At 52.6% G+C, this 120,703-nt stretch overlaps 5 protein-coding genes across 11 annotated transcripts; 1 reads left to right on the plus strand and 4 right to left on the minus strand.

Annotated features, from left to right (window-relative positions):
- Window positions 1-30,749: 30,749 nt before the first annotated feature.
- On the minus strand, window positions 30,750-60,056 carry AP1M1 (adaptor related protein complex 1 subunit mu 1). Of its 3 annotated transcripts, XM_044917574.1 has the most exons (13): window positions 59,891-60,056; window positions 54,318-54,474; window positions 52,236-52,303; window positions 50,460-50,590; window positions 49,540-49,687; window positions 48,117-48,152; window positions 40,259-40,385; window positions 39,028-39,170; window positions 38,492-38,563; window positions 37,917-38,075; window positions 32,533-32,658; window positions 31,857-31,932; window positions 30,750-31,731 (listed from the first exon to the last, which is right to left on the minus strand). In XM_044917574.1, the coding sequence occupies exons 1-13, from the start codon at window positions 59,930-59,932 to the stop codon at window positions 31,709-31,711; spliced, it is 1,308 nt and encodes a 435-aa protein (XP_044773509.1). In that variant the 5' UTR covers window positions 59,933-60,056; the 3' UTR covers window positions 30,750-31,708. The 3 variants fall into 3 exon arrangements, with proteins under 3 accessions (XP_044773509.1, XP_044773508.1, XP_021538834.1); XM_044917573.1 differs by lacking the exon at window positions 48,117-48,152 and having other exon boundaries at window positions 39,028-39,221; XM_021683159.2 differs by lacking the exon at window positions 48,117-48,152 and having other exon boundaries at window positions 59,891-60,033.
- A 3,051-nt stretch (window positions 60,057-63,107) lies between these two features.
- On the minus strand, window positions 63,108-67,552 carry FAM32A (family with sequence similarity 32 member A). Its single transcript, XM_021683160.2, has 4 exons — window positions 67,452-67,552; window positions 67,191-67,332; window positions 63,667-63,720; window positions 63,108-63,365 (listed from the first exon to the last, which is right to left on the minus strand). Exons 1-4 carry the CDS (start codon window positions 67,523-67,525, stop codon window positions 63,297-63,299), a joined length of 339 nt encoding a protein of 112 aa, XP_021538835.1. The 5' UTR covers window positions 67,526-67,552; the 3' UTR covers window positions 63,108-63,296.
- Window positions 67,553-79,476: 11,924 nt separating this feature from the next.
- CIB3 (calcium and integrin binding family member 3) lies at window positions 79,477-84,943 on the plus strand. 2 transcript variants are annotated; one of them, XM_021683161.1, is made up of 6 exons: window positions 79,477-79,527; window positions 79,731-79,765; window positions 81,432-81,543; window positions 82,502-82,649; window positions 83,516-83,711; window positions 84,922-84,943. In XM_021683161.1, the coding sequence occupies exons 1-6, from the start codon at window positions 79,477-79,479 to the stop codon at window positions 84,941-84,943; spliced, it is 564 nt and encodes a 187-aa protein (XP_021538836.1). The 2 variants fall into 2 exon arrangements, with proteins under 2 accessions (XP_021538836.1, XP_021538837.1); XM_021683162.1 differs by lacking the exons at window positions 79,731-79,765; window positions 81,432-81,543.
- A 1,664-nt stretch (window positions 84,944-86,607) lies between these two features.
- On the minus strand, window positions 86,608-92,731 carry HSH2D (hematopoietic SH2 domain containing). Of its 4 annotated transcripts, none has more exons than XM_044917600.1 (5): window positions 92,682-92,731; window positions 91,327-91,416; window positions 90,139-90,304; window positions 89,533-89,667; window positions 86,608-87,171 (listed from the first exon to the last, which is right to left on the minus strand). In XM_044917600.1, the coding sequence occupies exons 1-5, from the start codon at window positions 92,729-92,731 to the stop codon at window positions 86,608-86,610; spliced, it is 1,005 nt and encodes a 334-aa protein (XP_044773535.1). The 4 variants fall into 4 exon arrangements, 3 of the variants coding, with proteins under 3 accessions (XP_044773535.1, XP_021538838.1, XP_044773543.1); XM_021683163.1 differs by having other exon boundaries at window positions 92,607-92,731; XM_044917608.1 differs by lacking the exon at window positions 86,608-87,171 and having other exon boundaries at window positions 89,449-89,568; window positions 92,607-92,731.
- A 6,757-nt stretch (window positions 92,732-99,488) lies between these two features.
- Window positions 99,489-118,424, minus strand: RAB8A (RAB8A, member RAS oncogene family). The gene is made up of 8 exons (XM_021683164.2): window positions 118,241-118,424; window positions 113,682-113,742; window positions 111,750-111,810; window positions 108,186-108,263; window positions 106,581-106,670; window positions 105,896-105,961; window positions 104,564-104,614; window positions 99,489-100,933 (listed from the first exon to the last, which is right to left on the minus strand). The coding sequence occupies exons 1-8, from the start codon at window positions 118,362-118,364 to the stop codon at window positions 100,841-100,843; spliced, it is 624 nt and encodes a 207-aa protein (XP_021538839.1). The 5' UTR covers window positions 118,365-118,424; the 3' UTR covers window positions 99,489-100,840.
- Window positions 118,425-120,703: the final 2,279 nt, after the last annotated feature.

The following is a 120,703-nucleotide window of genomic DNA, read 5'->3' on the forward strand; positions in this document are numbered from 1 at the left end:
TCCAGAATAGGCAAATCCATAGAGACAGAAAGTAGACTAGCGGTTGCCAGGGGCTGGGGGAAGGGAAAAGGGGACAAGGTCAAGTCCAGAAAATGTTCTGGAATTAGAGATGGTGGTTGCATGACATCGTGACTAGACTAAGTGCCACTGAGTTGTTTACTTTGATATGGTAAATTTTATGTCATGCGAATTTCACCGAAATTAAAAAAAAAAAAAGAGCTCGGCCCCGCCCTTGGGTTCAAGGAAAGGAAGTGTCCAGGAGCAGGTGGAGGAGATAACGGCGTATCTATAGCACCTGTGAGAAAAACTTCAGGGTTCCGTTGGGTTGATATGACTCAGCAGGGGGCGGGGGGGAGGGCCCTGGGATGCGGTGAGGCCCTGCCACATCAACAGAGGTATATGGTCCAGATAGAGGGAGGTGGGCTCTCTGGCCAGGTCACAGCCAAGGAACCGGTCTCAAATCTGGGGAGGTGGGGCAAGGACAAAGTGGGGGTTTGGGGATGGGCTCAAGAAGGCTGACAAAAATTTGGAAGCCTATCCCTTCGAGGAGACACAGGGCCGTGTGAACTCTCAAGCTGGGCTGACTGCGTTCAAATCCCGGTTCGGCCACTTACCAGCTGTGTGATCTTGGGCAAGCCACTTAACCTCTCTGAGTCTCGGTTTCCTCATCTGTAAAATGGGGATAACAATAGTGCCTGTTTCATAGCTGTGAGAATTCAGTGCCTTGTAGAATCAGCTACATGGGTAAGAATCCTGTCTCAGGGAAGAGCAAGTTCTGAGGCACCCAGATAATAAATAGTGACTCAGGACAATTGGGTTGTGTCAGTGGGAGAGACGGATCACAGCAAGACTGTGGGCTGAATGGGGGCAGGGACTGTGTTTTCTTGGTTGAGGCTGTCTGCTCCATGCCCAGTATAAATGTGGGGTAGTTGAATGGATAAGTGAATGGGAATAAGCAGGAGCGATCTCACAGAGGAAGAGGTTTTGAACTGGGTTTTGACGGATGAGTAGGAGTTTTCTGTGTTGCCAGTGGAGCGGGCGAAAGGGCATTCCAGGCAGACGGAACTGCATACGGAAAGCCGTGGAGATGTCGAGCAGTGTGGCAGAGTCGTGAATAGTGAGCTGATCTCTAAAGAGCCTGGGTCTCCCCCTCGGAGACCCCCAGCACACGGTAGGTGATCAGGGGGCTCCTGAGGAAGCTGCTCCCCCCTTGCCAGAAGGAAGCTGGCCACTCCTCTTTGCTTCAGAGTGGCCCCCAGGAATTAAAAACATGTTCTCATCCAGAGAAGATATACAAAGAGCCAAAAAGCACATCAGGGAAATGCAAATCAAAACCACCATGAGATACCACTTCACACCCATTAGGATAGCTACTACCCAAAAATCAGGAAATAACAAGTGTTGGTGAGGATGTAGAGACGTTTGAACCCCTGTGCCCATTGGTGGGAGTGTAAAATGCTGCAGCCACTGTGGAAAACAGAATTGCTGTCCCCCCCCCAAAAAATATTAAACATAGAATTACCATATGACAATGGTCCCGCTTCTGGATATATCTCTAAAAGAATTGAAAGCAGGGTCTCCAAGAGATCCTTGTATGCCATGTTCACAGAAACATCATCCACAGTAGTCAAAGAAAAGATGGGAGCACCCCAGTTGTCCAGGGACAGATGAATGGATAAACAAAGCACACCATCCATACGATGGAGTAATATTCAGTCTTAAAAAGGAAGGACATTCTGACACCTACTACACCATGGATGGACCTTGAGGACATTCAGTCATAAAAGGACAGAGACTGTCTGACCCCACTTACATGAGGTCCCTGGAGTGATCAGCTTCATAGAGGCAGGAAGTAGGTGGTGGGCACCAGGGATTGGGGGAGGGGTGTGGGGAGTCGGTGTTTAGTGGGGACAGAGCTTCAGTTTTGCAAGATGCACAAGTTCTGGAGATGGATGGTGGGGACGGCTGCACACCTACGTGAATGCACTTGATGTCACTGAGCTGGACACTTAAACATGGTTCAGATGGTGAATGTTACGTGTGTCTTGTGAGTTAAAAACAAAACCCAGCACGTTCCGAGGTGTGCCTGTAAGAGAACAGATCGTTCATTTATGTATGGAGGGGGATCCCTCAGTGATGAAGGTGAACATCTCACGCTCTCCGTGACTCAGTTTCCTCCCGTGCAAGCTTGGGACGTGAGGCTGCCCTCTGGCATCATTGGGAAGGTCAAGATGCCATATGGGGAAGCCAGATGGGGATGGGAAGGGTTCCCGGCATGTCCACATGTCTCTCTTGGGAAATCGAAACCAGCATGTTCTGCTTTGGCTGAAGGAGCCCCACACCTGCCCCTTTATTCTGTGGGCAGATGCCGAGGCCTTTAGGCAACTACAAAACTAAAACTTGCCAATATTTGTCGAGTGCCTGCCAGTCCCCAGCCCATTCTCCCGCGAGGCCAGCACTGCTTCTACCCATTCTTTAGAAGAGCAAACAGGCTCAGAGAGGCGAAGTGACTCGCTCAACGTCACACAGCAGGGTATGGCCAAAGTAGGACTAGAAGCCCTAACCTGCCTGACCCCAAACTTTAAGTCATGTCAGTGTGAGGCTCATGCCACAGAGGTCCCCAAACATTCAAGATGTGTTTCAGGAGATGTGTCCCCATGATGGTTTAAGACCACGGAGGCTCCTATGTGGCTCAGGTGGGTAAGCATCTGACTCTTGATCTCAGCTCAGGTCTTGATCTCAGGGTCGAGAGTTCAAGCCCCATGTGGGCTCCACACTGGGCATAGAGCTTACTTAAAATTTAAAAATTAAATTAAAATAAAATCACGGGCAGCGTCAGCATCTTACTTCCGACAAAGCACCATGGTTGTGCAAGACGTCCACGTCGGGGGAAGCCGGGTGAAGGGAATTTGGAACTCTGTTCTAGCTCAGCAATTCTGTAAATGCAAAATGTAGTAACTTTCATGAACGTGGTGGGGAAGGGGCAGAAAGTGCTGTTTTGAAACTGATGCCTAGCTTGGGGTGTCCAGATGGGATCCTGGAACAGCAGAGAAATCCGAATAAGGTCTGGAGTTTGGTAAACAGCACTGTCCCAGCATTAGTTCCTCTGTTTCGACAAATGTCCCCTGGACCTGTAAGAAGTTGGTATCAGGGGAAGAGGGAAGGGGAGACCAGAACGCTCTGTACCAACACCGAGACTTTTCCAAAATCATTATCTGGATGATCTAAAAGTATTTTCTCTTAAAACTTCCTTTTTATAAAATCGTTGCAGTTTGGGCCCAGACAGGGTTGTGTCTGTTGGGGAGGCCTCGGCCTCTGGCCAGATAGGACATAGGGCCTTTTGTCAGCATTGGGGATCAGTGACACTGGTCAGACTGCCTTGGTTTGCCAGGACTTGGGCCTGGGGCCACCCCGGGGCCAAGTGGATGGGAGAGAGGAGCAGCCTCGTGGGAAGGGGTCCATCCCCCTCAGAGACATGAGGGACAGTCACCCAACCCCTTCCTCTCCCTTGTCCCTGCATTCAGGCTGTTGGAACCTCCTCGGCCTCCAAAATGTACCCTGATCCTGTTCTCCCCTCCATTGCCACCCTGCTCCGGCCTCCATCTCAGCTCCTAGACACCCCTCTGGCAGACCCACCCTCCCCTTGCCTCCCTCCATCACTCTGTTCCAGCCACCCAGGCCTGCCTGCCCAGGGTTTTCCTGCCTCAGGGCCTTTGTACTGGCTGCTCCCTCTGCCCAGAACACCCTTCCCCCAGGAAGCCACATGGCTCCTCCCCCCACCTCCTGGGGGCGGGGGTCTGTGCTCCCGTGGGCCCCCTACCCCCAGCAGCTGAATAAAACACCCCTTTCACCACTTCCTTCCTTGCTTACTGCCTGTCTCCCTGCTAGAACCTCAGCTCCAGGGGATGCAGGTTACAGCTTTATCGCGATACAATGCAGGGGCAAAAAGCTGCACTTATTTAGAGTGTGCAATGGATGCGTTTCGAGATAACTGGACACCTGCAATGGAATTAGTGAACAGGTCCACCCCGCATGTTTCCTGGGTCCCTCATAATCCTTCCCCTCCCTGTCCCCACTCCCACCCTCATCCCAGGCATCCACCATCTGCTTTCTGTCACCAGAGTGTATGCTTTCTAGAATTTTACATAAATGGGATCATCCAGGACGTGTTCGTCTGTCTCTTCTCTTATGGCATCATAATCCCGAGCTCCCTCCCTGCTGTTTCGTGGATCAGCACATTGTTCCCTCTCGTGGCCGATGAGTGCTCTGTGTGTGGGTGGACGCAGTTGACTTCTCCCTCCACCAGCTGATGGGCATCTGGATTCTCGCCAGTCTCCGAGATTACAAATAAAGCCACTGTGAACATTCCTGTGGACGTACGTTTTCATCCTGAGTAAATACCTAGGTGTGGAACAACTGGGTCAAATCATACGTGTGTTGTCTGATTTTTTTTTTTTTTAATGGAGGTGAAATTCAAGTGACATGAACTTAACCCTCTTCAAGTGAACAGTTCGGGGCACTGAGTACATCCACATTGCTGTGCAGCCATCTCGATCATCTAGTTCCAGAACTTTTCCATCACCCCAAGATGTTTAAGGGTTTAAAGCTTCCAGGCTGTTTTCCAAAGTGGTTGCACCCTTTTGCATTCCCTCGGCAACCTTGGAGGAGTTCTAGCTGATCCACACCCTCAAGAGCAGGCAGTTTGCCCTTAGAGCCAGCCCCGGCTCAACAGGTGCTCAAGAAATATTTGTTAAGTACGAGAGTGAATGAATGACCATGATCACTCTTGGGGCAAGCTCTGAAATATGTGACCAGGGCCTGGACTAAATCCGTAGAGTGGTGAAGGGGGAGACGCTCCCCTGAAGCATGGACATCCCGGCGCATCCAGGGCACAGTGGAGCTCCTCGTGCTGGTCACCAAAGAGTCCTCAGCTCATCGGCTACACGTGTCCCATTTATTCAGGGGGAAACTGAGGCTCAGAGAGCCCCTGGAGGATGTGGCACTAGCGAGGACCCTGCAAGGACCCCAGGGACAAGGCAGGAAGGCTCGGCCTGCAGAGAGGCCCGGTAAGAGCGGTTGGCTTGGTGACAGGGACTGGGTTCAGATCCCAGCTCTCCAGTTCTCACTGTGTGAGAGCCCAGGCCAGCCAGCTCCCTTTCCTCCTTCCTCAAAGGACTTATACTGAGGGTTCTCATGCGTGTGGAGGTCAGAGCTGTGGCCAGGACGCTTGGTCCCATGGAGTCAAATTCTAGGAAGAGAGACCAAGGGGACGGGACAATCTAGGGTACCAAGTGGGGCTCATTTGTGCCTTTCTGTTTTTTTAACCAGCAAATCTACACTGTCCCTGATTTTCCACATAAATAATATATACATATATATTTCATATTGACTTGGATAAATATGTCTAAGTAAATATGTGTTTATGATATTTCTATCCATCTTTGTAGCTAAATATAGATTTATATACTATGCATCAATATATCATATGTTTATATATTTTTTACACAGCTGCAGATACTGGATACAAATATATGCAGTCAATCCTCATAACTCGGAAGTTCTGTATTTGCAAATTCTCCCACTCACTAAAACTTATTTGTAACTCCCAAATCAATTCACGGACACACGCAGAAATCTGAGTTGCTGACGTTCCCGTTCCCAGCTGAGGTGGCCCAAGGCAAGGCTTGGCTCTCTTGCTCTATAGTTCTTCGGGCAGGCAGGAGTCATCACGCTGTTGGCCGTGAGCTCCGGTAAGAAATCAACAGAGGTATTAAACAAGGTGTCTTTAAACAGAAACACACATAAAACAAGGTTATGGATGGACCGGTCGATGAAAAAGTTGTGACGGAGGCTCGCAGGAACCAAACCCTGAATTCCCTCTAGGGTCGATGGTCCAGCATTCACTAATTCAGTGTTTTCGGTGAATAATGAGAATTGCGTGTATGTGTGCATGCATATATTATATACAAATATAAATGTTAGCATGTAAAGGCATGTGAACCTGCTATATGCAAATATAGTGACTATAGATGTGAATATATTATATACAAATGTATGCCAACATTTTATATTTACATTTGTAGATTAAAAAAATATGTATGTATAATATATACATTTGTTTTTGCAGGTGGTTTGCTTGAATCCTTTTCCAAGCCAGTGTGGCATTGGGTTGAAATATCTCTTATGTCTCTTTGACTTCTTAGCTTCTCCTCTCTCCTTCTTTATTTCTCCTTGCTCTTTATTTATTATAAGGAACTGGGGTCCCTTGTCCGGCAGCTTCCTACAGTCTGGATCCTGCCACTGGCATCCCCCGCCCCGTGTTGCCCGCTGCACTCCGACTCAGGGTTGATTTTCAGCATGCTGCCATGCTGACCACCTCCATGTGACACTCGGTGGGTCCCCGGGCTCTGAGCCGTGGGCCAGACCGCCCATCATCGCTCCTGTGGACACAGCCTCTAACGATCTCCGCCTGGAACCAGAGTGTCACTGGGGACCGTGTTTGGTGCTGGACAGCCATCTCTCTAAAGCCAACGTTCGCTCTGGGATTGGGGTGGGGACAGTGAGGCGGAAACCCGCCCGTGCTGGGTCGGACCTGTCTTTACTTAGAATGACCGTCCTTTGTTCGTGGTGGATGTTTTTGCATTCATTTTGATTTCCAAAAATATTGCATCACCTACTATTTATCTCGAAGGCGGGGTTTTTTGGAGCACGCTGAGCCCCGACTTCCCCTCTCTGGGCCGCTGACTTTGTTCCTCATCTGCACAGGAGAAGAGTGATGCCGTCTCCTTCTGCCTGCAGGGCTGGGGGAGGCTGAGAGGAACCCACAGGCAGGGGTGTTTCTGACCCCCTCCCCCCAGGATGAGGTGGCCCTGGAAGGGAAGTGGTTCATGGGAGGATATTGAGAAAGAAGATGGTCAGTGGGGTCACTGGGGCATTGGTTGGGGGGTAGGGACAGAGGGCCTGGGCACATCCCCGGCTCCGTTGCTGGGTCCGTAGCATGGAGTGGCAGCCCCAATCTTCTGCCTCCTTCTCTGCCTACAGACCTCAGGCTTCCCAAAACAGATGTCCTTGGTTCTCGGAGTTTACTGAGCACCTACGATGTGTCAGGCTCCCCACTCCCACCTGCACCACCGCCCCGGGGACGCAGCAGTGAACAGACAGACCCAGTCCTGCCTCGTGGAGCTGACATTCCAGGGGGAGGGAGTCCGATAATCTGATTACAACTCCCAGTATAGACGGGGAATTGGGTAAACAGGGCAGTGAGAGAGGGGGGATGAGGTGTCCACTTTAGTCACTGGGAGGACTTCCCAGGGGCCCTCTCTGAGGAGGTGGTATTTGAGCGGAGACTTGAACAAGGCGAGGATTGTACTATGTGACAACTTGGGAGATTGGCACTCTGGGGAGAGGGAACAGAATGTGCAAAGGCCCTGAGGTGGGAGAGACCTGGGCTTCCAAGGAGCCACGAGGCTGCAGATCGTGTGAGGTGGAGAGGGTGAGGCAGATGGAGGGAGGTGGTAGGGTGGAGAGGTGGGGTGGATGTTTGCCAGAAACTTCAGGGAACTGGGAGATCAGTTTGGAGGAAAACATGCTAAATGAGCTTCCAGATGTAATTTCTCAGTGTCTGCCTTTCTGGGGCCCGGTGGTCATGTGCCTCTGAAACACCTCCCCTGAAAAAAAGGGCCGCCTCCCTCTGAAGAGAGAACATCTAACTGATAATGATAACAGTCATGCTATCACAAATGCACAAGCTGGGAGCTGAGGCAGGATTCGAACCCAGGTTTGGTTTGTCAGCTCAGCCCTCACTCTTGACTATCCTCCAGAGCCCCCTCCCCAGCCCGGGCTCCCACGTTCTCTCAGCCTAGACACGGGGGATCATCCGTACACGTCCCCGTCTGGGAGCTGTGCACTGGGAAACAGATTTGTGCCCACTGGCCTTGGAACCAGCTATATATAAATGCTCGGGGATGGGGCAAGGAGACCCCCCCCAGGTTTCAGGTGGGGGGGTGTAGAAACTGTGGGAGAGCCCCAGGAACCCCCAACCAGGCTCAGGCTGGGCATGGATATCCTGGAGGCCTTCTTGGAGACAGGAGCCAAACAGAGGCCTGTTCCCAAGGGCATACGGGGAGAGACTTGCTAAACGCTGTACCCCAGGCTCCTGCCTGGGGCTGTGGTTGCCCTGAGACACCCAGTCTTCTCAGATCCCCTCCTCCTCCTCCTCCTTGCAGGTGATTTCTCTGATCAGGCCCTGGCTCTGGGGAATGGTCCCTGGACGGCCAGGAACGGGGCTCCCACCGATAATGTGCAGAGGCCTGGAGGGAGGGGTCCTTTTCCCCTTTTTTTCTTCTGGTTTTGGGACCACCCATAGGCAGGCAGGGGTGGGCACAGCAGCTAGGGGCCAAGGCAGGCCTCGGGAGGTCCCCAGGGTCCCGCTGCTCAAACTTTGCCTCTTGGAGGTGGGAGATGGGAGGTGGGGCTGGATCCAGCCTGACCCTTCCCCAAGCAGAGAATTTCTTAGAGGTTTCGGGGTTCATTCTGAAAACTTACCTGAATTTTGCTCTCAAACTGACATTTTCACGCTAACTTTGCTGTGAAATCACACGCAATTTTCCCCTTGATTTTGTGCACAAAGTTTCAGCAGATTGGCTTCCTTAATTACTTAAAGCCTAGACACAGAGCCCCAGCTGGGTGCCGGGGACTGTAGAAGTCCCTTTCTTCATGGGGTTCTCAGGCCACTGGGAGATAAGCGATATCTTAGTAGAGAGACACAAAATAGAATTTCAGGTACTGAGGTGCCCAGGAGAAGAATGAAATAAGGTGAGCGGGAGGGAGAGGGTGCATCTGTGCACGTGCATGAGGCGGCGAATCAGGGAGGACTAATCCCAGGAGGTGAGAGAGGTCAGGGAGAACTGCGCGCCCGGCAGAGGGAGCAGCCAGTGCAAAGGCCCTGTGCCTCCTAGTCATTCTGTGTGGTTGGCAATGTTAGCCCCGTTGCTTAGGTGTAGCAACTGAGCGGCTCGGCTATCCTGGAGGAGCCCCAGGGGGTCAGTGGCAATGCCGGCTCTGACTCCGGACCTCTCTTTCTAGGAGGAGGGTCTGAACTGGGCCTCCCTCCCGACATGGGAGGTCCTGCCTCCATAGACCGCTCGTAAGGAAGCTGGACAAGGGAATGCGGGAGGGTAAGGGAAGGCCAGGCCTTGCCAGGAGCCCGGGGAAGCCAGGTGCCCGGTGAGCAGACCGACAGGCAGACGGGCAGGCGGCAGCCTGGGGAGGAAGTGGCTTAGTAGGTAGACAGGTAGTGAATGTGCACGGAAACCCCAGGCTGGCCCGGTCTCGTGGGCGGGCGGGGGGCCCGGTGCCTGATGCCACATCTGAGGGGTGGCTCCTGGCACCTGTCCCGCCAGAGGAGGGGGAGGAACAGCTGGGTTGGTTGGAGTCCCTGGTGGAGGCTCACCTGGTTCTGACTTGGGTGACAGAGAGCTCATTACCTCCCTCCTTCAGCACCTCCCCCGCCCCAAACACCTCTCTGGGGGAAGGAGGTGGTTCAGAGTTCTGCCCAGAGGTGAGAGAGGCCTCCTGCACTTTCTAGCTCTAAAGAGGAAGGTCCTCCTTTGTTTTAAGTTTCACTGAGATATAAATGCACATGCCATATAATTCACCCATTTCAAGCATCAATTCAATGGTTTTTAGCATATTCACAGGGTTGTGCAAGCATTTCCACAGTCCACTTTAGCACATCTCTATCACCTCAGGAAGCAAGCGAACCTTTAGCTATCACCTCCCTAGTCCCCCGCCCCCAGCCCAAAGCACCCACTAATCTACTTTCTGACCCCATGGAGTTCCCGTTTCTCTCTTTTTTTTTTTTTTAAGATTTTATTTATTTATGAGAGAGAGAATGAGAGAGAGAGAGCATATGAGAGGGGGGAGGGTCAGAGGGAGAAGCAGACTCCCTGCCGAGCAGGGAGCCCGATGCGGGACTCCATCCGGGGACTCCAGGATCATGACCTGAGCCGAAGGCAGTGGCTTAACCAACTGAGCTACCCAGGTGCCCCCCGTTTCTCGATACTAGTGCCACGCCAGCCCCCTTCCACACGTCCCTGCTTGGGGCTTCTCCCTCATGCCCATCCCGAGAGGTCTCACTTTACTGGGTAGCACCCCCGCGGGGTCAGTGCTCCCACCATCCCCATTTCACAGATGGGAAACCTGAGGCTCAGGATGCAAGCTGATGTCCCTTCACAGGGCCAGGGGCAGGCCTGGGATCTGCATCTCCCCCTCGCTCTCAACCTCCCCCTCCCCAACTTAAACTGCAAAATCCCCACTGCCCCTGAGATGAGCTCCAGCTTATGAACCTGAACTTGCCAGATGGTCCCCCACTCCAAGCCTTTGACCATGTGGGTCCCTCCGCCCCGCTTTCTGTAATGAACCCTCACTCACTCCCCCAAACCCCTTCCAGTGTCCCTTCCTCCGGGAAGCCTTCCGGAAGCCCCCCAGCACAACCCTGCTTCTCCTCTCCTCAGCCCTGACCCCTTGGCTGTGAGACCAGGAGGCATCCGGCCGAAAATCTTAAAAATAAGTCCTGTAAACAAGTCATTGGGTGCGTTAAACGCTCTAATCGGCCAGGATCGCGATGACGAGGCCTGATAAGCCGGCTGTTTTGTGCCAGCTACCCTGTGATGACACGGGCCGGCTCTTCTGAGAAGCACACATACTGCGAGGCCCCAAAACCACCCTCACCCCGCCACTGATAGCAGATAACAGCCCCTGAACTGTGGTTTTCACAGAGATCAAACTTGTGGTGCCAGGTCGACCGAACAGAGTGAGATCAAAAACAGTATCTGGGCCCGGCCATGCCAGGAGTGGAGGGGGGAGCGCGTGGGGTGCTCGCGGACGCCAGGGTGAGGCAGGGGCCCCCAGTGCTCGACAGTAGTGTAGGTCGGTATCATGCACATAGGGGCTTTTTCCGTCCATTTCACAGATGGGGGAAACTGGCATCCTGTCGGTCCTCATGTCCCCTTTCCTGGGGCTGGCTTGGCCCGTTGGGTCTCAAATGCCCGTTGCTTCATAGATGGGGTTCAGGAGTGGTTTGATTGAGCCCCCGCCAGGCCTGGGGCTGTCCAGGGGAAATGTGAGAGGCTGGCAAGAAGTGCCAGCAGCTCGGTTTCCTTGGTCCAGCATGGTGCCAAAGTCAAAGACAAAGCCCAGTCTCTGTGAAGGAGGCAGTGAAGTCTTCCTGGGTTCAGGCTGAGGTTGGCAGTTGTTGGCTCAGGACTCGGGTCCTGGAGAGGCTGTCTCAGCTCGGCCCTGCCGGAGACAGCCTTGGTTCCCAAATGCATCCATGCTGTTCCATGCAGTTTCACACTGTTCCAGCTTCCTCAGGAAGGGCTGAATTCTCTGCACCCAGGGACCTCCAGGGGCAGTATAAAGGGTCTGAAGCTCCAAAGGTAGGGCTGGGTCAGCAGAGCAACTGTAGTGTGCTGGGGGCCCTGTCCTGAGTATGTCCACAGGCACGCTTGGAATAAGATCCAAACCCCTTGCTGAGGCCCACAAGGGGCTGTGGTCTGGGCCTGGCCACCCTCTGACTCCATCTTCTTCCATTCCCAACACACCAGCCTCCCTCCTGTTCCATGATCACACCAGGCAACAGTCCTGCCTCAGGGCCTTTGCATGGGCCGTTCCTTCTGCGGAGAATGCTATTCCATTGGCTCACTCCCTCACCTCCTGCAGGTCTGAGTTCAGATAAGGAGGCCTCTCTTGGACCTTCCTGGCTAAAATAACCCTCCTAGTCCCACCCACCTCCTTCTCCTGACTCATTTTTCTGTATCACGAAGGCTTTATCTGGTGTGATTTGCATGTTTGTACGTCTATTGTTTCTCTCCCCATTGGCAGGAATCTTGTCTGTCTTGCTCCCCTGCTGTACCCCTCCCACCCCCACAGCTGCGTAGTAAATAGTTGTGAACCGTTGTGAAAGAAAGTCCAGAGGAGATGTGGGGAGCGGAGGGGGCTGATTTGGGTTGGGGGAGGTCAGTGGGAGGCTTGAAGAGTTCGCTCCTGGGGAAGTCAGGGCAGGGGTGGTCCAGGCTGGAACAGGGCCTTTGGGAACAGCAAGGGGAGCAGGTCACCAGAATCCTGTATCCCGAGATTTTGGTTCTCTGCTCCCCCTACGGGATTCTGGGTGCTGCTGTGTGTTCATGCCCAGCGAACTCTTCAAGCTTTTTATTTTGGAATAACTTTAGGCTTCTAGACCGGTCGCGCAGGCAATCCAGGGAGCCCTGTACGTGTTCCTTTCAACTTTCCCCATCAACGTTTGACATTGTTAGGGTACCTTTGTCAAATCGGAGGAACCAACGCTGGTGCATTCACATTACTATTAGTGAAATGCCAGGCTTTATTTGAACGTCACCAGCTTTGCCGCTGGTGTTCTTTTTCTGTTCCAGGATCCCACAGTGCATTTCGTTGCTCAGCTGTTTTCTAAAAGATGGATTTTATGTATCGGAGACCCAGCTGTGATAGCTTGAGAGGGGGCTGGGTGGTGTCTGTGGACCTTGGTGAAGCTGCCCCTGAGCAGGAGGTCCCCAAGGTCAGGGGGCAGGCTGGTGGGGACCAGGGGAGAATTGAGACTCCATCTGAGGAAGAATCTCCTGATCCTGGGAGCTGTGTGGGGCGAAGGTCCCAGGATACAGCCCCTATAGATAGTGAGTACCCCATCACGGGGGCATGTAAGGAGGCTCTGTCTGGGTTCCTGGAGGAGGTTCCATTGGGCCTCTGGTCTGTTGGACGCGGGACAGCCTCCAGCCTGAAATGTCCCGTCCAGGGCTTGGATTCATTTCTCAGGGGATTTGTCCAAAGCACGTCTGCCCATTCTCCCGGGGAACCACCCACATCACTCTGTCTTCGTGTCTGGGGAGCTGAGTTTTCATGCTGGGCACATGGGTTGCCTCTCTGAGCCTCAGTTTCCCTGTCTGTAAGACAGGGGATTCCACCCCACACTCACTAGAATACTATCATAAAAAAGACAAACATGAGCAAATGTTGGCAAGGACGTGGAGAAACTGGAAGGCTCCCACATCGCAGGTGAGAATGTAGAATGATTCTACCTTGCGCAAAAGAATTTACCCATCCCTCAGAAGTTGGGTATAGAGTTAGCATCTGACCCAGAACTTCACGCCTCGGTGTAGACCCAAGAGGGGAAAACAGGCATCCACGTAAAAACGTGAACACACGTGTTCCTGGCAGCACTATTGACAGTCGCCAGAGAGTGGAAACAACCAAGGATGAAAGCAGAAACACAGTCCATCTGTGTTTGGTCCATCTGCCCAACGGAACAGTACTCAGCCATAAAAAGGAACAAAGCCCGGACACACGCTACAATGTGGATGAAACTTGTGAGCATCGTGCTGAGTGAAAGAAGCCAGACACAAGAGGCCACCTGTTGGAGGATCCCGTTTCTGTGATGTGCCCAGAACAGGCCAATCGTGGAGACACAAGGTGGCTGCCAGGGGCTGGGGGCGGTGGAGGGGGAGACGGTTCATGGGGATGGGGTCTCCTTTCAGGGACAGAAGGTGGCTGCCAGGGGCTGGGGGTGGCAGAGGGGGAGACTGTTGGTGGGGATGGGGTCTCCTTTCCGGGTGATGGAAATGTTCTGGAATTTGATAGAGGCAATGGTTGCACAACATAGTGAATGTGCTAAAAGCCACTGAATTGTGCACTTGGAAGTGGTTGAGATGATTAATTTCATGTTATATGAATTTTATCTCAACTTTAAAAAATCAAATGAAAATAAGAACTTAAATAAAAATAAAATAAAATAAAAATCAGAGTTAGCCTCTGTGCTCACCCCCAAATGGGGCGGCTGGGGGGCCCTCACATACTGTCCCCTCCCCCTCCCTCTGGCCCAGCCACCAGGGCAGATTTGGGGTCCTGGACCCTCGGGGCAGTTCGGAGCAGGGTGGGCACAGGCTGCTCTCCATCAGCCCTCCCACCACCACACGCAGGCGGCCGCCACCCAGGCTAAGGTGGTAAAGGGGGAAGTGGGGCCTTTCGAGGTCGTTGGGCCCCTGGATTTGCATTGGCCACTTTTACATAAAAATCTTTCCAAGCTGTGCCCAGTGGGCCCTGAAGCCGGCTTGTGGGGTCAGGCTGTGCGTGGAGGTCAGCCTCACTGGAGGTTTCTGCAACACCGGGCCCAGCACACTGGTTCCTGTTTTGGGGGAATGTTATCGCCACTGGCTTCTTAGAAAGAGCCTGAGGTGGGGGAGCCAGCCAGCCCCCAGCAAGTCCTTGTAGCTGCCTCTGCCCTCTTTTTCTCTGGGGCAGGAACTCTATCCCAAGGTCAGCAGGGATGCAAGATGGGTCTCGAGGGGGGATGACCGTGACCGTTTATGGAACCCCCATTAGACGCGTCACCCCAGACCCGGAGTTTAGCTGAGAACACTGGGACTCAGAAATCTGATGGCTGGAATTTTGAGGCCAGGCTGGGCTCTGGGCGGCTGCCGTGGTGCGAGCCCAGGCTGATAAAGCCCCCCTTGAGATAAGATGGGGAGCTGACCTGTCACCATTTATTCATTTATTAAATATTTACTGAGCACCTCCCGGTGCCAGGGTCCAGGCTGGGAGCCAGAAATCGGATGGGGAAGCAGCCAAGGAGGTCTTGCCCTCCCGACGACTGATGGCAGATGGCCAGTGGACAGAAGAAGCCAAATGAGTGAGGTGACCGTGGAGAGCACAGGGAGGGTGATGGGGTGGCGGCGGGGTCCCAGAGCCGCAGCGAGGAGCAGGCAAGGGAGGCAGGGTCACGGCCGCCTGGTGCTGGGCATCCCCTGACTCGCAGCTCCTCTGTCGGTCTCTCTTCTCTGCTTCGGTTTTGCTCCCATAGGCCTGAATTTGCATCACTGGGACACGTCTTCTTTTTAAAACTCCTACCTTGTCCCCGCTGTGCAGTATCTCTCTCGGGGCAGGTTGAGGGGTGCTACCACCGTCCCACCATTGCAGGCAAAGGGTTTCCTCCTCGGCTGCGGGCTTCTCGGAAAAGCCACCCCCAAGGTCCCGGGCTCTGAGATGCTCCCCTGAGCTGGCCGGGTGCCCTCGGGCCCGCTGGACTCACTGCCTACCAAGCGCCCCCTGCAGTGGATGACCTCCCTTCCCCCTCCCAGACCCCTAATTCCCAGAGGAGGACAAGGAGCCAGCGAACTCGGACTGGGACTCAAACCCAGGGGGGTTTCAGCGCATGGGGACGTTGGAGTCAGGCCAGGCTCCACCTGACATGGAGCCCAGCAGCCTGGCCTCACTGGGCCTCAGTTTCCCTCTATGGCAAATGGGCTGAGCACCTCTCACTTGCTCCTGTTTCCGACTTTGATGGTCTTTACACGTGTCCACGCCTCGTCGTCAGCCTCCACTTAAACGTCTTGGTGGGATCACATTGGTCTTGGAGCAGCGTCCCGGGCCGACCGTGGCTTCTGAGGCTCCACACGGCCAGTCCGTGCCCTCCACCTGAGCCACCCGGGCCTCTGCCAGATCCCTAAACACATCAGGCTCCCTCAGGACCCCAGGCCTTTGCACCTGCTGTGCCTGTCGCCTGGAATGCTCTTCCTGCGTCCATCCATGCCCCCAAACAATCTACTTATTGCCTGCTCGCATGCCGGTGTCGACCTGATGTCAGACTGCCTTCTTTCCTTCCCTTCTTCTTCAGCATTTTATTCAAGAATAACACAGACACATAAAAATGCCTAATCCCACATATACAGCTTAATAAATTTTCACAAAGTGAACACACCCATGTAACCAGCACCTAGATCAAGAAAGAGAACATTCCCAGCCTCACCCTTTCCTGATAAAGCTCCCTTTTGAATTGATGATTAATGATTACATGAGGGGCCCTCTGTTCGTGACATAGCTGCTCAATAAGCTGCTGGATTCGTGGGTTGCATTAATAGAGGATAGACTCTAGAATGAGGGAGGTGATTTCCTTCCTCATGCTGGGCTGGTCAGAGCAGGCAGGCAGCTGCCCCTGCCCGTTTGGAAGGGGGTAGACATATGGCAGAGGATTCAGGGAAGACCACCAACCACTGCGGTAGGTGTGTGTGTGTGTGTGTGTGTGTGTGTGTGTGTGTGTGTGTATGCTTCTGAGTGGTGCCCTGGGGGAGGGCACTGGAGGCTTCAAGGTGTTTAACTAGACAAGGACAGACCATGTCCTTGTCACCTGCTCCAGGTGGCTCAATGGCAGAGCAAGGTGGGGTGGGGGCCCACTCAGAGGGAGCTACCAACTCTCATCAGCCAGTTTCTAGGCCATAAAGCAGGCTGCTTCGAGTGGTAGTGAGCATCCTGTCAGGAGAGAGATGCCACCCAGTGCCCCCTTGGCAGCAAACCAAGCAGAAGCTCAGAACCCAGGCTGACCAAGACGGGGCAGCTGTGCCTTTTGCCCCCCACTAGGCCTTGCCGAGAGGTAGGCAGGGAGGACTTCGGGAACACATAGCCACACTGAGGCCTTTCTTGGGGGGAGATGAAGCCCCAAAATGGGATGACCTGCCCGGGTCATCTAGCCAAAACCAGCTCTCCAGGTACAGGCCTGGCTTGGAGCTCCGGCTTTGGGTGGAGTTCAGGTCGGGTTATATCTGGCACAGCCGTTCCCTCTCGCCGGCTGCAGCTGCCCGGGGTGGGGACGGCTGGGCATGCTCCGCCACTCGCCCGCAGGTGCTGGGCCGGCCATTTACATAACCACGCTTGGTCTCCCCCGCCTGGCTTGCCGTCCCACCCCCTCACCTCTCACCAGGAAAAGGCTGAGGGTCTGAGAGCAGGAGCCGACTCCAAGCCCCACTGAGCTCTTTGAGTATTCTATTTCACTTCTGCGTTTCACTTTTACTGTCCCGGGTGAAATGTGCATGTTTGTCATCCCCCTGAGCAGTAGCAACTGGGCCTGGGGTGGCTCTGTCCTGGGACGAGGGGTGGGGGTGGGCAGCCGGTGAACCTAAGCTTGAATCCCAGGCCTGCCCCTGGCTGGCCTGTGACCCCGGGAGCTGCCTTTGACCTCCCCCCCTGCCCGCCGAGCCTCCTGTGAGGGGGATGGGGTGCGGGGCCTGGGCCTGGGTTCTGATGCGCCCCTGCTTCCGCTCTGCTGTGTGGCCTCAGGCAAATGCCTTCCCCTCTCTGGGCCTCAATTTTCTCCTCTGCAAAACGAGGATGTCTACAGCCACATCCTCATAGTGTGGTCTCTCTGCTCCAGCCCTGTGCAGGGTCCAGCTGAGGGCTGGGCCGGGGAAGGTGAGGAGAAGCCTGGGAGAGCGGGGAGACTGGGCCAGTCATATGTCCTTGAATTTGAGCAGCTTGAGCTCGTATGGGGATCTCAGTCTGAGGCTAGTTTAAAATGCAGATTCTTGGGCCCTGCCAGGTAGGTGTGAGCAGGTGCCACGTCCCGCCCAGAAGCTTCAGGAGGCACATCCGTGTTTCCTGGGACAGGACCAAGGGAAGGCTGTGAAGACGGGAACCTGAGGCACAGGGAGGTGAAAACACTTGTCCAGGGTCACTCAGCAAGCAAGTGGCTGCCCCAGGACCCAACAGTGGTCTTCTGGATCCAGAGCTGGCGGGGAGGGGGGGAGCTCCAGGGGACAGCGGCACTCGGCCGGCACCTGCCCGTGTCTCTGCTGGGGTCGCAGGGGCTGCCGAGGAACGTGAAGGCTCAGGCTTCCCCCGGGAACAGCTCGGAGTTGAGTCGGGGTTTATATAGTGGCTCCCAAAATATCTGGCCGCGGATAGGCCGAGGCAGGCGAGGGTGCGGCTGGCCAATGCCGTGGCTTCCTGTCCTGCCAAGATGTTTCCTGCCGATAGCGGGGCCCAATGGCCTTATCTCTGACCCCGGGGCCACTGGGAGGACAGCCCCCCCACCACACACACAGAGGACAGGCTGTTCTGGCCCAAACAGGAGCTGCAGGGACCCCGGAGGGGGTCAGGGCAAGCAGCCCCTGGCAGGTGGTGGGTTGTTCAGCCAACACATGTTTTGGGAAAGAGCACTATACGCGGAGTCCAACTGCTCCAGAGCTGAGTTGTGAATCTGGGGTTAAATGGCTGTGTGACCCTGGGCATTTGGGCCCCTCTCAAAATTACTCTCACCCATTAAGTGGGGATGGTGGTGTCTCCAGTTTCCTGCAACCCTCCCCACCCCCCGCCCTCCAGCCTGGCCCCTCAAGGACCCCCATGTCTGGGGAAGACAGAGCTTGACACAGACACCCCCTAGCCTTGCAGCATCCAGGCTCAGCTGGAGGGACCCAGGGGTCCATCTGGGACGACTGCCTGGAGGAGGGGAGTCATAGCTGGGGTTTAACGGATGTGTAGGAGCTCCCCAGGCAGAACTCGTGGAAGGGACGGCCAGGCTGAGGGAACATTGTGAGCAAATGCTTGAAATCAAAGTGCCACGCTCCCCAGTTTGCAGAGAAGGAAACTCAGATTCCCAGAGGAAATTATGCTTCTGAAACCCGGCTCTTCGTCTCACACCCACTGCCCAAGACCTGAGCTCCTGGGGGTGGTGGGGGGAGAGACATGTCCCCTCTCAGGTGGGACCCCGGGTCCTTGGGGACTTTTTAGATTTCAAAATCGATTTTATTGTGGCTTCCAGTGGCCTACCTTAATAACTCCACATGCTTGACTTGGTGTAGGTGTGACACACTTTCTCGCCCTTCTGTGTCCTACGAATTCGCTGCACCTACACTGCTTTATGACCTGATTTGCCAAAATTAAATGTTATTCTTTTCATTCACACTCTGATTCACCTCTGTCACATCAGTTCTGCTGCGGTGGCTGGAGAGGGCCTCAAGGTCCTGGTGGCTGGGGCTCTGACCGGAGCCACCAGGAAAGAAGGGGCTGGGGTCAAAAGTGAGTCCCCAGGTGCCGGCCGGGGTCTGAGAAAGGGTCTCTGGCCCTGCCTCTGTCTTGTCCTGTGGCTTCAGGGAGCCTGTCCACACCCTCACTGCCTTCAGAGAGGCCAAGGCTCCCCCAAGGTGCCAGAGCCCAGGACTGTTAACCCAAGAGGCCCCAGCCCCCACTCGCTCACCCCGTCCTTCCCTCGCTGGCTCAGGTCTGGGGCTTTTGTGCACAACACAGGAAGGATCTGTGGGGAAGGAGGTGAGGGCACCTTTGGTTTGGGCGTCTTTAATGTTTTTCAAGAGATGTGAGCCAAAGGTGGAACTTTGTTCAATAAACCAGCACTGTCTCTGCGGGGCCTGAGCGACCGCCTGACGCAAAGCCGCGTGTCAGAGGGGCTTCTGTGAATACACGTACGTGAATATTCACAGCAGCACGACTCACAGCAGTCAAAAAGCGGAAATCGCCCAAGTGCCCATTGTCGGGGGAATGGATAAACAAAACACAGCCCATCCGTACAGTGGAATAGTACTCAGCCATAGAAAGGGACAGAGCCCTGACACAGGCTATGATGTGGGTGAACCTCGAAAACATCGTGCTGAGTGAGAGAAGCCAGACACAGAAGGCCACGTGGAGCAAGATCCCATGTATATGAAACGCCCAGAACAGGCAGATCCAAGCAGAAAGCAGACTGGGGGGCTGGGGGAGGGGGCTGGGGAGAGACTGCTAACGGGGACAGGGTCTCCTTTCAGGACGATGGACATGTTCTAGAATTAGATATCGGTGGTAGTTGCACAGCTTTGTGAACGCACAAAATACCACTGAATTGTCCACCTAATTTAAAATGGTTCATTTCATGCTGTGAATTTCACCTGAATTAAAAAAAAAAAGATTGAAAAAATGTGTGGCAATTTCTTAGGGATGGTTTCTGGGTGGTTTTAGAAATTTTAAGTGGTGAACCTTTGCACTCTCTGTCTTCTGATTTTTTTGGCTGCGGGTAGGACGGCCTCCCCCATTACACGCAATCAGCGCTTGATGGGAAGACCAGTTGCTGGAGCTGGGTGGGGTCCATGTCTACACCAGTGCCTCGGAGTGCGTCCGCGCTCCCAGCCTGCTGGGGCCTTCCGTGCAATGTCCTCAAGTCCCCTCGCAGACGCCTCCCTGAGAGGCAAGGGCCACCGTGAGCCCACTTCCCACATGATGGACTGAGGCCCGAAAGCCCAGGTCCCGCTCAGGTCCGGTGGCCTCCACGCCTCCCGGGTCCCCTCTGTTGCGTCTGGAACCCACAGCCCCTCCCTTCCCAAGCGGTGGTGTGGTGGGGGCCGCAACGTGATCCCATGTCTCCGCACGCACCCACTCACGTGGCCGGGCTCCTCCACCCGGGGCCTTCTGGGCCAGCGGCAACCTGTTTCTCTCGGAAGGGAGCAGAGCCAGGAGTGGGCTGGGAAATGCTCTCAGCGTCTGAGCCGGGGCGGCGGGGGGGGGGGGGGGGGTGCGCGGGGGTGCTGGACAGGAACCGCCAGGGGCCTGGGAGTGTTCTGGGCTTTGGCAGGGAGAGGGAGCTCCCAGACCGTGGGTCTCAGGAGCTGGGACCTGCTGAGTGATGCTGGGCATGTCCCTTTGGCTCTCTGATCTCAGATCTCTTCTGTGAAATGGGCTCAGTAGCAGTCAGTGCCTCTCAGAGGGGATCTGAGGGATGAGTGAAACAAGCGAGGGCCCAGTGGAGGAGAGCCCCCCCTTTTCCGACCGAGGTAGGGACAGAGAGGGCTGTGTGGGTCTTAGATGGGACGACCGAGGAACACCGGTTTTAAAGCGAACAGCCAATCCTACAGCAGTTCCTCAAAAATTAAAAATAGAATTGCAGCCGATGAATGGGTGAACAAAACGTGGTGCATACATGCAATGGGATGTTATGCAGCCTTAAAAAGGGCGGACATTCTAACACAGACTACAACGTGGATGAACCTGGAGGACCTGTGCTGCATGAAATCATGTCATGAATGGACAAATACCGTACGATCCCACTTCCTGGAGGTCCCTGGAGTCGTCAGAGTCAGAGACAGTTGATGGTGGGCACCAGGGGCTGGGGGAGGGGGTGGGGACTTAGTGTTTAATTAATGGGCACAAGTTTCAGTTCGGGAAGATGACCAAGTTCTAGAGATGGGTGGTGGTGATGGATGCACAACGATGTGCATGGTACTTCACGCCCCTGGAGTCTGCGCTTAAAGATGGTGACTCCTAGGTTGTATATTTTACCACAGTTGAAAAAAAAAAAAAAGAGGAACCAGACTGATGATCATTCCCGCTGGAGCTGCTGTGGGCTCAGACTGCACTAGAGGAAGTTGCTGGGGTGTACCTCTGACTAGAGGATTCCCCAGCCCCCTGGCAAGCTCCAGCTCAACCTGCAAAAACCCAGTACTAATGCCTCCTCCTCCAGGCAGCCCTCCCTGATCTCCTGGGTCGATTCTAGCTCTGCCACTGCATCCCGCAGCCCTTCCTCTGGCTCATCCTTGACCCCTTGGAGCTGGAGTGTCTGTCTATCTCTGTCAAGGAGTGAAGCTAGGCTGGGGTGAGGGGTTGGGGAGTGGGGAGCCCAGCTTTGAGGGTAGGAGAGTAGGGCAGCAGCAAGGGAAGGGACACTTAGGGGACCAAGACCCTTTTGCTCAATAAGCACTGTTGACTCCCCTGTGCCCACACCTGCCGTGTGGCCCGAGGAGACACCGGTGTGCCAGACAGAGCAGGATATGCGTCGTGTGGCCAGGACCGGGCCCGGGCCGAGGCGCAGAGAGGGATGTTAGACCGACTCAGTGACACTTGAACCCGGCCTGGCCCTGAGTGGGGAGTTGGGGGCCCTCCGGGGAGAAGCAGGAGGGGCAGAAAAGATTGTCCTTCTAAAGGCCAGCTTGGAAAACGAGTGTGTGTGTCTGTGTGTTGTATTCGTGTCTCTGTTACGTGATTCGTTGTGTGTTTATGTGTGCTAGGCCTGTCTATGTGTCTGTTGTGTAGCTGCGTTGGTGTGTGTGCTGAGTGCTATGTGTGTGTCCGTGTGTTGTGTGTGCATCTCTGCGTGCATGTTGCTCCCTTGTGTGCCCACGTGCCTATGTGGCAATTTTGAGGAACCGAATCCCCAGGTCGGATGTGTTTGCTGCCCAGAGGGTGTGGGAGGCTCCTCCACGCTGCCCGGCAGCCCCACTGTCTGCAAGCCTTCTCTGCGCTCTGACCACACCCCAGTTCTGACCTCTTCTCTCCATCGCCCTCCGCCCCTGGCCCCCAGCTTCCCTCCCGCCTGAGCTCTCCTCTCTCCCATCAGCTGCTAGGGGAAGCTGTGAAAACCTAAAACCCTCTGTGGCTCCAACCCTGGGCGCCAAGCCTCTGCCCCCTGTCCCAAGCCTCAGGCTCCACAGGGAGTTCGTGCCAGGGCCAGACCTTCCATGCTCCCATCGGCCCCCACATGCCACGAGCATGGAGATATCTGTCACCCCCACCCCACTGCCCCCCCCAGGGGAGGGGTTTTGTCCAGTCTAGTTGTCTCCCTGCATTGAGAACAAGACCCAGTACACAGCAGGTGCTCAATAAATACCTGAATGAGTGAGGGTGAAGGAGGGGCTGGAGAGGGCAGAGGAGCCAGGTGGGGTGAGGACTTGCCTGTGGGTTTGGGCCTGGTCAGGGGACAAAGGCTGGGGAGTTGGTGAAACGCCGTGAGCCGGCACCTCGTGGTTAAGGAGCATCCCTTTGGTGGGCTGGATGAAGGGGTATGTGCCAACTTGGGGGGTTGGGAGCTGTCAGAAGCTGGGCTCATCCAGTGCAGGGGTTCGGGCTAGGGGAGGTGGGAGGGGATGGGAGATTCAGGAGGTGCAAAGAACAGGAACATCGCTGATTGATATGGAGGAAGGTGAGCCTCGATTTCCCGTTTGTGCCATGGAATAGCCAGACCCACGCTCGCTGAAGCAGGAGAGGCCCCTCAGAGTGAGGATGAGGAGCAGGGTGTCAGGAAAGACACCAAGTTCTTCTGGGGACCCGTCTACCCTGTGGTTTCTCCTGGGAGGCCGGAGGACCTGAGGACATCTTTGTTTCAAGGTCAAGTGGAGAAAGGATCCATCTGAGGGGTGGAGATGGAGCGGTGGGAGAACACGGGAGGAGGTGGTGGCTCAGAAGCCAAGGGCAGAGGGGGCTGCTCAACAAGGGGGTGTGGTCGGCACCCCACTGGATTCACACCACTGGCGCCTGAATGATGGCCGGTGGTCCGGATTGCAGTGGGGTTGGAATGTGCAAGAACCCCAGCACCCCCAACAGGGCTGCAGTGAAAAAGTCTGCTAATACTAAGTGCCGGTGAGTCCCAGGCGCCCCAGGACGTGGACAAATCTTAAAAGGCACAGAGCCAAGCCAAAGCAGCCAGATCCGAAACAGGACACACTGTGGGATTGTGTTTGTCTAAATTCAAGAACAGGGGAGACGAAGCAGTGGGGTTTGCTGACGGCACCGTGGTTCCCTCTGGGAGGCCTCCAGAGGGAGCCTGTGGGGGTGGGGTGGATGGGGGTGGGTGTTCTGTGTTGATCTGAACACACGGAGGTAAACATGCATCAGTCTTCATACAAGATCTGAGTACTGGGCACATTTTGCTGCCTGTTATAATCTCGATCCAAAAGTGAATATACATAGTCACTTAAGCGAACAAAAAATTGGGTAGATTTTAAATACACGAACTATCAGTAGCATTAAAAGTGTGTGGGTCAGGGACACCTGGGGGGCTCAGTAAGTTGGGCGTTGGACTCCTGATTTCGGCTCAGGTCATGATCTCAGGGTCCTGGGATCGAGCCCCAGGTCGGGCTCTGCGCTCAGCACAGAGTCTGCTTCTCCCTCTCCCTCTGCTCCTCCCCTGCTTTCTCTCTCTCTCTCTCAAATAAATAAATAAAATCTTAAAAAGAAAGTATGCAGGTGTGTGGATGTGAAGCAGTGTATAGTCACTGCTCTGAGGTTTGGCGCGCAGGGGGTTGGTGGGCTGGGGTCCCTGGGAGGACTGTGGTCAGTCGGGGCAGAGCAGGGGCTGATGGGAGAGGCAGGTGGGTGCAGAGGAAAGAGCTCATCCAAAAGAACTTGCCAGAAATTTCCAGGCACAGTATTTCCAGGTGCCATGACCTTTTAACCTTATAAAAATCAGTGAAATCCCTCAAAAATTAAGCCCGAATTACCATATGATCCTCAATGTCACTCCCAAGTTTATACCCCAAAAAGCCAAAGGCGGGGACCCAAAGAGAGTTGTCACACCATGCTCGAGGCTGCCCTAGTCACCATGGCCAGAAGGTGGAAACAGCACGAGCGTCCCTCAGGGGACGAGCGGATGAACAAACGTGGCAGGTCCACACAGCGGCCTATCACTCAGCCACAGAAAGGAGTGAAGCACTGACACGCACTACAACGTGGATGAGCCTTGAGGATGTTTTGCTGAGGGGGAGAAGTGAGTCACAAAAGGACAATGATTCCCCTGTATAATTCCACTTACACGAAGTGTCCAGCGGAGGCAAAGGTGCAGGGGCAGAAAGCAGATGGGCGGTTGCCAGGGTGCTGGGGGCGGGGGGCAGGGAGTGACTGCTCGTGGGACCAGGTTTCCTCTTGGGGTGATAGAATGTTCTGGAATGAGATAGAGGTGGTGGTTGCATAATATTGTGAATGCCCTAAATGCCACAGAATTTCTCACTTTAAAATGGCGAACTATATGTCATGTGAACTTCGCCTCAATTGAAAAACAATGACAGATCGGCAGCACCGTGGTCTTTGCGCCTTCTGAAAGGATCGTGGCCCCTAAAGAGGGCGACCCAAGAGCTCCCACCTGGTTGACAATAACCTGGAACTTCCTTCTTCAAGAGACTCTTCTAACCAAGTGGACTGCAGAAGCCCCAACGTGGACACGGAAATAGTCCCAGAAAGGAAAAGGAGCCTGCTCAAGGTCACACAGCAAGGGGAGCTGGTCTATGGGGCTCAGTTTTGGACTGGGGACCCCGGGAAAGCCTGGGTGAGGGACAGACCCAGTTCCCTGTTTGTTGAATAAGGAGCTGGAAGGAAGTGGGTGAGGAGCACCCATCTGCTCTCCCCCCAGGCCCCCTTCCCCACCCCAGAGGGCAGCTGAAGCAGGTAGGGTGGGCAGCACTGGGCATAGGGGACTGCTCTGGCCTGTCTTTGGGCCTCGGTTCCCCCTGTGTACCGTGGGGGCTGCAAGGCTCAGGCAGGGACTGGGCAATCTCCCTGAGCGGAGGTTCCCTGAGTCTGGGAGGGCCAGCTGATCCCTGACTGGCCTTGACTTGGTCCTTCTAGCCCGGACAGAGTGGCCAGTGGGGATCACAGGCCCCATCCCGAGATCAGAGCTCCCAGTCCCCCCGACCCCCATCTTTAGCTTCCCTAGCTTCTTCCAGAGGGTCCTAGAAGATGCCCCTGGGCCATCGGGGCACATTCAGAACCTGTAACCTTTCTGTGACCTTTCCAAGCCTCCACTTGCGCATCTGTCACAGTCAGGCTGCAATGAGAACCCCCAGGAGAGCTAGCAGGGGTCTGGGGCACCCCGGTGTTCAGAGGGCCTGTCCCGCCCACCTCTCCCAGTGGCCTAGTCCTAGGTTTGATTTCTGACCTGTAGGCGCCCCCTTGTGGCAAGGACTGGCAGAACCTGTGGGCGTGTCCACAGATCCCTGTCCCAGCCCAGGACGGCCCTGGAGCCTGGGGACGCAGCAGTGACAAACCAGACAGGGGACCCTGCCCTTGGGGGCCTTCCAAGGCAGATGGGGAACAAAGAAAAATGTGGGACAAAGGACAATTGCATATAGGGACAAGCTGGAGTGGCAGGGGGAAGATGTCATTTGAGTTGAATTGTCAGTGTCGAGAAGGCAAGCAAGAGAAGGCTGCACCAGGACAGGGAACTGCGGGTACAGAGGCTCCGCGGGGGAGACAAGCTTGGGGCAAAGAGGCAGGGGTGGCAGGAGCAGAGGGAAGGAGGGTGTGAGTGGAAGCCAGAGTGGGGACTGGGCTGGACCTGCAGGACGAGGGGTTTTATTCTCGAGGACACTGGGGAGCCATGGTAGGGTTTTGAGCAGGGGAGAAACATGATCTGAACTGTGACCTTTATTTTTTTTTTATTTTTTATTTTTTAAAGATTTTTTTATTTATTTATTTGAGACAGAGAGAATGAGATACAGAGAGCATGAGAGGGAGGAGGGTCAGAGGGAGAAGCAGACTCCCTGCCGAGCAGGGAGCCAGATGCGGGACTCGATCCCGGGACTCCAGGATCATGACCTGAGCCAAAGGCAGTCGCCTAACCAACTGAGCCACCCAGGTGCCCTGAACTGTGACCTTTATTAAGAGCCATCATGGGCCATCACAAAAACACGGGTGATAATTTAACAAATACCTGTTTATGCACCACTGATCAGAAGGAATGAACTTGACAGATGCAGTGGAGGCACGTGGTCTCCAGCTGTCCCTCTCCCGCCTCGGAACGTACCGCTGTCTAGAATTGGGAGTCAGTCCTTCCTTCACATGCTTTATACTTTATTACGTACTGTTGGCCATAGGCAACATGATTTATGTGAGTTAAAACTTTATATAAATAACAGGACAACATCCTCCTGCAATTGGATGATTTCATTAATATTGTTTATATTTTTAACTATTAGTATTTTTATTTTTTAAGCTTTGAAGAACTGAGGTGTGACACACACACATGAACTGTGTAAAGTGCATGTGTGTTAGATGTCCATCTCTGCGTGTGTTACCTACTTGTACACGAGCGGGAGCAGCACCCAGATCAAAATGTAGGACCTTCCCATCATTCCAGAAGGTTCCCTCCAGTCCACAGCCTCCTGCCCCCAGGAGTAGACGCTTCCATGCTTGCCTGCGCTCTGTTCTGCGGTGGCGGGGAGCGGGCCTCTGTGCCTTTTCATCGCTGTGTCTATGGGGTTGAGTGGGGCCCCCACCGTTTGTTTCCAGTTTGGGGCTACTGTGAGTCCGGCTGCTGTGAGCATTTGCGTCCATGTCTTTTCGGGGACTCATGTGCTCACTTCTCTTGGGTAGATGCCCAGGGTGGAATTGTGGGGTCGCAGGCTGGGTGAATGTTCAGCTTTGGTGGGAACCACTGAGCATAGCTGTGGGGTGTGGCCGTGTCAGCACACCCAGCCCTGGCCGGTCACCGAGTGAGCAGAATATTCGCCTGGATGGACACACAGCTGCTCCTCCCTCCTCCCCCTGGTCCCATTGTTTGTTCTTACAGGGCTGCGGGGAGCCTTCTTGAACATTTGTGCCGGTACGAGGAGGGGTGCAGGGGCATGATGGAACTCGGGCCAGGGCAGCAGGACGGCAGTGACAGCGTCACTTTCACTAGTCCCTAAGTGAGATTCAGCACCTCCCAGCTGCACCTGTCACATCACGGGGGCTTCGGGGCCCCGGGTCCTGGCCCCTCCTGCCCGCTGTGCGCGTTGCTAGAGAAAAAGCCACCAGGCGAGCCCTCCTTCCCTGCTTGTCTGCCACGAGAGGGGCACTTTCTGATGCTCGGTGGGAAATGGGATCGTTTGTCGTAGGGAAGCTGCTCCCTCCTATTGCTGTCGGTTAGGGACGTCTGCTGTGGCAACATTTCTTTCTCAAACGTACGGATATGGTTTGGTTTGGTGGTGGGATGAGTTATAGGGATTGAGTGGCCTCTGAGGAGCCCATTCATGTTCCTGGTTCAACTCTGCTTAGTCTCAGCATATGATACTATTTACCCGCTGCTCCATCCCGGTTGCTAATATTTTGTCTAGGAGTTTTGTTATTCGTAAGTAAGTTTCGCCCACTGTTTCTTCTCTACAATCCTTAACTGGTTTTGGCATTCAAGTGCCGGCTGCTTAAAAGAATGAATTGGGGGTCTTCCATCTTTTTTTTTTGTCAGGAACTGTTAAGTGGCATTAAATTCATCTGATTTTTGATGCATTAAACATCGTTATAACATCATACTGTAAAATTCATAAAACATAAACATACAGCTCAACAGAATTATGAGGCAAACACCCATGTCACCACCAGCCACTCAAGAAAGACCGAGTGGCCAGCACCCCGGAGCCCCCTGTGCCTTCCCCTCTGCCGCCCAAGGTAGACCCATTCTGACTTCCTCTTCTTTACATTTGCCCCTTACGATGGAAGCATCCCTAAAGAACAGTTTCACTGAAGTCTGTTTCTGAACTTCCTTCTAAAGCGATCACACTGTATGTGTCTTAATTACTATTGATGAAGTAGGCCTTGATGCCCAATCAAATAGGTCATCCCTTTCTTTGAGAGAGAGAGAGAGAGAGCGCGCAAGCGGGGTAAAGGGCAGAGGGAGAGGGAGAGAGAATCTCGAGCAGACTCCCTGATGAATGCAGAGCCCGACACAGGACTCGATTTTACGACACTGAGATCATGACCTGAGCCGAAATCAAGAGTCCGACGCTTAACTGACTGAGCCACCCAGGTGCCCCATTTTATTCTTCAAGATTCTTATTCTTGGCTCTGACCTTCCACGTAAATTTTAGAATTTGCTTATCAAGTTCCACAAAAACCTGACTGGGATTTTGAAGGGGAATGCCTTCAACCTATACATAGTTTTGAAGTCTATTCGTTTCCTATTGCTGCTGTAACAGATTATCACAAACATAAAACGACACAGATTTATTAACTTAAATCCTGGGGGTCGGAGGTCTGAAAGGGTCTCACGGGGCTAAAGCCACGGTGTCAGCGGGGCTGTGTTCCTGCTGGAGACTCTGTTGAGAATTTGTCTCATCCTTTTCCAGCTTCTGGAGGCGGCCTGCATCCTTGGCCCATGCCTTCCTCCACCCTCACAGCCAACCACCACAGACCGGGTCCCTCCCACACCACCGCTTTCTGCTTCTCCCTCTTCTGTCCCCTTCTTCTGCTATTAAGGACCGTTGTGATTACACTGGACCCACCAGATGGTTCAGGGTAACCTCCCCAATATGGTCAGCGGATTAGCAATCCTAATTCCATCTGCAAATTTAATCCCCTTTGCCATGCAATTTAACATATTCACAGGTTCTGGGGACCGCAGACATCTTTGGGGGGGGGGAGCCTGTTACGCTGCCGACCACAGGGAATGTTGGCATCTTTGATACAGATGTCCATTCTATAACCAGGATGTGCCCCCCCTCTCCTTTAGGTCTTCCCTGAATGCCCTCCATAAAGTTCTAGAGCCTTGTGTATTTTTTTATTTAATCCCAGGTACTTCATTTTGGGGGGGTACCATTGTCAATAGTTTGGAGTTGGCATGTGTTATTCTTTTTGATCATGAATGTTTAATTTTATCAAACCCTTTACCTGCACCTATTGAACCGATCATAAATGTTTTCCTTCCTTATTCTTTTTAAGGCAGTGGATTCGATTAATGCATTTTCCAGCATTAAACCATTTTGCCTAAGATTTAACCTTAGACACAAGGTTATGTCCTTTGTATACATCGCCAATTCCCCTCCGATTTTATTTAGGATCTTCACATCTATGGCCATCAGTGAGATTAGTCTATAATTTTCCTGTTTCATATTGTTTCGAGGAAATGCTGGTCTCATAAAATGAGTGAGGAAATGTTTCCTATTTTTCTACTCTCCGGGAGTGTTTGTTCAATTCTCTTTTTTCCCCTTGAGTGCTGGGTAGAGCTCTCCTAATAAAGCCCTCTGGACCCGGGGCTCTGACCAGTTCTGGTTCTTTAGTAGCCATAGACTACTCAGGTTTTTTTTCTCTTTTTGAGTCAGGTTTTGTTCTCTAGGAATTTACCCATGATAGTTAACATTTTCAAGGATGCTGGCACAAAGTTGCTCCCAGCATCCCTCGCCCCCTTCGGGGTTTTTGGGTGGCTTAGACAAGGACAGCCCTCCCCCAGGTGGCTGGAGCTCCGGGGGCACAGGGTGGCCTGCATGCCCTGTGAGGTGGTGGCTGTCCTGCTGTAACCTCTTTCGTGTTCGAAAAGCTGTAGTAATCTTTCATTCCCGGTGACAGCGACCTGTGCCTTCTTTTCATCTTGATTCAACTTCCTAGCAGCTTTTGAATTCCATTCATCTTTTACAAGCACCAACTTGTGGTTCTGCTTTTCATTGAATGTGTTTTCTATTTCCTTCGTGTCTGCTGTTTTTTCCTTCTTTCTATGCTCTTAGGCTTCGTTTTTTTTTTTCTGACTTCTTGAGATGGATGCTTAGCCCCATTCTCAGTCTGTCTCTTACATATACTAAATTAAACATCACATACACATGCGCTAATAGCGGGAGGGCTTGCAGACAACTGTGTCCTAAGCGTTGCTGGGAACAGAGGCCCCCCCCTCTAGACTGCGGATGACCTGTCTGTCCCACAGGGGCTCTGGAGGCTGCAGCTTGGCCTCCAGGGGTGGCAGTGAGGATGGGAAATGCTATTGGACCCATGGTCTCTTCTGGAGGGAGGCCAGGCTGTGGATGTGGGTGTGGGCAGTGAGGGAGGGGGCATCAAGGGTACCTCCAGCAGCTCTGGCCTGCGCCCTGGGCCAGGGTGGTATCCTTAACTCAATGCAGCTGAAAGGCCAAGCTCCTACTTGGGTTGATGCCCACCGGTCCTCCAAGGGGGAGCTGGGTGATATGGGAGAGGGCCAGGGGAGCACAGCCCTTGAAGGAAGAGGGGGTGATCCAGGCAGGGCCAGCGGCACAGACGTTGGGGGGGGTGTGAGGCAGGTGCCCGCTGTGGGAAGACAGGGTGCTTCCTGCCTGTGCGCCCCCCATGGTCCCCTCTGTGGACCAGGCAGCGGTTCTCAAACTCCAGCGCACATGTGAATCCGTGGAACCTGTGAAGTCTGCCTCGGCAGGTCAGGGTGGATCTGTGAATGTGCGTTCCAAACGAGCTCAAAGGGGACACTGACGCCGCTGCTCTGAGGAGCACACTGAGGAAAACTGGCGGGGGGCGGGGGGTGATGGGAGCCCCGCACCCGCCCCTGCTCACCCAGGAGGAGTCGGCCACGTGCTGCGTCTGAGGGAAAGCAGGCAGCGTGTTTCCGTAATGGACTTTAATGTAATCGTGACACGAACACAGGCAGGGTGGTGGTGGGTGACCAAGCACAGATGTGGATGACCTGTGCCCCCAACCCTCCGAGGCCAGCAGTCCTCGCTGGACACCACTTCCCTGGGGGGACAAACACTGATGCGGCTGAGTGACGGCCTCACACGGCACGGTGGACCCTGGGAAGGCCCCTCCGCTGAAGCCTCGGGCAAGAGGCGATGAGCCTCCGCCGAGAGGCGCGGGCCAGGGTTGGGCCAGACGCAGGAGGGAACCCAGTGTCATGTGGGCCTTGCTGAGGAGGAGGGCACTCTGCCCTCACGAAGTGCTGCCCGAGGGCTTCAGGACAAGGGGTGGGAGGCGCGGACAGTGAGGTTCACGTGAACAACAAGGAACGAACGAGACAGAAATTAGGAACACTCATGAACCTACAACATTCAACAGAATGGCAACCAAACGGCGGCCCGGCCAGCCTGGCCAGAGGCCGTGTGTGGCCAGCGGCCGGGTGAGCACTTCCCCTCTTTGTGGTGCCTGGGAGCTCACCAGCACAGAAGGCTGTATTTGATCTCTAGAGGGAAAGATTTCGTTTCCTTCCCCTCAAACGGACTCAGGGGGCAGAGAGACAAGACTTCTCGAAGATGAGCTTCTTCCGGGAGAAGGGACCCAGAGACGAGAGTGGCAACGGCAGAGCAGGTGTGCCTGGAAAAGGAGGGGTCCCGGGAGGAGCCGGGAGGGTGGCCTGTGGCCAGGGGTGCCCCTCCTCCATCCAGCAGGCTTGGCAGGTGCTTCCTCCTGGTGCTTCCGCCAGGAGCCCCAGCGCCGGGGCCGGGGGCGCTGGCTGCATGGCCCCTCACTGGGTCCGGAGCTGGTAATCTAGAATCAGGAGGGAGGCCTTGGTTTTCTGCACTGTACCTGTGGGGGAGGGGCCGCCCCCCAGCCCCGGGGCTGCTCCACGCGCACCACCCTCTCAGTAGCGCGCAGGGGTGGGCTGCACGCACCTCCGTTCTGAGTGATGTAGCGGACCCACGGCAGAGCCTGGTAGCCGCTCTTCTCGATGATCTTCAGGTAGCGCACCTGCAGGCCACAGGCAGCAGGGCCCTGAGCATGGACACGCTGTCCCCTCCTGGTCCCCGCACCACTCCCCACAGAGGCCAGGGAGGGGGCTGTGATGAGGAGTGGCCCAGCATGGGCCCCCAGGGGGCAGTGGGAGGGGACGGGAGGGGCGGGTGCCTGTCCATAGCATGCGGACGCCGAGGGAGGGAGGAGTCACGCTGCAAGGGGTGGAAAAGAGCCAGGGTGTGTGTGCACTCCCAGGCACGGCCCCCCAGCAGATTCCTGGGGAGGGGGACCCAGAGTTCACTTCCCCTCACGCATCTGCCACGGAGCTGCCTAGGAAAACAGGCCCCATGGTGGCAAAGTGCGTGGACACTAGAGGCTCGGACTCTAGTTCTGGGGGTCAAACCAATCTCTGAGCTCGGAGCCGCAACACAGGGTCAGGTCTGAACTGACAGGTGTGGAGAGAGGCAGAAGCAGGGCAGCACCGCGGCGGCCCCGGGACAGACTGACCAGCACCCTCGCCTAAGCTGTCGTCTGCAGCTCTCTGAGCCGGAACGGACACCTGGGCCTGCCCATGTCTGCTCCGGGGCCCTGGAGAGCCCGGCCACCTGGATGTACCTGGATGCCAGAGGTAGTGAAGTAGGGGATCTCAAACTTGACGCTGATCGGGGGCTTGCCCTCCTTGTCCTCCGCTTCCACGCTGGGCAGGCCGAAGTGCGCCCGCATCAGGTACTCCTTGCCCCCCTGGAGGAGTACACGAGGTAGAGATGGTCAGGGCAACAGCGACCCCCAGAGAGTTCCAGGTTGCTGGCCTGGCCACTGAGCCCCTTCCTGCGTGGCTGTGGTCACCCAGAGTCTCAGCTCCTCCAACGCACTTTATTTACCCGAGGCCTCACGGACTGTCCTGCCGGCTGAGCCGGGCAGATCAGAGGCATGCTGGGGAAAACCAGTGAATTCCAAGGATCAAGAGTTTCACAAACTCTCAGGGAGGGAGGACGAGTTGCTTCAAGGAAGCCTAGCCTGACAGGACAGACCTCAGGAAGGAAGAGGGGGCACAGACATACAGACAGTGCAGATGCCACCATGGGACATGTGCCCCTGCCCAGGCCAGAGTCCGAGTGAACACCCCACATGCCCAACATCCAGCAGGCGGCGTGTGCAAGCACAGGGGGAAAGGTCAAAGTGAGGGATGGTGAACAGAGGGAGGTAACAAAAGTAAGAGACCGAGGTCGGGGGCTGACTGATGAGTTGGACTGGTGTCCTGTCCCAGAGGGTACGGAAGGGGGCAGCTCTGGCCCCAGAGGCTGAGCAGTGACTAGAGATGGGGCCTGAGGCAGGGCCAGGAAGGCCTGGGAACCCAGTCCGGCACAGGAGGAAGGCATCTCGGTCTGGTTGTCCAGGGGCCCGGTGTGTCTCACCTAGAGCAGTGGGGAGCAAAGAGAGCACAGCTCTGGCCACACCCAGGACCCTGTAGTTGTTGATCCCCAGGGCTGTGGCAGGAGTGGCTGCCGACCAGGGCCGGGGGCCGTCCTTGCGCGTCTCAGGTAGAGCAGAGCCGAGCCCCGGCTCCCCAGGGCCGCGCTCAGGCTCCTCGCCCTGGGATGGTGCCAGTCTGCTCACCAGTGCCAGGGCCAGCGTGAGAGCGGGGGCTCTGCCCGAGTCAGGGACATGTGCTGAGTAAAGACTCTGGCACAACGAGGGGAGAATAATGTGGTCCCAGCAGCAGACAAAGCAGGCGGCAAAGGAATAAAATCAGCTCCACCAGCCTGTGTATGAGACAATAACCAGACCCCAAATCTGAGCCTCATGAAGACAAAAGGGAAAATGAAAGCAAAAGCACATGCAGATGGGCGGGCCTTCCCAGCGGAGCGGTGGAAGTCTGCTCCCCTACCCTGGGTCCATTGTGTCGTTGTCAACGGGTTTAATGCTCGCACGGACCAGAAAGACCTACAGGCTGGCTCACAGACCAAAACACAGCTCTGTGCCGCGAAAGCGGACAAAAGCTACGCCAGCAGGAAGAGTGGGTGAAGGCGCGCCAGCGAGGGGCAGACTAAACACCGCAGGGGCTGCCGTCAGGGCAGGAAGGGAGGGCCACGGTCCTAGAGGCTGCAGTCCTACAATCCACAGGGAAGGTATCATAGTCACGAGTGTCTACGAGTGCCAACTAACAGGGCGGCAACCTCTGTTAGGCAGATGCTACACGACGTGCAAAGGGAACCAGAGGAAGGCAGCGCTGACCGGGCGGACGCCGCCACCGCGTCACGACAGACCTCGCGGGCTCCCTACCCTGGTCACAGAAGCCTTGTCTTCCTCCCCAGTGCACCTGCGGTATTTACAAACTCGACCTTCTGTTAGCACACAGCGGACACTTCGAGAAATCCCAGAAGTAGAAATAGTAAGAATAACACTCTCTGGCTTTAGTGCTCCAAATCAGTGGTGAGGAGAAATGAAAATCAGAAGGCCCACCCCCTAGGAAATTTAAAGGCCCACCCCCTAGGAAATTTAAAAAGAACCACCGGGGCGCGTGGGTGGCTCAGCTGGCTGAGCGTCTGACTCATGACCTCAGCTCAGGTCATGATCTCGGGGTCCTGCAATCGAGCCCCACACTGGGCTCCACACTCAGCAGGGAGTCTGCTTGAGATTCTCTTTCCCTCTGCCCCGCCCCCAGGCTCATGTTTGCTCTCTCTAAAATAAATAAGTAAATCTTTAAAAAAACAACAACAACCAACTCTCTATCCAGTTACAGAATTTCTAGATGAGCAAGTCAAATACTACATGTCAGAATCTATGGGTTGCACAGGTAAGGCAGGGCTTAGAAGAACATCTTGGATTAATACAAATTTTAAAGCAAAATCATCAAATGAAAATACCTAACTTGAGGGGCGCCTGGGTGGCTCAGTCGTTAAGCGTCTGCCTTCGGCTCAGGTCATGATCCCAGGGTCCTGGGATCGAGTCCCGCATCAGGCTCCCTGCTCTGCGGGGAGCCTGCTTCTCCCTCTCCCACTTCCCCTGCTTGTGTTCCCTCTCTCGCTGTGTTTCTCTGTCAAATAAATAAATAAAATCTTAAAAAAAAAAAAAAAGAAAATACCTAACTTGAAAAATTAGAACAAAGAAAGGATGAAGAAATGCAAATTAAAGACTTACAAAAGACAGAAAAATATCACAACAAAATTAAAATACAAACCTGGAGAGAAAAAACAAAAAGACAAGCTACTAGGCAGCCTTATCCAGGGAAACAGAAGACCCAAATACACACAAGAAGAAAGAATAAGGAAGAAGTAACCATCATAAGTGAATGAAAAGAAAAAAAAGACCACTTTCTCCAACTTGGCAAACCTGGTTAGGATGGATAATTTTGAAGGGAAATATAATTTACCCAAACAGTCTCCAACAGAAATGGAAACTCTGAAGGACCCGATTTCCAGAGAAGAGATGGAGAAAGTAGTCGAGATCCAGAAGGTCACACAGCCAAATTCTATCAACCTTCTCAAGACCAGACGATGTCCCGGCCACTTAAACGGTTCTGCAGCATGGAGACGGGACACAGAGTAATTATGAAGCAGGTATAACATGAATACCTGACAGAGAGTGCACCAAAAAAAAATCAACCTCCGTTATGATTATCAAAGTGAAAATGTTATGTACAATCTTATCGATAGAATCCAACGGCGCATTGAAAAGGAAAGATACCTCAATCGGGTGGAGCTTACCAGAATGCAGGGATGGTCCAGCTCCACCCATTGACAGACCTGAACTGACAGACACTGAAGGGGCACCTGGGTAAGTCTGTTACCCATTTGTGCCAAAACCGCAGTAAAGTAGGGCTGGATCGAGTCCATGGCCCAACGCGGCATCGCACTTGGAGGGGGCACCTGGCTGGTGTCTCCGGGTGGGGGCAAGACCAGAGGCCACTGTCCACCACCACTTACAGGCCCCGGAGAGAGCAGCCAAGGCAAGGAGGCACCAGAGCCATCAAATGCCCAAGAAGAGCAGAGGAGAAGGGAAAACTGCATCTGGCTGCAAAAGATACAAAAGAATATCTGAAAACCCATGGGAATTGAAAGAAAAACTACCCTAAAGCAGACACCCGGTAAGGAACCAGGGCGTGAAACTACTATGCAAACAGTGGCTACCTGCTGGAAGACACGGCGGAAGACAAGACTCCACTCACCAGAACACTGACTTAGGCTCATCTTAACAAGAAACGGACAAACTGGCAGGAACCTTGGGGGCTCCTGAGGATGGGGCGAGCAGTTCTGCGGCTTTCATCTGGTTCCAGGCACATGAATGTGTCCCCCCTGAGGAAATTCATCGAACTGTCCACATTTCATCTGTCTACTTTTCTGCATGTTGTACTTCAATGAAAGTACTTTTTAAACCAAGGGAGAGGCTATGTGAGGTGTATAAGGTAAACACGAAGACGGCCCCCAAAGCACTGAGGTGAGACAGGCACAAAGCCTCATAAGGAAGTTAGCTCTTCCTACTCGACTTATAAATTTAGTGCAAACAAACTGATTCTAAAATTCATAAGGAACACCAAACAAGTAAGCAAGGAAGAATCACCAGGAAACAAACAAGTGATGTGGGTGTGTGGGGGTGGGGTGGGGGGGGGGCTGCCTTTATCAGATGTTAAAACAGAGAATAAAGCTCTGAGTTAAAATATGGCCTTGCTGCGTGGACAGAGAGACAACAGGACATTCAGAAAGAGATCTAATGCCGCGTGAAAATCTGATATTTAATAAACATGGCATTTCAAACCACAGGGGAGAAGATGGACTTTTTAGTAAATGATGTTCAAAAACTGAATGGCCATTTGGAAAAAGATAAAACTGGACCCGTACCTCCCCCCATTTACCAGACCTAGTTCTTTTTTTTTTTTTTTTTTTAAAGATTTTATTTATTTATTTGAGAGAGAGAGAATGAGAGAGAGAGCACATGAGAGGGGGGAGGGTCAGAGGGAGAAGCAGACTCCCCGCCAAGCAGGGAGCCCGATGCGGGACTCGATCCAGGGACTCCAGGATCATGACCTGAGCTGAAGGCAGTCGCCCAACCAACTGAGCCACCCAGGCGCCCCTACCAGACCTAGTTCTGAAAGCACCTAAAACCTAAGGTGAAAAATGCCACTGTACAGGTTCTAGAAGCAAATATAGGTGAATTCCTTTATATCTGGGAATGGTGAAGCCTTTCAAAGCATGACTTACAATTCAGATGCAATAAAAAGACCAGGAAATCTGACTACATTAAATAATAATGAAACAAAGAAGCAATCAAAAAAGGTCACACAGCAAAAACTACCAGAAACAAAGCCAAAAGATAAACATTAAATTGGGGAAAACCATTTGCGACTTACATCAAAGAAAAAGTGCTCAACTTGCCCATATATAAAGAGCTCTCAGAAACAAAGAAAATGACCAAACCTGAAAGAAAAATGAGCAAGAGATGGCTGCTACGGTTTCCAGAGAAAGAAATGCAAATGGCCCTCAGACATAAAAAAAGGAGCTCCATCTTGTTTATAATGAGAAAAAAGCAATGGGCCATAATTGGCACGGGAACACACATCTACCTTCCAGGCTCTCTGGGCACTTCTGCTGCAAACCCAGACTCCAGTGCTGAAAATCCTGAACACAAGCCAGGCAGCTATGCCAGCATGAAGTGCTCGACATTCCTGGAGCTGGTGCTGGATTCCTGAAACCCACACTGCTCAGGCCTCGAGGCAGTCTGGTCCCCTCGAGGGAAGCTGAGTTCTGAACCAGTGTTGGAGAGAGGGCGGCGGGGGGGAGGATGCCCTGATCCTGGAGATAGGCTGGTCACACACAAGCTGCCTCTGCCAGCTCCAGCTTTCCATCCTTGCTCGGCCAGCCCTCGGCTCTCCTCTGCTGGCCTCCCAGAACCCCCAGGTGGGGATCGAGGCCCTTCGAGGCTGCTGTACTGTGATGGGCACAGGGAGCAGGTGGGGTGTGGGTGGAAGTTAAGAGAGGCATCCCACTGAAAAGGGCGCTCACCGGGAAGGACTTGATGGACCACACGATCTCACTGTTCTCGGGGACCCACTTGACACTCCCCACCGTCGTCTTGAACTTGGGGGAGTCGGCATCGTTGGGCACGGGGATGTGGATCTCTACGTTGTTGGCCGTTGACCGCCGCTTGAACTGGCTCTTGGCCTGGAGATGAGACCAGTGCAGCCAAGGTTGTGGAAGGCACAGGTCAGACAACCCAGCCCCCACCCCGCCTGCTCCCACCAGGGCCCTACACCCCTTGGCCTGGCCTGGGGGCCCCACCAAGCCGACCCCCAGTCCTCCAGGCACAGCTCACAGCCTCTCACCCACCTGAGATTCTCCCTATGCCCTCCAGTCCCCTTGACCGTCAGGGCTCCCCGTCCTTCCCTCTGGCTCACAGTGAGGCAGCACAAGAATCAGGCACAGGCCTTACCTCCCAGGATAGGGAGCACAGAGCCCCATGGGGCCCCTGCCCTGGTTAGGACCCTGTGCCAAAGGCCCTGAACAGGCAGGGCCATCCACCAGCCCCCCACTTACTGCCCGTGGCCCAGACTGACACTGTGTGTGGGACGGGCACGTACCTTGATCATGTACTCGATGCGGCTGTGGGAATGCTTTTCAATCACGGACTCGATCCATATCAAGGGCTTCACCTATTGGGGAGAGTGAAGGTGGCACTCACGCATGGTCATTTTACAGAGGCCCATCTCACAGAGGGGAAACTGAGGCCTGGGGAAAGGGACCATGTGCCCAGGTGTGAGCCCAGCATGCCAACGCCCTATGGAAGGAGTCCACAGCCAGACCGGGATGGACATAGAGACCGATGGGCATCTGTGAAAATGCAGAAAACATCACTGGGGCTGCCTAGAATGGGGTCTAGCCCCTCAGAAAGTTGAGAGCCCCAAGCTGTCGAACATGGGCTCTGTGGAGCCTGGGCAGCCCGTGGTAGCTGTTGCCTACCCTGGGTGTCACCTTGTGGATGTGAGACTCATCCTGGATGGGGACTATTCCCACCCACCGGGGAGGAGGTGGGAGCCTGTCTGGGGCCTCCACACACTGCCCACTGCTGTCTGGGTGGAAGCCTGCCCCGGGGGCAGGTGCCTGTGGGCACACTCACGTGGGTGTTGAGGCGGTAGGACATGAGCTCAAACTCGCCATCTGGAGGGATGAAGGAGATGGTGCGGTCGTTCTCGAAGCGCGAGAGTCGCACACACTGGTGGAACTTCACGTCCTCCAGCTCCACGGACTTGCTTTTGCCACCTGAGGAGAGGCAGGGGTAAGGGCAGGACAGACCCTGGGCCCTCTGGGTCACTCTGTCAGCAACGCTTCCACTGCCTGGGGCTCACCCCTGGCAGAGCAGAGCTGCCCCTCAAATCTGTGGGTCACAAAGGCCAAGGGGCCCAGGTTCCCAGACAATCTCCCCTGTCCCTCCTCAGCCCCTTGGAAGCCTCGTCACATCCTGACACTGGGCACATGCTGAGGGCAGGGCTGGGCGGCCTGGTTCACTCGGAGTCCGCAGCAGCTAGCTCAGGGTCTGGCCAGGGCTCCCGCTCAGGACATATTTGCCGAATGACTAATAGACTGGGCTGGGGATGCACGGCGACAGCTCAGGGCTCCCAGTGCGTCCTGGCTCCCATCATCCCATGGGTTCTCAGTTCCTGTCTTGGTTTTCCATCCCACAGAGGAGCTGTGCAGGCCGGGCCAGCCAGGGACAGGAGCCGCCCTGATGGGCCAACACCACAGAGGCCCTCAGTCCTGCTGCCGTGGAGGTTAGGTCCGATGGCACGGCCACTGCTCCCGCGGCTGGCGGTCCAGTTTGTAAACACAGAGCCTCAGTAAGCCGGGCCCTGCGGTCACTGTGGCCCCTGCCCCAGCACAGCGAGTGCCATGTCCAGGCCAGGTGGTGAGAGCTGGAACCACTGTGCACAGCCTTAGAGCAGCCCAGACCCCGCGCCCCACCCGGGGACAGGAGCTCTGCAGGGAGAGGAGAGAACAAGGCCTAACCTTGAGCCCGCAGCTCCCTCCAAGATGGTGTAGCACAGGGTCTCGGACCTGCTGCGTGACCCTCCCTGAACTTAACATCTAAGGCACTGGCCCGTGTCCTCTGGCCCGGGGGGCGGTAAGGGGACTTGACTTTGGGATCTTCACTCTTCTGTATTTTCTATGTCCAGGTATCGATGTATTAGTTTTCACAGTTATCTTGTCCACAACGTGAAAATGTGTCTGAAGCAAGTGCTTGAGATCCGCGTGTTCCCTCATGCAGCTCAATATCCCCTCAGTGCCGCTCTGAGCTCAGCGTGAGGCCCGCTCTGGCCACAGGGACGCCGTGGGGTTGGCGGGGTACTCACGGCCTGTGTTGTCGAAGAGGACCTTGTCATTGAGGCCCAGGCGCAGCTCGGGCATGCCTGACAGGAAGACCCGCATCTTGATGGAGCCCACGATCTCGCTGCGCAGCACATTGCCATTGGCACTGACCTGAGGGATGGCGAGGTGGGCATGAGGGGAGGTCCCTGCTCACCCAGCTGCCCCATTCTCAATGCCCTTCTCACCATCCCGAGCTGGGTGAGCCTCACCTTCCTCCCATCCAGCCTTTGTGCAGGGCCACAGGGGCCGACACATGGGCCCTGCCCTCTCGGTCTCAGGCCACACAGGCAGGCCTCTCTCGGAGCAGGCCACACTTGCTTTTCTTGAAATCTGTTTCTCCATATGGGGCCTGAGGCTACCCAGCCTATGTCCCCTACTTCCTAAAGATGGGGCTTCCAGGGCCCTGACCCCTCCGTGCTCCCCAGGGTGCCTGAAGTCTGATACCACTGATCCAAAGTAACCGTGTATTTAAACAGATATAGTCATGACAGTAAGTGACTGAGCCCTTCTTCTGCCCCAGGCGGGGCTCTGCGTGCCTCAACAGCCTGCAGGCCGGGGCGCTGACTCGGGTGACCCTCTACCTCACGTGCAGACCAGGAAGCATCTGAGTGCGATGAGAAGTCACGGCAGGCCACCAGGCAAGCCCTGAGACTGTCCTGAGGGAGCCAGGCTGCTGCAACACCTCTTCACACGCCCATTTTAGATACAAGGACACTGAGGCACAGGGCAGAGGCCACACGGTGGCTGGCAGAGGCGCTAGGGCCACAGCTGTGACCACCACCCCATATCAGCACGTCCACACCCACAGGCGAGGGCCAGGGCTACAAACGCAGGGGCCTCGGGGCCGCACAGGCCACTCCTCAGAGGGGCCAGCCACACTCACATGGTGCAGGGCCCGAGTTGCCTCTCTCTGCAGAGGAGGAGGAGAATCTGTCCAGCTTTTAACTCGAGTGTCTGGAAAGCACCACATGCACACATGCGAGCGCTCCGCCTCTGAGGGAGGCAGAGAACTAAGGCACCAAGTAGATCACAACCCCAGGAAAGGCACACAACAGGACAGCAGGCCCTGCACGGTCTGGCTCCATCACCCCCCCTTGCTCACTATACTCTGGCCACATGGCCTCTCACTGTCCCCACTTGGCAGGCAGCTCCCTGCCCCCACAGCACACAGCAGCCACCTCTTCCTCCCCTGCCTCTCGACAGCTCTGTCTGCCCACCCATCTCTGTCCCCCCTCTGGTGAGGGGCTGTGTCGGGCTCCTCCCTGCTGGGCCAGCACAAGGACAGCGCCTGGGGGCAGAAGGTCCTCAGAGAGCACGTGCCAACATGGGCCCTCCCTGGCTGGCCAGGCTCTGGCACTCTGACCGGCCTTACTCAGGGGGCCCTCCATGCTCCTAGCTGTGACTGCCCCTAGATTGGGAGGGCTGTCTTCCTCCTGGGGAGTAGGGACTGCACAGCCCTCTGTAACTGAACATGTGAGGTCATGAATGCTGGGAAGGCAGGCTCAGTAGTGGAGCAGAAAAGCCGTGCAGCCCACCAGGCTAATCTCAGCCCTGCAGGCAGCAACCAGGACGGGTGGGTGCAGAAGAGATGTCTGCTGAGCTGCTTTCAGTACATCACTATGTCCAGATGACCAGAATCTGGAGGCCCACGTTGACTCAGCTGCCAGCTCTGCAATCAGACTCAGGAAGATGGTGTTCCAACACGTCTCCAATATCCACACCCACCTCATGCTGCCCCGTGTATGGAAGATCAGGGGTCCTTCGGGCACAGACACATGCTGGGGTGCACTGGGGCTGGACATACCTTGAACTCCTAGTGCTTTCACATACAGCTATTTGGAAACTGCTCCTTGGGATTTGCTTTTCTACCCCAAGACACTCTAGAGTTAGAAGGACCATGTTCTTGGCTCAATGAACAATTCAGACAAAGGTCCCAAGACAGGAGGGGCATGTGGTTACTGAGGCCACTGTCTTGCTCCATGACTTAAACAGTAAGAAGGCAAATATGCTTACATTAAGTCCACTGGGAGAATCTGTTGGGGAAGCACTCTCGACAATTCCACAACCAGGAACTCACCCTTCCAGGAATCCCGCCCACGTACGGGACATATCCCAAACACAAGTCTGAGGATGAACAAGCTCACTCATTTCTGCACTGTCTGCAGCAGCTGGAAATGGGCACACCCGAGCGAGCCGCATGATGGGATTGGCCCAGTCATGGTAATCTCCAAAGTGAAGACGAAGCAGGCTGCAGGTGACACGGGGTCGGCTTGCATCGTCTTTCCCTGCCACTGACTACAACAACAAACCTGGGCAGGGTGCCTGGGCAACCATGGAAGACTGAAAGGGGCAGCAGGTGGATCGGGAAAGAACCACTGTAGGAGCAGCGCCCTCCCTGCCTCCCCTCCGTGGGAAAGTGCAGAGGAAACCTGGAAGTGGAAGCGAGCACTGGGGTGCAGACTGAGCTCGCGGAAGCCTCTAGCTCTGGCTTCAGGGCCAGAAGGGGAACTCCTGCCTCTTAGAGCAAGTACAGAAATCCCCTAATCCCCCCCTTTTGTCTGTTCTCTCACACCCAGGCCCCAGGCAACCCAGCTGCTGTTCCCAGAGGGTGGGGCAAACTCAGGACGGGGGCCCACTGCAGACAAGCATGACAGAATGGGGATCTAGAGCCCCCAACGAGGTGGTCACAGTACCAAAAACGGATGCCCCAAGCAGCTGGAAAGTACCAGAAAGACAGCTAAGAATGAGGCGTCCAGGGAAACAAACCATGCAGTTGTTTATGTCACCAGAGCTCTAGAACTGGGCATGAGTGGCTATGATCCTAATTAGTATGTCAAAGACTTTGAGAGACAAACTGCACAGTCCCAGACCGACCAGCAGGTGGAGCATACTCCGGATAAGCTCAAATAGCAAATGGCATGAAGGCTTTGAAAACTGAAAACTGAACTGATACTCATGGCCCACAGATTGGGGGTTACAACTTGTGGCCTGAACCTAACCAGGTCAACTGTCAGCTGAAACACAAATATTGACATTTCTGGTATAATCTAAACAATACCTAGACTATTATAATATTCAAAAAGTCCAGGATCGAATCTAAAACTACTTGGCATACAAAGAACCATGACAACTTTAGCTCACATGGAAAATACAGTTAACAGGTGCCAACACTGACGCAAATGCTGGGATTATCTGACAAAGACTTTAAATAGCTAGGTAAAAATCACAAACACCCTGGCAACAAATGTTAAAATAGAAAGTCTCAGCAGAGAAACAGACTACAGGAAAAAGGGTCAAATGGAAATTTTAGAACTAATAAATACAATGACTGAAATACAAAACTTGCTGGATGGGCTCAATAGCAGAATGGGGACAAAACAGGAAAGGGTCAGTGAACTTGAAGACAGAGCAAAAGGAATCATCCAATCTAAACAATAAAAAGAAAAAAAAAGGGTGGGATAAAATAAAAAGAGCCTCAGAAGCCCTTGGGTCACTGACAAAAGGTCTAACATTCATGTCCCTGGAGTCCAAAAAGAAAGGAGAAAGAGTGAAATGATGCAAACCTATTTGAGGAAACACTGGCTGAAAATGTCCCAATTCTGGTAGAAGACCATAAGCCTACAGATTTGAGAAGCCGAACAAATCCCAAACAGTAGAAATCCAAAGATAACCATACCCAGACACATCATAATCTATCTGCTAAAAATGAAAGACAAAGACAAAATCTGGAAGGCATCCTGAGAAACACAAGGCATTACCTACAGGGGATACGAGTTTGAGTGACTATGGATTTCTCATCATGAAGCATGGAGCCCCGAGGGATGGCAGGACATTTTCAAGGTGCCACAGGAGAACTGCCAACCCAGAATCTGTTACCCAGTCAAAATACCCTTCAGAATGAAGGTGAAATGAAGACATTCTCAGATGAGGGAAAACCAAGCTGATCTGTTCCAGAAGAATTGCTAAAAGCAGCTTTTTAGGTGGAAGGGACATGTTCCCAGAAGGAAACCTGGAAAGTCAGGAAATCAAGGGAAAGCAACTGAAGTGGCAAATGTCTCGGTTATGTGGAAGACTGTTATTCTTTCCCTCTTGATTGCTTTCAAGTACGTCTGAAAATTGAAAGCAAAAATCTTAACACTGTCTGGGGCACCTGGGTGGCTCAGTCGGTTAAGTGTCTTCCTTTGGCTCAAGTCATGATCCCAGGCTCCCTGCTCAGTGGGGAGTCTGCTTGTCCCTCTTCTTCTGTCCCTCCCCCCTGCTCATGCTCTCCCTCACTCTCTCACTCACCTTCTCTTGCTCTCTCAAATAAATAAAATCTTTTTTAAAAGTCTTAACACTGTCCGATGTGGTTTCCAATGTATCTAGATGAATATATGGAACAACTCTAGCATCAAGAGGTAGGAAAGTTTCTGGATCCCAACTGAAGTGATAAAATATTGATTCTAAGTAGATGATGAAAAGGTAAGTATGCATTTTATAGCAACAACTAGAAAAAACTATACAAAGAGATACAGTAATGACCACAATGAAGAAATGAAATGGAATGCTAAAAATATTCAAACAGACCACAGAAGGATAGGGAAAAAAAAAAACCCAAAGGAATGAAAAATAGAGGGAATAAAAAGAAAACAAATAATACAACAGTAGACTTTAATCTAACAAATTAATAGTTACTGTAAGTATAAATGCTCTAAACATATTAATTAAAAGACCGAGACTCCCAGAATAGATTTTTAAAAATGACCCAGTTTGAGCACCGGGTAACATATGGAAGTGTCGAATCACCATATTGTACACCTAAAACTAATATTACACTGTATGTTAACTTACTGGAGTTTAAATAAAACCCTTTTAAAAATGACCCAGTTATATGTTGTCTACAAGATATATGATATGGGTAAGTTAAAAATAAAAGGACAGGGTGCCTGGCTGGCTCAGTCAGTAGAATGTACTTTTGATCTCAGGGTTGTGAGTTTGAGCCCCCACATTGGAGATAGAGATTACTAAAAAACAAAATCTTTAAAAATAAAATAAAAGGATTAGAAAAAGAAGTAAAAGGATAGAAAGACATATAATGTGTACACACTGATCAAAAGAACTCTAGAGTGACAATATTAATAGCAAAAAAGACTTCAGAGCAAAAAAATTACCAGGGATAATTAGAGACATTATATAATGACAAAAGAAAGGGTCGGTTCACCAAGGAAACATAAGAATCCTAAATGTGCTTGCGCCTATCAGCACAATGTCAAAATTTGCTAAGCAAAGACATTAATTCACAATTAACAGCTGGAGGTTTTAATACTCCGTCAATAATAGGTAGAACTAGTAGCCAGAAAATTAGCAAAAAAAGCTAGAAGAATTGAACATCACCAACCAAGAGGATTTAATTGGCATTTACAGAACACTCAACACAACAATAGCAAAATATACATTTTTTTTCAAGTGCATATGGAAAATTCATCAAGACAGATCATATTCTGGGTCATTAAAATAAACTTTAACAAATTTAAAGAATTGACGTGTAAAAAGTATATTCTTAGATAATAATGCAATTAAATTAAAAATCAGTGACAGTAACAGAAATATCTGTGAACATTTAAAAATTAAACAACACATTTTGTTAAATAATCCATGGGTCAAAAAGGAAGTCTCAAGGGAAATTTGAACTTTTTCTGAACAAAAATGAAAATTCAACATACCAATTACGGGATGCAGCTAAAGCATTACTTAGACATTAAAAGCATTAGATATTTATATTAGAAAAGAGGTTCAAATCAGTATCTTCAGTTTCCAACTTAAGAAACTAGAAAAAGAAGAGCAAAATGAATCCAAATCACAGAGAAGAAAATACCAGTGCTAACAGCAGAAATCAATGAAATTGAAAACAGAAAAACAACAGAGAAAATCAATGAAAGCAAAAGCCAATTCTTGGTAAAGATCAATAAAATAGATGAAACTCTCACAAAACTGACAAAGAAAAAAGAAATATGACATAAATGGCCAATATCTGGAATGAAAGAGGGGACATCAGCATAGACCCCGCAGACATTAAAGAAACAATAAGGGAATACTATAAACAACACTATGCACATAAACTCAATGACTTCGATGAAATGGACCAGCTTCTTAAAAACAACACACTACCAAAACTCACCTAAGATGAAAGAGAAAATCTGAATAATCCTATAACAATTACAGGATTGAAATTTGTAGTTAAAAATATTCTGAAAAAGGGGTGCCTGGGTGGCTGGCTCAGTTGGTTAAGCATCCAATTCTTGATTTTGGCCCAGGTCATGATGTCAGGGTGGTGAGATCGAGCCCTGAGTCAGGCTCCACACCCAGTGTGGAGCCTGCTGAAGATTTTCTCTTTCCTTCTGCCCCTCCTCTCTCTTAAAAAAAAAATTCTGAAAAAGATATCTCTAGGCTCAGATAGTTTCACAGGTGAATTCTACCAAATAGAATAAAAAATATACAATTTACGACACCTTCAAAAAAATGAAATACTTAGTTATAACTCTAAAAAAAGTATACATGGTAAAAACTACCAATGTTGATGAAAGAAATCAAAGATGACCTAACTAATCCGTATTTGTGGATTCTGAGACTTAATATATGAAAGATATCAATTTTCTCCCACACTGATTAATAGAGTTATTTAATACAATACCAATCAAAATTCCAGCAGGATCTTTTTGTAGATATAGATAAGCTGATTCTAAAAATTTTTTACAAAGGAACTAAATAGCTAAAACAATTTTGAAAAAGGAAGAATGTTGGCAGGATCATATAATCTGATTTTCAGACTTAATAAAGTTACAGTTATCAAGACAGTGAGGTATGGGCTAATGAACAGATATACAGATCAATGGAACAGAAAAGAGTCCAGAAACAGACTCGCATGAATATGGCCAATTGCTTTTTGACAAAAATACAAAAGCAATTCAATGGAGAAAGGGATAGTTTTTTCAAAAAATGATATTGGAACACTGTTCTAGACGCAAAAAAACTGCATATAAACTTCCTACCTTATATAAAACTTAACTCAAAATTGATCATGGATCTAAATAAAATTATAAAACTTTTTGAAGAAATTTAGGAGGAAACCTATATGACCTTGGGTTTGGCAATGAGTTCTCAGACATGGCACCAAAAGCACACAGACGAAAAAATCGATAACTGGACTTCCTCAAAATTAAAAACTTTTGTCCTGGGCGCCTGGGTGGCTCAGTCATTAAGCGTCTGCCTTCGGCTCAGGTCATGATCCCAGGGTCCTGGGATCGAGCCCCGCATCGTGCTCCCTGCTCCGCGGGAAGCCTCTCCCACTCCCCCTCCTTGTGTTCCCTCTCTCGCTGTGTCTCTCTCTGTCAAATAAATAAATAAAATCTTTTTAAAAAACCCAAAAAACTTTTGTCCTGTGAAAGACACTGCACCAAAAGAATGAAAAGACAAGTGATGGACTGGGAGAAAACATTTGCAAATCACGTATCTGATGAGAGACTTGTATCCAGGATATATAAAGAACTTTCAAAATCCAAGAACCATAAAAAAAAACCCAGCTTAAAAACACTCAAAAGACACGAAAAGACACTTCTCCAAAGATGGTATATGGACAACAAAGAAGCACATGAAGAGGTGGTTATCATTAGTCATTAGGGAACTTACAAATTAAAGCCGTGATGAGCTAACACAACACACCGATTAGGATGGCGAAAATCAAAACACTGATCAAGGATGTGGAGCAACCAGAACTCTCATCCACCGCTGGTGAAAAGGAAAAGATGGTGCAGCCACTCTGGAAAATGGTTTGGCAGTTTCTTATAAAGTTAAACATACACTTACCATATGACCCAGCAATCCCACTCCTGGGTATTTGCCCTAGAGAAATGAAAACTTCTGTCTACACACAAACCTGTACGTGAAACGTTTACAGCAACTCTATTCACAACCGCCCAACATTAGAAACAACCCAACAGTCCTTCAATCAGTGAATGGATAAACAAGGTGTGGTTCAGGATATAAAATAAATGTAAGTAAATATAAGAAGAAATAAACTTTCGATAAACAACAGTAACTTGGATGAATCTCAAAGACATTATGCTAAGTAGAAAAAGCCAGACTCAAAAGGTCACATACTGTATGATTCCATTCATAGGACAATCTCAAAAAGACACTAGAGAAGTCCCCCCACACCGTCCCTTATCTGCAGGAGATACGTTCCAAGACCCCGTGGACGCCTGAAACCACAGACAGTACCGAATCTTCTATATATTATGTTTTTTTCCTATACACATATATTTCTAATAAAGTTTAATTTATAAATGAGGCACAGTGAGAGATGAACATGAACTAATAATAAAATGGGACAATAGAACAATATACTATAAGATATGTGAATGTGGTTTCTCTCTCTCTCAAAACATCTGATTGTACTAGACCCACCCTTCTTCTTGTAATGATGAGAGAGGACAAAATGCCCTCATGACGACACAAAGCAAAGTGAATGACATGGGCCTTGTGATGTAGCATGAGGCCGCGGCTGACCTGACAAGTCAGGAGGAGGACCATCTGATTCCGGACCACGGTTGACTGGGGAAGAGAAACCGTGGAGTGGGGGGGGCTACCGGATAGTGATGGGGACCTGAGCGGTGGCCGCTGGGCAGGAGAGAGGCGGAAGGGTGGGACTACCAAGGGGTGGGCAGGAGGGAGGTTTTAGAGGGGATGTGCATCCTGATTATATAGCAGTGAGCTACAAAAATCTGTACATGTGCTAAAATTAACGGAAAAGAAAGTCAATTTTATTTAGTGATAATTAAAAAAATTACATCAAAGGAAAAAACAAATGTGCACAAAACAGTCGAACAACAATAACGAAGTAAGTTGTGGGAGAACCACATCTTACGCTCTCAGCTTTACAGAAAGACAGCGCGTGTTTGTAAATGTACAGAATGGGACCCGAAAGGATGATAATGAATCTTAAGTGAGGTAGTCTCTCTGAATATAGAGGCCTTTGCTTTCTGACTTTCCACCCTGCTTTAAACAGCAACAACCGCAATGTGCCTGCATTGATTCTAAGTAGGAACAAAAGCTAGTGAAAACAGGCTCCCCAGCTGCAATGAGTGGCCTAAACCTGCTGATCAGCTGTCACACAGAAAGTAAACGTCTCTCAGGGCCTTGCTAGTTGTAAAAGTCCAGTTGCTTTTATTTCAATTATAGAGAAGACAAAATTTCTCTAAAAGAAGAAAAGAAATGAAAGGAAGCCTACCAAGAGGTTGACGGACTCGATGACGTCCAAGAACACCTCGTTCTTCCGGTACTTGATGCCCTCGGACCGCCAGGACACTGCATTGGTGACGGTGGCTGGAGGCCTTGGGGCCCCCGTTTCCAGCTTGTGGCCTTCCTGAGTGATGTACCTGTGGGACCACACCCAGAGTAAGGACTTGGGGCACCAACATTTTGGAAACAGCCCCTCCCTGTAGCAGGTTCTAGAAAAGGCAGGCTCTGGTTTCACCTGGGCTGTTTAACACAAGAATATCTTACGATATCCAAAAAGCCCCAACAAATTCAAGTTACAATGAGCGCACAGCGTTCATTTTGCGGGGGGCGGAGGGGGGGCAAGGAGACAGCACTGGCAAAGAAAACCGGAGTGGGCACGAACTGCTCTCCTGCTGGGCGGGCAGAGGACACTAACCCCGGGGAGGGGGGGGAAGCTGGTGACCCCAATCCCACCTGGGGAGCACCAGGCACGAGATGCGGGCCAGCGACGTGGCTTCTCCGAGTGCCCCTCTGTGCCATGCAAAATGGGGAGCCGCGCCCCTCACTCTGAAAGGAGTGAAGGTGAAGCACTCGCAACAGGGCCTGATGCACAGGAGGGACTTGATCCACCCGCCCCGGTGCGGAGGGCAGGGCAGGACTGCCGACAAGAATGCGTCTGTCATGTATGACAGTGAAAACAAAGGCAGGTGACTCCCTAACGACAAGGCACTTAGCGCACCACCTGGCACCAGGGACCTGCTCGTGCTCGTGGGGATGCTGAACGGCCAAGACTCTACAACCGCCCGGGGACAGCCGGAGACAGGGTGGTGGCCCCCAACGTGAAGGCACATTCGCTTCCTCCTGTCTCCACACCTGACCACATCAACGCTGCGATGTTGCCAGGCCTGGGTCCCCACCCTGCCCACTCACTCCTGCAGGATCTTGCTGTCGGTGGTCTGGGGGTAGCCGAAGTCCATGAGCTCGTCCAGCAGCTCGTAGATGATGACAAAGTTGTCGCGGATGCTCTCCTCCTCCAGCTCCTTGAAGTACTCTGAAAACACCTGTGGTGGGGGGTCATGGGGGCGGCAGAGGGGGGGAGATGGGGCCAAGGAAGGGGGGCGCCCGCACAAAGCCGTCTGCCCTTTATGACCACAAGCTGCAGCTGCCCATGTGCGAGCCGTGGCGACATGCCACATGCCAGGCCTCGGGCTGGGAGACCGTGGGCAGGAGAACAACCCTGGCTGCCTGAGCGGCAGGAAAGCAGGCTGCAGGTGGGGCAGGAGTCCTCGGGGGGTGGGGGGGTGGAGGGGGGCCTGGGCAGAAGCCCTGTATCTCCACCCCCGTGGGTTCTCTCTCCTCTCCTCCCTGACGGTTCCCCCCTCCACCCGCCCAGGTCTAGGGCCTCATTGGAGCTTCTCTTTAATCCCCACTGTTAACTGTCACCCTGTGCCTGAGTCACAAGTGACTCAGGTGAGGGGCAAGAGCCACTGGGGTCAGAACAAGCGGTTCTTCCGGACTCTTCCAACTCCCCTGAGCTGTGGACACCCCCCCCCAGTTCAATAGAAAATTAAGAGGATCAAAGAAGGGAGGGGAGAAAAGTTTCATTAGCACTAACCCTGAAGGAAAGCCACGGAGGCAAAAAGGAAATGCCAAACGCTGCAGGGAGGAGAACCTTCCTCCTACCCCCTTTCCCCATCTCTGGTCCGTGGATGTCCCTCTGCACTCTGGCACCAGCCACTGGGCCTCTATTCGGAAATCACTCCTGCGACGGCGCCACTGCTCTGGCACGAAGGCCTACTCCTCAGCCCAGACTCAGGCTCCCCAGGGGAACACATGCTCTCCTGCCCACTGCCCAGACCGACCTACTTCCCACTGTCCAGCACAGTGGCTCCTGAGCTAGCTGCAAGTGGCACCACCTGAGGATGACAGCTCTCCTGCGCCCACCCCAGGCCTCCTGGGTCCGATTCTCCACTTTCTTCAACCCCATGGCCCCTGCTCCAGCCAGGCCCCTCCATTTCTCCTCTGGAAGCCCACAACAACCTCCTCACTGGCCTCCCTGCCGCCTTCAAGTTCTTCCTCCACTTAGCAGCCAGCTCGACAATCTTAACTCCAATCGGGTCTCGTCAGTCTCCCGCTTAAAGTTCCCCACCATCTCTCATCAGGCTTGGAACGAAATCCGAATTCCTCACTAGGCCCTGTGCGTCCCTGACCCCACAGTCCAGCCTCGCCCACCTTGCTGACCTCAGCCCCACACCGTCCTGAGCACACTGGCCAGTCTGATGGTCCCTGACCGTACCATACCACACGCACTCCTGCCCCAGGGCCTTTGCATGTGCTGCTCTCACTGCCTCCCCATCTCTGAGCAGAATTTGGTTCTGCCCTCCTCCTGGCTAGCCTACCTCCCTAAGCTCTGACTCTCAGCTGGCCCCCGGCCACCCTTCTACAGCCAATTGTGGGGCACAGCTGTCCCTCCTGGAGTCAGGGCGCACTGACCCGCCCTGAGCTCCACCTCTTGTTCACTTTCCCTTCCTCACCATGTCAAAGGGACACCGTCAAAGGCCATAAAATCCCACAAACGGGGCAGCTGGAGCTCCCCTTCCCATTTCCTGGGGTTCTAGCCCCAGAACTCCCTGGGAGGCTGCAGCCCTCGGGTGGCTGGTGTGGGCGGAGGCACACAGCAGAGAAGGGGACTGTGACTCAACTCACCTGTACCACCTTATAAAGGAAGGAGAACACCAGCGACACACAGGCGTTCTTCTTGGACGTGGCAACCACTGCATGGTGGCCCCAGTTAAGGAGTGTTCAGAGGCCTGGGCTGCTGCCTCGCAGACCCCGATTCACTGCAGGTCTTGGGAGGACCCCCACGGCTACTCTGGGCTCAGAACCTCCCTCAACCCAACCCCCAGCCATTCACTTGGCCTTCAGGGGGTTACTGAGCTTATGGTCTGAGCCAGGCCTGAGACACTGCAGTCACCAGAAGCGGCCCCAGCCCCAAAGGAGTCCTCCATGACAGAGAGGCAGCAGGGGACACAGAGAACCCACCCCAGCCACTTGCCCTGAGGAGGTGATAATCTGAGCTGACAGCCAAAGCCCAGCGTGGTGGTAAGGGTACACCTTGGGTGGGGTGAACAACCCAGGGTGGGGAGGCAGCGCGGCTCTTTCCGGGAGCAGAAAGCAGGACCACGGTTGGTCCTTCCCCAAAAGCCAATGGCTTATGTGATCCCGCTGAGGTGCAGGGCTGCCCAGCCAGGCTCCAGCGGAAGCAGCCAGGGCCAATGCTGGCTCGAGCCCTTCCTGCAAGCCCTGGCTCCTAAAGCAAACCTTTTTAATAGAATCTCCATTTTCTTACTTGTTTGATGGGGGCATGACAGTGGATTCATCGAGGTGATGTGTGTACAGTGTGTGGTACAGACTCTCCCTCCCACATAGGGAAGTCAGCATGTGCTGAGCACTTCCTGTTCCTTTCCCTAAAGAGCCTCGAGCTACCTGGGGAGGCTGGGTCCTCCACTGCAGGTCCATGTGCTGTGCCCTGGACGTGCCCATTCATGACACGCCTGTGCCACCTGGCCCCTGGGGCTGAGCTGGGAGCTCCAGGGGAAAGGGACGGCAGGGCCCACGTCCACCTCATTTCCTGCCTAGAGCGGGGACCCAGGAAACGGATGCGGGGCCAGTCAAAGGAGTGCTGGCCTCCCTCCTCCAGCCTGGGACCACATGCCCTTTAGGTGCTTTCTAAGGAGGGACAGTAGGCCCTCAAGGCCGGGACCTGCTGGAAACTGTCACCCGACAGTGGAACTAGGGAGCAGGAAGGGGGTAATGGGCAGCAGAACCCAGAGAGGTAAGCCACTGCCGTGTCCTCCCTGGCTGCCCACGTGTGAGACCGGGGCCCGGCTGGAAACTGGTCAGACGGCTCCTGCTGAGCTCACACCACCGCCACCTCCACACCCGGGCAGCCACTGCCCAGACCCAGGGCGGCTTCACAGACGGCCAACTCCTGGCTTACAGGCCACCTGGGGGACTCTGTAGAGCTGCCCCCCGGGCCCTCCAGAGAGCAAGGGGAAGGAGAAACAGAGGCTGCAGGAGCTGGACCTCGGGGGGCCAGACGAGGGTCACAGGCCGGCACCCTCGCTGTAATGTGTGCACGAGGCACTAGCGATGGGCGCGTGAACATGCACACTCTGACCCCTGCCTTGTCGCCCCCTCTCCGTACCCACTCCTGTGCCCTGCAGTCTGGCCTCTGCGCTGCAGCCAGAAACCTTCCACAAATGCACATCTGGCTTTGTGTCACCCCTCTGCCTAAAACCCTCCAAGGGCTTCCCATCAAAGGTGATATCCTAGGAGACCCCTCAGTGCTGCTGACCACTTGGGCCTCACTCCCACCGCACGCCTCCTCTCTCATGCTCTAGCCACCCCCACTGCGGCTTCCAGAATGAGCCTCGCTTTCCCTTTGCAGAGCTCCTGTCCGGGCCTATCGTTCCTTGTGTCTGCCTACTGCTCTGGAGAGTGGACACCTGGTCTTCCTGAGGTCTCCTCCAGATGTCACCTCCTCAGGGAAGTCTTCCTGGGTCCCCAGACTAGATGAGGTCCCCTGCCGTACCCTCTCCTCCCCCAGCAGCCATCACATTTGCTCCCGTGTGTTCCCCGCTCATCCCCTCAGGCCGCAGGGAGCTCCGGGAGGGGGTGCCTGAGCCAGCCTGGAGCCAGGCGAGGCCGGGTACTGGAAGCTCTCGGTTGCCCATGTGTGTGCGCGCACACAAGGAGGCCCCTGGGAGCTCCCCCGCAAAGGGATACGATACAGATTGTTGTGCTTGATCCACATGAAGCGGACTCCCCCGTGGGCCAGGATGGGCGACAGCATCCCTTCCTCCTCCTTCTCCATCAGGATAGGCATGAAGTGCTCCACCTCTGACATGTCCACGTCGCCACGGTAATTCCGGCAGATGAGCACCTGGGCCGGGAGTTGGGGGGGGGGGGACACTGCTTTCACTGTGAGCCCCACAAGCCAGGTGCTGGGGTGGGGAGGTGAGAACGCCAACCTCCCTCACCACAGGGACCCTAGTCACACCCCTGTCCATCAGAGACTCCAGGCCATGCTGATCTCTGTCCCCCAGGGAATTCCTCAAGGAGAGCATTTCCCAAAGTGAACTCCACAGGGGCCAACCGGGTGCTCTGCAGGGGAGGGGAATATGGGGCAACGGTCCAGGACTGAGTCAACTGGGAGATGCCAGGTTAAAACAACTTCCTGTAGGCTCTCGCTGCAGACCTTCCCAGAGCCTTTCCTATGCTAACGTACCCCACTTTTCGCTGTGTCAGGGTACCCGTTCAGGGGACACTGGTACCCGGAGACTTAACACGGGACAAGCACTTTGGTAAATTCTGGCAGGCTCTCACACAGGTAAACCTAGCTTAAGACCCAGCCATTCCTCTCTTAGGTAAAGTATTTACCCAAGAGAAACGAAACCCTACATCCACGTGAAGACCCGTATCCATTGCAGCTTTATTGTACATAGATCAGGCTGGAGAGAGAGCCAATGTCCTCCAACAGGTGAACGGAAACAAGAACTGTGTCCATCCATAGCCCAGAAGGCTCCTCAGCCACAAGGAGTGACTACTGACTCGGGCGGCAGCACAGGGGCCTCCTAGGACCACCGGGCCAGGTGAGCAACCAGACAACGGACAGCATATCCCGTCCCATGGGATTCCACTTACACAAAGCCCTCGAAGTGGTGACAGAAAGCACGTCAGTGGCGGCCTGGGGACGGGCTGGACACAAGGGGTGTAAGGAAGCCTCAGAGGGTGATGGAGTGTATGCATACGGCTTCCTGGGTTTACACAGTGACTGAACTCATCAAAGAAATGCAGTTTGGTCCACGTAAGCGACCCCTCCCTGAAGGGACAAGGAGGCAGCCGAGGGTCTGCCAGGCTGCGAGAGGCTCTATCTGGAGACATGGCCTAGAGCTGCTCCCACGAGCCCGGGGGGACAGCTGCTGCAGGACTCAGCCCTGAGCTGAGCTGGGCCCTGCAGAACTGACCATGCAGCGCGGCGCCGGCCTCAGAACCTGCAGTCCCACAAAATACACTGTCTTTGTTGTTTCAAGCCAGGACAGAGAGAGAATCGGAAAGAAAGCGTCAAAACGAGAATCTCTTTCCTAGTTTCCCTTTCCTGGTCTATGCCCTCTTCCTGCTGAGGTCCAGAAGGCCTTAGGGACCCAGCACCCAGTGGGTGAGCTGACGGGCACATGGGCCAGGCCTGGGCTAAGGGACTCCCGTGGACCCCGACATATACTCCTTGCCGGGAATACACACCGGCCCTGCCACGAGGCGGGACTGTTAGTCTGAGAGAGATGCACAGTGATGTCCAGAAAGCTGGCACCACCGGCCCGAGGTCACACAGCCAGCAAAGGCGAGTCCAGATTCTAACCAGTTCTCACCCCCTGCACGGCCCCTTCTGCTCCCTAAACTGCTTTCCTGGGCTTCCCAAGGCCCATCTTCTTCCCCAGATATACAACTCTGGGGGCTGCAGCTGGCAGGGAGCCCCAAGCCCCCAGAATGCTCAAAGGAAAGAACAGAGAGCAACTTCCCTTGCTCACTTCCATTACCAGGGCTGCAAAGAGGTCAGCTCATCCAACAAGCAGGCACTGGGTGCCCTCTACCACACACCATGCTGGGCCTGGGGACACAGAGGTGACCAAAACAGAGTCCCTGAATTGGGACACTTGCTTAGAAGGAACTGAGAGCCTCCCGAGGGTGTGACCTTCAAACTGAGGCCCGAGGGGACAGCGGGGATAGAGGCAGAGGGACTAGGGTGGCTGGAGCCACAGGGTAGAGTCAGGGGTGCAGCCCACGGTGGGACCTGGGAGTGCTGGTTAGGTGGAGTGGGAACAACCTCAGAGCTTGGGCTGCAGGTCCCAGATGAGAGGACAAAGGCAGGAGACAGGACAGATTGAAGGGAGGCAGGCAATGTTGAGGTGACAAACCCCTACCCTTATGGCTGCTCTTGACCCCCACAATTCCTTCCCCACGAAAAAGGGAGAGGGGTCTTCTTAAGCAGAACTCAGACTGGGATTCTCCCTGCTGAAACTGCTGTCTACCCCAGTCTCCCCTCATGCTGAAAACAAACTGCAAGTTGAACCTCATGGCAAACTGATTCTTCATGGCCCCGCCAACACCTCTCTGTCCATCTGGCCCCCACCCTCACCCCCAGGTCACTCTATTCCAGCCTTCCTGGTCCCCTAGCTGCTCTCTGAACTATCCATATTCCTGCTTCCACTATTCCTGCTTCAAGGCCTTTGCACTTGCAGTTCCCTCTGCCCAGAATGCCCTGGCCTCTTCTAGTTTCTCAAGCCTCACCTCAGATGGCACCTCCTCTAAGTCTTCCTTGCTTGCCCTGCCAAAGAGATCATATTTTGTCCCTCTTTACCCCAACTCCACTTTTCCTTCACTGCCCACAACACTGCTGCACTGTAATTTCTATCCTCTTTTATGGTCTGTCCCTTTTGCCAGAGTCTAAGATTCCCTGAGAATGGTGACCACTTCCATCTTGTTCACGACTGTGTCCCAGCACCCACAACAGAGCCTGACGCCAGTGGGTGCTCAGTGAATGTCTGTGGAGTGAACATGGGCATGAGGAGAGAAAGGAGGCGGGGATAATGCCCAGGTCTCCAATGAGGGCAGTCCCATGGACGGTGGTGTCACTCACTGAGATGGGGAGAGAGCAGGTCTGGGGTGGCAGCAAGTTCCTTTTGGGAAATGCCAGGTTTGTGGTGGCTGTGGGACCTCTGAGGTATCCCAGAGAACAGTGGATCTCCAGATAAGTACTCCGGACTGCGGTACAAACTTGAGTCATTGGCACACAGACGTGAGTCAAAGGCTGCCCAAGGAGAGGGACAGTGAGGGTGGGACTCCTAGGCCTGAGCAGGAGGAGTCAACATCCAAGGGAAGTGGCCAGGAGACGGTGACAGAAATGGGCAAAACAAGAGGGAGTAGCAACTTGGAGGCCAATGGGAGCCCACTGAGGAGTATGGTAGTGGTGTTAGAAGCTGCAGAGAAACAAGAAAGATAAGGGCAAAGAAGTGTCCATGAGGGCTTTCTAGCAGCTAAATGTGGCTGGTTTCTTTGGTGATCAGAGGTTCTGGCTGGCAGACAGACGTGTGGTCATGAATTTCTTAATGTGCCATTACCTTACTTTTTATTAAATATAGTCTGCACAAAAGGTCTTTTAAAACCTGAGGTCCATGGGGAATGGAGTAATAAATAGCATGATCGTTGCTGAGGATGGGAGGCAAGTCCATGACTACCCTGGGAGCTTCCCGAAAGGCAGGTCTGGTCATGCTCTTCCCAGGCTACAATTTCCTCTGGTGGCTCCTCCTTCTCAGGATCAGACTGGTCCCCTCTGTTCCTCATTCCCATCTGGACATCCTCAACCATCCATGGCCCTGCTGGTGCCATCCTCCAGGCTCCAGTGTTACCCGGGTCTTCTGGCCCACCAGCCCCAGCAGGCTGCCCCTGACCCCTCAGGCCAACTGCGATGCCTCCTTGTCCACCTGACTGTCACCTGGTCCCAGCTCTGGCACCTCCCTCCTCCAGGAAGCCTTCTGTAACTACCTCTCCTTCTGCAACCAAAATTGAGTTGGCATTTATACTACCCGGGGCTGTGTCCATGCCCTTGCAAGCTACCTAGATCTGACCATTTGGATCCATCAGCTTCCGTGTGTCTCCCCTACTAGAGCCCAAGGCCCTAGACAGGATTAACAAGGACTGTGGGCCATAGGTGGTGCTAGCCTGTCTCAAACATCTGCTCAGAGAGTTTGCACAAAAACACCATAACCAGCTTGTGTGAGCAGTGAGGAACAAGGTTCAGAGAAGAGAAGGTACTTGCCTCAGGTCACACAGCTGAGCAGCAGAGATGGGTTTTGAACTCAGCCCTAACTGCGTAGTCACAATAAGAGTAGGCACTGGGCTTGGTGCATGCTAGGTGCTCATGAAATGTTTGCTGAAGGAATGAGAGATCTGAGATAAGGCAGCCTTTGGGAACTCGGGACACAGTGGCCAGCGTGGAAGGAAGAACACATGCTACAAGGACTCTGGGAACACTGCACCCACCTGGCCCCTGGTGTGCCCTGTGTCTTCCCTTGCCTGAGGGCTGGGGAAGGGAGTCCAGCACTGGGCCTCACAAGCTGTTGACTTTGGGTGGCATCCAGGGCAGGCGACCCACTCAAGGGACTCTCGGAAAGTGCTAGAGCGGGGTACTCTGGGAGGGGGGCAGGAAGGGATAGCCACTTCACCTCTTCACTCCCCACTGCTTCTGAGCTAACTCCTGCCTGCCCCCGCTGGGCCCGAGGCCCACCTCTCTTCCAGTGATCCATGCAGGACTTGTTTAGCATTGTTGGTACTGTTCCTGTTCTTCCAGATGCAAGAGGCCAATACTCACTTGCCTTCTAGCCAGGACAGACTTGGGGGAAGGCAGCAGCCCACCTGGAAAGGCTTTGAAATCCCTCCTTTAAGAAGTTTTCCCAAAGTCCCCTGGGAATGGCACCTGGGTCCTAGTCATGTGCAACTCTTCCTTCAGGTCTCAGCCAGATTTGTCACTCCCTCCCGGAAGCCCTCCCTGACCCCCAGCCCAGGCATAGTCTCCCATTACATTCTCACTGCTTCATCATGGCAACTGACATTGATGTGTGCTTTCTGAGATCAGTGCCCCTTTCTCCCACCAGACTGTGAGCTCCAGAAGGACTCCGATTTTGCTCACCAAAGGCAGCCCAAGCCTAAGCACCCCGTACAGGTGCTCCCCAAATATCAACTGACTCCTAGACCTGCCATTCTGTGGCTGGTGTGACCTTGGGCAGGTTGCGCGCCTCTCTGTGCCTCAGTTTCTCCCTCTGTAAAATGGCCCTCCCACCACCCGCTTCACTTAATCCTGGAATTCATGCGGGGACTGGCAAAGAGAAATCGCCGGATAAAGAGGGCGGGACTGGCCCGAGGGCACACTGTCCCCGACACGCCTCACCACCTCTGGCCAAGGGTCGCACAGCCCCTGAGCGCTAGTCCTGGCTTCGAAACCGGCTGCGGCCCGCGCTCCCCGCTGCCTCGGGTTCTCCGATGCCCCCACGGAGGCTTGAGCACCCGACCCACGGTGGGAGGGGAGCCGTGCAGCTGTGTTGCCTAGCAACAGGGCGGGGCTCCCGGATCGAAGCCCCCGCCAGGTTACCTAGCAACAGGGTGGGGCCCTCAGGTGAGGCCGACCAGCCTCCCTAAGACTAGGGTGGGTCCCATTGGCGGGTTACTTAGCAACAGGGTGGGTCCCCCCCAGGGGGCGAGGCCCCACCGGCTGCCTGGCAACGGGGAGGGTGGGGACCCATATGTACCTTGCCCTTTAGGTCCAGCACGTAGACGGCGCTGGCGGACATGACGGCTGCGGGAAGCCTCGGCACCTGCCGAGGGCGGCTGCGACGGCGGGGACTGCCGGGCGTTGAGCAAGGCCGGGCGCGTCCCGCGACAGTTCGCCTCCACTTCCGGTCCGGGGAGCCGCGCGCGACCGTTATGTCCGGTCGGGGAGGGGGGAGCTGCCAGAAAGGCGCAGGCGCGAGGCGGAGTGCGCGCAGGCGCAATACGCCCGATGTGACCTTATTTCCCGCTCCTGCCTCAAGCATCCGGAAGTAAGGCCCGGAGGGGCGGGGCCGACTGACGCCGGGCACTCTCCAGGTGCCCGGCCGGGCGAGGAGGCCAGGGCAGCTGGAAACCCCCGCCCGGCCTCCGTGGGCCAAGTGAGGTGACCTACCGGTGGTAGAACCCACCTTGGGCCCAGTCCCAGGAAACTCATAGTCTGGTGGGGGTTCCAGGAACAAATATAGTCACTAATTATTACACGCTTTATAGGGGAAGGGAAGGTGGTGGTTACTTGGAAGGAGGCCAAACTCTCGGAATGGCACTCAAGCCTTACCAACAAGTCACTACTTGTTACCTGTCAGTGTCAGTGTCAACATTCGTGAATGCCTATTTATCATCTGAAAACCACGCCCCACCGAACCTCTGTGAAAACACTTCTCTCATTTCTGTAGGTAGTGACCCCAGTGGGTGATACACATTGTGACCCCTGACCAATCGAGTATCTCACTGCTTTTATGAACACTCAGGCTGTGGAGATATGCCTGCATTTTGTCCTCGTGAACCATCATAGTGCTCTGAGGACCCCAACCCTGCAGCATCAAGGCCATTTTACTCAGGCTGCCTGCCTCTGACTTTTGATCTTTCCTTCTATCTCCTTTGGGGTTTTGAAAGATGGCTTTTGCAATATATCCTCGGCTTAGGATAGAGATGAAGTGCAAGAAAATCTGGAGGAGAAAACTGGAGTATTTAAAGACAAGTAAATCCTGGGCTGGAAGCATTCTTTCACAAAACGTCTGGGAGAGTTTTTGACAATTGTCTTGTACAATACCCTATTATACCTAGCCTCATAGTTTGCCCAAAATATCTCAATGTTTTAGGAAAACATGTCTTTTGAAAATTACAAAATTACACACTTCACAGGAAAAAAAAAAAAACCCCACGGAAATGCCAAAAAGTGTAAGAGAAAAAGAAAAACCACCCAGAAGAGGTGACCCCTCTCATTATGGAGCATTTCCTTTCAGGCTTGCTCTAGGCAATGTTTAGATGTTTAAAATCAGTATGGGGGGGGGGCAGGGCTAGGAGGAACAGATTGGACAAAAGTCTTTTGAAGAAACAAGACACCCAAGTGCCAAGAGCACCATCACAGTAAATATTGTTTACATAAATTACTCCATTCTCCATTTGTTGAGGTGGGGGGGGGGGATTCAAGTCACCGTCCTTGGCATTTACACTTAATGTAGAAGCCAGATTTGACCTCTGCATCATCTCAGAAAAGACCAGACCCATTGCAGTAGACCAGGGTTTCTCAAACTTTGCTGCCTGTTAGGGTCATCTGAGGAATTCTGGAAAATCTCAGGGACTGAACCCCACCCCAGGCAGCATCGGTGGTTCTTAATGCTCCCAGAAGAGTCTAACATCCACGAGAGTTCGAGAAACGTTGTGGTAGACTAACAGCGATGGCCTGAATCAACCATGTCTCCTGGTGTCCGCGCCCGTGGAGTTCTCTCCCTGACTGGGTTTGGCAACGTGACTTGTGGTGGCCAATGGAATAGACTACACAGAGATTCTGAAGAAGGAGTAACTGCCACCTTAGCCATTCTGGCCCCAGGCAAGTTAAGAGAGCCACACAGGTGAACTACACCACATGGCATAGAGCCATCCAGCCCAGCAGTGGACCCACCGAAGAGAAACCCTGCTGTTTTAAGTCATCCGGCTTTAGACTGGGCAGGCAGGGAGATGGAGTATCTATCTTCCAGGATCCCGACAATGGCTTCTCACAGCACCCCGCCATGCTCACAAACCCCAGCGGCTGACTCATGGATGGAAAAGGCCTCCACGTGCCTTTTGGCTAGGCTGTGGAGAATTCTAGGGACTCTGGCCCAAGGAGCGACTACTACTGACAGTATATTACCTCACAGGTGGGCTGCAAGCCACAGGTGGAAAAACGTCACCTCATTTCTTCCAGGTTGAGGGTAAATGGTCACTTTGCAGTATGGGCATCCTACATGTGCAATAAATCCAAAAAGCAGTGTTTCTTGTGATAATCAAACCGCTTATAATTAATTAAGACACTCAGACTTCTGTCTCATAACCATTTTTTGCTTTATTCTGTTCACAGGTGACAGCCCCAAACCCAACACTTGGTTTTTCTCTTTTGACTTTGCTATTCTGTCACTACCTAGGGTCAACAGAGTCTTCCTCCCAATAGTATATGCAGTTTGATCCTCAGCAAGTAGGTACACGTAGGTCCTCAGAGATTATGGCTCTCCAGCACCAGGACCTGGGTCCTCCCCTTTGACTGCACTGTCTGTGCTGGGGCTCTGCCCAGGTCTTGTCACCCCTGAGGTGTCCTTAGGCCAGAAAGGCCAAGCAGGCTACATGTTATGTGCCAACTCTGAATAAACCCAGGAGGTGCTCAGAGCCTAGGGTTGAGGGTAGTGAGGCAGGCTGTGTCAGGGTTCCATTACAAAGGGATGCCCTGCTTGAGTAACGACGTCTGCCATGGCAACACCCTCTAGACATGTCTGGAATAGGGACACTAGGGGAAGAGGCTGCATGCCGACCGCAGGCTCAGGCAGGGACAAGGAGTGCATTCCATCCTTGCCTTAGGCGGTTGTCCCGCTTTCCAGGCTGCATTGTCTCAAACACCAGGGTGGCTGGGGAGGCATTCCGAAGGCCATGAAGGTTCAAGTGGCTTCCCTAGGCTCGGAAGGCACAGCCTAAGCCCCAAGCTAGAGGGAGCCTGGGAGGACAGCTCACGCAGGGCCCCGTGGGGGCATTAACTCCTTATCTTCTGGAGTCTGTTTCACCCGGGGAAAGAGAGCTGGCTGACTATCAGAGTTAGATGCAACTTGGGGGGTAAAGACACTTTTCTGTGACACACAGAAATAACTTAATCTCTGGATAAACTTGCAAAAATTTCCAGTCCAGCCTAAAAAGGTTTATCTTCTATGCTATCGACAAACCAAAATAGAGTAAAAGGACAGTCTTACTTTAATCAAGTTCCAGAAAGCGGGCACACTGCTTTGGAAAGCACTCGTCTCAGCAGAAGACGCAAGGGTGTGTGTAAAAGAATGTTTCTAGAAAATACCAAAGGCACGAAACATAACCCCAACTTTGCCTTCCACTTCCCCTTGATGCCACTCCATACCCTGGGTGGGGAGGCTACTTTGTCCAGCTGACTTTGGGAATGTCATAGTGCTCCGTGAGGGTGTCCAGGTGTCTGTTGAAGTCCTGGGAAAGCCGAGAAGAAAACCCACATCAGCACAGCCTCAGACAGGGCACTGGGGTTGTGTGGCACTGCCCACTCCCACTTCTCCACATTCTGCCTCTCCTCAGTAAGCCCCCTCCTCTCAAAGCCACCCAGCCTTGAACCCTGGGTTCATCCTTAAATGACCCTGGGGAGGTGTCGCTTCTGTTGGGTATCCCACCCCCCACCCCAACACTCCAAGGGCTCCCTCTGCCAGGCTCCTAGCCTCTGGGCCCAGCTGGGGCCCTACATAGCCTGGTCTTCCCCACTGGGCATGTGACTTACCTCCACTCTCTGCTTGTGGGTTTTGGATGCTTTCTTCAGGATCCTTTCCATTTGCTGGAGAAAGGATAGACATGGGAGGTGAGTTCACACCCTTGACACAGCCCAGGACAGCATGGGGTGGAAGACGGAAGTCCCCACCAGCTTGGCTCTCACACCTAGCACGGCTGGAGGTCTCAGGGTGTACATCCTGTCCCTCCCTTAACTCTACTCAGGCTGGTCCGACAGGGATGCCCGGCCCCAACATGTCCCACCAGGGACCCCGGTTGGCTGCCCTCTGGTCAGAGTGGCAAGGAATAACTAGCGCTGACATGAATAGACTCTGCTGGGAGCTGTATGTGTGCTTCCTGCATCCCTGGGCAACCGACCGCATTCCCATTTTGCAGAAAAAGAAAGTTTCAGATGCGGTTTGAAGAAGGACGAAAAATGAGGAAGGTGAAGGGCCCAACACATGGTAGGAGCTCACGGGAGTAGGTGCTGGTGACACGGTGCCATGAGGGCTCCAAGATCCAGATCACCCTGATGAGTATCCTGCACCACCGTGACCTGCCCCACTCCTCATTCCCAACACCGGATGGGACCTCGTAAGAGCAAAGAGCACGGGATGCAGAGCCAGACAAACCTGGGGCTACACTTGGCTCTACGTTTACTGACTGGGTGTCTACAGCCGACTGTGGCGGCCCCACCCCACCCCGTGACCCACGCTGCCTGGTACTGGTGCCCTAGTGCAGTTCTCTGCCACAATGACTCTGGGTTGGCCCCGTGACTCAGTTCACTTAACAGAATGCGGTGCCAGTGCTGGGCTGAAGCCGTCAGACCCGGCAGCCTTTGGCTTTGTGTTCGTGGAAGCCAGCCACCATGCAAGACGTCTGATGACCTTACTGGAAAGAAAGGACCTGGAGGATAAGATGACACATGGGGAGAGAGGCCATGGGAGGAGCAACAAGGCATCAGACATGTGACGGTGAAGCTATCTTGGATGTTCTAGCCCAGTTGGGCCTCCAACCCCAGCTGCCATCTGACTGCACAGATTCCAAGTGAGGCAAGCAGGAGAACTATCCAGGTGAGCCGAGCCAACCCTCAGGATAGGACCCTGTTGGCCCCCACCTGGCTGCTCCTCCCTGTCCCTCATCTCATTTGCTGCCCCGTCTTCCTCTGCATCCAGTTGCCCCCCGCCCCCGCCTCTCTTCCTAATGCTGTGAGCCCCCGTGAGGCCTGTGCCTCCTCACAAGAGGCCACACTGACCTGACCAGCTGCCACCAAAGCCAGGCACTCAGTAGGGCTCTGCCTTTCCTCACCCCACTTCATGTACCAAGTTCACAGGGTGTCTTGGGTGCTGTCGCCACCCCCACTTCACAGATAGAGAACATGAAGACCAGCCTGCACAGTGGGTGATGGGGCTGGAGATGCCAAGCCCTAACCCTTCAGGCTGGGGCCCTGCCCCATGGGCCCTTCTTCCAAGAACTGTCCACCCTTCGCGCTCACTGTGCTCAATCAAACACCCTTCCAGAAGGGAATCCGCATTTCCCAATTCTACCTACCTTTGCCCACGCTTTCTCCTGTCTCTCTCCTGGTTCAAAACAAAACCCACAGCAGTACTTCCAGTTTTCAATGCCAGCAACAAAAAATGCCCCTTGACCTTCCACCACCCTCCAGCTACAGGTTCATTTCTGTTCCTCTTGATAGATCTCCCAAGAGTTATTTCTGCATCTTGTCTCTGCCTTTCCCCGCCCTCCCTTGGATCCCCTCTAATCAGCCACTCTTCCTCCTCATTCCAAATGCCAACTAAGGGCTCTCAGTACTCACCCCACAAGACCCTTGGCAGCATGACACCATCAATCCCTTCCTCCTTCTTAAAACACTTTCTCCACTCAGCTCCTAAGGGCACACTCTCCTGGTTTTCCTCCTTCCCGTGATCCTTTGCAATTTCAGATCCTGGACCTCATCTCTGTCACTGTGCCTCCTCAGAGGATCTCATCCAGTCCCACAGCAACGCCAGAATGTTTGCAGGAGAGGCCCAGACCGCTCCTCCAAACTGCGGATTCAGATCTCAAACTGTTCACAAGAATTCTCCATTTGAATTTCTAACAGCTGTTCAAACATTCAAGTGTTCTCTAAAACCAAGGTCTTTTTTTTTTTTTTTAATGTTCAGTTAGCCAGCATATAGTATAAAGCCAAGGTCTTGATGCCTGCTTTAGAAGCCCGCTTTACCTGCTGTCCTACCTACTGCAGTAAATAGAACCTTCATTTTCCCAATATCTCCCATCAAAAATCTTGGTCATTCCTCATTTCCCAGTCCACACCCAATCCATCAACTAATCCTGCTGTTCTTGCTCCAAAATCAATCCCAAACCTGATACCTTCCACTGCTTCCACTATTACTGTCCTATTCTGAGCCACTGTTATTAGTCACCTGATGGGACTCTCCCCCACCCCACTTTCACTCCAGGAGTAACATCCCAGCCCAGCCTGGGACCATAACCTCAGGGAAGGAACTTAAGTGCATTCATTTGTTAAATTCTCACCACAAACCTGTTAGGTAAGGACTTCAGCCCCACTTTACAGTTGAAGAAAATGAGGTGTGGGAGGTTAACCAACCTGCCCAGAGTTACACCACCACCAAGAAGAGGTAGAGGCAGAATGGAACCCAGGTCGGTCTTGTCAAAGCCTCGGAGTCTCACCTTTTTTTTTTTTTTTTAATGACTCAATTAAGCCTGAGAATGATGAGTTAACTCTTCCTGATGTTACTGGACCAAATCACCCAGATCAGGGTTAGGGTTTCTCAGCCTGGACAACACCTGACATTTTGGGCCAGATCATTTTTGCTGTGGGGGGTGCTGTCTTGATGACTGTAGGATGTAGAGCAGCATCCCTGGCCTCATCCCACTACTCCCCACCCGCACCAGCACACCCTGAAGTTTTAACAAACAGAAATGTCCTCAACCACTGCCAAATGTCGTCGTGGGAGCGGACGTAGGATACAAACACAACCTATTTGAATCTGTCAAACAAAGTCATCATGGACACAGACTTTGTGGAAACTTATAGCCCGGAGCATCACCACTTAATATCAACAGCTAACATCAACTGAGCACTGATTTTTTGCCATACCGAGTGCCAAATGCTTTATCTGAATGACTTCATCTAAAGTTCCCATCCCTTTCAGGAGACAGCACTATCCTGATCCCTACAGATAAGTAAACTGAGGCAGAAAGATGAGTCATTAGTCCTCTCACTGGGCAAATGAGACACTGCGGTGGAATCCAAATCCGATCTCCAGTTCTGGCCTTTCAACGCCAGCTCTTTCTCTGCCATCCACTCTGACCAGAAGCGCTTCCCGTCCTGGGAGCTCCCCCAACCGTGGACTCTTCCTCACCCACGTAGCATCCTCCCGGAATCAAGGTCTCTCTGACCACTCACCACCCCTCCGAGAGGCCCGAGGCTGACCCCAATTTAGAGTCGTCCGGCCCTGCCTCTCCCTCCACCTCCGGAGACCCAGACCTGCTGCGCGGGGCATCCCGCCTTACCCGCTTCTCCTGCATCTTCTCGAAGGCCGCCTGGGCCGGGGTTCGCTTGTCCAGGCCGCGCCGCTTCTCCTCCTCGTTCTTTTTGCTCGTTCCCATCGCTTCCAGGAGTTTCGCCTTGTCTTTGTCCTTCTTTTTCTTCTTCCTGAGAGAGGAGAAACGGGGAGAGAAGATGAGAGCGGATCAGGGAGCAAGAGCTCGGGGACTCTAGAAGAGGCTTAAGGGGGCAGAAGACAAGCTTTTGCGGTGCTCTCGGGGACTCACCGCTTGGTGACGCCGAGCTCTGCAACGCCTTTTAGTTTCAGGGGCCCCTTTTGAACCTGCTCGTAGGCCGCCATGACGCCGCTTGCAGTTCTGTAGGTAAACTGCCACACTTCCTCTTTGAGTGCTCCATTTACATAGGAATGCCCGCCTCACTTCGTCTTGATTGGTTGAGTTAGGAGGTGCGCCTGCGCTCTTGGCATGTGGAGCTGGGCCACAAGTTCCGGTTGTAGGTGGGGCCTGGAGAGTCTGGACCTCATCTTTTGCATCCAGTCTCCTGCCACACTTCCGGTTTGACGCCCTCTTTCGGTTTCTAGGGCCTTGGGCCCCCTGAATCCAAGAAGCTCCTTTGAGAGATCTCCCATTTCCTTTCTTTTCTTTTTTCTTTTTTAAGATTTATTTTTTTATTTGAGAGAGCGACAGCACACGCTAATGGCTAGTGGGGGAAGGGGCAGAGGGAGAGAGAATCTCAAGCTGACTTCACACTTAGCCCGAAGCCCAAGGTGGAGCTCGATCTCAGGAACCCAAGATCATGACATGAGCTGAAATCGAAGAGTCGATGTGCGACCGACTGAGCCACCCGGGTGTCCCCAAATCCCGATTTCCTAAAACGCAGTGTTCTCTTGAGTGTTTTGTGTGCACTTGGATGTTCTGTTCTCTTTTATTGCTGTATTTTGAGAGTTTTTCTTTTTTAAGATTTTATTTTTAAGTAAGCTCTACACCCACCGTGGGGCTTGAACTCACAACCCCGAGATCAAGAGTCATATGTTCTTTTTTTTTTTTTTTTAAAGATTTTATTTATTTATTTGAGAGAGAGAGCACATGAGAGGGGGGAGGGTCAGAGGGAGAAGCAGACTCCCTGCCGAGCAGGGAGCCCGATGCAGGACTCGATCCAGGGACTCCAGGATCATGACCTGAGCTGAAGGCAGTCGCTTAACCAACTGAGCCACCCAGGCACCCAAGAGTCATATGTTCTACGGACTGAGCCAGCCAGGCACCCCTGAGAGTTTAATAGATAACCTACTTTTTTTTTTTTTTTTTTTTTTTTTTTTTTTTTAGATAACCTACTTTTATAAACCTAATCAGTACTTACTAGTTTTTTCAGGTTTTGCTGAATGATGGTATTATGTGAAATACATGTCAACTGCATTTGGAAAAAATTTTTTAAAATATATTCTACTGAGGTATAATTTATAAACAGTAAAATGCACTCATTTTAAATTGTACGTTTTGATGAATATTGTCATGTTTACACACCTATCTAATCACCTCCGCAATCAAGATCTAGAACATTCCATCACCACAATGTCCCTTGTTTCCCTTCCCAGTTAACCACCCCTCCTTACTGTTCACCCCAGGCAACTCCAAACCTGTTTTCTCTCACTATAGATTAGATTTGTCTTTTGTAGAAGCTTCATATACATGGAAATATACTATATGTTTGGGATTATACTATATATGTTCTTTTGAGCTAGAGTTCTTTCAATGAGCCTAATGTGTTTGAAATTCTTCTGCTTGTTTTTTTTTTTTTTTAAGATTTTATTTATTTGAGAGAGAGCATGCTAGAGAGAGTGAGCGAGAGATGTGGGGCCTGATGCAGGGTCTGATACGGAGCCTGATCCCAGGACCCTGAGATCATGACCTGAGCCAAAGGCAGCCCATTAACCAACAAAGCCACCCAGGTGCCCCCCTCTTGTTGGTTATAAAAGTACTACATTTGTATTGCTAAGTGTTATTCCATTGTATACATATATTCGATTTTTTTTTTTTTAATCCACTCACCTGTAGATGGACACCTGGGTTGTTTCCAGCTTGGAGCCCTAATGAATGGAGCTGCTGTGAACATCAGTATATAAGTCTTTGTATGGACATAAGTTTCATTTCTCTTGGGCTCACTCTTGATGCCTTCATTACCCGAAGCAGAACAGTAGCAAGGTTTGGTTTTTCTCATTATAAAATGTTGAGTCTCAGCCACTCTGTTTTGAGGGTTTGATAAGAGAAAATAGTTGCATAGGATGTACTGAAAAACCCTGATCTGCTAGTGCCATAACATTTGGGGCTCCAATGAGTTGGGTTTTTAAATTCCCTGATATCACAAGTAATTTGCTTAATGAACAAGCAGGGCTATTGTCGTAACCACAACATTCCTATTTTTCTTTCCTTCCATCCTTTTAAGCGTTATGTTTTTCAGTGTGGGTCATCTTCCTCTGGCCCTTGGATGAAAATGCTATCAGGCCTTATAGTTTTTCTCTCATTTTGTATGTGATATACAGTAGTATTGTACTTTAAGTAGTACATAGTTCTCAGTTCAATATGTGGAAGGTCTGGAACTTGATTTGGAAAGAGTGGTCTCTCCTTTTCCTTAGCTGGGACATTCACACATTAATAAGAAGAAGAAGAAGAAGAAGAAGAAGAAGAAGGCAACAAGCCCAAAATGCCTTATGCTAATCCCCACATCACCAAACAGAGACTTAACTTCATTACAGTTTTGGCTCTTCAGAAATGAAATCTTAAACCAGTCAATCAGGAATTCTCTGATCAGCACTAGGTAGGTAATCTGCCTGACAGGGTTGTGGGATAAAGCCCCAAGTCCGGCTGTGCACTGAGCATGGAGTCGGCTTGGGATTCTCTCTCTCCCTCTCCCTCTGCCCCTCCTCTCTCTCTAAAATAAATGAATGAATGAATAAATAAATAAATAAATAAATAAACAAAATGGGATTTTTATTCTATCCTTGCTTTTTTACTGACCTTCTCCCCATCAGAATGTTGTGACTGCTTTTGTATGTTGAGTTAATACTGAGGGAAACAGAGAAGAGACTCCAAATCTCCCATAATCCTCTGCTGACATTAAAAATATATATACACGTATGCTCCATGTGAGAAAACCACACGGTATGGAAAACGTTAAAAGAAAAAAGAAAACAAAAAAACTGGAAACTTCCCTTCCTATCTCTTTCCAAAATGATTAGCAATTTTGTTTTTATATTTTTCAACAAAAAGTGTGTATGCCAACTAAATTTATCTAAAATTTATTTTAGAGAGGGGCGCCTGGGTGGCTCAGTCGTTAAGCGTCTGCCTTCGGCTCAGGTCGTGATCCCGGAGTCCTGGATCGAGCCCCACATCGGGCTCCCTGCTCCACGGGGAAGCCCGCTTCTCCCCTCCTTCTCCCCCTGCTTGTGTTCCCTCTCTCGCTATGTCTCTCTCTGTCAAATAAATAAATAAAATCTTTAAAAAAAAAAAAATTTATTTTAGAGAGAGAGCACGCGCGCAAGGCTGCGTGCGAGTGGGGGGAGGGGCAGAGGGAGAGAGAGAACCCTCAAGAGGACTCCACGCCGATCCCGGAGCCTAGTGTAGGCTCCGACATTATCAAAAGATCTTGAAGCTCTTTACAAGGATGTCCTGAAGCTGAGTGAGGCCCTCCCTAACCAATGCCCATCTACATGCCCTCAAATCTCAGCTCACATTTGCAGTGGCCTGAATCCGTAGTAGTTTATACTACCATACTATTATGTATATTATATATTATATATACATAATCCAATGTTATGTACATTTGTGCATTTTAATTTAGACCGCTATTGCCCAAATTGTGCCAAAGACTTTGAGGGAGTGCAGAGGAGGGAGAAGCAAGCATCCGGGAATCAGGCCAAAGGAGGGCTCGGGGCCTGACATTTCCAGTTCTACCCGCAGGGGGCAGCAAGCGACTGCCCAATTCTCCAGCTATAACCTCAACCCTTTGTGCTCAGGAACTGCAAGAGAGCCTCCAGAAAGAATGGACTTCCTCGTGCAGCCAGACCGGTCCAGGCTTGCTGGTGGGGTGATCCTTGACAGAATCAGCTCCTCAGGGAGGAATGGGACAGACTCAGCTGGGGAAATCTGTTCTCCCCCAGCCAACCTAGCAGGTTTGAAGCTCCTCTCTGGCATTTCCGAGGCTGTGTGCCCTGCAGGAAGTGGCTTGACCTCTCTGACCTTCTCTTTCCTCTTTTATAAAATGGGGCTGCTGCTGATGCTAACAACAGCTAATACTTTATATGGATTTACATGGATCATCACATTCACTCCCACAGCCACCCTGTTGCACAAACCATCGTGATTTTACAGGTAGGGAAACTGAGTCACAAACTGTAATCCAACCTATGCTGAGTGTTCCAGCCTTGCTTTTGTCACCACATGAGGCCATCCATTGTAAAATGTGTCACTATTTTGTAAACCTCTATGACAGCATTTCTCAACATTTTTTTTCATTATCATCCCCTAAAGAGAATTTAATTCAATTTAATTTAATGAGAGAAGTTAAATACCAATAATGTAGTTTTTGTCAAGGATTGAGCATTGGAGGGCCACAAACCATTGAAATATCTAAGGTTTTTGCATCCCCTCCTCCCGGAACCAATTTTCACCACCTTAGGAGCAATATTGCCCCCATTGATAATTTATGTTCCAAGGGAGGATTTGTGCCAAATTCCTGTGCTTTTGCTCACTTAAAATTTTTTACTTTATATCCGCTTAAAGAGTCATGAGATTTAAATACACAGAGATTTTTATTATATATTATTCTTGCGTATACATACAAAGAAAATACAATAAATCAGCTAAGATTTTCTAAGTGTCTTCGTACACAGGTACAACTCATCGAAATCACTGTCCAACTGTAAGTGTCCACACTGGTGCTTTATCACACAACATCGCCCTCTGTGCCATCGAGGACCCTGATAAGGAGCATTTCTTTAACACAATCTGCATTGTTTCCAAAGAGTAGAGTATGGAAAGGGAAAGCAGTTACCCGAGGGTGGAAAAACATGGCAAACACCGCCTTACCCAAGAGATCAAGGTCAACATTGTCAGTGACGTCATGTAGCTATCAAGTAACCCCAGGTATGATGTGATGAGGAGGACACCTCACTTCTGAGGTCTTCCCCCCAAAACCCATAAATCCAGTCCAATCATGAGAAAATACCAAATAAAAATGAGGGATATTCTATAAAGTACCTGACTGGTACTTTTCAGGACTGTCAAGGTCATGAAAAAAAAAGAAGACTAAAAAATCAAAACCAAATAAAACAAAACAGACTGAAAATCAGGAGCCTAAGATCCTAAGTGCAGTGTGGGATCCTGACCCAGAAAAAAGGACATGACTGCATATATACATCCATGCTCATAGCAGTGTTGTTCACAATAACCAAAAGGTGGAAAGACACCAAGTGTCCATTGGTAGGGGAATGAATAAGGAAAATGTGATTTATCCATACAATGGAATATTAGTTAATCTTAAAAAGGAAAGAAATTCTGACACATGCTACAATGTGGATGAACCCGGAAGACATGCTGAGTGAACGAAGCCAGACACAAAAGGACAAATACCATGACTCCATTTACATGAGGTTTCCAGAATAGGCAAATTCACAGAAACAGAAAGTGGGATGGTGAGTTCCAGGAACTGGGGGAGGGGAGAATGGGGAGCTGTTTAACAGGGACAGAGTTTCAGTTCTACAAGATGAAAAGAGGTCTGGAAACAGATGGTGACAACTGCACAACAGTGTGAATGTATTTCATCCCGCTGAGCTGAGCCCTTAAAAATGGTCAAAATGGTAAATGTTATGTGTAACATTTACCATTTAAATAACATTTAAGTAATATTTACCATTGAAACCATTAAATAAAACATTTAAAAACAACAGGGAAATGATACGGAGAGATCCCGTGTACCCTTCTTCCAGTTTCCCTCAATGGTAACATCTTACCAAACTCTAGGGCAATATCACAGCCAAGATATTGGCATTGCTATAGACAAGATACAGAGCAGTCCATTATCACCCCAAGATCCTTCTTGATGCACTTGATCCACACCCATCTCCCCCCCACCCCACCCCATCCCTGCACACTGGCAGCCTTACCCAAGAGATCAAGGTCAACGTTGTCAGTGATGTCACGTAGCTATCAAGTAACCCCAGGTATGATGTGATGAGGAGGACCTGTCCTCATTCCTATAATTTTGTCATTTTAAGAACACTATGTAAATGGAATCATACAGTATATAACATTTTAGGATTGACATCCCCCCCCGCCCCCCACACACACACTCAGCATAATTCCCCAGAGATCCATCCAAGTTGTCAGGTGTATCCCTTTTATTGCTGAGTAGTGTTCCACAGTATGGATGGACCAGTTTGTTTAACCATTCATCTATTGAAAAATATATGGATCGTTTCCTGTTTGGGGTTATTTTGAATAAAACATCCATTACAGGTTTTTGTGTGAACGTAAGTTTTCATTTCTCTGGGATTGCCCGAGAGTGCAAGTGCTGGGTCATATGGTGGTTACATTTTGTTTTTATTGTATTTTATTGTAGTAAGAGCACTCAACATGAGATCTAACCCATTCACAAATTTTTAAGTGTACAATGCATTATCGCTCGCTCTGGGCATAATGTCCAGTAGACCTCTAGAGCTTATTCATCTTGCTTGATGAATCTTGCTTTGTGCGTGTTGGCTAGTAAGCCCCATTCCCTCTCCCCCAGCCCCTGTGAACCACCATTCTACTTTTTTCTCCTCATATAAGTGGAATCCCACAGTATTTGTCTTTCTGTGACTGGCTTATTTCACTGAACAAATGCACTCAAAGGTCATCCATGTTGTCACATATTGCACAATTTCCTTCTTTCTTCCATTGTGTGTATATGCCCTATTTTATCCTTTTATCCATCCATGGACATTTAGGTTGTAAATATCTTGGCTATTGTGAATAATGCTGTAATGAACATAGGTGTGTTAATATTTCTTTTGAGTGTTAATATTTCTTTTGAGAGCCTGATTTCAATTCTTCTGGATGTATACTGGATCCTATGGGAGATCTATTTAATTTTTTCGAGGCACCTCCCTACTGGTTTCTATAGTGGATGCACCATTTTGCATTTCCACCCACAGTGCACAGGGTTGCCATTTCTCTACGTCCTCATCAACACTTGTCAGCTTTTGCTTTTTTGATAATAGCCATCCTGACAGTGATATCTCATTGTTGTTTTGATTTGTTTTCCCCTGATAATATTGAAACGCCATACTGTCATTATGATTCTAAGTTCTCTATCCTGTATTACAAGGGGGATATTATTGCATATTATTTATCATAATAAAGCTGGAATTTATCCATACAAAGATAAAATTAATTTATTTGTACCATGAAAAATGATTTCTTGGCCATGCAAAAAAGAAAAAAATCCCATGATTGGAGTTGGGTGTCAGAGAGGCAGCCTCTGGTGGCTGACGGACATGAGCAGCAGCTTACTAATTGTAATTAGTGCTTGTTGAGCTCCAACACAGCACCACCACCCTGCCTTCCTCCAACGGTGTCAAACTTACTCCAGCCTCAGGGCCTTTGCACTTGCTCTTCCCACTGCCAAGAACTCCCTTCCCAATCACTATTCCCTCAATTCCCTCCAGTCACTACTCAAATATCATTTCATCGGGGGGCTTTCCCCTCCCAACCTATTTAGCCTAACCTCTTCTCTCTCTATCCCTGCCCTGTTTTATTTTTCTTCCTGGAACTTAGCACCCCTGCCTAATTATGTGTTTATTTGATTGCTTGCCCACAGGAACGTGAGCTCCACGAGAGCACAGCTTTTGTAGTATCAGGACCTAGGACAGCGCCCGGCACACATTAGGTGCCCAATAACTAATTGTTGATGGGTGGTGGGCGGGGAGGGGGGCACATAACCAAATCACAGAGTGCCTGATGGGGTCAGGCATAGGAATCTGGACTTCAACCATGAGGCACTGGGGAGTAAGGAGGTCTTTGCTAATTAGTTTTCTTATTGTTTTCATTTTTAAAAATGTATTTACATGCAAAAAACTCACCCTTTTGGTGTACAGGTCTATGAGTTTTGACGAATAGAATCATGTAACCAACACTACAATCAAAATATAGAACAGTTTCATCACCCCTAAGATTCCCTTGTTCCCCTATCTGCAGCCCCTGGCAACCATTTATCTGTTTTCTGTCCCTATAGTTTTGTCCTTTTGAGTATGTCATATAAATGGAATCATCCAATAGGTGGCCTTTTGAGTCTGGCTTCTTTCAGTTGGCATAACACATTTGAAGTTCATTCATTTTGTGTATATCAGTAGTTAATTCTGTTTTATAGCTGAGTAGTAGTCTATTGTATGGACAGACCCCAGTTTGTTTAACCGTTTCCCGGGTGAAGAACATTTGTGTTGTCTCCAGTTTTTAGTAATTATGCATAAAGTCGCTATCACTCTTCATGTACAGATATTTTTAAAAACGAAGATATAATTCACATACCATAGAAGTCACCCTTTAGAGTGCACAGTTCAGTGAGATTTATCACCTTCACAGAGTTGTGCAACCATCACCGCTATCTAGTTCCAGAACGTTTTCATCACTCCAGAAGGAAACCCACCCCCCTTGAGCGGTCATTCCCCATCCCCCTGCCCCAGCCCCTTAGCAATGACTAAATCTGCTTTCTGCCTCTATGGATTTGCCTATTCTGAATGTTTCATATACATGGAATCACACACTATGTGGACTCTTGTGTCTGACCGCTTTCACTCAGCATGGTGTTTTCAAGACTCATCCACGTTGTGGTGTGCGTCAGTGCTTCATTCCTTTTATATGACTGAATAATATTATGTTGTATGAATGGACCACAATTTCTTTATCCATTCATCCATTGATGAACATTTGAGTTGTTTCTACTTTGGGGCTATTGTGAATAATGCTTCTATGAACATTCACATACAAGTCTTTATGTGGACATATATTTTCAATTCTCTCCACCTTGGAGTGAAAATTGCTGGGTCATATGATAACTATGTTTAACTTTTTTTTCTAAGATTTTATTTATTTGACACAGGGAGAAACACAGCAAGAGAGGGAACACAAGTAGGGGGAGTGGGAGACGGAGAAGCAGGCTTCCCGCGGAGCAGGGAGCCCGATGCAGGGCTCAATCCCAGGACCCTGGGATCATGACCTGGGCCGAAGGCAGCCGCTTAACTGACTGAGCCACCCAGGCGCTCTATGTTTGACTTTTTTTTTTTTTTAAAGATTTTATTTATTTATTTGAGAGAGAGAGAATGAGAGACAGAGAGCACGAGAGGGAAGAGGGCAGAGGGAGAAGCAGACCCCCCGCCGAGCAGGGAGCCCGATGCGGGACTCGATCCCGGGACTCCAGGATCATGACCTGAGCCGAAGGCAGTCGCCTAACCAACTGAGCCACCCAGGCGCCCCTATGTTTGACTTTTTAAAGACCTGCCAAACTGTTTTCCAAAGCAGTTGCCCCATTTTACATTCCCACCAGCAGTGTATGAGGGTTCCAGTATCTCCACATCCTGGCCAACAACTTGCTATTGTCCGTCTTTTTTGTTATAGGCATCCTGGTGGGTGTGAATTGGTATCTCATGGTGGTTTTAGTTTGCATTTCCTTAATGATTAATGATGTTACACATCTTCTCATATGCTTATTTGCCATTTGTATATCTTCTTTGGAGAGATGACTCCTCAAATCCTTTACCTGTTCTGTTTTGTTTTAATAGACTTTATTTTTAGAGCAGTTTTGGGTTCACAACAAAATGGAGCAGAAGGTATAGAGATTTCCCATGTGCTCCCTGCCCACACGCACCCACAGCTTCCCCCACTATTAACATCCCCCACTAGATTGGTGCCTTTGTTACAAGTGTTGAACTTACTACATTGACACATCATATTATCCAAAGTTGACATTAGAGTTCACTCTTGGTGTTGTACCTTCTATGGTTTTGGACAAATATATAATGACATGTACCCACCATTACAGTATCATACAGAATAGATTCACTGCCATAGGAGTGCCTGGATGGCCCAGTTGGCTAAGCATCTGACTCTTGATCTCACTTCAGGCATTGATCTCAGGGTTGTGAGTTCAAGCCTTGCATTGGGCTCCATGCTGGGTGTGGAGCCTACTTAAAAAAAAAAAATCACTATCATAAAAATCCTCTGTGTTCCATCTATTCATCCCCTCCCCAAATCTTTGCCCATTTTTTTTATTTGGGCGATTTGTCTTTTTATTGTAGTCTCGTGGGAGTTCTAGATATATCCTGGAGATTAGTACATTATCAGATATATGATTTGCAAGTGTTTTCTCCATGCTGTGGGCATGTACAGGTTTTCATGTGCCCATACATCTTTTCATCTCCCTTGGATAACTACTCATAGTGGGATAGCTGAGTCACATGGTAAGTGTATGTTTAACTATAGGAAAGTTCTTTTTTTTTTTTTTTTTCAGATTTATTTGAGAGAGGGGTGCCTGGGTGGCTCAGGCGGTTAAGCATCTGCCTTTGGCTCAGGTCATGATCCCAGGGTACTGGGATCAAGCCCTGCATCAGGCTCCCTGGTCAGTGGGGAGTCTGCTTCTCCCTCTCTCTGCCCCCCACTCGTGCTCTCTCTCTCTCTCAAATAAATAAATAAGATCTTTTTTAAAAATTTTTATTTATTTGACAGAGAGAGAGACAGCGAGAGAGGGAACACAAGCAGGGGGAGAGGGAGAGGGAGAAACAGGCTTCCCGCGGAGCAGGGAACCCGATGAGGGGCTCGATCCCAGGACCCTGGGATCATGACCTGAGCCGAAGGCAGATGCTTAACAACTGAGCCACCCAGGCACCCTAATAAATAAGATCTTTTTTAAAAAAGATTTGTTTGAGAAAGAGAGAGAACAAGAGCAGGAAGGGCAGAGGGAGAGAGAATCTCAAGCGGACTCTGCACTGAGCATGGAGCTGGACAATCTCACAACCCTGAGATCACGACCCGAGCTGAAACCAAGAGTCAGAGGCTTAACCAACTGTGCTACCCAGGCGCCCTTATGGGAAAGTTCCGATCCATTTTCCAGAGTGGCTGAACTATTTTGTATCACCATCAGCAATTAATAAGAGTTCCAGTTGCCTCACATTTTCTCCAACACTTGATATTGTCTTTTTTTTTTTTCTTTTAAATCATCCAAAGGGGGTCTTTAAAGCCTGATCATAGTCACATTCTACAAGGTGGCTTCACACACTGGGGCAGAAGAGAGTTGATGAGACTGGGAGGAACTGTGATCGTCCAGGCCAGAGAGAGTGGGGAAGAGGGAAGAGGAAGATCCAAGAGCAGTTCAGGGGGGTTGGGGTGTGGCACTGGAAAAGGCTTAGCAGGAGAAGAAAGTGGAGAGACAGGATAGACCCAGAGGAAGAAGAGCATGGAGCACCAGGTTAAGAACTTTTGACTCCCACGTGTTCTGCCCAAAAGAATTCTGGGTCTTAATAAGGTTGGCAGCTGCTACATTGAGGATGCATGGTGAACATCAGCATGCTAAAGGCTCTGACAAGTCCTGGGATAAAGATTTCTGTTTGGTATTATTTAACTGACTGTTTCTCTAACTTACACCTTGGATCACTTTTCTTAAGCTATAACATCATCATCATCTCCAATGCACATCTGGGGACCTCATTTAGCTTGTTCACCCAGTTATTATGCTCCCAGTGCCTAAAACTGGCTTAAACCCAATAGTTAAAATTTTTTTCTTTGGTTGCATTAATGATCTCGTTAGATCTTCAGGACGACTCAATGAGCTAGGTACTAATATAACTTCCATCTTACAAACAAGGCTTAGAGAGGGTCAGCTGACTTGTCTAAGGCACATAGCCACTGGGTGGAGAGCTAGTAATTGAGCTGGGATCTGCTTGCAGTCTCTCCATTACCCTGCCTGTCTCTGGAAGGGGCCCCATACCCCCCAGCCTCACCTAGTCGTGGCAGATGTGGTCTGCTGTTCTGTGACCTCCTACAGTCCTTCTTGTCCTGGTGGCCATGGACATACTTGGGCTGTTGCCCAGAGAGCTCAGCTGTAACTTGATCTCACCAGGCTGGGGGTGACAGGGCGGGTGGGCAGGTGACAGCCAGGGCAGGGACATTTGCCCAGACGCTGATGTGCTGCAGCCTGGCAACCTGTGTGGTCCTGAGGAGACTGGGGGCTTCAGGAGCTTGTCCCAGACTCCTGGCAGTGGTCTTCACCATGGGCAACAAGCAGACAGTCTTCGCTCATGAGCAGCTGGAAGCATATCAGGTAGGGGTGATGCGCAGGTTCGGCAGCCTTGGTTTCCCTGCCTGAGAAGTGGGGACAGCACCATTTGTCCAGGGTGTGCAATCGGCAAGGGTTCCTGGTGCAGCTCTGTGTGCAACATCAGGCGGGGATGGGCATGCAGTGGGAGGGAGAAGGAGGAGGCCCCTGAGGCAGGCTCTGGGCCAAGCCATCATCTCTCTCCACAGGACTGCACCTTCTTCACAAGAAAGGAAATCATGAGGTCAGTTGGGGCAGAAAGGGAGGAAGACCTGGTAATAACTTTCTCTCCATTGTCGGAGGATGTTTGCGATTGGACAGGACTGAGTGCCGCGTGGTGGTTAAAACACAAAGGGAGGATTGCGGGCACGGTCAGTGGATGGAGGCAGAGATGGGGAGGCTGAGAAGCCACATCTTGTCATATTGTCACGGTCTCTAAGTTGATTAGCTTGGCCTTTCTCCCAAGGGTTATGTGGAGCCATGGAGAGAATGTGAGCGGGGAGAGGTGTTGGGGGGAGACAGATCAGCATGTTAAAAAGATCCCCCTGAGGCCAGTGTGAAGAGGCTGGGACTGGAGGCTGGGCACCTGGGGGCAGAGGCTAGAGTCAGCTCTGGGTTGTGGGGGTAGCATCAAGGTAAGGGTGCAGGTAGGCAGGCTGTGGCCGTTGCAGGTCGCTGGCATGAGCAGAGAGGCATAGTTGGGTATCCCACGTTACTGCTCAGCCCATGGGGCCATTGTCCAGAGGCCCCGACCCATGAACTTGGAGCTGTGAAACCCAAGCTGGCCGGGGTTCAGATACAGAGTGATAGGGGCCAAGGCCCCAATTGTGTGGGCACAGGATATCCATTATTGATGGGCACACCTTTCACCAGTGAGCCCCATTGTCTGGGTGAGGACAGCTCGTAGGGTCACCCTGGCCATCACGATCAGATTACTGATGGGGAAACTGAGGCTTGGGCAGGGGAGGCTGACCTGAGCTCTGCAGATGGGCAGAGCTCCAAGGAGTTTGAGGGCTGACATTTCGTCGGTCCTCAGCTTCTTGTTTGTCAGCAGAATAACAAGCTCAGAGGGGAAGAGGGACATGCTCAAGGCCATACAGAAGCCCAAACCCAGGCTGTTCCCTGAGGGGGCCCAGACAGGGACCTGGGTGGTCAGGACTGAAATTCCGGATACCACTTCCTTGAGTTCCTCGCCATCATATGACCCAGGGGCTCCCATCTCCCTCAGAAACAGCCCCTAGCAGCTTGGGGACCTCTGACTCACCAAGGATGCCCTCTACAAGGCTGTGCTTCTCATGCCCCCAGTGAAGATAGGGTGTCAGCAGGTGAGGACATTGGAGTGGAGAGCTGGCCTCACCATCTAGGTAGTGTTGGTGGCATTTGGTGTTTTGCGAAATGCCCTGCATGCATTAAAAAACTCTGAATATTGGCCTTTTGTCTCTGCTCTGCCCCATTTAGGGAATGCTCGCCTTATGGGCTGAGAGAAGGAAAATGTGAGAATGGGGGGGTCTTTACAGTCAGAGGCCAACAATGTGATGATATCCAGAGATTCAGAGATTCACTCAGATTCTCTGAATGTTTGATGTAAAATGATCTCACCTTAAGCACACTCCCTTTTGCCATCCCCACTAGCCTGGTCAACTCCTACTCACTCTTCAAAGCCCAGTATCAATGTCCCCACTTGAGTCTCCCTTAGCTCTGGGGCCCTCTCTCCACTTTGGCCCTGCCCCCAGAGGGTAGACGTGCCCGTGTTTGGCTCTGTGTGCTTGAGGACTGGGCCCAGAGCTGATGACTCTTGAGGACCCACGATCCTTCCATGTGTAGTGAGCAGCTGCAAGAATGAGAGAAAAGGGACAAGTCCTCCCCATCCCATCTGCCAGCTCTTCCCGGTGTTTCCCTCCCCACCCCAGGCTCTTCTATCGCTACCAGGACCTGGCTCCCCAGCTTGTCCCCCTCGACTATACCAGCTGTCCTGATGTGAAGGTGCCCTACGAGCTCATCGGCAGCATGCCCGAGCTGAAGGTATGTGTGGGGCCTTGGGGCAGGCAGGGAAAAAAAATAGTAGGGATGTCCCCTGCTTCCTATGAAGTGAATGCATTTTACAGATGAAAGAAGTGAGGTTCAGAGAGGTTGACACTTGGTCATGGTCACACAGCTAGGCTGTGACCGAGACAGGAATGAAAGCCGGGGTTGTTGGAACGCAGGGATGAGATAATGCAGGTAAAGGGCTTGGCACAGGGTCTCCTGCATGGCAGGTACTCAGGGAATGTGAGTTCTGCTTTTCATAGCAGGAGCCGCTAAAAAGGCAGGTTCTTCTCAGTTGGATGTTCGTCACATAGTTTCTGTTGCCGAAGGGGACTTGTGGGGTGAGTGACTGAGCAGACATTATTTTATCACAAGGGACAGAAACCTCATTCGAGAGGGACAAAATGTATTGGAACATAGGAGGACAAACTCCAGGGGGCAGAGCAAGCGCCAGGTACGGCTGGAACCAGGGTTTCTGCGGATGAGCTCAGGAGTCTCCCCCCATCTCTCAGCTCCCCCTTGGCAGGAAGGGGCTTCGGGCTCCGGCAGCCTGTCCGACGGGGCTGCCCCAGCGGTGCCAGATTCCTGTCAGCTCTGCAACCAGGGTAAAGCAGGCCCCTCCGTTGCCATCTTTCAGGGCAGCCTCTGATTGGCCAGTTTGAGTCACCCTACCTACCCCAGAGCCAATCACGGTTGCCAATCGATAGCGATCTCTGATTGGCCTCAACCAGGTCACGTGGCTGCACCTGGAGCCAGAAGTGGGATGACGGCCACCCCAGACCACAGGGGCAGAGAGAGGAGTTGTCTGGAATCCTGTCCCAGGACGGTGGGCAGGAGGAAGTTTGAAGGTGGGGGGTGGGTACTTGAAGGTTTCAGGAAGGTGGGTGCGGAGAGCGATTCCATATGGAGCCCTGAGTCCCCGGTCAGGGATGGCCTCTCTGCTTCTTGTCCCCAGGACAACCCGTTCCGCCAGAGGATTGCCCAGGTGTTCTCTGAGGACGGGGACGGGCACATGACCTTGGACAACTTCCTGGACATGTTTTCCGTGATGAGCGAAATGGCTCCCCGCGACCTCAAAGCTTACTATGCTTTTAAAATTTATGGTGCGTGCAGGGCTCGGGGGTGGGCGAGCGTGGGGTGGGGTGGGGAGTGAGAACAAGACCAGGCCTGGGGCCAGGGGCTGCCCTGCCATCGCCGATGTCTCCCCGGGGGCTTTGCCCCACCTTGGTACTTGCTGACCTCATCCCCTTACTTACTTTCCAGCCACACGGGCCTCCCTCTAACTCCAGCACACCAAACTCTTCCTCCCTCCGGGCCTTCTCCTCTGCTGTGCCCTCTGCCTGGAATACCTTTCCCTTGACTCCTGCTCACCTTGAAGTCTAGGTCAAAAGCAGCTTCCACCCTCAAACACTCTCCACCCCACATCCTAGTTCTCTCCCAGCAGGGAGCAGTGCTGCTTAATTTCTGTTCATAATCCGTTCATTTCTTATTGATTTCTCTCTGATGAGACCCAAGGGCAGCAACAGTATCTGTTTTCTTCCCCATCTGTCTCTCATGCCTGGCAAAAAGGAGGTGCTCAATAAATACTTGTTGACTGACTGAATGAATGAAAATTTATCACAGCGCCTGGCACACAGTAGGTGCTCACTAAAAACCTGTCGAATGAACGAAACTTTATCACAGTGCCTGGAACACAGTAGGCACTCCCTAAATCCTTGTTGAGTGAGTAGATGAAAAACAGTCATGGATGCCTGGCACATAATAGGTGTTCAATAAATAGTTGTGGAGTGAATGAATGACCTCCCAGCAGGACTCTGCCCAATTCCAAAGCAAGACCCAGCCATTACCCCAGGGTCTTGGGATCTCTCCAGTGCCTCAGTTTCCTCCTCTGTAACATGGGGACAAGAGGCCCAGCCTGCCTGTCCCCTGCTGTGCCCCCACTCCACATCCCCTCCATCCCGCTGCACAGACTTTAACAATGACGGCTACATTTGTGCATGGGACCTGGAGCAGACAGTGACCAAGCTGACGCGGGGGGAGCTGAGCACTGAGGAGGTGAGCCTGGTGTGTGAGAAGGTGCTAGATGAGGCCGATGGCGACCATGATGGGCGGCTCTCCCTGGAAGACTTCCAGAACATGATCCTGCGGGCACCCGACTTCCTCAGGTGTGACACTCCTTGCCACTTTGCACAATCCATTTCCACGTCTGAGCGCAGCTCCTACAAAACTAGTTCTCAGGCTGCGTTTGTGAAAGTTCCCCTATTCATTCATTTGTGATCTTAGAGAACTTCCCCAACCTTCCTGGCCTCAGTCCCTGCATCTTTAAAATGGGGATAATTGGGGACCCCATGGGCACCCCCTGTGGGTGGACGCAGCTCTTTGGGTGAATGGAACATGGCTGGTCTTCAGTCCTCTCTTGCCTGAACATTTTGCAGTGAACAGGGTGTACAACTGTACTTGGCAGTCCTGGGGAGAATCAGAGCCCCCATAGTCGGGCTGATAGTTAATACAGGGGGTGGCCAGCCACCTGTTTTTGTACCTCCTGTGAGCTAAGAATGGTGTTTACATTTCTTAAATGGCGGGGAAAAGATGAAAGACCAATAATACTCCGTGACACATGAAATGGATGTGAAATTCAAATTTGTGTCCATCAGTGATTTTATTGGCACACAGCCATGCCTGCTTGTGTATGTATTAGCCACGGCTGCTTTCGAGCTATAAGGCCCAGCTGAGTCCTTGCACAAAGTTGGGTATATCAACCATTTGGCTCTTTACAGGAGAAGTTGGCTGACCCCTGAGTTAGTACATGGAAAGACTTTAGAGCAGCACCTGGCACACAGTAGGTGCTCAGTATCTGTGTGCTGGGGTGCTGTCGTGGCTGTTATTATGGGTGGCATCCTGACATGCACAGAGGGCCCCCCTCCTCTCCCTGGAGAAGCGTGGCTGGTCTCCTAGCAGACAGAGACATGAATAACGACAATTGAATGAACCCTACCGAGGACAGCATCTCTGGGCGACAGCACCCTGTGCATTAGCCCCCTTAGCCCTCACTACAGCCCCATGCAGGAAGGATGGCTATTATCCCCATTTTACAGAGGAGTAAACTGAAGCCCAGGAAGGGGTACCCACTCACTTAGAGTCCCACGGCAAGTCTGGGGTGGAGCCGGAGTGTCAACTCTGATCCAAAGAGGTGTGCTTTCCACCCCTGTGGGGACCGGGGGCGGGGCACAGCCTGGGGTTCTTGAGGGGATCCATCTCCCCCTGTGGTTCCTTGTCTGTCTCAGGGACTCCTTGCAGGAGAGTTCAGGGAGCGGGGGGGGGGATGAAGGAGGGCCACCCTCTCTGCCTGATGACTCCATTTCTTTTTGCACACAGCACTTTCCACATCCGCATCTGAGTGCACCACGGAGAAGAAGTCAGGTCAGAGGAGGACGGGGTGACCCCTCACTCCGCTGTGAAATCCGGTCTCCCTGGGTTCTGGGAATAAACACACGTCACTGAGTCACATCTGCTTGGAGGACATGTGTTTCACCTTAAACCTGCCGGATGGGAGAGAGGAAGCCTGGGATCTCACCTCTGCCCTCACTGTGTGACCCTGGGTGTGGCTGCACCCTCTGTGAGCCGTGATCTCCCCACTTATGCAAGGAAGTGGCTGACTTCTAGATCTCTGTCCACTGTGAGGGCTGGAAGTGCCTTGGTAGCTATGAGTTTTGGTGGACAGAGACCAGATGTGGAGATGAGGCCCATGTGATCTCACCCCCGGGCTTCCCAAGGCTGAACCCTACCCCCAACCTCTCAAGTCCCCTTTCCCCCCAATCCTTGAGCTGCTCAAAGGGACCAAGCTTGGACTCCGTGCTCATTCATTAGCACAGCCAGAGGAGGCCTCCGAGGGAGGGGGCAGCAATGTCATTCACTGAGGCTGGCACCATACTTTACAGTTTACAAAGCACCTCTCTGCCATTGCATTGGCTGCCTGTGGCATGCCAGCGGGGTGGGTGAGAAGCAATCACACTTCAGAGGGAACAGAGTGATTTGCCCAAGGCCACACCTCATGTCATCTGCAAAGGCAGCCTTGAACTCAGGCCCACCTCTTTCCAGATCCCAGACATCTACACACCTTGCAGATTTGAGAAGCCCCACACCCACTCCATCTGTGATCGGCCTGGGGCCCATCTATAGGCCCCGTCAGTCCAGGGAGTGGTCATTCCTGCAATCGAAACTAGCTGCCAGGGCACCTTCCCAGACACCTCCACTGTGCATCATTTCTAGAGCACCTACTCCCACACTAACCTCCACTTATTAAGCACCCACTGTGAGCCAAAGCCTCAGGTTTTATGTGCATCCAGTTGGTTCATCCTGAGAAAGATGAGCTGCTCTTCTTCCCACTTTCCAGGTGAGAAAACAAGCCCAGAGAGGTCTAGTGACTCGCTAGAGGTCACACGGCCATGTGATCTGGGATTTCCTCCAGAACCCACTGCTAACCATGACCCTGGGCTGCCTCTCTCCTTCTTTAAAGGGGCTCCCATGCTTCTGAAGTTGGTGTCGGGAGTGTGTACTATGTGCCAAGCCCTCTCCAAGTCTCATCTCCTTCATTTGTAGGAGAACCCCAGGAGGAAGGTGTGAACAGCTCTGTTTATAGGCAAGGATGTTACTTAGACTTGAGCCAGGTGCAGAGGATGTGGCCAAAGAGCTCCAACTGACCGGGTTTCAAATCCTGGCACTGACACCCTCTAGCTGGGTGAGCTTGGCCATGCCTCTCCTCCTCTCTGACCCTTAGTCTCTTCTTTAAAGTATGCAGTATGAGCCTATCTGCTGGGCCTGCTCAGAGGTGTAACAGAAATAGTGAACTTGGAGGCTTTGGCATGGGGCCTGGCACACAGTAGGTGCCCTAGACCCTTGCTGTAACTGATAATTATTATTCAAATAACCGGGTCACACGATCGGCAATTGCAGGACCAGACCCAAGCAATGTCTTTATTACATTTCTCAGGTTCCTGAGGACTGGTGGGTAGACAATAAGGGGTCCAGTGTGAGCAGCCCCCAGAGCCAGGGCAAAGCTCTTTAACAGTACCCAGGGGCAAAGGGTGGCGGTGGGCGGTACTCCTCTGGGAGCCAGTCCTTCTGGGGTTCTGCCAAGTCCTTTTTCTCTGGTTTAGACACTTTTGGGGACAGGGCCCTCACTACTGCTTGGTGCCAACCCTTGACCCTCGGGGTCGCCTCGCTCCAGCTGGCCAATCTTGAGACCTTCCTGGAGGGGTCAACTCTGTCTCTCAGATCCTGGGGCTGTGAGGGGCTTGCAAGGGACGTGGCCACAGAGCGGTCTGTGTCGACATTATCTTCCCAGTGGGCGTCACCTGGCCTGGCCCCCGAGCTGTGTGTCGCTGCTGGTGGCCCAGCACTCCAGAGCGATGACAAGTTAGTAGAAGACAAGTGGGATGTCAGCTGCTGCTGGACCCTCTTGCCCGTCTGGGGGAGCATCTTGAGGTTCCTCCAGAGTTTCCGGCAAGCCTTCTCAAGAGGAGCTTTTGGGGGGCAGGAGGAAGTGGCTTCCTCCGTGGAAGCTCTGTCCATCTCTGCTGATGGCTTCCTTCCCCTTGGGTGATCAAGTGTCGGCCTCGCTGAGGTCTGAAACTGAGAGCAGGTGAGACCTGGGGCCGTCCCACCCACCAAAGCTCTGAATCTGCCCTGGAGGTTGGGACATGGGTCCCACTCAGACATCTGGGGGGTGAGAAGGACCCCAGGTGAGCCCCCAAACCTGATCCCATGCCCCCTCCCCATCCCCATGAACAGCTTCACTATCTCCCCCAGGGATTGGTGAACTCTTTTCGTAAAGTGCCAGAGAGCAAATCTTTTCAGGTTTGTTGGTCATACAGTCTCTGCTGTAAAACAACAGAGATCATACATCAACGAGTGAGTGTGCCTGAGTTCCAATAAAACTTTATGGATGTGGAAATCCGACTTTCATGTGATTTTCACGGGTCATGAAATATTACTTTTTATTTTTTTCAACCACTCAAAAACATAAAAGCCATGCTTAGCTTGTGGGCCATACAGAAACAGGCCAGATGTGGTCCTCAGGCCCTGATTACTTGGTTGTTCAGGTGACACTTGGGGCAGATGCCGACAATGCCCCATCCATATCCCTTTGCCCTGAGCGCTCAGTACCCCCAGCTCTGCTCCCAAATGCCAGCAGTGGGGACTCTGCCCGGGGTCCTTCTCTGGCCCCACAGCAGGCCAGAAGTGCCAGAGATTTAAAATCTCCCAGAAACAGCACTTGACCAAGGCCTAATGGAAGATGGAGGATCAATACCCCAACTCCTCAACGCTGAGGTGGGATAACAGAAGTCCATGTCCCACGCAGAGCCCCAGCCTTCCTGAGGGATACCAAGCCCCGGATGCCCACAGGGGAACCTGCTCCCTAACACACCCTTCGTGGGCTGCCCTCTCCCATCCCACTTCCCCGCTCCCTTAGTGGCACATCCTGGGATCACCTCCCTCATAATGGAGGGCCCAGGGACTCAAACCGTGACGACACCTTGGTTCCCCTCACCCCCCCCCCCAAGCCATCAGCAGGCTCCCTTCTAAAATGTCTCAAATATCCTTTTCTTGCTCCACCCCCAGAGATCCTTTTCTGGTCCCTCCCACTTGGACTCCCTGCCTCTTTCCTGTCACCTCTACCACTGGTGCCAGGCAGCCCCTCCTGCAGCTGGCAACCATGGGCTCTCTCATGGTGACTCCCCCTGCACACCTGGAATAGAACGCCAGCTCCTCACCCTGCCCCAAGGCCCTGCATGATTGGCTCCTGCTGATCCTGGCCCCTCACCTCCCAATGACCTCCCTCTGACTCACCCCACTCCATCCACACACTGGCTTTTGTTGTTCTTTTGTTTTCCAAATACACTGAGCCTCAGGACCTTTGCATGTGCTCTTTTCTCTGCCTGAAACACCCTCCCTGCATCTCTGTGTGTGACTGACTCCACCTTATCCTATGTGTCCCAGGTCTATGCCACCTCCTCCAGGTCTTCCCTGTTCCCTTCACCGCTTAGCCCCACACCCACTGATGTTCATCCTACCAGCCTGTTTCATTTCCACTATTGTCAGAACTTCCCTGCCATGTGAGGGGCATGGAGGACACTGAGCCTAGGGATTCCTGAAGGTCCAATCAGCCCTGAGAAGGTGGGATTCATTAATTTATTCACTCATCTACTCCACAGATTCATTCGTTGAGCACTTTCTCTGTGCCAGGTCTTCTCTGAGGGGAGGAGAGGCAGACAGATGATCAAGATAGGGGGAACAAGCCAGACAGATTCCCAGGCCTCCCAGAGCTCACAGTCTGATAGGAGAGGCAGACAGGAAACATGAAAACCCACAAATAAACTTTTAACCCACAAAAAGACTATTTAAATTGTTAATGCCTCCCAGAGCTCACAGTCTGATAGGGGAGGCAGACAGGAAACGTGAAAACCCACAAATAAACTTTTAACCCACAAAAAGACTTTTTAAATTGTGAGGAGTGCTCTGCAGTGAATAAATAGGGTGAGATGATAGAGAATGCAGAGGGGACGACTTTCAGTCTGGAGTCTGGGGAGGGAGACACTTGAAGAATTGAAGAAAGAAGCCAGGCATAGGAAATCCGGGGGCAGAGCATACACAGCACGTGCAAAGGCCCTGAGGTGGGTGGCACCAACATGTGCAAAGGTCCTGAGGGAGGGACCAGCACATGCAAAGGTCCTGAGCCTAGCTTGATGTATCTGAACAACAGAAAGGATAGCAGAGGGGCTGGAGCTGGACTGGTGATGAGCATGAGGAGTAGCCGAGGTCACAGTTGGGATTTTAATTGCAGTGTCTTGAAAAAATCACTGGAAGGTTTTATACTTGGAGCTATAGGATCTAATTTTCACTCTAGAAAGTCTCCTCTGGCAGCTGCTGGCCACCTCCGCTCCTGCCTCTCCCCTGTGTTGGAGGTGCCAGCTTTCTGTCACATACCTCCTCAGGTGCAGCCCTGGGACAGGAGGAAGGATTCTGATGTTCCCTGGGGACATGGGCGGGGCTGGCAACTTCCTCCCTCAATGCATTGGAGTAAAGGAAGAGATCCTCATAATCCAAGTTCGCTGGATCCTTCTGTGGGGCAGAGGGAACCTGCAGCTCAACCCCAAGGAGGGAGATGGGGTGGTCCCAGGGTCCCAGACAAACCCTAGAAAGTGGGGCTCAGGAACTGCCTTGCCCACAAACCTTGTATGGAAGCATGCCCCTCCCACAGTAGCTTCTGAGGGCTAGGACCACCCCCCCACACCTCCTTCACCCGCTGCCCCCCCCCCCCCCGCCCCGCCATGAGCCTTATAAGGAGATACACTATTCTTATACATCAGCCAAGGTTGTACCCCCCCAAATGAACCCTTGTAACAAATTAGCCTGGGGGGCTGGGGTGAGGCAGGGAACCAAGACCAGGAGGGGTGGGGCAGTGGGAGGGAGGGCAGGGATCATGAGAGTGACAGAATCACAAGAGGTTGAATGGGGAGCGTGGGAACAAAATGAGTCAGGGGGCTTAGCCCCTGCGAGGGTGACTATGGCCCACCGGGGTCCCACCCTCACCTGCCCACAGGGCTGAGTCAGCAGGTCCCTGTGTGGCCGCATAGGCTGCTGCTGGTGGAAGGTGACCAGGGCGTCCAGTGAGGCGTGGGCCTTCTCCTCTCCAGGGATCACGAGGCTCCCGTCATCCAAGAGCTTCACCATGAAGTGGCGGCAGCAGCTTTGGGCTCTGTGGCAACACTGCTGGGGCTAGGAGGCTGCAGCCCTACTGTTCAGGTTCCCAGTAGCCTTCTGCATGTTTTTGCCATGTGACACTGGTAGGCCACTAACCACACAGTGCCTCAGTTTCCCTGTCTGTAACGTGGGGCGACTAAGGCTGGCCTCGGGATTTCTCATGAAAATGGAATAAGCTACTGCAGATAAAAGCTTAGTTCGGTGCCTGGCTAGGGTCAAATGATCAATAGAAGTGATGATAGTGAAAATGTGACTCAGGCCCCAGGCGAAGTCTGTGCCCCAGGCGAAGTCTGTGTGCCAGGCACACAGCAGGCCCTCAATAAATGCTCTGTTAATGAATGGATGCATTTATTAATGGCTCACCATGTGCTTACTATCTCTTATTTAATTTTCACAAGACTCTGAATTAATTTTAGCATTCCTATTATTAGAGATGAGGACTTGGGGGAGGCACAGAGAGGTTGAGTAACTTGTCCAAGGTCACACAGCATATAAATGGCAGCCCCAAGCCTTTTTGACTGTGTGACTCAGGGTTTAAGCTTTTCCCACGGTGGGAACTCTGCAGTGGAGTCATTGGACTTTTTTTATTCCTTTGGCCTGGAATGCTTTTGAAAAGTACTTTGTGTTGCTGAATCCTGTGAGATACCAGATCAGGTTTTGAGGCCTTAAGGACCTGGACTGCCCTGAGTTTCCCTAATATGTGCCTCCGGGTGGAGTCAGAGAGTTGCCAAGTAGATGGCTGAAGGGGATGGGGGCGGGGAGCGGGAGGAGGTTAGGGGAGGGAAGTAGCTACTCTTGGGCTCCCAGCAGCCCCTGTTCTCAGACACACAGGCTGTTACCACCAAGCCCCCATCTGCTGGTTACAGCCGGACCTGCAGCTGCTCACTGCAGCCAGCTTTGGCCAGAACTTTACACCAGTTGCTCTCTGAGCAGCTGTGGTATGAAGCATCCCTTGCCCCCTCCCAGGAAGCCCTGGAGCCCTGCTGCCCCTTCCCTGGCCCCTAGCCCGGGCCTTACTTGTAGGACAGTGTGTAGCCCACGTGGCTGTGACTCACTCTAATGAGAAAGGATCCCAGTGGCTGTAACTCCAGCAAATTCTCGGCATCCCTGGAAGGACACACACAGGAGGGAGATGGCTGCGATCCAGCTGCCCAGCATACTGGTCAGACTCCTGGTTCACCCGTCATCCCAGGACTGAACAAACCTAAAACCCTTTGTTGTTGTTGTTGTTTCAGACCTTGGGATGTTCAGGCACAGGGGTGTTCCCATCAGTGGCAGAAGGCCTCTGATGACCTTGACCCCAGGACAGACTTTCTCCTATCCCCCACAGCCCCTGCCTGGCTTCCCGATGCCTGAAATACCCATATACCTGGTAACTGCTTGCCAAATTATTACTAGTATTCACTATCATCATTACTATTGTTATCATGGGTTCACAGAGAGGAAGGTGTCCTTCTATAGGACAAGATGGGGAGACTTGAGACCCGAGCTGTCTACTCCAGAGGCCACTGACTACGTGTAGCTACTGAGCACTTAATATGACTGGTCCGAATTAAGATGTGCTTTTGGCGTAGGATACCAGATTTTCAAGACTTACTACAAAATAAAGGAACATATACTGTCTCATGGATGAGCTTTTAGTACTCACGTTGAAGTGATAATATCCTGGATATACTGGGTTGAAGAAAAGATAGGATTCAAATTAATTCCACCTGTTTCTTTTTACTTCTTTTAATATAGCTACTAAAAACTTTAAAATGGCAACATGTGGCTCACAGTATGTTCTTAGGGGCGCCCCCCACCCCAGAACTCAGAGAAAGTGGCCAATTAGCCCTCTCTGTGGCTTTCACAACGTTCTCTCCATGTCCCTACGTGCTAATGGTGGCCATAGACGTTCTTCTCTTCGTTCATTTAGGACAAAGAAGGTGACTAATGAGGTGAGTTTGTTCATGTAGAAAGTGCACGTAGGTCATGTCCCTGATGGAATGAGAGCAGCTGTTTGGGAAACTGTGTTAAGAAGGATTCAGAGGCTGCATCCTGCCGTCATTGATTATGGATACCTGGCCTTGGGGGATGGGTCCCTGGCAGTGCTGGTCTGGTGGTCACTAGTACAGAGAGAGCTGAGGTCCAGGGATGGGAAGTAACTGGCCCTGGTCACACACTGAGTCCCCTCCTGCCCGGGATTTCAGAGGTCTTTTAACGAAGCCGAGCCCAGAATTCTGCAGAAAATCTGCCCAAGGTGGGGGCAGACAAGGAAAGAGGGTGAAGGGCAGGGTGGAAGGTGTGTGTGTCCTTACTCTCTCGAGATGGCACCGTGGAACCATGCGGGGACCCCTTCTTGGGCCAGCTGAACCACCTGCGTCTGCACGAACCAGTCCAGTCGTGGGGGCAGTGGTGGGGGCAGCTTTCCCACTTCTGTCATGGCTTCCTGGGGAGCGGTTACCTGGCAGTAAGAGGGAGGAGAGAGAGGGTCAAGCCTGGTCCACCTCCTGTACTTTGTTTTGTTCTTAGAGCTCATGGTGCCTCCTCCTTGGTTAAGTCCTCCAAACTGGCCAGAGCAACGGGCTTGAACCTGGTTTGTGTTTCTTGAGAACCTCCTATGCATTCATTCATTGGCTCCTTCCAAAAATCCCCCAAGAATTTTTCCTTGTCCTTCTATTCTTATTATAGCATTACTACAAGTGTTAGAAAGCTCCCTTTAGGGGCGCCTGGGTGGCTCAGTCGTTAAGCGTCTGCCTTCGGCTCAGGTCATGATCCCAGGGTCCTGGGATCGAGCCCCGCATCAGGCTCCCTGCTCTGCCGGAAGCCTGCTTCTCCCTCTCCCACTCCCCCCTGCTTGTGTTTTCTCTCTCGCTGTGTCTCTCTTTGTCAAATAAATAAAATCTTAAAAAAAAAAAAAAAAAAGAAAGAAAGCTCCCTTTATAAATATATGCATTTAAGCTTAAAAACTGACTTTATTGAGGGGTGTCTGGGTGGTGCAGTCGATTAAGCGTCCGACTCTTGGTTTTGGCTCAGGGCGCGATTTCAGGGTCCTGAGATGGAGCTCTGCATTGGGCTCCGCACTCAGCGTGGAGTCTGCTAGGGAGTCTCTCTCCCTTTCCCTCTTCCCCTCCTGCTAGTTCTCTCTCCCAAATACTTTCTAAAAAAAAAAGAACTGACTTTATTTAAATAAATATCAATGTCCCCCAGGAGGGATGTGGACATGGCAAATGGTAAGTGAAGAAACCATAAAGAGATGTGGCCCCAAGTAATTCCCTTTGCTCCCAACATTGTCATGTCTGATGGCCCCCAGAGGCACACCTGTAATGTGTCAGGTGCAAAAACATTAATTCACATGAGTTTCGACAGTTTTAAGCTCAGGATAACACTGGACTTTATCAGCCAATGACAAGGAGCCGAAGAAAAATAATAGTTCTGATTTATAAAAGAGTATCAAATCAACACAAAACCAGCAACAGGGTCATGCCCTGCTGGGTGGTCTGCTCATGACCCTTCACGGTGACCCTTCATTCTGTCCCAAACCTGGCCCACCCCCAACACTGACCCTATCTAATGTTTCAATATTGCAGAAGGTCATTGTTACTGGGCTGTTTCCAGAGGGTGGGAACATATTGACTAACCCGGTCAATATTGACTTCCTTCTGCCAGAAGACAGATGTTGAGCACGCCCTCCGGGGAGAGGCCCAAAGGCATTCTAGGACGAGTAAAATTAAAGAGATCTATTAAGATCTCTTAAGATCTATTAAGAAATATTTAATAAAGCAGGGTGACAAAGCAATCAAGAGCCTGGAATCAGAGCCAGATAGCCTGGGGTCCAGCCCCAGCTCCCCCACTTAGCTGCTGTGTGACCTTGGGTGAGTCACTTAATATCTCTGTGCCTTCAGTTTCATCTTTAGTTTGGGGATATGACGATATTTACCTGGGAAAGTACAGTTGGTTCAGAACTATACAGTCTGGGTATATAATAAATATTCATGAACTCAGTAGTGTCCTAGCCTGGGGTAATAAATACAGGTTTGTTCTTTTTTCCACCTGGGAGAACTCCTATTTATCCTTCAAGACCCAGCAAAAATATACCCTCCTCCAGGCAGCTTTCCTTTCTCTTCACCTAGACAAAGCCTTGGCCCCCTTCTCTGTCTCCCATCTTCCCCTCTGTTCCTGCCTAAGTTTTGCCTAGCCTTGCCTCGTGGAGCTCAAGTGTCCGTGTGCAGTGTGAGTCCTGACAGTTGGCTTTTCTTTCTGTAATTCAAGTGCCTGACTTAAGCTTTCTTTGACTGCCAAGTCATCTGCTTTAACTCAATGAAGTCTATCGTGAATAAACACACTGCAAGCCACATAACAAGATAAAGAGCCAGGATGCTCCCGCCGTCCACCCCCCACCCCCACCCCACATCCCCGCCATGAGGCTCTTTTGTTTTAGACATCCTGGTTGATTTAGATAACTGGCCATTTGGATCACTTTTTCCCCCCTTCTTTCTTTTTCTCTCTTCCCATGCTTTAAATTCCTGCTCTTATAGTTTATATTCACCAATAAGGAGTGAGCCCCCAAAACCCTAGCCCCCCACCCTCAACCCCAATAAAAGCAGAACCCTGGGGCCATGTGCGCTGCCTGTGTCTCTCTCAGCAACCTGGCTGTGTGCCCCCTGGCTGTGTACATGTCAGGGCTGGTAAGTAACAGATTTTTTTTCTTCAAAGTTTCCCGATGGTTATGGCTGATGGGCAGCTTGCAACCCTAAGAACCGCAGGGATCGGTTCTGTTGTCACATTGGTTTGGCAAGGGGAGATGTCTGTGGGAAGCTTACGGGCCTGGGCGACTGCCCCCAGGCATTTACTATCAATAGGCCCAAATGCACAAAGCTCCCTCGCCCCACATCAAGGGCTCTTAGAGACCCGGCCCAGGGCTAGGTCCTTTTGGATTTTTCTGGGTCCCAGCACTACCTGATGCTGGGCAGGCACAGATGAGGGTGCAGGGGTGTCTGCTGATGAATAACTATCCAGGGATGAATGAATCCATACTAAGTTTCAGCTTCCTGACCCTGACATTGGGGCCTCCCCCATCTCCTTGTGCCCGGTACTCCAGCCCTAAGGACATCCTTGCTGTACCCCAAACTGACCAAGCTCTCTTTCCCTCCACACCTTGGCCCATGCTGTTTCCCTGCCAGGAACGCCCTTCTCCCAGCCCCAGCTCCATTTTTCAATGGTCAGCTCCCACTGAAAATTCCTCCGGCTTTTCTGGTCTCTACCACCCTGCCCCTCCTTCTGGCCCAGACTGGCTCCCATGCTCCTTCTTCTAGAAATCTGGGGTGGAGCTGAGGCTCCTGGGGCCCCAGCCTCACCCAGCATGGGGCAGGCACAGAAGTGGGTATGGGGCTGGTGAGGGATTCCCACGCGGCACTTACCTGGGAGATCCCTGGGCAGCTGAGGCTCTCCCTCTTGCTGTCCTCAGAGCCTACAGGAGCCTTGGTTTCGATTCAGGGTCACACGTCAGTCAGCGGGGTGGGGCTGCTGCCCCCAGGCTGTTCCTGTTTCCATAAGCAGGTGAGCCCCAGGGGCGGGACCAGGACAACTCTGGTTGCCCTCTGTCCAACAAAGCTGCTGAGCTGCGGGTGGAGGGACACCCTTGCTTCACCCATGACAAGCCTTTATTGAGCACCTACTGTGTGCCAGATCCTAGGGGACAGAGAGGGGACCCCAAGAGGTGCAAGCCCTACCCTCCCGGCATCTATAATCTAGCAAGCAATGAAGAGTAAGAAATGATTAATGTTTCGAAGCAGACAGTCTGTCAGGAAGGAGGGTCTGGAGTTGCAAGAACCCTCAGAGGGGGCTTAGCTGATCCAGAGCAAGAGGCACTTGGGGGCAGGTAGGAGGTAACTTGATTGTGGGTTGCAAAAAGAGAGGGCTATAGGTGGAGGGAAGAGCACGGGCAAAGGCCCTGAGGCAGGGTCAAGCCTGGACAGGCTGGGGCCTCATTATGCGCACACGGCCACATTATGACTTCCTCTGTAACAAAACAAAACACACCAAAAAAAAAAAAAATCACACTTAAAATGATATTTTACGATTCTGTTGGCATCTAGACCGTTATAGTCTGGGCTGGATTATTATATATTCGTTATTATTGTATTCATTTTTTTCTTCAGATTTAAAAAAAAACCCAGAACATCCTGGGGAGCCCGATACCCACCGTAGGCACTTGTACAAGTCTAACGGACCAGGCAGCCCCGGATGTGTGCTGGCTGCACCTCCCGCCCCAGCCCAGGGGCAAAACCACTTCCTTCTCCCCTTTCAGGCAGAAATAGCCCAGACCCTGGTGGCCGAGCTGGGGGCCTCCCCTCCGGGGCCTTATCACCCGGGGCCAGCCAGTCCAGATAGCCCCCACTGCAGGCTCAAGGGCCGTGGGGGTGGCCTGGTCTGGAGTCTTCGGGTCCATAAGGCCCAAGCAGGAGACACGTGGAACCTGGCTTCTTACTCACCCCACTGGGTAGCCTTGGGTGACTCTCTCAACCTCTCTGGGCCTCGGTTTCCTTAACTGAGAAGTGGGCATAACAGCCCTCCTTAATCACGTGATGACGACAGGAACAACCTTCAAGCATGCGGTGTGGGGCTCAGTCAAGGGTAAAATCGGGACTCTTCACTGTGACTTAATCTGATGCCTTTGTGCCTGGCTGGGGAGACAGAAGCTGGGGCTCCATACTGCACAGGCTGGGCCACCTTGGGCCACTTGCGTACCTCCGTGCCCTCCATAGCCCAGTGAGTCAGCTACCAGCCCCGATGATAAGGAGCAACGCTGTTGGGGAGGGGCTCGCACCAGCCCAGGAGACCCTGATTCCTTAGAAAGCCTGGTCTCATTTGCATGCAGTGCAGTCTCCAGAAACATGGGGTGTCTCAGGCCACTTCCGGCCCGGCCCTCTGAGGCCCCACCACAGAGGGCTCCACCCTGATAACCCTGACCTGCTTGGGAGATGTGGTCTTACACAAACTGAAGTCCTCCCCTGAGAATGTCACAACAGAATCATCCCCCACCCCTCGGTGACCACAGTCCTCAAAACTGTGAGCGGAGAGGTGGCCGCCAGAGGAACTTCCGGAAAAGGACCAGCAGGGCGATGCAGGGGAGCTGGGACTCCAGGGCCCCTCCTGCTCTGGTGTCAGCTCTGGGCTTTTCACTGGGGGCCTCAGCTGGCAAGGAGGACTTTCTTGGCCCCACGTGGGGTGGCTCGTGTGGTAGGGACCACAGTGCCTTCTCAGCCCTGTACAAGGGGTGGGGCAGTCAGGCTCTGCCAATGCTGAGCTTTATGTGTTTTCAACTATCCTGTCGTCCTACAAGGCTTTCGTTCTGTTCATGAATCCATTCACTCCACAAACATTGGCTGAGCCCCAACTGCGGGCACCATGCTAGATGCTGGGGACGGGGCAGACAAGATGAGCACTGTCCCTGCCCGCTGGAGCCCGCGGTCCATGGGGACATGGTTACCGCACAAGTCCCCACGTGGAAAAGGCTTGCACAAGAGGGAACAGCAAGGGCAAAGGCTTGGGGTAGGAATACACCTGGCACGCTGGAGGAAGAGACAGCTCAGGCATCCAGAAGGTGGAAATAACCGAATGGCCACCACAGATGGTGGTCCATGCACACGATGGAATATTACTCAGCCATAAAAAGGACACATGCTACAACGTGATGGATCTAGAGAATCATGCAGAGCGGAAGAGGCCCCATACAAAAGGCCACACGGTGTATGATTTCATTTACATGAAATGTCCAGGACAGGCGAATGCAGAGACAGAAAGAAGACTAATGGTTGCAGGGGGGCTGGGCGGGGGGCATGGGGAGAGACTGTTTGTGGGGATGGGGTGATGAAAACGTCCTAGAATGGACCGTGGTGACAGCCGCGCAACTCTGAGAATACACTGAAGACCACTTAATTGCACTTTGGTGGGTGGATTGTTCCATGTGCAGATTACATCTCAATAAAGATGTTATTTTTAAAAAAAAAAAAAAAAGGAGCGCCTGGGTGGCTCAGTTGGTTAAGCGTCTGCCTTCGGCTCAGGTCATGATCCCAGGGTCTTGGGATCGAGCCCCACATCGGGTTCCCTGCTCGGTGGGAAGCCTGCTTCTCCCTCTCCCACTCCCCCTGCTTGTGTTCCCTCTCTCGCTGTGTCTCTGTCAAATAAATAAATAAATAAATCTTAAAAAAAAAAAAGTCAAGGTGTCCTCTTTCCCGGTACAAGGGGACAAGAGTAGAAGAGCCACTTCCCTGCGTGCCACCGCATCGAAGTCCTAGTGACTCTCTGAGGAAAAGGCTGGGTCTCAGGAGGGACTGAGGAGTTCAAGGACCCCAGCCTGACCTGGTTGGGAGCAATGGGGACAAAATTGGGGCCTGTTGGGGCAAATACTTCCAGCTCAGTGCCGAGAGCTATTTATGGGACTTGTGCCCCATAAAGACACAAGATGTGAAGAGTGAGTTTTCCTCTTGGGGCACAAGACAAATAGTGATGCTGATAATGAGGATGATGACCAGGATGTTGATGGCAGCTCATCTCTCAGTGCTTACCAGGCATCTATCCCAGGCTGAGAGGCACCATCTTGCTGGCTCATGCCTATTTTACCGACGAGGAGACTGAGGCTCAGCCCGTGGCTGTGCTAGGGGGAGGACAGGGCTCGGAACCCAGCACTTGACTTGGCAAAATGGGTGCCGGCAAGGATGCAGATGAGAGAATGGTGGGGGCACGATGGGGTCTGATGCTGACCAGGCAGGTTCAACAGGGAACGTGATGTCCCACAGTGGTGCTGTGGGGGCGTACACCTCTCCGTTCTCCTGGGGGGCGGGGGTGTGTGAGGGCAGAGCCGGGGGTCAGAAAGCTGCTTCTTCCAAGTCAGTCTTTGGGTCACAGTTGCATCTCCTCAGAGCTCGGGGTAACCGACCTCCTCTGCTTTGATCCTGTCTACACCTGGGGTAGGGGTGAACCTGGCACACTTGAGGAGCAGACGAGAGCCAAGGCGCGCAAAAGTGGAACGGCTCCCACTTTAAATGACAGGCCTCCTGAGGACCCTCGACCCAGTGCCCTACAGGGGACATGGGGACACAAAAATCCATTACCTTTAATCTAGTCCAATCTCTAATCTTACAGATGAAATTACAACCAAGAAATAAGATAAGCTGTAAAAAAAAAAAAAAAATCTGTTAACTTTAAAATGAGCTTTAATTTGTTTGTTTTCCTTAAGTGCATTTATCGATGTAAACAGAGCATGTTAAGAGATTTCAGGGGAGAGCAGACTATTGCTGGTATGTTGGTTTTAATTCACAAAAGAAAAAACTACAATGCCAATGGCTTGGACTGACAGCAGCTTGGGGGGGCGGGGGGGGGAGAGAAAGAAAGGCTCCCGGCTGACGCCCCTCCGACCTGGTTACTGGTCCCAGTTGCAGTCGCTACGGGAGGGTAGAGCTGCCACAACAGAACTGGGTGATGGCAGTTAAAAACCAACTCAGACTGCTCCGCGGTCAGTCTGTTGCTTGTGCCTTGGCCCGCGCCAAGCGCGGCCTCACGCTTCGGGCCCGTCCGGCCAGAGGTGCGCACGAGCTCCCAGTCACCTGGGTCTGCCGCTGGGAATCAAAGACAGAATCACTTCATGACACTACAGATCTGGAAAAATAAAAATCTCAGCTAGAAAGTACGTCCGATTTGGAGACAGCGGGAGGGAAGAGGCGTCAGGGGGCTGCCTGGGGCGCCAAGAGGCAGATGCCCCAAGCACAGCTGGACCGTGTGTGGTTGCGTGTTCAGGGTCACCTGCGGCCCTCGGTGCTCGGGCGGGGAATGCTGAGAGGCCTGCTGACCATGCCCAGGCCCCACCGGACTAGACCAGCACCTGGCTGTGAACAGGAAGGGCCGCCCCAACCTTCTTTCCTCAGGATTTCCGTAATTTGTGCTTCCCTTTGGTTTGGTTTGACAGTTGAGAAGAATGGGGGTGGTGGTGGTGGGGGGGAATGGTTCTAGTCACTTGTCCAAACCAGACAGAAGAGGAGAAAGTAGGCGTCAGATGTGCTAGGTGGACGCTTCGTGGGCCCGGCATGCGTCGCCTCGCTCAGGGTGTGGAGCCTGGAACTCCCGGAACCCTCACTGGCCTCTGGAGGCCTGGCTTCTGCGCTGGGGATGTGAACGGGCTTCCCGGTGGGGCTTTGCTTGTACTGCAATGAGATGAGGATTAAAGGCCTGGAGATGGAGGCCCACCATGTTGGCTGATGTTGATGGCCACACCTCAACTCCATCTTTCTCTCTGGTTACACGACGAGAGGGCCCGTTCAGCAGACATCGAGGGAAAAATAGCAAATTCTTAACTTATTCCATCTCCAAAGTTGAAAAAGATCAGACAGTTACTAAAATAAACAATTTCTCAATTGTGTCTGGTGGCCATGGGCCCAGTGGCCGCGGCACGGCAGGGAGTGTTGGAGGGGGAGGGCCCCGGCTGAGTGACGGACTCACTCCGGACAGGCACAGTCAGCCACGCGGAGCGAGGCTCAGAGTAAGGCAGCGTTCCTCACAGAAGAACACATCGGAAAAAGCCGCTCCTCTTCTGCTGGTCTGGTGTGATTTTGACTCCCTGGTTGCTCCCTTGGGGACTATTGCCTTCCTGAAATGGCAAAAAGTTTTCTGAGGTCATGGCTGAGCATCAGCTCTATGTCTCTTAACCAACCAATGAACCAACCAACCACCCATCTGCCAGTCCACCCACCCCTCTATCCCCTCCCATTTGTCAAACCTCCGTCACCTTCCAACCAGCCAACTGTCCCTTCCAACTGACAACTCACTTTTCTCAGACCCACATATCTGCTACCTACCTCCCCTTTCCAACCATCCATTCTTCCACTCTTCTTACTCGCCTGCCCATCCCCCCTCTTCCATTCATCCCTTCAATATCTTTCCCACCATTTGCTCACCCCACCCATCTCAACCTCCTTTCCCTACTTCCTTCTCTCCATCCATCTACCCAACTGTGCTGAGTCCCTCCCAGTGAGGCAGCCCAGGGGCAGCAGAAAGACTGTCCTCTAAGATTGGGGGAGGGGGGGAAGAGCGGGGTTGGGTTCAAGGTCACAATGCCACTCACACCCGGCTGGTCTCCACGTCCCTGTGCCAAGGCTCTGACTCACCACCTCTCCCCTTGTCCACCTTCTGCCCCACAGCTTGTACTGTAGGCCCTAAACTCTAATCTTGTCCACTCAGTCCATACTGAAACCCACCCATGCTCCCCCATTTTCAGGGGGAATGCCCTAAGTCCCTCACACAGCATTTGAAGCCTCTGCCTGTCATCTGGCCCCTGCCTACCCTGGCAACTCAGATCCTATTTTCTCCCGTTCCACCCTGTTTGCACGGTTTAGTCCCCTTTTCTTTGACTAATTCCTTCTCATCTTTTTGCTCTGAAGTAAAACCCGAATTTATTCAAGTAACCATCGAATGCCTATGCTGTGCAAGGTCATTGTGTGGACACTGGGCATGCAGGGGTGGGCAAATGGTCCTGCCTTGGGGAGTTCACACCGTACAGGGAGACAAATCGCACGGGTCTACAAATAAGCAGTGATTTCCCACAGCAGCGAGTAATGAGAGAGAACAGGCAGAGAGTGGAGAAGCGTTTTGAGGGCAGTATCTGAACAGAGGCCTCGTGAAGTGAGGCCAGGGACAGTCCAGGGTTGTGGTCAGTGGAGTAACTGCCCCCCAAGACGTCCACGCCCTCGTCCCTGGAACCTGTGCAGAAGGAAACCTGACACAGGGGAAGGACTTTGCAGATGTGTTTGAGCTGAGATGGGGAGAGCGGCCTGGATCATCCAGGTGGGCCCCATCGAACGCTGTGACTCCTTAAAAGCAGAGCAACTTCCCAGCTGTGGTGGAGAGTGGGGACGAAGGAAGCAGGGTCAGAGAGATGCTGAGCGGCTGGCTCAGAAGATGGAGGAAGGGCTCACAAAGCAAGGAATGGCCTCTAGGAGCTGGACAAGGCAAGGAAACGGGTTCTCCCCTGGGGCCTCCGGGGATGAGGGCACCCCTGCCGACACCTTGGTCTTAGTCCGGTCAGACCCGTTTCCGACTTGTGACCTCCAGAACTTTTACACGCATGTGTTGTGGAAGCTGCTGAGATTGTTACGGGAATGTGTTGCAGTAGCCCCAGGACGCTGATGCAGGAGGGGAGCACTGCAGGGGGAGGGGAAAGTCCAAATGAACATGGCGGGGAGGGTTCAAGGAACAGGAAAGGGCCAGTGTGGCTGGAGCAGACGACAGGGACGCGGCGGGATGAGAAAGTGGGGAGGGTGGCAGCGGCCTAGGCGGTATGGAGTTTGCGCTCAGTGCAGTGAGGAGCACTGGGCTGGGCAGAGCGGGGAAGCGCCGGAGGTCTGGGAGTAGGGTGGGCGCTGGCGGAGCCCGGCTTTCTAGGATGCTCTCGAGAGAGAGAAAAGACAGGGGTGGGCAGAGCTGGCCGCATCAGTGATGTAAGACAGATACGAGCTTGCACCTAGGAGATAAATACGCTCTGGAGAGCTAAGGCACGGCGCAGTGATTATAGTCAACAGTACTGTGTTGACTCTATGACACTGTATTATCAACTTCAGAGTTGCTAAGAGACTCGATCGTAATTGTTCTCAACACAAAGAAGGAATGATAATTATGGGAGATGATGAAGGTGTTAGCTCACGCTACTGCAGTAATCATATTTCAGAATATCAACATATTAAGAGCAATGTATCGTACGCCTCAAACTTGCATGATGTTACATGTCAATTATGTTTCAATTAAAAAGAAAAGGCAGAGAGGAAGTGGCACGGGGCTGCGACTCCAAATGTAGACGAAGGTGTTTTGTAGGAATTTAACCATCTGTGATTTGCAATTTGGTTCAGAAATGAGTAGGAATTTAACCGTCTGCAATTTGCAATTCGGTTTAGAAAAAGAGGAAATGCAAGGACTACAGCTGCACATCAGTGCTTCATGCTCTACAGAGGTGATCCACGGGCCGAGGAAAACAGAGCGTCACCACAACGCTTAGCCTAACTGCCAGGGGGCAAGTGGCAGAGGGATCATCAAGAATCTCGATTTTAGGGCGCCTGGGTGGCTCAGTTGGTTAAGCGACTGCCTTCGGCTCAGGTCATGATCCTGGAGTCCCGGGATCGAGTCCCGCATCGGGCTCCCTGCTCAGCAGGAAGTCTGCTTCTCCCTCTGACCCTCCCCCCTCTCATGTGCTCTCTCTCATTCTCTCTCTCTCAAATAAATAAATAAATAAATCTTTAAAAAAAAAAAAAGAATCTCGATTTTACTGCCATGTTGAAGAGGAAAGAAAGGATAGGAAAATGACACACTGTTGCTGGTCAGTGTGTTTGTGTACGTGGATTGCTTCCTGTTTCGGCTAAAAGGCTGCTACTAAATTGATCATATCCCTTATGATTCCGTTCACAGCACCTGAGAATTACGAAAGCACGTTTTAAATCAGATGTGAACTACCTGAGTGGTGTTTTGTGTCCTACGTGCTGTTTTGTGTGACCAGATGTAACTCAAGCGACACATAGCTGGCTTTATGCTCTCGTATCAGACAACGAGGGGTGGGAAAGGGCCAGGGAAGAGTGGCCACTGGGCTGGAGGCTCTGGAGCAAGACTCACAGCAGTGTTTAGGTGCTAAACATGCCCAAAGTATAGTCAAGTATGCACACACGACCAAAGGCAGCTCTAGAAATACTGAGCGCCTGGCACTATGAAACAAAAAAGCCAGAAAACAAACAAAAAGGGTGGATGGGGAGGAATCCGGGCATGACCTCTCTGAGGCCCCAGGGCCCTACTGAAGGTCACAGAGCTGTCCCGGCCTACAGAATTGGGGATGGACTCATTGATATGGAGAGCCGGTGGCTGGCAGACACAGGCCTGCTGGCGGCCTCATCACAGGGTGGGCTGTGGCTCTGGGCTGCCTGGGGCTTTTGTGCAGGAGGCTCTTTCTCCCAGGCGGGGTGGAAAGGGCCCTGTGTCCCCGGCTAGCCCGCATGCTTGGCAGACAGCACCTGGCACGGAGCAGCTCTGAGCCAGGGAGGAAGGACGGAGCAGAGCAGCGCATCCGGGTGTGGAGGCCCACACCTCTCCTGCTAACTCTTGCCCCCTTCCCAGAGATGCCCTACCAGGTCTGGCTGGGCCCTAATGCGCAGATCTGCCCGGAGATGCATCACAGCACTGAGGCCAAGGACAGCTGGCTCCAACAGGGAGCCGTGCAAGGATTCAAAAAAGGACATACACTCACCAATTTTTTGTCCATTTTTGCTTTGATATCTCTGGCGAGAGTGAAAAATGCCTGTGGAATAAGCATGTCATTAATGTCCCTGGAGGAGGGAGCAGAGAGGGGCTTGCCGGTTCCGGGCTGCTCCACGTAGATGTGGTGGGACCATGGCGGGAGAGGGGGGCAGCATTAGGGCAGCTCCCTGGGTGTGGGTGTCCCCTGTCCAGCCCCATCTCCTGCCACTACTGGGCTACTCCTGTCAACCTGTACCGCCACCTCCCCTGAGCCAATGACCTGGGACGTGGGGACACCCTGACTGGACAGAAAGGAAACTCAGGTTCAAAGGGGTCAGTGACTTGTCTGAAGGAAGGATCCAGGAGGAGGACCTAGCTTTCCATCCCAGACTCCTGTGTTCTGTCCACTTTTGCCCCTGCTTCTTGATGGGCAGGGGCAGGGCAGAAAGAAGGACAAGTCGTTCTTAGCCAAACAAGCTTCATCTGGGGTCCCTGCCAGCAGAAAGGCCAGGAAGGGCTGGTACCAGGTGAAAGGTTTGTCTCCCAATGCTTGACAAAAGCTCGACCTGGCCCTTTTGGGGGCCACATGATGTGGAAAGTTCTGTTGTGGAGGGTGACTTGGGGTGCTGGAAGACAAGAAGCTTCCCTGAGGAGGGCCCACTTGGACTGGGCCCTGAGGGAATAGAGGGTACGAGGAGGGTGCTGCACAGGTGGCCCGGGATGGAGAGTGGTGGGCGAGGCCCAAGCCGTGGGCGGTGCACACTGGCTGGGGCTGGTAAGGGAGGGCCTTCTGTGCCAGGAGTACGGGGTTGAGCTCAGGAGTGACAGGGAAGATCCACTTTAGAAAGATCACTGGGGTGGTGGGATGGAGATCGACAGGTTAGCTGCGAGGTTGGCATCCCCGTGGAGAAGAGAGGGTGGCCTGGTCCGAGGCTCAGCCAGGGCTCCCTACTCCATCTGGGCTGCGACTGGGGCCTGTCTGGGTGGGTGGGTGGCGTGGCTAAGAGCACAAACTTGGAGCCAGGCTTCGGCACCAGTCAGCTGGGTCTGTCCGAGGCTCAGTTTCTCCACCTGCAAAACTGTGCCTGCTCCCCAGGGCTGCCCAAGAGCCACTGAGGTAATACCTTAGGTGGCCAGCCAGGCCCTGCACCTGCTGATGTCACAACATGGCAGCGGTTCCCCCAAGGGGCCTGGCATATGGCAATGCCCCAAAACCGCCTACCGGCCACCTGGCTAATAAGACAGCCCGGAGCCTGAGGTCAGTCCCTCTGGAAGAGCCTCCCCAGAGGGGGCAGCCTGTCCCTCAGCCCAGAGGGGTCCGTGCTGTGGGCCCAGGACTTACGTTCTCCACATTGATGTTGGCCTTCGCACTGGTCTCCATGAACTTGATTCCGTAGTCCAGGGCCAGCTGTGAGGAAGGGAGACACACACGTGCACCTCAGCCACCAGGCGCCCCTGAATGCCACAAACCACCAAGTGGGGAGCAAGGAAGTTGGGGGGGGGTCTCAGGCCATGGATGTGACCTCCTGGGCTGCTCCCTCAAGCCCCGAGTGGAGAGCAGGTGGTGAATGGGTGAGCGTCCCTGGCAGGAAGATGGAGGGGGCCTGGTTCAAACCATGGCTCTGTCCCCTGCTCCCTGTGGTCTCAACAGGTTCCCACCAGATGCCATATGGGAGCACGCAGAGCACACCCCAGAAGCCCTCGTGCTTGCAGTCTTTAGACAGAAGCCCAGCTGGGTGAGTGCTTTCCACTCTTCCTTCTCAAGGAAAGCACCACACTGGCGCAACCAAAGTGTCCTGGTTTGCCTGGCAAAGTCCTGAGTCCCAGGTCCCCTCAGTCTTGTACAAGCCAGGATGGCGGGTCATTGTATGCTCAGAAACACTGTGAAGGAATCTCCCCCAAAGCCCACTCCATCAGCGAGCACTCGGGGACCGTTTGTGGCAGAACAGGCCTCCATGCAGAGAACCCTAAAACCCTGAAGTCCCTCTGCCACAAGGCACCAGGCCCAAGCTGGTTGCCATGCCCACCTTTTCTCCCCGTTCCTTGGAAACTTGTCTCTTGTCGTTCACGTCACACTTGTTCCCGAGTATCATCTTTTCGACATCTGCAGAAGCATGCTGGGGGGGAGGGGCAGACAGGGGAAGTGAGAGGTCAGACGGGATTACAGGCCAACACGCAGTCTGTCCCCTGAAATCAGCGTGGTGGGCCAAGACTGCTTAGCACAGCCTTGTACAGGTGACAAGCTGAAGCTGAGAGGCTGAGTCATGGTCTGTTCAGGTCACACAGCCAGTAAGAGCAGAGTCCAGGTTCTAATACTCTGACCAAGCACATGCCTTCCGGCTGCTGAGGACAGCTTCTCTATGGGCTGTGTCACCCAGGATCTGAGGCCATCCTTGGGCTCCTGGCAGGGTCTGGCCTATGGGAGGCAAGCGAGGCTGGGCTATTTCCCCCTGCTCGCCTCCCTCCCTCTCTGGCTCCTCTGCTGGAGGCCCCAGCTGCTGTCCTGGGATCTTCTGCCCCACTCCAGCTCGCTCTGTTTGGGCTCTGGAAGTGGGCAACGCCTGTTTGGGGGTGGCCCCCCCCCACCTCAGCCAGCCCTGGGTACTTCCCCATCCCCTGGTGCTCCCACAACTGCCCCCCCTCACACAATGCCTGATCAGAGCTCCTCCTCCAACCTTTCCCCAGGCCCCAGTGGAGGAGTCTGCGCTTCCCGAAGGACCTGGGTATGGAAAAGGACCTTCACTGTATAGGTCAGATCTGGTCTTGGTGAGACACGCTTCACTGCTCCCTGCCTAACTTCCTGTTAACTGCAAGGCCCCCTCTCGTCCACTGGCCAGAAATAGCGAGTTTCCACAAAGGCCAACAGGAGCAGTTCCTCGTCCTCAGCCAGGGCCCAGCCACCAGCCAGCCATGTGGGGGTGTCAGGACGGCAGCCTGGTGCCACTGCTCAGAGGCCAGCAGTGACGTGACCTTTGGCCGTGGCTTTATGGATGGGTGAAGTCCTCTGGCTGCACCTCAGACCCGAAGCCCCACTTGATGAGTCATCAAGAGCCGCAAGTGCCACCGTCCAAGGCGGCTCTGCAGGTGACAGCAAGCTCTATGGGGAGCCGAAAGGCGAGGACACCAACTCTGGGCCCAGAAGGTGAGGCTAGCAGACCCTCCTTCCCAGCCAGCTGCACTATAAGAGCTGTGGCCGGAACACAGGTAGCTCAGACCAGCTCACACCCTGCTCTGCTGAAACTCAGCACTGTCGGAAATGCCTCAGACACAAGGGTCATGCCTATTCCAGAACCTTCCTTTTCTGCAAAGCACCAAATGCTCATGGTGATCAAGAGCTTGGATACCCTTCTCTCATGACTGAGACACTGCCCAAACCCAACAGCCCCGCCAGGGAAATGGGCTTTCAGGGCCACCGTATGATGAGGCCAGGCCCACGTGTGGTCTCCGGCGTCAGCTGCCTGGCTTCTAGTCCGCATTCTGCGTATGTCCCTAGCTACGGGGCTCTTGGCAAGTGACTTCTAGGGGTCTCTGTGACTCAGTGATCTCATCTGTGAACCACGCAGCCCTGGGGTGGGGACTGAGGAGAGGACATATATGAAGTTCCTGTGCATGTGACGGGTTGCAAGCCTTACCTCCTCAATGTTCCGAATCCAGTTCCGGATGTTGTCAAAGGATTTCTCGTTGGTGATGTCATAGACCAGCATGATGCCCTGAGCGGAGGGAGACAGACACGTGCACTGCACAAGCTGCGAGCTGAGGGGGAGGCCCCCAGCAAGGTGGGGTGGCTGGGACGGACCCCAACAGGACACCCCTCCCACAAACTCCCTCCACTCCACCCCTGCGGCCCGTCCTTCTGCTGGACTGCAGCACCAGCTCCTCCCCGGTCTCCCAGGCTCTAGTCCTGTCTACCTAGCCACCAAGGTGACCCTTCACCCTACAGACCAGATCCCACCAAACTCATGCTTATAAACGAGCCTTACAGGCTCCCCAGTGCCAGCAGGTTAAGTATGGCCCACGCTCTGGCAGCCCACAAGGTCCTGCCGACCTCCCAGCCTCATGTCCCACAGCTCCCTGCCCCGCATGCTGTGCTCCATGGCCCCGGTGCCCACTGGGCCCCTCTCACGCCCACTCTCCCTCACCCCACCCTGCCTGAGTCTCCTCTGGGCACTCTAGCATGACCTATCATCTGGCATCTACTATGTGCCAGGTACTACAGCAGGGTCTCCTTGAAGCCACACAGGTCCTGGTCACATGGGTGCCATGGTCCCCACTCTGCAGATGAGGACCTTGAGGTGTGGCGATGGCTAGGCTCATCTCCCATCCCATGAAAGAGTAAAGGGCACAACTGGGGCCTGAACCCTGACACCCTTGTGCGTTCCAGTGACTCCACCTAAGTGGGGGCCAGCTTGGAGCACAGGGCTGGGCAGCACTGAGGCCCGAGGTTCCATAACCAATGCATGAGCACCCAGGATACAGTCCAGGGGTCCCGAAAGAGCTGCACAGTGAACCTACCTCCACCTGGGCCCATGATCTTGCCATCACTGAGCAGGGCAAATACCCTTGCTTGATACAAGGGAAACTGAGGTGCACAGAAGTGACCTTTAAGACTGAAGCCCAGGCAAGGCTAACTCTGAAGAAGCTGATCACACCATCTCCCGTTAGGAACCTCCCTAGGCCCTCATCAGGACCAAGCAATGCTGAGGGCCACCTTTGAGGCCCATGGCCCCAGCTGTCCTGCCCCGGCCTGGCTTACTCAATTCCCTCAGGTTACCCCCTCCAAGGGGCCAGCCCACACCCATGACCTCTGGTGCTAGCTAGGAAGTCTCTGAGGCTACCTGAGTCTGCAGAGTAAGAACACGGGATGTGGGTGCTGGGGGGTGATCACTGGGAGACTATGTGACAAAACCTCAAAGATGGGGCAAGACAGCCACTGCAATCCTGAATCCTGGCCATGAACCTTAGGGGGCACACAGTGGCCTCGTAGCCTGCCACAACTACAGCCATGGCCAGGACCCCTCAAAAATGCCATCTGGAGGCCCTTTCTCAGGGCTTTCTTGGGGAGACTGAGCAGTGGCCACTTGCGGGATAACTCAACGGAGCTTTCAGTGGCTGCGCTGTCCACCACGCCCCAGCCAAGGCCAGCATGAGTAGAAGACTCTGGCATGCAGACTCCATAAGTCAAGCATTGTGGAGGCCTCTGCCCTGCAGTTGCCCTCTGGCCATCAGGGGCAAGAAATGACACAGGGTCCCGAGGCCTTTCCACTTGTTTATCCAGGGACTGGCCCCTCTGCTGGCCCAGGACTCTGGCCACCACCAGCAAGTTGATGCCACAGGCTCAAGATTCCAAGGTCCCAGATATTCACCAACCAAGGGGTGTGGGCAGTGGGTAGAGCTCTATCAGGAAAGAGAAGTCCCTAGAAAGCAAGGGATCACTCTGTTCCAGGTCCTCCTGGAAACTCTCAATGGAGCTCCAAATGATCATTTTCCCAGCCCTCGTTGGGCACAGCTCCCCATATCAGGCTGTAAGCTCATGATGGGACAAGAGACATCATGTTGACCAAATTTGGGACCCAAGAGTCTAGTACTATACAGGGAAAGGATGAGGGCTTCCATGGTGGCAATGTTCTCTGAGCTGTCCCATGAGGTTACCACTGGCCTCACATGGCTCTGGGGTAGCTAAAATGCACCTGGTCCTACCAAGGGGCTGGATTTCTTATTTTAATCAATTTAAACTCAAAGAGCCACACGTGGTTGCTGGCTTCTATACAGGTTAGCACAGATCTAGGACTGCAAACCACAAACACTTGGGGCTGGACAGGGCCACACAAATGGCTCAGCCTAGTGTCACCAGGGGCTGGCTGAGGATGTGGGCACTGCAGACAACCAATCAGTACTGGCCTAGCCATCTACCCTTTGTGTGAACTTAAGCAGGGCACGAAACCATGCTGAGCCTCAGGTCCCCCATCTGTAAAATGGGGATAACCATGGCACCCGTGCTCAGGGGTTAATGGCCAAGACCTGGGCCCAGCAGCTGGCCCAGGAAGGGGCTCAGTGAATGGGTCAGTGGGGAGCTCTTTCAGGCCAGACAGGGATGGGGCCTACTTGAGGCCACACAGTAGATGCTCCCCCAGGACCCCAGATCCCTGAGGCCCCTGCCTCACTAGAGGACAGCAAGGTGAAAGGAAAATGAGTAAATAAATTTTAATGAGGAGTGCTAAGGTTGCAACCCACATGACTGAGTTTCTATTATGTTTCAGAAGCTATGTAGGATACTCTAAATACTTAATACCTTCATTCATTTCTGTAGTCCGCCGGTATTTCCTAAACACCCACCACATACCCACCATGGTCCCGGGCACAGATGTGGTCCTACCCTCACAGAGCTGATGGTCTAATGGAGGAAACAGGCATCTATGCAGTTGTAGGATGGGGTGTACACTGGGAAGGGCAGGGTGCAGTGGAAGCTGGAAAGGGGGAGCTGGCCATCCATCCTCACTGCTGCCTGGAACACAGTCCTGTTCTCTGTCCCACTTTCCAAGTCAGGAGATGGAGCTCAGAGGGTGACGCGAGGCACTGAGCCAGGCTGTAGGCATCTGCCTCCCTCTCCCTCTGGCCCCTGAGCACTCAGCTCTGTACATGCCTCACACACGCACAACCCACTTGAAGCCCATTCCAGGTCGTCCTCTACATCTAGCTCAGGCCTGGCCTAGAGAAGGTGCTCAGTAAAAGTACTGGAGGGATGAGGAATGAGTCTTCCTATCACATCACCCTGCCTCTGGCCCAGGTGACAAATATAATGGCCAACAGCCCAGAACAAGTCAGCTCCTGGATTGTTCTTCAAGTCTTCAATAGCAGATTCCATAGAGACTACGTGGGCCACGTGAACGCTCCTAAGTGTTGGGGCATGCCATCTCCAACTTCACTGACCTCACCTGGAAGAACCGGCTTCCTGGGTCTTCCCTCATTCCCAAAGAATTAGGTTTCCTTAAACCCTGCATTGTCTCTAAAGCAGAAGAGGATGTATGTGGGGGCAGGGCACACCGTCTTCTCCTGAAATTAACCTGGGACTGAGGACCCCTGAGAACCCTGAGCATGGACTCCCCAAAAAGATCCAGGTTTTGGTATTCAAGACGGTGATGTTCATTTTGACTTTAAAAAAAAAAAGAAAAGAAAAAGAAACAAAAACCAATCCATACCATTGCGCCCCTGTAGTAGGCTGTCGTGATCGTCCGAAACCGTTCCTGACCAGCTGTGTCCCTAAAGTAGAAAAAGGGATACCAGTGACAGCAAACATGAATAATCATTACAGTGGGGACAATGGACATCTACCCAGGATGGACACCCTGCTTTCTCACATGTCATTTCCTGATTCACCGTCCTGCCCCGCGGCAGCAGCCCCATTCTCCCTATTCTTACAGAGAAGGAAGCGGTGACTCAGAGGTGTTAAGGACCTGCCCCACTAGGCCTAAAGTCATGTCCCATGTCCCCCTAGGACTCCTCTGTTTCCTAGGGATTCTCCCCAGAGTTTCTGGGTCACCAAAGAGCCAAGTCAGGTATTATCTGTGAAAGTCCAGAGCCACACGGGTCTGGAAAGGGCTGGTTCCATGGCGGGTGGGCTGAGCTGGGCAACCTCAGCGGGGCCCTGGACGCACTTCTGCACTTGCTGTTTCGGTGGAGGCCAGGGAGAAAGCCCTTCCTCATCAATGCAGAGGCAACACCGGGGTGAGACACACCGTGCCCAGCCCAGCTCCTGGCACGAAGGGTATTCAGTGTTTGGGATGAAGAGGACTTCCCTGACTGGTGGCAGAGCCAGGGCAAGACCCAAGTCTTTTGTCTCTGGACCCAAGGTTCCTTTCACGACCCTGCACCCCCATCCTGCCCTGCCGAGGACGCTGCCTCTCTGGACCACAACAGAAGCACCTCACTTGGGGCTCTGCTGACTTTCTGATGCCAACAGCAGGTGACATTAGTGGTTACGAACAGTCATTTTATTCTCAACCGTGGCCCCAGTCTAGGAAAGTCTCTAACCCCGTGGATACTGCTAAGAGCAGAAGGAGGAAGAGAGGGGAAGAAGAAAGCGAAACTTCTGCCTGCGGCCGCGGTGTCACTTTGGACTTCGGGCACCAAGGCTGCTGGGAGCCACGCGTGGCAGGTAGAGGTACTTCTAGAGGCAGCCAGAAACTGCCTGATTCCCAACTAACAGGGCGTTAGGCCTCATCCAGATCTGGACTCTAAAGTCTGAGTCAGAGGTGAATGCCACGGAAGCCGAGGGGACGCACTCGGCAAGCAGGGCAATGCTCGTGCTCTGACGCTGGGGTGAGGGAGACAGGCTGCAGGGAGGGTGGCTCCGTGGCCCCTCTCACGGCAGCCCCTCTCACCACAGGTGCTTGCCGGGACTGGGAGACTGCACCACCCTCTCAAATAGGACTTCTCTTTAACTTGGCTCAGGGCACATACTTCCCTGCCAGTGACGTGGCTATAGGGAGGGACTCCCCTCCATCTGACCACGTGAGCTCAGCCTTCCTGCTGCCATGCGCAACAGACCACAGTTGGCGTCAGTGACAGGGATTCACAACGGCTCTAATTTGATGTATCACAAGGAATCAGCCCCAGGTAAGTGGAATAGAAATGGGTCTCACCACTGGGCCCGGGCCTCAGTTTATTTTTGGTTCTGGGGTTTCGGGTCTGTGCGTTAGAGAAGTTAGGCCTGGGCTTCCCCACGACAGAAGAGAGGAAATGATGTCTGGCCTCCTTCAGCGAGCTGGTAGGCTCAAGAAGAAATGCTGGGCCGGGGAATTTCGCTGCCCTGCAGCCTCCATCACTGCCTGGGCACAGAGGGCTCTCCAAGTTCAATGGAAGTAGGCCACAGGAAAGCCCAGACCCAGCTGTGCCCACACCGGAATGCTGAGCTAACCAGGACTAGCAGCTATGTCCCCCGAAGGTGCTGACACAGACTCCAGGCCCCAGTAACCAGCAAAGCACAGTCCCTGAGGTTTCTGAAGAAAGCCTGACGTGTATGGCTGGGCACAGAGATGGAGGCCATGGTCACAGGGAGGCGGAAAGAGGCACAGGGCTTCTGGCTGTAAGTGCTCACTGGCGAGGGGGCTGATGGTGGCAACGACTCTTACCATATTTGCAGCTTAATTCTCTTGCCATCGAGCTCTATGGTCCTAATTTTAAAGTCAATTCCTGAAAGAAAAGGAAAAAAAAAAAAGGCACATCACTGTCAGCCCATTTTCGAAGCTGCATCTGAGGCGGGCACTGCCGACCTGCACAGCTAACAGCATCCACGGCTTATGGAGCACCTGTCCGGCACCACGCACGTGGATTCTCGGAATCACAACAAATCTGGAGGCACCTGGAGAACTTTCTCCTCTCATGGAAGGGGAGGCTGAGGTTCAGAGGGCAGACAGCTGCCCAGAGTGAAGCCGCAAGCGGCACAGCTGGTAGGCAAACCCAGGTACTTCAGGTGCCAAAGCCTTGTTCTATCCCCTCTCCCCACCGGGCTGCCTCTCAGGGTGGGCCTCCATAGAACACTTTGCAGGCCAGAGCCCCACGCTTCCCGCCACCCAGCACCAGGCCCTCCAGGCACACAGGGCATGGAGCCCCATGACACCCCACAATGTCGCCCCCACGGCCTCCAGGCCTCCAGCTTCCCCACCTGCTGTTCCCTCTCTGCAGGCGGTCCCCACTCTGCCCACCTGTCAGTCCAACAAACTTTCTCCTTTAGGACATGCTGGAAGGTCACCTTCCAAGAAGCTTTCCTCACCCTGCCCCCCCTTGTCCGCTTTGCCCAAGACCAGGGTGACCTTTCAGCCTCTTCAGGTGCTCTCCAGGTTCCTACCCCCTCAGTTCCCTCCCAGGTTTTCCAAACCACATTCAACCATGTCACAAAGCTAACCTCTGTTCCAAACCTTCCAGTGTGTCTGCCAATGGATGGATGAACAAAATGGGGTCCATCCATACTACTACTCAGCCATGAAAAGGAACGAAATCCTGACACACGCTGCAACATGGATGAACCTTGAGAACATCATGCTGAGTGAAAGAAGCCAGACATGAAAGGTCACAGAGCGCAGGACCCCATTCGTATGAATTCTCCAGAACAGGCAAATCCAGGCAAAGAGGAGATCAGCGGTCACCAGGGGTTGCAGGGGGAATGGGAGATTCAGGGGGTTGATAAGGGGTTTGGGGTTTCTTTTTGTCATAACAAAAATGTTCTAGAATTGGCTGCGGTGATGGTTGTACAACTCTGTGAATATACTAAAAGCCGCTTACTTGTATGCTTTAAATGGATGAACTCTATGGTTCATGAATTGTATCTCAATAAAACTGTTAAGAAAAAAACACTTTCCACTGGCTTCCCACCACCCCCTCAGCCCCAGAATAAAGTGAGAAGAGTTGCGTGTGTGCTCCCAGGTCCTGCCCAGCCTGGCCACCTCTCCGCACCCGTGGCTCACGTGACTGCTTCCTAAATATCCTTAGCACGATCTGGCCTCGGAGCTCTCATGCTTGCTCTTCCTGTTCTTGCAGTGTTTCTTCCTTCCACAGCTACCTGGCTCTCCCGGCCCTTCACTCAGGTCTCTTATTCAAGTCGCCTCCTCTGGGGAGCCTTCCTGACCATCCTCACTCTCTCTCCTCCCACTTCTTTTTCTTCTTCATGCACTTATCCCTGACAGTGTATACTTGCTCCATGAACCTGGGGATAAAACTTGCCCATCTGAATGCCCTGCATGGAGGGCAAACAGCCCAAATCTCCACCCATGAAGCCTTGAGGCTGAAGCCTGGCTTGACCCCTCAGAACTGATGATGGGGATGCTAATTCCATCCCTGGCCACCTCAGGAACTGTCCAGGGGACCACAGGGAATATCAGCCTGCACGTGAAGTTTGCCCACTAGAACATAAGCTCCAGGAGGGCAGGGACTCAGACGTCTCGCTCACAGCTGTGTCTCCAGTAATTCAGCATGGCAGAGGCCAACTACGTATTTGCTAAAAACTGATCGCCCAGTCCTGCACACACACCTTGACTACAGGCCTTGTTACATTTCTGTTTCCCTCTGATTCATCCGAGTCATCTCTGCAGCCCCGGCAGCCCTGCTGACACACGACAGGTGTCAGGAAGGATGGCAGGACAACAGAACTAAGAGCAACGGGGTCTACGTGGCGCTGTGTGGTTTACGAAGCACTTTGATGCTACGCCATCTGTCTTCCTGAAGGAATGAGTGAATGGGGCCCTGAGGAGACAGTGGAAGCTGAGCCAGGCTGTAAAGAACCAATTCCAGGAGCTACAGGGCCAAGTTCACACCACAAACGATCGATGGAGCTTATGAGAATAGGCTTTGGCAAAATGAAACATGGGCAGGAAACAAACAGCCACTTAATCCCTGATCTATAAAGAAAATCCAGAGGTACACTTAGTGCCAACAGAGAATCACCTTTATGCATTCAGTTGTATTTTAGGACTAAGAGGCCCAGTGCTGCTCCTTCCTAAAACACCCCCCACACCTCCTGTCACAGACGCACAGGGACCTAGAAAATCAAAAAGCACTGTTTCATCGGCAAAGTCCCACAGCAACACTCTGTCCTCTCCTCTTCCTGGGTTTCACTAACAAACCAAATTTAATTAGGAAGTGTAAACTTTACAAGGCTAAGAATTATGAGGCCATTACTTCAAGGTCAAGATGAATTAAATTTTCTTAGAAGACAGAGGCCTGCAGGAAAACTACAAATGTAATGGGAATACCAAGGTGGGAGGGAGGGATTCTGGGTTCAAGGGCCACCTCTACCTCCCCAGGTGACCTTGCCCAAGTCATGTCTTTGTCTGGAAGTGGAGGCCAGTCTCCTCAGAGCCCTCAAGTGCTAGACTGGGTTTTCTGGTCAAGAATTAGGAACCAAACAAAAAGCCCAATTACTGAACTTATCTCACTAGTCCTTGTGCTGAACAGGAAGTCTCTGATGCTGGGAAACTGAGGTCTGGGTTGAGAGCAATCCACAGCCTGACAGGCCTTAACATCACTTCCTGATTGGTAGAGATGCAAGCGTTATCCCGAAGTTTGACCTTGGGATGGTGGAGGGGGAGGAATCAGAAACATCTGTGTCCAAGGATGGGATGCTATCACTGCAGGAGCCATTCTGCTTCCTCCAGGCAGCCTCTGGCCATAATGACAACCCCTTATTCACTGTACATTTCTGATCCTCAACCATCCAGGGCACTGGTCAAGGCAGACAGTGTTACTCCTAAATCGAAGAAACAGGGCTCAGAGAGACTAAGTGCTTGTTCAAGGGCAAACAGTGGCTGGAAAGCAGGCATGGCCATTTCCAGTCCAATTCTCTCTCCTCTGCATTGGCATATAATTGTAAAGTGTAGCTTTACAGGAGGAGGGCAAGGTTGGAAAGAGCAGCTCATCATGGGGTTCAGGGAGATAAGTGATTGGGTTCAAGTTACACACGGGTAAAGCAAAACCTGGTCCCTAGGTTTTCCCCATTCAGAATCAACTCCTGGGCTTGGTGACCATTCTGAAGTAAGGCTGCAGAGCTCACAGGCCACTCTGCTTGATCAGTGTTACTTCCAGGTCAAACATTTTCACATGGGCAAAGGCTGTTTTTGTGGCATGGGGAGAAGTCAGCTCCACTTTTGTGGATATCAGAACTGAGAAGCAACAAGCCAATTCTGTTCAACCACAATGTGGGCTGGCTCTGTGGGAAAGGCTGTTCTGCAAAGTGACAACCGGTGTCCTGGGCCTCAAGATAGGGAAGTCAGGGCTGTCTGTGGCAGCAGCTGATTTTGGTTTCTCACTGAAGTTTTTTATCTGGCATCTCCTTGGGGATGACAGGTCCTAGGGCAGGCAGCTGTCACTCGCCGTTGCTGTCACCCTCAAGTGATGGAAGGTTGGGCAGAGAAAGCCTCCAGACTCCTTCTCACCATTCCTTCTAGAGGAAATTCACCCATGGGGGGAAACAGGGTCAGGGAGAGGGGCTTAACCCTTGAACATTCCAGAGGAAAAGAGCAGGAGAGAGCTGGTTTAGAGTTCTGGCCCTCAGATGGACCAGCTGTGGTTGCGCTGGGGGTGAGTGCTCACATCTCTCTGGGATGGTCGAGCCTTGAGTTTTGGGGTTAGACCCACATGGATTCAAATTCCATCTATGCCACCTGCAGACTCTGACCTTGGGTGAGTCTCGTCCCTCCCTGGGCCTCAAATTCCTCGTTTGTGAGACGGGCTCATAAAAGCACCTAACACTGAGGACTGGAGAGTGTGATAATGCACATAAAGCGGCTAGCACACAGTAAATGCTTAATAAGATCAGATGTCATAGGCCTCTTCCTATGGCCTACTCCCCAAGCCTGTTTCACTTCTGACTCCAAAAGAACAGCTTCGAGGGCTGCTGTGTGGACAGAACTAGATGACCGGCGCCAGGACCCCAGCCCAAGACACGTACTTCCTGACGACCAGGCTGAGGGTTGGAGCCTCAGTCTCCCTATCTGCAAAATGGGCACTTGGTTCCCTCCCCCCCAAAGCCCGGGAACTCCCGAAAGGCGGTGGAGGCGGCTGCTCTTCTTCCCTCCGGTCCCCTCGACCCTCTCAGATCCCTGGATCCGTCCGGCCCAGCCGCTCCCTCAGCCCCAGCCCTTCAGGGGCGCGCCCGGCCCGGGCTCCGGCGTCCCCGGCCGCTCCCCGGCCCCGCTACCTATGGTGGAGATGAAAGTTGAGTTGAAGGCGTCCTCGGAGAAGCGGAACAGGACACAGGTCTTCCCCACCCCCGAGTCCCCGATCAGCAGCAGCTTGAACAGGTAATCGTAGGTCTTCGCCATATTACACTCTCTCCCCGACGGGAAGTGCGGCCAGCGCCTCGCCACTGGCCGCTAGCCCCGTCCATCAGCGCCGAGCCCGCCCCTTATTGGCTCCGGGCCCGCCGCGCGTCACCGCGGCCGTCGCCCGCTCCCGCGCCCCGCCCGTCGCGGGGAGACCTGGGGAAGGGGAGAGCAAGGCGCGGTGCCGGAAGCGGCCCGAACGCGCCGGTCATTGGTCGGCGCTCGGGACAGGGCGGGCTCCAATTGGCCAGCAGTGAGGAGTCGAGGGGCTTCAAATGAAGACCAGCGGGGGGCGTGGCATCCCGGGTCCCCGCCTTCTTCCCTCGACACTGGGGCGGCCCCGCCCCCGGTGGGAGGGGGAGGGCGGGGAGCGTCTCCAACGGCTCCGCGAGCCCGCAGCTCAGGGGCGGGGCTTGGGGCGCGTGCGTACGCTGACCAGGGAGACCGTTAGGCGCCAGCAGAGGGCGCACGCGCGGAGGGCTCTCCGGCTCCCGCCCTTACGGCCTGCACAGCCTCTGTAGGCGCCGAGAAGAACGCGGGAACCGACCGCGAAGGTGGGCTTGTCGTCTGGAGACCGCTGTGTCAGGCCAGGGGGAACCCAAGAGGAAAGGGGAGTGGGGACGCCTGTCATAGTCGAAGCGAGGGCCCCTCGAGACTTCCTCCGGAGGCTCAGCGCTGGCCAGGGGACTACTTAGGGTTACCCAGGCCTGCGCCCCCGGGCGGCTTCACCGCCACCATCTAAGCCGAGGCCCGCGGGGACTCCTCGCGACGCGCCCTCGGACCTAATTAGAGATTGTCCAGACCACTGTCTGCCTGCAACTTTCCCCCGGAGCCCTGGCAGCCCCAGCCCACTCGGCCGCCAAGGGAGCTGGGGTCGTGAGGATCCTAGGTGATCGTTCCGAGCGTTGTTCTTTGCCTGCAGGTGTTGTCCGCTCTTACAAAAAATACACAGAAAGTAGTTAATCCCCACCCTAACCCACGGGGGTCGATAATGGGTTTCCTGCCTTTTTATGGTGGGAAAACCGAGGCCAGAGCTTCAGTGATTTTCCCAGACTCCAGGTGGGAAGTTGGTTCCGAGCTCAGACGCGCGGGCTTCGGAAGCCCGAGATCACCAGGGTTTCCTGCGGGTCAGAGGTGGGCCATGGGGCTGGCGGGGCGTCGAAGAGGCGTCTAGACTCGCGGACCTGGCCGCCCCTCCTCCATCCCTCCGCAGCCTACTGCGAGAATCTGGCTCCGGGTGGGGAGAGCTTCAAGAGGAGCCGCTCCCACGTCGTCGTCGGTGCCACTCACTGGCCACCTTCCTGGGTCGCTCCCCATTCTACTTGCTGGTTTCTTCTGTCGCCCACGATTCTCCTTCTCCGGGTGCTGCTTCTCAAGATTGTATTGCAGTCTTCAGGGTCTCCGCGTGTCCTTTAGGAGTTCCCCGTGGTCCCAGGTCTGCTCGCACTCTGGGGGAGCTCATTCACTCCTGTGGCTGCTAGCATCTCCACGCGCAGGTGATTCTTTGAGGAAATCCATAGCCCGGCCATCCCTGTGTCCAGCCGCTTTCTGGACTTGGCAAAGGTACTAAAACATGTCCGCAACTGAACGTGCTAACTTCCACTCAAACTAGCCTGGCCCGAATTACCTTCTGAGTGAAACCGAAGTCATCCTTGACACAGCTCTTTGATCCGCTCACATCTTGGTTCTAGATAGTTGAACCTTGTTCTCTCCACTGGTCTTCCTGATTATTCTGTTCTCTAATCTAAATTTCACTCTGCAGTGTGCTCATCCTCAAACACTTATCCAGTACCCATCCAGGGTCTGTCAGGATCAGGGCTTCACAATCTGGCCCTAAGCTCGCCCTGTGTTCCACATACACTTCATGGGATTGGGAACCCCCTGAGATCTGAGATCAGTTTAATAAACACTGAACACTTCTGTTAAGTGCAGAGGCACGAGATTGACTAACAGTATCCTCAGATTAGATTGCAGCCCAAGGGGGTAGGCAGGAGGGAGAGAAGGAGCTTCAGTCTAGTAATGGTAGGGCCCTTAGAGAAGGCACTTATACTTTAGTCATTGATATTCCCTGCATCTACCATCTAAACAAGCTCACAGCATCAGCTAAATGTTGAATTAATATGAAGGAAATGTTTTTAATTGTACTTGGTGACAAAATGTTTGCATACCACATTAATGTTTTAAAGGCTTTCATTTCTCTTTTTGATTCCCTACCCCACTTCCCCAAGATCAGATCTTGAGGCAGATATCAGAGCAATTCAGGTAGTGAAACTGCAGTCATCTTTGACAGTTTCTTCTTTAAGTTACCTACCAGCTGGACAGCTGTCTTAAGATTACTT

The sequence above is a fragment of the Neomonachus schauinslandi genome, chromosome 1, assembly GCF_002201575.2.
Source record: "Neomonachus schauinslandi chromosome 1, ASM220157v2, whole genome shotgun sequence".
NCBI classification, from domain to species: Eukaryota; Metazoa; Chordata; class Mammalia; order Carnivora; family Phocidae; genus Neomonachus; species Neomonachus schauinslandi.

Coding starts and splice junctions, on each gene's coding strand:
- AP1M1 (XM_044917573.1), bottom strand. CDS start 59,932: ATGTCCGCCAGCGCCGTCTACGTGCTGGACCTAAAGGGCAAG. Junction 52,304..54,317: donor CAAGCACAACAATCTGTATC/GTATCCCTTTGC, acceptor GCCACCATGCAG/TGGTTGCCACGTCCAAGAAG. Junction 38,076..38,491: donor GCATCGAGTACATGATCAAG/GTACGTGCCCGT, acceptor TCTCATCTCCAG/GCCAAGAGCCAGTTCAAGCG.
- FAM32A (XM_021683160.2), bottom strand. CDS start 67,525: ATGGCGGCCTACGAGCAGGTTCAAAAGGGGCCCCTGAAACTAAAAGGC. Junction 67,333..67,451: donor GAGCTCGGCGTCACCAAGCG/GTGAGTCCCCGA, acceptor CTCCTCTCTCAG/GAAGAAGAAAAAGAAGGACA. Junction 63,366..63,666: donor CCCACAAGCAGAGAGTGGAG/GTAAGTCACATG, acceptor CGGCTTTCCCAG/GACTTCAACAGACACCTGGA.
- CIB3 (XM_021683161.1), top strand. CDS start 79,477: ATGGGCAACAAGCAGACAGTCTTCGCTCATGAGCAGCTGGAAGCATAT. Junction 79,766..81,431: donor ACAAGAAAGGAAATCATGAG/GTCAGTTGGGGC, acceptor TCCCCACCCCAG/GCTCTTCTATCGCTACCAGG. Junction 82,650..83,515: donor CTATGCTTTTAAAATTTATG/GTGCGTGCAGGG, acceptor CCCGCTGCACAG/ACTTTAACAATGACGGCTAC.
- HSH2D (XM_021683163.1), bottom strand. CDS start 92,731: ATGACAGAAGTGGGAAAGCTGCCCCCACCACTGCCCCCACGACTGGAC. Junction 91,417..92,606: donor CACGGTGCCATCTCGAGAGA/GTAAGGACACAC, acceptor GTGTCCTTCCAG/GGATGCCGAGAATTTGCTGG. Junction 87,172..89,532: donor CCAGGGCTGCACCTGAGGAG/GTATGTGACAGA, acceptor TCTCAGTTTCAG/ACCTCAGCGAGGCCGACACT.
- RAB8A (XM_021683164.2), bottom strand. CDS start 118,364: ATGGCGAAGACCTACGATTACCTGTTCAAGCTGCTGCTGATCGGGGAC. Junction 108,264..111,749: donor CCTACTACAGGGGCGCAATG/GTATGGATTGGT, acceptor CCCTCCGCTCAG/GGCATCATGCTGGTCTATGA. Junction 106,671..108,185: donor GGATTCGGAACATTGAGGAG/GTAAGGCTTGCA, acceptor CCTCCCCCCCAG/CATGCTTCTGCAGATGTCGA.